Below are 119,840 nucleotides of genomic sequence, written 5' to 3' on the forward strand. Positions count from 1 at the left end.
AGTCTGGATTTTTGCCCGCAGAGATAGGGGAAGACATACCTATAAAATACAAGGGCCAGACATACAGTGGTGCAAGACTGGAGTGACTAATATCCAGATGGGTAACCTTGACCATCGTGAGTGGCTTTAGGAGTGGAGTCTCATAGGCAGTAGAGACAGGGATGAAATGGCTGACCTCCCCGATGAAGAGTACAGACTAAATTAGGGCAAGGAGACCTTCAGGCAAAAAAGAGGAGTCAAAGGAAATGGACAAAACCATCCTTTCCTATAGCTCGAAGTGGGCTCTGGGAGGACTGGCCCAGGCTCAGTGTGTGCGTTAGGGCAGCCAGAGGGAGGCCGTGAAGGTAATGCATGGCAAGAATGTGAGCAAAGGGGATGAATGAGGGCGGCTAGACGTAGCAAATTTATTTTAGTCGTGTTAATTGGAACTGTGATCGGCTTATCCAGATGGAGACACTCAAATCTCAATATGGAGTTGAAAACAAGCCCGGAAGGAGAGTAGACAGATAGAGGCTTGGGAGCCCTGGAGCAGCAGCCTCTAAGCATCTGAGAGAGCCTTCCTATCTTTTCACTCTACATTTTCCCCTCAGAAATCCTCCTTGTTCTTAGTAGAGCATGTTTATTGAAGGGGTGGGAGAAGAACACAGCAAGAGCACAGAGACAAAACAGTCAGATACATACAGTACCGGTGAAGGGAGAGAGAGGCTCACAAAGCAGGACTGGGGACGGGGTGGGGGGCACACCCCCTTAAACCCCGCAGAGAGGTCAAGTGAATGAACACTATCTAAGCGAAGACCTTCTGGTGCTCATATGATTCCACTGTCTCCTGTTGAGATGTCTGACACAGCAGTTATGTGATATTTTAATAGCACCGTATTCTGCATTATCAGGTAGGAGCCGATGTTAATGTTTTATTCCCAGCATTTCCCACCAATAAATGGGTGAATAAATAAACAAGTATATGAATGGAATTGTCAATGCTGACAAGGTAAAGAGTAGTTTCAGTAAACAGGTAGGCATAGAAACCAAATTTCCATGTCTAAAGTACAAGAATATGACACACAGATATATGTATATGTATATATATATATATATTCTTTTGTAAGAAAGAAAAAAACTAGCATTTAAGTTCTTACAGTTGAGGGCTTGAATTGTAATGATTTCTAAAATGAACTGCCATTGTGTTCTTTAGATAGGTAGTTTAGAGGAGAAAATTCTGCTAAGGAAACAGTTCTGTTTATTTTGGATTGTCCGTTGACCAGTGAGAATTCAGGGAGATTAAGATGACAGGAAAAGGTCCCGACAGCTATCTACGAAAGCAAGATTAAAACAATATTACCCACAGGCAACTGTGGTCCTTGGCTTTGTGAAACCTGTGCTGTCAGGATGCTCAGAGATTTGGGAACCTGGTGATCTCCAGGCATCCAGATGAGACTAATCTGGGGAAGCTTTGGAAAGGAGATAAATTTAAGCTGTTTTGAAAGGAGACTATTCTAGTCAATTGGCAAAGAGTCTTACAGCACAGGATTAGGTATTTTAATTTGATTACTTGAGATAATTTGGAGCTACCCCAGTGTTGTGAAAAGACCATGTAAATGTCCCCTGGAAGATGACTCATTTCCATAGTTCCTACCTTTGCTGTACACTGGGACTATCTGGAGAGCCCCAAAGCACCCTACGGCTGTATGTACCCTAGCCCAATGCATCTAGGGAGGGACCTGGGCATTAGTGGTGTTGGTTTGGGTCTTCTTGTTAAGTTCTTAGGGTGATCTGATAGTCAAAATGGAATGCAGGATACATTCCTCTTCGTGTAGGGTAAACTATAAGCAGGTATGAGACAGGCTAGAATTAGAAAGGTTAGCAAGAAGGCTGGCACTGGGGAGTCTGACCTAGCTTTGTGTACGGAGATAAAAGAGTGAGGCTAAAGAATTCTGGAGGGAGCCGCGCTTGGCCTGTGTGACGCTTGTCAGTTGCAATTTTTCACAACGCTATCCTCTAAGAACGCTGCAGTTCTTATGATGGATCACTTGGAAAAGGAGCAAATAGGATGTGGATTTTTTTTTTTTTTTTTGGCTAAACTTTGGGGGCTCTTGCTCTTAGCAAAATTCTCTACTTCTAGACATACTACCAGCATATCTGGCAAGAGGACTCAATACCATCATTTAAATTTTTACTTATATACCTTAAATTCTTTATTTTATTTTTTATGTATATGGGTGTTTTGCCTGCATATATGTATGAACATCACATGCATTCCTGGTACCCCCCAGAGGCCAGAAAAGGGTGTCAGATCACCCGGAATTGGGGTTGTGGATAATTGCGAGCTGCTATGTGGGTGCTGGGAATCTAACCCAGGTCCCAGCAGCAAGTGCTCTCAACCACCGAGTTATCTTTCCCACCTCAACTTTTATTTATATTTGAGGGAAGAAAATAAAAGCTAACCATGGATGTTTAGATTAAGAAAACCAAAATTCCGATTTTTCTGGTTGAGTTACAACTAGGCTGCAGTGAAATTGTGATCCATTTAGACTTTAAAGTTTAGATTAACCTTGGAGGAAAAGGGAAGCGAGACTGTTAAGAACACTGAAGAGAAAGACTCAGTGTCATTTTCAATCATAACTGTCTCTTTCCCTAGAATGGAGCTTTTGTAACAGGTGTGGAAATGGATGAGCGGTGTTTCAGGAATGGTAGTCTCTCAGGACAGTGAGCTGGCAAGTCAGGGCGGGGGCTTTCAGTGTTCACATCGGATCATTTTCAATTGACTCTGGCATGTCCCACTTTCAAAGTTTAGAGGAAGGGCAGAACGTCACAAGGTGGGCTATTATTTATAGGAAGTACTGCTTCATCGCCTAACTGGGATAGGAGTGTTGGATAAAACGGACACTGACAGAAAACTCCACCGACAAGAGCTCCCAGGAAAGAAGCTATTGAAGACAGTTATTGAAGTGAAATCATTTCTGTGATCCCGAGGATGAGCCTTACAACAGTGATCGGCCTTCGTCTCTACCCGCTGTCAGTGTTTAGAGAAAAGATTTGGAACTCTCAATGAAATGCACTTATTTCTGCTCTGAGATATGCCAGGTCAAGAATATTGGCTAGGGCTGGTCCTAGAGACTGACATGCTGTGAGTTGACAGGTGTAGAGAGACTGCTTCCTCCTCACAACTTAGCCTCAGGTAATTTCATGTTTGTAGGAACTGAGAGGACAGTGTGGCAGGTTAGTACACTGTTTCCACGAGACCTTCGTGAAAATAAAGGTACAATACAGGAAGTAGCAGCATACCCAGAAATGACATTCACTCCCTGCTCCTCCAGAGCAGCTCAGGGCAGGTACACTACTGAGTTGAAAAGGGTGTGGTGCGGTGGGAGCCGAAGGGAGACTAGATGAAAGTTTCCAGGTCTGGGGTAGGGTGCGGCAGGCAGGCGCCCCTGAGTATTCAGAAAAGTAAGGAAGACCCAGAGAGTGCATGCCATCTTGAGAGGACAACTGTGCTTCCCTTTTGCCTATGCCTTCTCATACCACTGGGCATCTGGCTCACTCCATCACATTTCACCAGGCAGGCTTAGCTACAGGGGGCCATAATACCTACTCAAAGTTATTCTGTGCTCCTTGGCACATTCCGCTCTTCTTAATTGCTTCCAATTTCCCTTTCTCAGGTTTGCTGTTCTGGGAAAGAAGGTTCTAAATTAACGCTCTACAAAGTCCCCCTACATGTTGGTTTGCAAAATTAATGATCCTCACGGCAGAGCAAATTAATCTTTGATGCTTGGTTGACGCTAAAGACAAAACTCACTGGGGCCCTCTTAATACACCGAACCAGTGTTTTCCCCTTCCTTTCCGTGCCTGCTACACCCACGGAGGAGACAGTGCATCTCATCTCGGAAGTCCATCTCCGAATCTCATGGCCAGTTTGTGGAGAAGCTATGCAAGGTGCTCAGGAGCCAGGAGAGGGAGGCTACGCAGAAGCCACCAGATGTATGGCCACAGTAGTTTTACTTGCACTTTCTACATCCCCTGAGGATACATGTTGTCCCATTGAAAGAACATGTAACACTTGCTTCAGTTTTAGGGAGAACATGACAGCTTCTTCGAGAGCCCATAGCACGGGTCTGAGGACTGGCAGAGAGATCTCCGGGGGGATTAGAAGCTCTCGCACTGCCTTGCTGTGTTTCTAGCCAGAAGCGTCTGCTGCTGCATTGCACTGCTCGGTTCCTTTCAGCCGAGCAATTCAAGCTACACTCTGGTCGAAAGGACACTTTTTGATAGGGCACCCATCCACCATCAGCCCACTGGGCGCAGGGTCGCGGCTGGAGGCGCGGCACATCGCCTCCTTCCAGGTCTGGGAGGGCCAGATGTTTGGGAGGGTCTGTCTGGCTAAGCTGGCTTCAGGAGCCTGCCCGAGCCCTCGCTCGGTGAAAGGAGCTAGTGCCCTTTGGTTTATCGGTTGTGAACCGTACTCTCCGGTTGGGCCTCTGGGAGAAAATTCAGACCCCCGCCAAGTCCACCTCCGAGCCAAGGGGGATGACAGGGAGGCGGGCGCAGGCTTCAGGACGCCCGCGTCTCCTTTGTGCCATAGCCGCTCTCGGCCTGTTCCCCGCTCCCCTCCCACTGGACGCCGAGGACGCGCGCCCGGCCCGGGCGACCCTAAGGGACCCGCCCGCGGGGCCCTCTGGCGGCGGCACCTGGCGGCGGGGCCACGGCCGAGGGGCGGGGCCCGGGCGGGCGGGCGGGCGGGCGGGAGTGTGTGTGTGTGTGGGGGGGGAACCTCCGCGCGCACTCGTGCGCGCGCTCCCCGGCGTCCGGCGCACGCGCGAGGCCAGGAGGAGCGCGCCCCGGCGGCGGCGGCGGCGGCGGCGGGAGCGGAGCGGCTGAGGGAGGCTGGCCGCGCGGGCCGGCGGGCAGCGGCGGAGCCCGGAGCCGGGCGGAGGGCGAGGCCGGCGGGGACGGCGGGAGCTGCCCGCCCGACCGCGAGCCCCGAGTCGGTAGATGGGGCTACGCGGCGCCCGCGGCTGAGACGAGGAGCGGCGGCGCGGAGGCGGCCGAGGTGCGAGCCGGTGAGTGGCGGCTCCACGCGGTGCGGTAACGGCCGGCTCCGGCGGCGCCCCAGCCCGGAGGCGCCACGCGGGCCCCGCCCCTGCCACCTGGGCGCGGGAGCCACGGCGTGTCCCGCCGGCGCCCCTCGCCCCACGCGCTCCCGCGGGCCGCCCCTTCCGGGCGGGGCCGGCCGCCTCCCTCTGCGGCGCGAGCGCTCCAGCGTGGACCGGAGCGGGCGAGCGGGCGGCTCTGACTGACACCTTTAGGGGGGCTCCGAGATCCCGGGGAGGCGGCTTGCTGCAACTCCCGTTGCCACTTCCGAGCCACGAGGTTCCAGTTGTTTGGCCAAAGTGGCCGTGGGCGAGCACACGCCTCTGCGGGGGCGGTCGCCGCTCAGCGCGTGCTCTCGGAGCCTGGGCACCTTTGCCAGGAAGCAGAAAGGTGCCTGCCTTCTCGTCCCTTCTGTTCTGGCCGGGCAGCGGACCTGGGGGGAGTAGATGGCAGAGCCGACAGCGTGGTGACAGCTTGTGGATTGGTTGGGGGGGTGTATTTTGTTATTAATTTTCTGGCGGGGGTACTTAAAAAAAACAAACCAACAACAACACTTTATTGGGACTTTATTTTCAAGCTCCCAGTTCCTGGGATCGCAGCTCGAGATACCACGTTCATTAAACTCCCCTTTTCTGGGGCGAGCATTTGTGTAGGTGGGAAGGAGGGCGGTGAGGAAGAGACTCTCGGAAGGCTGTCGGTGAGAAGCTCAGAAAATTCTCCGCATTACTCAAAAAGCAGCCGGTTAAGGTCAGGCTAGCCACGCTTTTACTCTTTCCTACGCCTCTGGGAATTCTTGGAATTTTACTTTAGCCTTCCTGAATGGGGTTCCTTGTCGTATAGCTGACAATATCCGGGATGCGTTAAATAGCTCTTCTCTTGGACTATGATTTAGCAGGCATTTCTTCCCTTGTAGTCGTTCAGATGATTTTTTTTTTTTTCTTGAAACTTACATATGTCTCGTGTTAGGCGAGGTATTACACCGTTACCGAGGCTGAGATAGTTTTGGTACACTGGTCAAACAAGGAACCAGACCTAGGCTGTGCAGTTATGATAAACCACTAGGCCTGGTTATAGTTTTGTGTTCAGAGGTCTTATTACTCTGTAAACAAGTAACTTCGGGGATTGTTTCATTTTGAGGTCATTTATATCTTAAAGCCTTCATATATTTAAATTATTGTTTAAATACATGTATTGCCTTTTAAGGTTCATGTTTCTTTTATTCTAAATTAGTGTTACATAATGCACAAATGGTAACACTTTGAATTGCTCTATTTTGTCCTATGGAGACTACAGGCTATGTAGGAGGGTGTGTGTCTTTTGTAAATTATGCCAGTGAGTTCCATTTCCACCTTGGAATATTGAAATCTATATATATTTTTTTAAGTTTTGAGGCAAAAATATAAAGCTGTTATAGTTAAATTAAGTCTGATAGCACTATATAAGACAATTCTTTTTTTTCTCTTAAGGAAAAATGTTGGATTTTATAATTTTCTTAAATATTTGAGGGAGCAATTTGCTTTTTTTTCTGAGGCTCATTTCATGCTGAAATTGTGTTAAACTACCCAGGCTGCTTCCTCTCCTTCACCTTTAAGCATGAGACTAAAAACAGAAAAGGAGAAAGAAACTCATGAGGCTCTGGGTAGCCGTTTTATAATGTTTTAAAATTGCCTTGCTTGTTTGAATATTTACTATACCTATAAGGCTTTACTACTGAATAATGGATGATTAGCAGAAGACAACAGATGTTTTAATTAAATGCTTTGCACATTTTGGACATCTGAGCTTTATCAAAAGTGGGTAGCATTAGCAAATCATTGCTGAGAGAGTTGCATACAGTATAGTGATCACGCTAGTCGGAGATCCTCGGGTGATTAAAACATCAAGAAAATAAATACTGAGAGAGATAGAAAGACCTGTTTGTATTGTTTATGTCATTTAGTCAATTCAGATTACTGGTGGCCTAAAGGGAACTTCTGTAAATTCTAAGTTAGGTATATAATAACACTGATTTTCTTTTCCAATGTATTTCAATGTATTTTCCAATGTATTTCGTATTGCATACGTAACTATATTCGTATCAGAACTTGGCTTCAAGTAAATGTAGTTACCCACAAAGGATGTGCTGATATTTAGGGACGGTTGAGCAGAGTTGAAAAGTACTCAACTATCTGAGATATCATCATGCCTAGAAAATGTTAGAGAGAAAAATTATTGTAGTTTTGTTTTACTGTTAGGTTGTTTTTCTTTCAAAACAACAGTAATCCTCTGTTCATAAACATCACATCTTAAAGCACAGAAGACCCTCTACTATTGTGGTACTAGTATTTGATTACGTTTTTCTCTAATTGTAGGCATCAGCTTTGCTTAAGAGTATTTTGGGTTAGCTTCAAAGCAGCAGCAGTGATTGCCCCACACTTTGCTAGTATTCCTGTGTGACCACTTGGGGGAGCCGTTGCAGTTCATCTCAACGGGATCCCTGCTCTGCTTGCACTGGCTGCTAATCATCCTGGGCACTTGGCCAAACTGCTAGAGAGTGTGCTGAGGAGGATGCATTCAGAACCAAGTCTTGATCTCAGTGTGTAACGACTTTTCCTTTAACAACTCACACTCCACTCACAAAGTACCTCTCCTTATAGACTGTTATTAACAGTGTACTTTTTGAACTGCTGTTAAATGGGCTAACTAAATAACCATGAAACATAAGATTCATGAATGCATTATAGCTTTCAGAGCTCGGATGTTACTGGCATTAATCTTAGAAGCAGTGTAGGTTTAATTACTTGTTTAATGTACACAGATATTAGTTGTCTTGAAGTATCTAGAGAGATCATCACTCTTGTTTGAAGTATACTAATTCCAAACCTTTTAAAGCAGATTGGCCTCCTTTTGAAAGCTTTTAGGAGGGGAGATATCAAAGCATCCCTTATAGTTAAGTTTGTGTTCATTTCCCTACAGAAGGAAAGGCGGTCTTCTGGCAGCACCATGGAGATTAGGTTAAAGATCTATACCTTTTGGTCATTAAATTATGATTATTCCTACCCAGTATAATAAAGTCAGATTTCTGCATTCTCTTTTCTGATAATATTTAACCTTGTTGTGGCCATTTCAGAAAGTGAGCTCAGTAAACAAAATAAAATGCATTTTTAATAGGTTAGAGAGAAGTTAACTTTATGACTTTCCTTAATTATGGTAGAAGAACTCAGAGACCTTTCTCAAATCTTTCTCATGGTACGTAATGACTAACAATTCACATAGTCACTAACAATTTGGAGTAGTTCCCACCTTTCTAAATTGCTTCGATTTTCCTTTAAGATTATTTTGCTTTTATCCTAAAATTCCTATCTTTTCAGTAGTGGCACATGCCTTTAATCCCAGCACTCCAGAGGCAGAGGCAGGCAGATCTCTGAGTTCAAGGCTAGCCCTGGTCTACAGAGTGAGTTCCAGGACAGCCAGGGCTATTACATAGAGAAACCCTATATCAAGAAACAACCCCCCCCCCTGCCAAATTATTTTGTATGTGTATGGGTGTGCTTGAGTGTATGTGTGTGCCACATATATGTGGTGCCCTTAGAGGCTAGGACAGGCCATTGGATCCCCTGAAAGTGGATTTACAGATGGTTGTGAGCCATCCCACATGGATGCTGGGAACTGAACTCCAGTCCTGGAAGAGAAGCAAGTGCTCTAAACAGTAAGCCATCTCTTCAGCCCATCTTTCTAAGTGTAACGTCCCAGAAGAGACATTTTCTGCTTATAGAAAAATGCTCACTTGTTGCTAGATTCCACTGACACTTGAGCGTTGTTTTAAATACTTGGGGGTGATGATTTCAGAAGGGCCACCCATTGAAGTTATCACAGATTTAAGGTAGAATGAGAGCTGAAGATGAGACAGTGAGTGAGTGGGTTTTTTTTTTTTAAAGCTTATTTTTAAATCCTTTCCACTACTTGCTAGCTCCTGCATGTGACCTGACCCTGACTCGCCTTGTCATCTTCAGCTTTTTCTTTTATGCTCCTTGTTTCTGGATAGGTTCCTTACCAATCTCCCCTTGTTGCTAGTCCTCCACTGATACTGCACATCCTGCTGTTGCTAGTGAATGTGTGGCTTACTCTTCTCTGGCTATAGAGGAGCACATTCTGTTCCTCCTAGTAGAAAAATATGTCCATCAGCAGCTTCTGTATTTTTACAGTACCCACCCAGGCAACTGGGCACAGCAGCCAGTACTGACTTCTTCCCTGTTTGACAGACTAGCTTATGTTATCAGAACTTGGTTGTATATTGTAACCATGTGCAATCCCAGTAGACACCCCATGGTAAGATCTGTGCCCAGTCATTCCTGAAGCAATTTTATCTTTACTTCTTAATTTGATCTTCAATTCTAAAGATCTGAAAGGCATTCTTCTAGGAATATACAAAAGAATTGTACCTAATGAGAAGAATTTATAGTTTGTTTAAGAAAGATATATGTGTGGAAGAATCAATATAGCATGAAATAATAAAAATAGCATGATGATAATGAAGAAACTGGGGAAATATCTACAATTTCTACTGAAGACAAAAGACTAACTTTCTTAGTCTGTAAAAGATACTTACTAACCAGTAAGCAAAAGATTAACCCCAAGTAGGCAGAGAGCATGGACAGAGTCTCAAAACAGAAATCTAAATTATATTATGCATATGTTAAGACTTTCAGCTTCATACAGAATACAAATATAAGCTAAGACTGAGTGTTGGTTTGCTGTGTAGGCTAGGCTGGCCTTAAACTCAGAGATCCCCTTGCCTCTGCCCCATTACTGCTTCGATTAAAGGTGTGCTCACTTGTTTTAATAAATATTTTACGTACATTTTCAAGTGATACTAAGTTTTTACAAGATTTCTTCCAATGGCACCAAATTACTTACAGTGTAAATTTAGCACTCAGGAAGCTGAGGCAGTTGAGACCCTACTTGAAAAAAATAAATCAAACCAAAACAAAAAAAAAAATCTGTTATGTACCATTTTTACCTATTAGATTCACAGAACAAAGGAGTTTTTTTGGTTTTTCAAGACAGGGTTTCTCTGTGTAGTTTTGGTGCCTGTCCTGGATCTCGCTCTGTAGCCCAGGCTGGCCTTGAACTCAGAGATTCGCCTGGCTCTGCCTCCTGAGTGCTGGGATTAAAGGTGTGCGCCACCACAGCCCAGCTATCTGCTAATGCTTTTAAAGAGAATGGAGCTTAGCAAGTTTTCTCACATTGTTATGCAAGTATAAAGTAATAAAATTAGATGCAGCTGAAATTCTGAAGAACATTAAGGTGAATGCTGGAAATTAAATTTTAAAAAGGCTGAAAGTATGCATAAATGGATGTAGATGCTTGTGGGAAGATAAAGAGCTAACATGCAACTTATTTATCTGAACACTAACTTGCATTGCTGCTTTCTGGCTTCACTCATGAAGCTCAGCAAACTGGCCTTCTCTTTCCTTCCACTCTTCGAAAAAGGGTTGTCTCCAGTAAGTACAGTCGCATTTGGTCAGGTGATCTTCTTTTAGCCTGATGCCTGGAAGACTGAGTGGAGCTAAGCTTATTACCTTTATATAGAAATAGTAAGTAATTTGGTGCCATTGGAAGAAATCTTGTAAAAACTTAATATCACTTGAAAATGTACGTAAAATATTTATTAAAATAAATGGGCACACCTTTAATCACAGCAGTAGGGGGGCAGAGGCAAGGGGATCTCTGAGTTTGAGGCCAACCTAGTCTACACAGCAAGTTCCAGGACAGCCAGGGAGGGCTACACAGAGAAAACCTGTCTCAGAAAAAGTGAGCAGCAAGGCAGTCTCAAAAGAAAAAACAAAAACAGTTTATGTTGATTATATTGTGTGTGCTTTGCATGGTTTGTGGTTCCTTTGTTCTGTAGAATATAGGTATTAGTTGAGTAGGAGAGGTGTTATTAAAAGGTGGGATGGACAGCTGGAGATAGGTAAAATATTTAGGAAGTTTGTGAGAGTGTGAGGAAAATGACTGACTCTATTGTGGGCCATAAGCTTAGGAAAAGAAAAGTGAAAATGAGAGTTTCAGAGACATGGTAGATTTCAGAGGGCCTTCATCGTGGGGGGCATATTGGCCTTGGGAGCTGCTAAGTAGATGCAATTTAATGTTTAAAGGATATTTGGTTTACGAGGTTTTGTTTAGTAGGTACTTTTGCTGTAGAGTGACTGGTACAGTGTGCTCTTTGTGTAAGCACCTGTCCTGTGCAATTACCCTATAGTAAAGGGTTTTAATTCCAGCATGCATATATTGACAACAGCCCTGAAGAGTCACAGGTTGAGTATAATAAATTAATATATCCTGTGGAACATTCTGTTCACTACCAAACCATTCCACAGAGATTTGGAGGGCGTTCTGTGTTGTTTAGTTTAGCGTTTGGTCTGTCCGTCGTCTCCAGCACATTAGCCAGGTCCACACGGCAGGCAGCACACATCTTTCTGGTTCCCCTTCCTTTGCTCATGCTCGGTCCTTCCCTCTTTTGCTTTCTAAATCAATAAGGGTTCAGGCTTTCTGTCCTCAAGAAACTCACAATTTTTCTTTTTATTCAAGACAAATTGTAACACATAACTTGTATAATCTTCTTTATATGAGTAAATGGTTTATGTGTTTTCCTTCTTAGGAGCTTTGAATACCGGCCCCCCCAACACTTGCTTAGTAGAGTTCAAGAACTGTGCTAAATGTTCTTCATACATGATCTCATTTACTAATTGGATTTAACACCAGATTTTTAAAATACTTTCAGATTCTCTTAGTTTCTCTTGGCTGCTGCAACAAATTGGCACACTTACTGACTTATAAACAAAACTCCAAAATTTATTTTCTTACAGTTCTGAAGACCAGATGCCCCAATCAATAGTATTGGGTCAAGATGTCATTAAGCTGTTCCTGTTGGCAAATCTAGAGACTTCCTTTGTTGCTTCTTCCACTGTTTCTCATGGGCACTCCTTAGCTTGTGACTTTGTTATTCTCACCTGTGAAGGCCAGTCTTTCAAATCTCTCTGCTCCGTTCTCCCCATTTCTCTCTTCCTTCCTTTTCTGCCCCCCAACTCATCTTCTCTCACAAGATCCTTATTTAATATAATCACAAATTTTAAATTTTTTTCTTAGCAAGGTAATGTTTAGTTTCCAGAGATTAAGACAGATTCCTTTAGGAAGCCCTTTGCTTAGCCTCTCAGAAAAGGGGGAAGGGCTAAGAAATGTTATTTTTGCCTCATTTCCTTCTGTAAAGTAGTATTTCTTAACTAAGGATGATTTTGCTGACACTTTATCCTCAGGGGCATTTCACTGTCACAGATGAGAGGAGCTGCTACTGGTGTCTAAGTGAAGGATGCTTCAGAGTGCCCAGGACAGCCCCAGAAAGAAAGAAAGAGTCACTGTCAGAATGTCAGTGACTAACACTAGTCTTAGAGCATCTATTGACTAGGTGTGGTGGCACACACCTGAATTCTAGTACTGAGGATGGAGAGACAGGAGAATGACAGGTTTGAGGCTTGCTAAGCTATGTAACAATTTCTAGGCCAGTCTGGGCTATGTAGTGATACTGTGTGTGTGTGTGTGTGTGTGTGTGTGTGTGTGTGTGTGTGTGTGTGTGTGTTCGTTTGTTCGTTCATTTGTTCATTTATTCATTGATTTGAGTTACAAAAAAAAATGATTCACCAGTACCTTAACTAATCTGTTACTACTTTAAAACATAAGTTCATGTCAATGTGTTGATCTTAGGAATGTATCTTTTGCCAGGAGCTCTGGCTCCTCACTCTTCTGGTACATTATCACTGGTAAGTTGGCTTAGTAGTGACAGTGATCCTAAGTGTGGTGACGTCTCAGTTTGCACATGTCTTGCCCACCCTTGATTATAGTAATTAATCATGTTTTGTTACTTAGGTTCTTCGGGTCTTTTCAAGTCATTGGGCTTGGTTTTCATATAAACATGATACCTGTAATACCATAGTCTATACAGATATACTATGATATACATAAAATAGTGTTTTGAGTTCTTATTTCCAGGTGCAGCTTGTTTTTATGGCTTTTAACCAAGTGATACGAAGATGGCTAACGCTATACTTCTTTAGAAATTCTGGGATGTTTCTGGAAATTTAGTTTAGTGCTTGTCTTAGTTGGCTTTCAATTGCTGTAATAAACAACATGACCAAAAGCAACCTGGGGAGAAAAGCGCTCATTTTAGCTTATAGTTTATAGTCCATCATCAAAGGAGCCATGCAGGAGCTTCAAGTAGAAACCAGGGAGTAGTGTTGTTCACAGAAACCTCTGGCTTGCTCAGCTAGACTTCTTAGCCTAGACTTACCTGCTAGGAATGGCACCTCCCATAGTGGGCTGGGACTGCCTACATCAGTTAGTAATTAAGAAAAGCCTCACAGGTGGGGCCACAGTCCAATCTAATCTAGGCAGGTATTCAGTTGTGGCGCCTTCTACACAGGTGACTTTGAGTGTGTGTCAAGTGGACAACTGAAGCTGTCTATAGCAACACTACAGTGATAGAGTTTATAAAGTATTGAATTTTACTGTACATTTACTAACATCAGCCTCTTGCTTCAGATACTTCTTTGCTAAAAGAAACATTTATTTGTTTTCATTAACCATAACAAATACTATTTAAAGTGTATTTACTAACAAGATACTGTTTTCATAGGTTCTTAAGTTAACTCACATGATTCCTTAAAATTAGGACCTGTATTCTTTTCTTTTTCAGCATGGTATGAGAATTAGCCCTGGGTCATAGCCTCAGCTCTTCCGTTCCTCTTTTATATTGTTCAGATTACGAAGCTCTCTATTCAATCAAAACAGTAAGTTTTCTGGTACAAGTGTTTCAAAGAGTTGTTTTGAGAAAGGGTCTTTTCTCTGTAACCTCAAGCTGGTGTGGATTTAGTGATCATCGTGCCCCAGTTCTTGGATTATAGGTGTGTACTACCACACTGGCTATGGTTTTAATTGGTTAATATAAATAAAATATAGCATATTTTAAGTATGTAGTAAATGTAATTCAGGAAATTCTTTCTCTTACTATATGGTATGGGGTGGTATGCACAGAACCTAATACCTAATAGCTTTTTAGTTAAGTTCCCATTCATAGTTTTCTTTCTATAACTCCAATATAGGTCTGTGTAAGTTTAGATGGATATTTATTTAAATTATGTACTGTTGACTAGTTAATGTCTAATTTTCATCTGACTTCTCAGTTTATTTACAAAGATCAATCAAATATTGAATGACAACGTGGAATAGGTGAATTCAAGTTCCTTCCAACCTGAAGATTTTATAACATTGACACAATCCCTATTTTCTGCTAAAACCTGTAAAGTAAAACAGTATTTAATAATGTGACATCTTATTTTAAATAAAGCAGTATATACTTTTAATAGCTCTATAGTAGTTTGTTACCATATAATGAAGTTATATGGGAATTCTTTAGCACTTCAAATGAGTGTGGTCATCTCCAAATGAATTTATTATGTATGTCCATATGCACATATGTTTTGTGGACATTTTAACTTTGGTTTTATACCTAAAATTGTCTTTTCATCTTTTAATAGTTCAGCTGGCACTTTGGCCTAAGAATCTTAGGACAGTTGAGTGAAGTTTAAAGCATTGGAGTTAAGTTACCAATTTTAGAAATAAATGATCATCTCTATTTTTATACAGATTTATTCAAATAGTTATTTTCTTTTTTAAACCAGTACTCTATTGGAATGAGAATGAATGAAAACATTAAGCCATTTAAGATGGTTGGACCTTCTTTGGCAACCTGCTTGTAGCATGCCTTCACAAATCATCAGCATTGAGTTCTGGAAAACCTCAAAGCAGATACATCTTTAATGATGAAATTTGACATCGTAGGGTAAATAAGGTAAAAGATAAATAAGGTTAACTGAAGTTGTGACTGAACACATAAAAGTCTTTAGAACATTTTAATGTTCTCCCAGGGAGAGTATTAATAGAACATATTATCAACAGTTTATGCTAATTAATTTGGAAATTCCAGATAATATACAATTAATTACAACTTAACCACTGCTTTCTTGAGAGAATCTTGAGTTTTTGGAACTTTTTAAATTTTCTCTTAAAAACTACCGACTCCCACTACTGTCCTACAGATAGTACAACTCAGATGTTTGGGGGGGGGGGGTTAGCAACCTTTTCTTTGGTTCAGCTTACTGTATCGTAGCAGGTATTTATGGTGTGTTTCCACTGATGATAACTTCATGCCAGTGTTAAGAACGCAGCAGTAAAACACTCACTTGGCTGTCTTTGTTCTTTGTTTCTCACCTGTCTCCTAAGAGTGCACTGCCAGTGTTTTCTAGTCCTACTCTGCTGTTTTTGTTTCTTATCTTTTATCATCTAAGTCTGTGTGCTTCCCTTTCCCATATGTTTCTGAAAGAAGCAACTTATACTCTGTTACTTTTCAGTAGAAATTTTCACTGGAAGTAAATCTGAATATGTATATTCTGGAAATTTCAAATACATACACACCTATAATAAAAGATTCCATTATATAGTTTAAGAAAATAAAATTTGCTTTACTTACCCAAGCATCATTCCTTGAACATAGACTGTGCTTATACTTTTAGAAAAAGGTATTAGGAAAATTTAGCAAATAAGTAGCATTGTTACCATGAATAACACTGTAAATTCTAAAATGATTCGTGGAACGGTATGGTTTTTTGTCAACTTGATGAAAGTTAGAATCATTTAGGAAGAGGGAACCTAAATTGAGGAAATGCCTCTGTTAGCTGGCCTGTGGGCAAGTCAGTGGGGCCTTTCCTTTATTTTGATTGATGGAGGAAGGCCCAGCCCACTGGTGATAGTGCTGCTCTTAGGCAGGTGATGGTGGCTTGTATAAGGGGGCAAACTGAGCAAGCTGTGGAAAGTGAGTCATTAAACAGCACTCCTCCATGGTTTCTACTTCATTTCCTGCCTCCAGGTTCCTGCCTCAACTTACTTAGTGATGGATTGTGACCAGAAAGTTGTAAAAGAATTCTTTTCTTCCTCAAATTGGTTTTGGTCAGGTTTTTTGTTTGTTTGTTTTATCATAGCAACAGAAACTCATGCTGTAGCAGCCAGCAAGATGGCCCAGCTAGTAAAAATACCTGTCCCCAGGCCTGTTGTCCTGAGTTGGATCCCTAGGACCATGAGGTGGAAGGAGAGAAGTGACACTGATAAGTTGTCCTCTGACATCCACATACCCAGCCTTAATACATGAATATGATTTTAATTATTTTAAAAGAAAGTTAAAAAGAAGAGAAAAAGAAATTTCACCTGTGGGTAGAAACTTGCTCTCTGGTTGAGTTAATTTTGAAAAGAGTTTGAAGACTAAAATTGATTTGACCCAAACAAAAGCTGGCCGTAATTGTTGAGAAATTGATGACTAAGAGGGGAAAGGCCTTCTGTGGAATGAGTCACGTGAGTGAAGTGGTCTAGGAATGAGGTGTGTATGTGCCAGTAGGATGGAAAAGATCAAGGTGCTTAGAGCAGATTTGTATGGCAAAGAAAAGAAGGGGTTAGGTTGCATATATGAAAAGGCTAGATTCTTCAGAAGAGAAATGCAGATATTTCCAGAGACAAAAAAGGAGGGTTTTCCCTAATGCAGCATGGCCATTAAACTATTTCCAAGTGCATTGTGTGGTAGCCTTGTGCTGGGCTGGTTACAGTCAGAAAGGAGCTGGTAGTCGTAAGTGAAAGGTGAACTAAAGAGCCTGAAAGACAGTGGTGAGTGGCAGAGTCGAGAGGAAGGAAGAAACTCAGGGACATTGTGACTCCAGCATAACAAACCAATGGCTTAGGGAACACATTTTGAACTTTTCAAGGGATGCCTGTGCAATCTTTCTCTGGGTTTTCGGGTTTGGGATCACCCCAAGAGCTTCTCTTTTCCCCAAGAAAAGTCCTGATCTTATTTTTAAAGTTATTTTAGGTTATATGCGTATGTTGGGGAGCAGATGCAGGGTCTCACGTGTGCTAGACACGGGTCCACCACTGATGTACACCCTCAGCCTTGTCCTCTTTAAAAATAAATTCTTATATTCCCTAAGTTTTCTTAACTGTATTTGACTGTTAATTAAAGAATGAAAACGTTTTTTTGAGACCACCTACTTAAGTATAAACTGTAAAGTAGGGTTTCATTTATCTCTGCATGACACACTGTTAATCTCAGTGGAAGGACATTAACAGTAATTATGATAGATGAGCTGTATGGGTTTTATAACATAAGGCATGAGAAAAAGGGTGTGGGAAAACTACAAAAATTAGAAAAACTGGAGAATTCTTAGGGCAGCCGGTGCTACAGAATGAGCCCTGTATATTTCTACCCCCTCTGTCCCTAAAAATCAAAATACCAATGGTAGGAAGGACTGTGATAGTATATTGATCACACTGTATCTGTGTCTCATTCACAGGCAAGTTCTTGTCTGGGCATTTTTGGAGATTTCAATTAATCCCTATCTTTCTCCAAACTTGGCCAGTTGTTGTCCTTTCCTATGGCTTACAGGACAATAGATTTTCTTTATTGTGTTCCTATCCTGCAGGTTCATCTTTGTGGCGAGGTGATATGCAATGTGTGTGTGTGTGCTCACGCATGTGTGTGGAGGCTGGAGGTCAACATCAGGAGTCTTCTAGTGGTTGCCACCTGTCTCTTGAGGTGGGGAGCCTCTTGCTGAACCTAGAGCTCATCGCCCCACTGGCCTGGCTGGCAGGCAGGCCTGAGAAGCCCTCTTGCCTATGCATCACTCATGCTGGGAGTTCAGGCCCACAGTGCCCTGCCTGCTCAGCTTTATTTGTTTATTTATTTTTCTTTAAGTGAGTGCTGGGTATCTGAACTCAGGTCACCATACTTGCCAACTGAGTCATCTCCCCAGCTTTATCTGGGTTTATCTTAGAAGGTTTATAAGGGTTTGTCTTAAGATATTTGGGATAGATAATTATTTCTGATTTTTTTAACCCCCTGTAACAGTGGATTCTTCTGCTGATTTCACTTATCTTGTATACACTTTTATAAGTTTAAGTCTGCAGAGATCATTTTTTTTTTGAAAGGTTTATTTATTTATTATGTATACAGTGTTCTGTCTGCATGTATGCCTGCGGGCCAGAAGAGGGCACCAGATCTCATTACAGATGGTTGTGAGCCACCATGTGGTTGCTGGGAATTGAACTCAGGACCTCTGGAAGAGCAGTCGGTACTCTTAACCTCTGAGCCATCTCTCCAGCCCAGACATCACTTTTATATTCAAATTCTGAGTGATTTTTTTACTCTTGTAGCAGTGCATTTTATGTTTTTGATTTATCATTTTATGTATATGAGTGTTTGCCTATATGATGCCTGTGTACCATATGTGTACCTGGTGTCTATAGAGACCAGAAGAGGGAGTTGGATCCAAAAGAACTGGAGTGACAGACATTGTGTGCCTTACTGTGGGTGTTGAGTGGAACCCAGGTTCTCCTGGCGGAAAGAGACTTGACCACTGAGCCGTCTCTCCAGCACGGGATCAGTGCTCTTACTGCACTTGTCCAAGTTTGCTCCTCTGCTCTAAAACACTGAGCAGAAGCGACTTGGGGAGGAAGGCTTTAATTTAGCTTAAAGGTTCATCATCAAGGGAAGCAAAGGCAGCAGAAACCATGGGAAATGCTGCTTACTGGCTTGCTCAGCTTGTTTGTTTGTTTGTTTAGTGTTTTAAATTTGCAGATAGGTTCTCAATATGTAGTCCTAGCTGTCCTCGAACTCAGATATCTGTCTACCTTCTGAGTGCTAGAATTAAAAGCATGTGCCATCAAGCCTGGCCAGCTTGCTTTCTATACAACCCAGGACCACCTGACATGGGATGGGCCCTTCCACATCATTAATCAAGAAAATGCTCCATAGGTATGCTCGCAAGCCAATCTGATGGAGACAGTTTTTCAATTGAGAGTTCCCTCTTCACAGTGACTCCAGTCTGTATCAAATTGACAAAATGAACAGCATAGCACTTGAAGATATTTGTATTCCTGGTCAAGGATGAACCATGTCTGGAGTCTAGGTATTTGGCTTTGTTGTTGTTTTATAGTGTTTGAACTTGTTCTGCTCTTTAAATGTAAGTAAAAATGTTTTAACAAGAAAGTTACCCAAGAGCTGTTAATCAGAATAATTTCATTCTTGTTTATATTTACAGATTGTCCTATAATATAATTAATTGTAATATAAAGATAAAAGTTGAAGGACTGTATCCATAGTGGAGACAAGGGGATATTTTAAAAGAGCTGTATATCATTTTCCTTATCCCACTTCTATTGGCAGTTTTAAACATACTAACTTTTAGGAACACGTAAGTACACCCTATGTGTACTTGCTACTGTGTACAATAAATAGAGAAAACAGGTATATCTCTACAGGGTAGTACTCAGTGTGGTGGATCTAGATTGTGTAGTAATTTTTCTGTTGCTGACTAAATGCCAACAAGAAGCAACTTAAGGAAGGAAAGATTTATTCTGGCTTGTAATTTAATGGGATTTAGGTCATCATGGTGGAAAAGATGTGGTGACTGAGGCTGACTCAGTCCAGGCGAGTGGGAGCTTGTGGTATAGCTTCCTCCTCTTTAATGATAAAGAAGCTGTTGCACCTACTACTCCTTTCTAATCGGCCCTCTTGCTCCAGTAAAGTTCTGCCTCCAAAAGGTTTTGCAACCTCCCAAAACAGTGCCACCACCTGGGGATGGAGTGTTCAGACACATGAGACTGTGGTGTGGAAGACATTTTGCATTCAAATACAATGGTGTGTGTGTGTGTGTGCGCCCTAAATGCTTGAGTGGAGATGAGTAATTTCTTTGACTTCCTTGTCTAGTCTGCTCTTACAAGGGTAGGAGTCAGTTCTACCTACTTGTGGAGGAGTCTGAATTGTGACTCTTCACATTGTTCAGGCCAAGGCTTGAACCAATGCTTGTGAGGTTAACCTGTGAGAACTGGCTTCACTAGCCCTCATGGCCACTGCCATGTTTGCCCTTGGAGATTTTCTAGGAGACTTGTTTTCATTTTAATTTCAGAGGATGTCTTTGGTATTTTAGTAGCATTTGTAGATGCATTGTGAGACACTTACTCTCAGATTATCAGTTCCGCCTTTCAGCTTGATACACACACCTTACATTTAACTTCTAAGCTTTTCCAACATCAGCTTGCTTGTCTTTCTCTTTGAATTCTCTACCATTGCACCTCCAGTATGATTATTTTTGACTTTTTTTTTTACAAATGTACTTTGATTTGGGACTTCTAGAGGGAAAGACTGTCGACACTATGTTCAGTCTCCCACTTTGACTGGCACTTATTTAATAGTTTTGGGCTCTAAACCCATAGCACTGACTGACCAGAGAAGAGTGAATGATTTTCCATTTAACTGTGGTTTGAACATAAAGAGCACCATCTTTAATCATAAAAGAGATGAAGAGGTGACAGTGGAGGCTTGATACTCAGACCATTAAACTTTGCAGCTGAGCAGGGCCTCACTTGGATGAGAGACATGGAGGTGGTGACCTACATGGGGATTTTACTATAAAGTCCAAATATGTAGGGTAAAGCATATTACAGGTTATTTGAAGCCAGAATTTTAAATTTTCTTTGAATAAATGCTAAGTGCATTGTGTCTAGCATAATACTAACATGTTAGAGAATATTATTTTAAGATGTGTTACTTTTGTTTATGTTGAGTTTGTTTAACTCTGTGAAGCAGTGTTACTTTGCCTGCCTAAAACATCTGATGGTCTAATAAAGAGCTGAACAGCCAATAGCAAGACAGGAGAAAGTATAGGTGGGGCTGGCAGACAGAAAGAATTAATAGAAGGAGATATCTGGGCCAAGAAGTAGCCAGAGAAGGAAGAGGACATCAGAGACCAGCCACTCAGCTACACAGCCAGCCACAGAGTAAGAGTGAAAATAAAATTACAGAAGTAAGAAGAGGAAAAATCTCAGAGGCAAAAGGTAGATGGGTTAATTTAAGAAAAGCTGGCAAGAAACAAGCCAAGCTAAGGCCAGCCATTTATAATTAAGAATAAGCCTCCATGTGTGATTTATTTGGGAGCTGGGTGGCAGGCCCCCAAAGGAGCCAAACGGTCAAAGAACAAAAACAACCAACTATACTAACAGAGTACAAAAAGTAAATGATACTTTGTCTGTCCTTAGTGAGCCCTTTAATTTTGCATCAGTTTTGTTATAGTTGTGATCTGTGAACTCCACAAATACTGGATGACCAAATGCTAAGCTGTTTCTTCTAAGGGAAATACAGGGCAAAATGATAAGTTCTGAATGCCTGGCTGCTGGGTTCCTCTGCCGCTGATGCAATAAACCAAATCAAACCGAATTAATAAATCCAGATTTAATAAACAGGGCAGTGCAAAGGAGAGCACTCCTGGGTGGCTCTCAGGAAGGCAGGAGACAGAACACGTAGAGCACATGTGGCAGATCCTAGGCATCTCTGGGGAAGGAGCTGCTGTCCAGTCTTGCTTCTGGGACTGTGAAATATTGGTCAACTCAAAAATTTCAAGCTTTATACATGACCACAGTTGATTGTATACCTACACATGAATTTTAGTAAGAAGGTTAGTTAAAAAGAAACAGAATCCATGAATAAATATTGACATACAATACTGTATTCTAAATTGGGAGAGTGGGTCATGGACGTCTTCACTTGGGTCAGTTAGATAAAGTCACAGCAGGATGAAGTATTGGATGTAGGGAGTAGTGATTGGCCAAATAAGGCTAGAATTTCCTGTAAGGAAGAATAAGAGAGTGAGTTTGGATTGGGCTGTTTAACAGGATGTTAGGGTAGAACCATAAAAAGAAATTGGAATTTATAGGTGATGGAGAGCTAGCAAATGATCTTTCCAGGGGAGAAATGTGTTTGTGTTTAGGAAAGCTCATTCTAAGGGTGATATTAGAGATTGTCTTACTTATTTTAATGTTACTGATAACACAGTATTACACACTGGGTAAATTAAGGAAAAGAGATTTATTTGACTCATAGTTTTGGAGGTACAGGTTTAAGGGCCACATCTGCCAGTGGCCTTGTTGTTGATAGGGTGTCCTATGCATATGTCAGAAAGCATGTGTTTCCTGTCTTTCTCCCTCTTCTAAGATTATATAGTCCAAAGGCCCAGCCTATTATTGCTATAGTCAGATTACATTTCCTTCTCATACTTTATCTCTCAGTAGAGATTAAACATCAATATGAGTTTCAGATGAAAGAAATTATAGTCAAATCACAGCAGGGTGTGATGATTACTGTTAATTATCCACTTGACAGAACATAGAGCCACCTGAGAGACAGACCTCTGGGAATGTCCATTTGGGGATATTTTGATTTCATTAATTGAAGTGGGAGGGCCTGCCCGCCGAGTGGCTCCATTCCCTGGCTGGAATCTTGGACTGTATAAGAGGGGCAGGGAGCTGAGTAACAGCATGCATTCATTGCTCTCTTCCTCCTTGACCTCCCATGTGATAGACTGTACCTTTGAACTGTGAGCCAGAAGAAGCCTCCTGCAAGTTGTTTTTGTTGGGGTATTTTATCACAGCAACACAAAAGAAACTAAGATGCAGGGCTAGGTGAAGTAAATTGGTTCTAGATTTTGAAGTGAGAGATTAATAATTGAGAAGTAATAAGGTATGAGCTAAAGTAGTGATAGTGGAATAGTGAATGGGGGTGTTATTTGAGAAATATGCAAAATTCTGAGTTTGAAAAGTCTTTGTGATGGGGGAATAAGAGAATGAATAGCTACACATGCTAGCATTAATTAAGAGGGAATATGGGGGCAGGCCAGATTTAGTTAGTACTGTAGCTAGAATTTTCCTGGTCCTGCCTGGCCCACGGTCAGGACAAATTTCTCTCACCTGCCAGTCCCGCAGCCACTTAGACCCAACCCGAGTAAACACACAGAAACTTATATTTGTTTATAAACTGTACGGCTGTGGCAGGCTTCTTGTTATCTAGTTCTTATATCTTAAATTAACCCATTCCTATTAGTCTGTAAGTTGCCACGTGGTTCGTGGCTTACCGGTACCTTACATCTCTCTTGTCATGGCGGCGGCTGTGTGTCTCTGCCTCCGCCTTCCACTTCCCAGAATTCTCCTCTCTCCTTGTCCCGCCTATACTTCCTGCCTGGCTACTGGCCAATCAGTGTTTTATTTATTAACCAATCAGAGCAACACATTTAACATACAGAACATCCCACAGCACTTTAGGTAATATTATTTCCTTCTTGGGTCTCTGAGGGAGTTGAAGATTAGTTAGTTATAGTTGAAGATTATATAGTTACAGTTTTCCTTGTTAAGAATTTCAGAAAAGAAACTCACTAAATAGGTGTAAGTGTATAAATTTGAAAGATGTTATAAGATAGTTCTGTTAGTAATATAAGTTAGGATAGAAAGTGAATCAGGTACATTTTGGACTTACCAAAATAGGATAAATAATGGAATTATTTTCTCTGAATTTGTCAAATGCAAATGGACTAGACATTGTTTAGGTATTTATTACTTGTATGTATGGTATATAGTTATTGAACTTTTGTATATAGTTTTTCTTACATTAGTTATAACTTTTTCTTTTTTTCCTTTTTATTAAAATAGAAAAGGGAAAATATGGTGATATTTTATTTGTACTGAAATGTGATTTTATTTGTATGTTAATAAATAAAGTTGCCTGGGGTCAGAGCTAATAGCAAGCCATAGCAGAAGCCGAGTGGTGGTGCTGTACACCTTTAATCCCGATCACATGACAGGCAGATCTCTGTGTGTTCAAGGATACAGTCAGCATGGAGACACACGCCTTTAATCTCAATACCAACCATAGAAGACCTGGAGGTCTGTATAGACAGGCAGTGACGAGGAGGTCATGTGGTTGGGTTTACAACCAATGAGAAGGCAGACAGAAAGTCAATAAAAAGACAGATACACAGGAAGTAGGTCTCTTTCTGAGGGGAAGGACGACAACATCAGCGAAGGGTAAGAAAGGGTTTTTAGTATCAGCTCTTAGCTACTGCTCTGACTGCTTGGGCTTTTAACTCGGCATTTGGCTCCGTGTTTCTTACTTAATAAGACTGTTACATTTACATAGTACCATGGTAAGCTTTGGAAATTTGGAGTTTCATGGTACCCTTGAAACATTTTATGGGAAATACTGAACCTAAAACTTAGAAAACACAGCTTTGAGAGACATTAGATTGTAGGAAGTGGTAAAGATGGTAGGCAAGTAAAAGACACGAAATGGAGTGGGCACACTTAAAGGAGAGGAAGTCAATAGAACTGGCGGTTAGTGGACAAGGGGCAGGGAGCTGTAGGAAATGAATGAACTTGGATAGGTTTTTTTTTTTGTTTTTTTTTTTTTGGTTTTTTCGAGACAGGGTTTCTCTGTGTAGGTTTGCGCCTTTCCTGGAACTCACTTGGTAGCCCAGGCTGGCCTCGAACTCACAGAGATCCTCCTGGCTCTGCCTCCCGAGTGCTGGGATTAAAGGCGTGCGCCACCACCGCCCGGCGAACTTGGATAGGTTTAAGCACATGCCATGACAGGCTGTAAGTGGACTGCTTTAGTACAGACAGCTTTAGTACAGAGTAGTAGGATCTGCTTTATAAGTGGCAGTTGTAGCTACTCTGTAGAACTAAATTGAAAGTGAAGAATTCATGAGGTGATAATGGCTTAAAGCAGTGTGATAGAGGTGGACGAGTTGGGAGGCAGGTGACATTTTCTTCAGTCACCTCTATCCCAATGGAGTTGAACTAGAGGATAGGTCAGTAGTAAAGCACTTGGGTAACATGTGGCAGGCAGTGAATTTGGTCTTCATCACTGCAGAAGAAAGTCATTGCCAGATCTTTATGATGTCTACCTGTTTTTCTAAGTATGTAAACTATGTACTACTTGGAAACAGTTTACCAGTAAAATTCATCAGTCTGAAGTTACATAGTTTTGAGATACTCATTTTTAATGACTCAAATGTTTAGATTTAATAAGATGTGGCATTGATCCTGTAGTCATGTTTCTTGTTTTTTAGTGCTTACTAGATGTATAAAAATACTTTTAGACAGTATTAATATAATAATTATACTTTATATTTTCTTATACTAGTTTTGACCTGTTTTGTTAGAGCTCAGATCAAGAGTTCGTTCAATGGAGAACAACGGCAAGGTGAAAAACATTAGGATTAGTAACGTGTAGTTGAGCTCTGTTCTGTTTGTTTACTTGTTTTAGTGTGGAGGTTTAACTTTCTTTCTGAGAGCTGTCTTCCACCTGGGTCAGTGAAACTTCTGACCCATAGAATGGACATGGGCAGCATGGGCCAGGCCAGTCAGGAGGCACTTTAAATAGGGGAAGGCATAGTGGGAATTACAAATCCATTGAACTTAGGCTTTGGCTGTTTTTTGTTGTTGTTGTTGTTTTGTTCTTTAAATGAAAGCAGAAAGTTAAGGATTTGGAGAACTAAATGGAAATTAGAGGAGAGGAATTGAGGTTTTGAGAAGTTTTGAAGAGAATGGACAGATAGTGACATCATATGATATACCTGAAAGGTTGAATCTACAGTAGGAGGACTCAACTTGATATGGTAGGTAAATAGTTTTAAAAATGGTAAATTAAAAGCAGTCTTTGACTCCTGTGTGAAATACGTTAAAAGGTGTATTTTTTAAAAGGTGAGGTGGTGCTGTAACCGGGATTTGGAAGTCATCAGATAGATGCTAGTTGAAGCCCCAGAAGTAAATGAGGTCTCTTGAGAAGAATGAAAATTGCCAAGGATACTGGCAGAAGTGTCTTAGCTAGGTTTCTGTTGTGATAAAATAGCATTACCAGTAGTAACTTGGGGAGGAAAAGGTTGTTTGGTGTCTAGGTTCCAGTTCATGATCCGGGGAGCCCAGGCCTCCAAGGCTGCTTACTGCTTGCTTTCTTGCCTTGTTCACCCTGCTTTCTTGCACACTCAGAATCACATATCAACCATCAATCAAGAAAATGCCCCCTCAGGCTTGTCTACAGGCCATCTTATGGAGGCATTTTCTCAGTTGAGGTTCCCTCTTCCCAGATACATCTAGGGTTATCAAGTTGACAAGAATAAAGCCAGCACAGGCAGTGATAGTCTGTCCTTGATTAGTTTGTAAGTTAGGCTGTTCCTAATTTCACTGAAGACATTTGAGAGAGCAGTAGCAGAGTGGAGAACTAAAGAGACAGTCCCCAGTGCAGGCTGATCTCTAGAGGCTGCTGCGAGCTAGAGGAAGGTGGTGAAGATCGCTTCAAAGGGAAGTGAGGGTCAAGACATTTATTTTTATAAAAAAGTAGTTGTTTATGACTGGGAAAGATGTTAGCATTTCTGCATGTATAAAATGAAGAGGAAAACTGGACTTATAATTGAGAAATAACCTCGGGGTCACAGTCCCATAGCAGACAGGTGGGTATAATCAGTGCACAGATATCAGCCTTGTGAACAAGAAGGGTGTATTTTCCCTGACTTGAAGAAAAGAGATAAGAAATGCTGAAGTATTTTATTCCACAGGTGGAGGTAAATGTAGGGGAAACAGGCAATTAGCCTCTTTCCTTTGCCTTTTTTTTTTTCTTCTTCACAAAATCTATTGACAGTGTAGTGGTAAATATTTTACAACAGCAATGTGAAATTGTGGCAGAACAGTTACAATCCTGCAACACTTTTTATAGGTCCAGAATAATTTGAGACTTTTGAAAAACTTGGGTATAGGAATAGGAAGGGAGAAAGAGGGAGGAAGAAGCTGCTAAAATAAGAGGAAAGCAAGATGATTTCCTCAGGACTGGTCAGGACTACCTATATTGGATGTGTGCATGTAAGCTCTGGCCATGTCACCAAGTCAATGTAAACTGCTCTCTATCTTTTATTTAAAATGTATTTTACTTAAGTAAAACAAATATAATTATGTTCTTATTGGAGTGACTTCCTGAGAAACTGAATAAACTATTACTTTCCTTTTTTTATTATGAAATTTTTTTTTCATTTTACACACCAGTCAGAGATCCCCCTTTTCCCTCCTCCCTCCCCCCTAACCTTCTCCCCCAACTGACCCCCCATTCCTCTCCAAAAGAAGGAAAGGCCTCCCAAGGGGAGGCACATTCAGTAGAAGCAAGTCCAAGACCTTCCCCCTGCCTCAAGGCTGCACAAGGTGTCCCATCATAGGTAGTAGGCTCCAAAAAGCCCCCTCATGCACCAAGGATGGATTCTGATTCTACCGCCAGGGGGCCCCCAAAGCAAATCAAGCTACACAGTTGTCTCACCATGCAGAGGGCCTACTCCAGTCCCATGCAGGCTCCACAGCTATTGATTCAACTTTCATGAGTTCCCACTAGTTTGGTTTGGACGTCTCTGTTTCTGCAGGTTTCCCCATCATGATCCTGATGCACTTGCTCATAGAATCCCTCTTCTCTCTCCACTGGATTCTTGGAGCTCTGCCTGGTGTTTGGCTGTGGATCTCTGCATCTGCCTCCATCAGTCATTGGAGAAAAGCTCTGTGATGACAGGGTATTCACTGATCTGATCATGGGGCAAGCCAGTTAGTTCAGTTCAGGTACCCTCTACTATTTCTAGTAGTCTAAGCTGGGTCATCCTTGGGGATTCCTGGTGACTTCCCTAGCACTGGGTTTCTCTCTATCCCCATGATATCTCCCTCCATCATGATATCTTTCTCATTGCTTTCCCACTCCATCCCTGTTCCAGCTCAACCATTCCATTCCCTTATGTTTTCATCCCCCATGCCTTACCCTCCATTGCCCACCCCTCACCTCCATTTCCCTCATGGAGATCTCATCTATTTCCCCTTCCCAGTGTGATCCATGCGTCCCTTTTTGGGTCTTCATTGTTAGCTAGCTTCTCTGGAGTTGTCTGGTTATCCTTTGCTTTACTTCTAGTATCCACTTAGGAGTGGGTACATATCATGTCTTATCAAACCCAGGTATGTAAAGGAAGCTTTATTAGAAACAGAAAAATGTCGCTTTAGAAGCAAACTTGTGAAACATCTGCAATGTTTGAAAAACTGTATGTAAGCGTTTACAATTTATAAAAGCCACAAATTATATTTTTAATTATATCCCACCTTTTTTTGAAAAGGTAACACCCAATACAATTTGTAACTGGTAGAAATGAGGGCTGGCAAGGACATGCAGTTGTTTGCCATAGGGAAATCTACAACAAGGAAAGATAAAATATTTCTAGAGTTGAGTTGTTAGAGTGCTTCTTCACTACTTTGAACAGATTGCACATTGCTTAAGTTCTTGCAACCAGAAACTCTTTCAGATCTTAAAACCTAAAAGAATCTGTTTATTTGGAATCTGATATAAGTTTTCACCAACATGAGAGCTCATTGACTCCTTAAATTTCCAAACCTTGTTAATGGTCATGTGAGGATTCTCTGGATGCTGGCCTGAGTTCTTATTGAGCTTTTGTGCCCAGAAGGGGTAATTAAGTAGCATGGGAACTTTGGGGAAAAGAATTTGTTTCCCAGTTTTTAATGGAGTACTACTTCATATTTACTCTTTTTCAATGCTGTTTTTAGGGAGTGGTATAAGCAAAAGTAAGCAACAGTCTGAACATTGAGGCCAGAGTAAAATGTCTTTAAGTTTATGGGCTTATTCTATCTTATAAAACCTATCATTTTAGTACAGCATGATATCACACTCTACTGAGAATTGTATTTTATTGTAGGTCAATGACTCCGAGCCCCAGTACCTTGTTAGGATGATATTGCTAGTGTGCCAGTGAAGGTGAACAATTTAGATTGACACTAGATAAGTGCGGCTATAAGCACAAATAGTTTTATGAGGACTTAAATAAAATAAGTGGACTGAAAACTTTCTACTTATGTTAAATTTTCATATTTACAAATGTTGGGAATTATATCTTTTAAAAGTTGGAAATAGTCTTTATGGCCTGAGTTTTAAAAATATTTTGTATTGTTACATTTTAGTTGAATGTTTTACTAAAACATACATCGTGCTATAGACCTAAAGAATGCTTTAATGAAATAGGTAATGTCTTTAGGTTTTTCTTTAAAAAAAAAAAAATCGGTGTACTTTTTGTTGTTATTGTTGTTTTGGACTGTAGCTAGAGTCTTCCTGCCTGGCCCACAGTCAGGACAAATCTCTCTCACCCGCCAGTCCCACAGCCACTGAGACCCAACCAAGTAAACACAGAGACTTATATTGCTTACGTACTGTATGGCCGTGCCAGGCTTCTTGCTAACTGTTCTTATATCTTAAATTAACCCATTTCTATAAATCTATACCTTGCCACGTGGCTCATGGCTTACCAGCAACTTCACATGCTGCTTGTCATGGCAGCTGCTGGCAGTGTCTCCCTGACTCAACCTTCCACTTCCCAGAATTCTCCTCTCTCTTTGTCCAGCCTATACTTCCTGCCTGGCCACTGGCCAGTCAGTGTTTTATTTATACAGAACGATATCCACAGCATTGGACAGTATTGGTAATGGAACCAAGGCCCTCATACCTACTAAGGAAGCCTTCTGCTACTGGGCTACATCATTTTTAATTCCAGAAATTGATTGTAACTTTATGATTTTTCCACATTTAAACTAGTTACTATTTACACATGATAGCTTCACTTATTTTTTTTTAAGCCTTTAATTTAAAGCTGTTAATGCACATGCAGACAAAAAAGATTATTGTGCTCCTCAACGCCTGTTTGAGTTTGAACTTTTTTTTATCTATTTGTTTGTATTTCCATATCAAGTAAATGGAGTGGTTTACATTACTGATGCCTGATTTTTAAAAAAATTCTAATCATTTTGCAAGGTGACAGTTTAGCCCTTTACCATTCTGCCTTTAACCATGTGTATATATAATATACATCCAGTTACAGCATTACTACATTAGGGATTTTGTTCAGATTTGTATTTATTAGTGTGTGTGTGTGTGTGTGTGTGTGTATTTGTATTAATAAACTATAATTACTAATTTCCTTTCTTGTATTTTAATTTTCTTGGCATTAATAAATATTTGCTTAGTTTTCCAAATACATTACTTATTACTGTTCAACGTTGAAATCCTTGCTGATTTTCTTTGTCAACTTTAAGAATCTTATTTAAATCTGTCAACTTTAACATGTCACATCTGAGCCTGTTCCTTGGCCAGTACACAGTACAAATTCTCTGTGTCTGGTTGTCTCTTCTTGGGCATTACCTTTACCTCCTGGGTTGAACCTTTAGGGACTGGATCACATATTTTTCTCTTTTGTTCTTTGTTTCATGTTCAGAGTGGTAATATGACTTTTTATAATCTCAAGAAACATGAGTGGTAGGTTAAATTTGTGAAACTTTATATTACCAAGTCATAAAATTATATTTAACTGCCTTACACTTGATAAGGCAAAGACTTTTCAGCTGTAAACATTGAAGGCCTTCTTCATCTCTGTCTTTGGATGTGGTCAGTGAGCAGTTCTGATTCCTGAACCTTGGCATGGATGTCTCTTCTCCCTTTCCCTTTGTCCCCAGTGCCCAGAAGTTTTGCAGTCAAGTATATTAGTTTGACTAATCTGTTTTCATTGATTTTGCTGATGCTCAGTGTTGTGTTTAGTTCAACAACTTCACAGTTCTTGGGTCTGGGAAGTATCCAGGCTCTCGTTTCCTTTTCCCCATTTTGTGTGTCCTCTCTTTTTCTCCAGAACTCCCATCTTCTTTAGATGCCCACTAGTCAGATCCCATGTTTCTATGTTTCTACCACTGTGTTGTTTTTCTACCCAATGTGTATTTTATTGCATTTTAGGCAAGGACAAAATTAGATAAATTCAATTTGTCAAATTCCAGCACAACAAAATTTAAGGAGGAGCTTCGACTAGAAAACCCTAAATGTTAAATTTAGTTATACTTTGGATAAAGGCATCTTTGGTGAAGAGATCATTCTGGCTTCTTGCAGATACTGATAGTGTTGTGAACTCAAACTAAAAGCAAAGAGACATTGTATTCCAATTTTGATGTGTCAGTTGGTTATCCAAAATTTTGTTTCCGTGTAGAGCTTATAGCTAGTAAGAAAAAGAAAAATAATTCATAGCACTAATAATATTTCATGGCATTCATCTATTTACTAATGATTTGTTGATTATCTGTGCTATGTAAGACACAATGTTGGGACCTCTAAGAAGAGTGTAAACTCTTGTTCTTTGAGACAAAGATGTAACTTAAAGGAGAGAAATGGAATCTTCTGGAAACTGATACAGTAGTGCTTTTATCCAGCTGATTTCACTCTAAGCCCCGGTAGATGCTCAAACCTCAAGTTCTAGAACCATGTATATTCTGTTTTTTGAAAACTATGCATGAATTTAATGCCTTTCCATCCTAAGCATTTATCATGCATTATGGTTGTTGGCTGTGGTTACTTTCACAAAACTATTACGGATTTCTTTTTCCGTCTTTTTTCTTCATGGCTCTTTTATTCTTACCATAGGTCTTAGCATCTTATCACAGAATGTTTTCCTTTCCTTAGGAAGCCAAAAATGTTCACTTTTTCACTTAAAATACCTCATAGCTTCTCTTTGGTACTTCCATCATTTCTCTTGCAATTTTCGACAATTATTACATTAAAAAAGATTACTTGGACACACAGACATTTGGCTCTCCTGCAGTCTGCAGAAGGGGGGAGGAGAAAAAGAGAGAAAGAGAAAGAGTCTATACAGCCATGAGGTGTATATTGTATGGGTACAGTAGACAAACAGTTCGTGCCTCTCATAGAACTGAGCAGGGTGATGCAAGAGTTAAACAGTGTCAGTTTTATTTTGAAAGCCATTTTCTTCAGGATTTTCCATTTGATATATTCAGACTACAGTTGATTATAAGGAACTAAAAGCATGGATAAAAAGGAATGCTATAGTAAGTGATGGAAAACTATTTGTTCTCTTTGGCTGAGTATTTTTATTTAAAACAGTTGAGGAAATAGGAAATATGGATTCTTTTTGGATCTTGGTTTCCTTTAGTAGCCACTATTGCGGACTAAATGTGATTCTGTACAATTCAGATGTTGAAGTCCTATGTGCAGTGTGATATTTCTAGGAAGGAAGGCCTAATGCCTTCATGAAGGTGGCCCAGGATAGCTCTCAGCTTCACTGTCTGCTGTGAGGATAGCAAGGAAAAGTCAGCAGTCTGCAACTTCAAAAAATGCTCCCATGAAACCACACTGGTACCCTTACCATAATTCCACCCTCCATTAATTGTAGGAAACAAATAGAAGGCTATGATATGGTAGTTCCCTTTGATCAGCAGTTGTTTATTCTGTGATTTCACTTGTGAGCAACTGCCATCTGAAAATAATAGCATAGTCTAATGACAGATCATGGTATTTTTATTAAGTTGTTATAATTGTGTTATTAATCACTGTCCATCTGTTATACTGTGCCTAATTCATAAGATTCATAATAGTTGTGTATTTGTAGAATTTACAGAACTCAGTACTATTTGGTTTTGAGCATATGCTAGGCATCTAGTAATGTACACCCCATGGAGAAGGAGGCTACTATACTTTGTTACAGCCGTTTAAGCTGGGCAAACAATCACTACAATTGATTTTTTTTAGTTATATAGTATACAGTAATATAATTAAAATGCAAATCTATTATCGTTCCTCAACATTTCTTGCGATTGTTTTATGTTTTCCTTGCTTTGCTAGTGGTCAAACCCAGGGCTTTGTGCATACCACGCAAGTACTCTACTATCTAGCTATATCCCCAACCATAACTGTGAAAGATTACTTTAAGTAAGAATGTGAGACAAGTAATTTGAAAGAAAGGAAACAATTTATATTTAATAGTTTATTTTCTTTCATATTCTACTTCACAGTTTATTGGAAAGAAAATACCCGCTAACAATAATTGTCTAGTTAACTTTTACAGTTCTGGGAGACAATAAAAGAGAACAGTAAGTCATTTTAACTGTTAATCTGTGCTACCCAGCATCTCTTCAACCCTACTGGCTGCAAGTAGTTTCTAAATGGTCTCTTTTCTCATTAACCCGCAAGTATTCTCTTCTATCATGTGCTATTCTGAGCAAGTTTCTATACCTTTGTAAACTTTGCAGCCACTTCCAAGTTACACAAGATTTCTGATCCCCTCAGTTCCTGAGTTGGCTTAACAATGGAAATGATAGTTGGTGTTGACCTACTAAGTTGGTGTCTTGGCTCCCCCAGGACTAATAACAAGCTACATGGCATAGTGGCAGGTCTTGGACTGAAACTATATTTTCTCATACTAGTTCTATCTTGACTAGTCAAGTACATGGTCTCAAGATTTTTTTTTTTTGCACATGTTAAAATGAGTCCTCAGTTGTGTTTCCCCTTGGCTTTTCACTTGCAAATTGTCTTTACTGTCCTTCTCTGTAGGTGGGAGAGAAACTTGCCTGATCACAAATACCCAGCAGCCATTTCTTAAATAATCGACTGTGAGGCTTAATATTACTTATAAATGCTCAGCCGGTAGCTCAGGCTTGTTACTAACTAGCTGTTACACTTAAAAATTAACACATAATTCTTATCTATGTTTAGCTACCTGGCTTGGTACCTTTTCTCAGTGCAGCATTCTCATCTTGTTTCCTCTGCATCTTGCTGGCGACTCCTGACTCTGCCCTTCCTCTTTCCAGAATTCTCCTAGTCTGGTCATCCTGCCTATACTTCCTGCCTGGCTACTGGCCAATCAGCATTTTATTAAACCAGTTCAAGTGACAAATGTAGGTAGAGTTTTCCTGCCTGGCCCACAGTCAGGGCAAATCTCTCTCACCTGCCAATCCCACAGCCACTCAGACCCGACCAAGTAAACACAGAGACTTATATTGGTTACAAACTGTATGGCCGTGGCAGGCTTCTTGCTAACTGTTCTTATAGTTTAAATTAATTCATTTCTATAAATCTATCCCTTGCCACATGGCTCGTGGCTTACCAGGATCTTCACATGCTGTTTCTCATCGTGGCGGCTGGCAGTGTCTCTCTGACTCAGCCTTCCACTTCCCAGCTTTATTCTCCTCCTTGCCCCGCCTATACTTCCTGCCTAGCCAACGGCCAATCAGTGTTTTATTGATTAATTAGTAACACATTTGCCATACATCCCACAGCACTTCCCCCCTTTTTTTTTTTTCAAAAAGGAAGGTTTTAACCTTAACAAAGTAAAATTACATATAATTTGGGAATTTGGGCGTAGCTTCTCTTACTACTTCCTGCTGGAGGGGGGCGCTGTATCTTATGGGGATACAAAGAAAATTTTAGAATTATGGAATAGTCCATGAGGCTGTATCGTCTGAGCCAGATGCCTTCAAACCATTCTGGATGTTGGATCATCTGGGCCATGGTGTCATCAGAGATCTTTTAGGGGGTCTTGGCTGGTCAAACCTGATGTATCTTAATCTTGAACAAATCCATAGCCTCTGGCTTTCTGTGGGAACAAAAGCAGAGACTCCTTTCCAAAGCAACATATCCTTATATCCAAATTTTGAAGTCAAGGTACCTTTAAAATATACATTTTGGCATAACTCAACAGCTTTTACAATCAAATGTTTTTCTGCAGTTAAAAATCCCAAAGACAACACAATCCAGATTCTCTGTGTAATAGTCATCTTCACATGGCTTATTTTTTATATTAATTTCACTGTCTCTTTAAAGACTTTATTTTTTAAAACTATGTATTTGTTTCTATAACTGTATATATCACCTTTCTTTTCTCTTTCAAGCCTACGTATATTTTACACGCATTGTAAACTATTACATCTGAATCTGTCTTATTGTGAATCTATTGCCTTAAACTGCAGCAGCTGTGGCTGCTGGCTCCGCCCACCTCAGCTTCCCAACATGATGGTGGTACTTTACCGCCAGCTCTGGGAGCTGTCGTGGGTCTATGCTTTTATCAAAGCAGCGTATAGCCCAGAAACCTCTTTTTTTGTTTTGTACTAGCAAAGGCTAAATCCACCATGTAGCTTAATGTGCCACTTGCAGAGGCCTCATTCCTGCCATACTGCAGGTCGAGCGCGCACACCAGAAACCCACAAGTAGCTCAAACCAGCAGCTGCCGCTCATTTGAGAGAGACAATTAGGAACTGTTTTTAGCTCCGTTTTAGAATCTTTTATCTCAGTTTTTAGGTGGAAACTCCTGCCACCACGTTGGACGCCGTTTGTAGCTTAAGTTTTCCTGCCTGCTGTGGGATGTATGGCAAATGTGTTGCTAATTAATCAATAAAACACTGATTGGCCGTTGGCTAGGCAGGAAGTATAGGCGGGGCAAGGAGGAGAATAAAGCTGGGAAGTGGAAGGCTGAGAGAGAGACACTGCCAGCCGCCATAATGAGAAACAGCTTGTGAAGATGCCGGTAAGCCACGAGTCACGTGGCAAGGCATAGATTAATGGAAATGGATTAATTTAAGCTGTAAGAACAGTTAGCAAGAAGCCTGCCACGGCCATACAGTTTGTAACCAATATAAGTCTCTGTGTTTACTTGGTCGGGTCTGAGAGGCTGTGGGATTGGCAGGTGAGAGAGATTTGTCCTGACTGTGGACAAATCTTTACAAGAGTATTATCCCACAGTACTTCTAGCCTTCTGGACATTTTCCTTCTTCTCATTAAGGGGAAAACGTTTTGTGGAGGAATCACACAGGGGGTTGCTGCTTATAAGTTATGGTTTAGTTGTAGACTATGGTGCAGTCTGGAAATACTCCATTAAATTTACCTCTATAGTTCTATAGACTTAGAATGATAGAAAGTGTAATATTATTTAGCTTATAGGGTTTTTGTTTTTGTTTTTTAAGACAAACGGGATAGAAAATATCAGAAAAGAAATAACTCCATGTGGAGCAGCTGTTTAAAAGTAGCTCAGCCTCAAAGCTGTATTTAGGGAAACACCACAATGGACAAGAGACCTAAACATGAAATTAAAACATGTTATCTGACCCCACAGGGTAAGGCAAGCATGACTCAATCATGGTGTGGTTGAAAGAAGAGGAGATTGTAAAGGCGTCCACTGCTGATGTCATTTGACAGCTTTGTAATAACTTACCACCTGTAGGTGTGTGCTGATATTAACAGTCTCTCATGGCAACAGTAGTAAGTCTTCCTCATTCAATTACTATAAACAGAAAATATTTATCTTATCATTCTACATTTGTGAGAGAGTTGTAGAGCATTTAAGAAGAGTTAGAATAAGTCCTCTGACCTGATAGTATTTAAAAGAATTAGTATAGAATTCAATTTAGTAGTCTCAAACCAGGTACCCTGGAGCTACATGGAGAAGCACTCTAGTGTACATTTCATGTGTGTGTATTGCTAAAAGAGGAAGGTAAGTAATTTTTACTTATTTCCACAGTGTCCTGAAGTTTGTTTTCTTTTGGATATCTGTGTGGTTAAGGTAAAGTATTTTTTGTCAGAAATTTTCTTATTTGCAAGATAAAAGGAGTAATTGTTAATGACTTAAAATTTAATAGTAAGCCTTAAAGAAGTTTTATAACTTAAGGATACCTGTTAGAGTTATTTAAAGACATTAGTTAATGTGACAGAATGGAATGACTTATTAAAAAAGTAACTCATGATTAAAAGTACAAATTTAATTCTTACGGCATGAGATATATTAAGGGATGAATGAGGAGATTAACTCCAAAGAGAAAAATCTGACTTTAGAAATGATGCCAAATAGAGTTCAGTTTTAAGTTATAGTTGGGGGGTGTTGTTTGTTTGTTTGATTAGTTTGGTTTGGTGTTTTGTCTTTGGGTTTGAGACAGAGTCTTACTCTGCAGGCCGGGCCAGCCTGGAATTCAAAGCAATCCTCCTGCTTCAGCCTCCTAGCACTGAGATAGTTCAGAGCTGCCAAGGTTTGTTGCTGTTGCTGTTACACTTTGTTCCCCTCCCCTTTATTGACTACTGAAGTGTTCTCTTTGTATCTTTTGGAATCTGTACAGCTCTTCCATTAGTGACTCTTACAGTAGTGGTGTGTAGGTTAGACAAGCCCTTTGTTAACTACTGTTTTGTTACATAGATACACAGAAATAGAGTAATTGTGTAAGAACTTTAAGGTATTCCCAGGTCAAGCCGAGAGCCTTTGAATTGTGCCTGCTTTAAATCTCTGCTCCTTCCTTAGAAGTAGTTCTTATTGTATTTTGTTTCATACCTTTATAGATGCATACCTGTGCATTTATGTGTTTGTACCTCCAGAAAACCTAAACTTTTGTTCCTTCGTTTCTCTTTCTTTTTTATGCATGCATGTATGCCTGTACACAGTGCTAGAGATGGAAGCATGGCACCTAGGGCTTCATACATAGCAAGCAAGTGCTCTACCTCTTAGCTATATCTCTAGCCCTCCTTTTACTTTTTATTTGGGACAGAATATCATTAAGTTGTGCACACTGTCCTTGAACTTACTCTGCAGTTCAGACTGGCACTGTAATTCCCCTGTTTCAGACTCCTGGATAGCTCAAACTGCAGGTCTTTATCATTAGGCCTGGCTCTATGCTTCATCTCTACAAGTGTAAATATACAATATTAATTATTATATTATATTAGTAATATCTGACTATACAGAAATTATATCTTGGAGAAATGTTCATGTTTCTACACATGAGCCCATTTAATTCTTCATAAACTTTAGTAACATTTATTTTACCCTTCCATTGTTGAGACCATTGGCATTGTTTTTAGTTTTTTCCATCTTTTTAAGTAATGCCAAAATGAACTCCTGAGATGTTGCCACTTGAGAAGAAATATCACCTATAACCTGGTGATCTCTTTTAGTTGATAGGAGGAAAATTGTTTCTCTGAAGGATCAGTAAATTTAAAACTTTGAAATTCTTATCATTAGAAACAGCACTCAGATTCTGGTAATCTTGGCGTGAAGAGGTTGGGTTTCCCTTTGCAAATATATATTTTTTAAAAATGTCAAAAATGGCCATTTAAAGATACTGGAAATTAACTAAAAGCAGTTAAAAAATTGAGGAACATTTATTCTTGTAAAACAGATGGATTTGTTATAAGAACAGTGTGAATTTGTGATCTTTTTACCTCAGGCTCTTTACCACCTAGGTGAGTTGCTGAGGACTGCTTTATCAATCCTGTGGTAGAATGTTTGTATCCTTCCAAAATCTTAGATTAAAATCCCAATCCTCTGTGGGATGGCATTGGTAGGTGGGTCCTTTGGAAGTTGATTGGGTTTAGGTTAGTCCACAAGAGTAGAACCTTCATTCACATGGCCTTATGAGGAGATGAATGAATGGACAGTGCACAAGAACTAAGATAATCAGCTCTGCTACCGGTAAGTTGGGGTGGCTTAATGCAAGCTGGGATGGAGTTATAAGGCCTGATGCAAGCTGGGATGGAGTTATAAGGAACACAAAAACCTATTGCTTCGCTGCTGAAAGTGGTAAATTTAATGGGAAACACAGAAAACATGCTGCTTTGTTAGTTTAAGGTTATAGATTTGGTTTTTGTGAACAGAAACTTAACTGATAAATCCCAGAAAGGAGCTGAGGTATGCTTTCTGCACTGGGAGACTCAAGAGAGTCTGGCAAAAAGTAAAAGCTAAGGGACTTGGATTTCCAAGTGCACATGCACACAGACAACCTTTGCCCGTGTCATTGGCTGATCATTAAGCTGCAAAGACCTCTGTACAGCCCCAAGGGAGCCAGGCTAAACTGGACTGAGATGTCCTGCCTGTGTGCCATTGAAGGGACAGATTTTGTCAGGTTAAGACAGATTACTGGAAAAACAAACTAACCCAGTTACTGCAGTATGTTAAGAGTTTGGTGCTCCAGCAAAACTGCCATGACGAGTGCAAAACAAAAAACTTAGAAAAACTAAGTTATAATCAGTAAAGCAGTTGATAGAAATTACCTGCGCATGAGGTTAGGTCTGACACAAGTATTAAATTGGCTGTTTTAATATACTGAAAGAATGTAAAGAAAGAGTCCACAGAGAGAGGCTAGAAGAACCAAATGCAAAGTTTAGATTGAGAAAGTACTGTATCTGAAACGGCAGGTGCATTGGATAGGTTCAGTAGCAGATGTGAGGAAACAGAATAAATCTGAAGGTCAATCAAATGTCTTTGTTCCCATAGAGAGGGAACAAAAAATTAAGGTAATGGAAGAACTTCAGAAGCCGGTGGGGCAGTGTGTAACATTCCAGTGTATCTTGGGATGAAAATTCCAGTGAGAGGGGAGAAAAAAGGCCAGAAGTAGTACTGGAAGAATTGTAGCACTAAACCATTGCAGATTTCCAGGTGTTTGGGTTAAGGAACTCACAGGGGTTCCTATAAGATAAAAGAAGCACAGCAGACCCTGTCTTTCCATAGTGAGTGCCTATAAACCAGGACAGAGTCTATGGCACAGCTATTTGCAGACTCTGAACAGAGTAAATTTGCAGATGGAGAAGATACTGGAAAGTGGCACTAAATCAGCTGGTTTGAACTGTTTACCTTTGTGGGGAGGTGGGGTTGACATTCCTTCTGCAGAACTCAGAACAGCTCAGAACCAGGTAGTCAGCGTCAGAAGGCCTGAAGAAAATGCTTAAGCTCGGACTTGAAGAGCAGGGAAGGAATGGTAGGGTTCTAATATGAACTGCCCTCCCAGGCTCCTGTGATGAAGCTGTGGTCCCTATCTAGTGGCACTATTTTGGGAGATGCTGGATTCTTTAGGAGGGTAGGGTATGGTTGGAAGAAATAGGTCACTGGAGGGCATGTCTTTGAAGGATGTGCCTCATCTTTAATCCTTTGAGTGTCTCTGAATTCTTTCTGCTATGAGATGAACAGGCTCTTCCATGCACACCCGCTGCCTTGGTGGTGAGCCTTACTTCAGGGCAAAGGAGTGAGGCCCACAGACTAACTGAACCCTCTGAAACTGTAGGACCAAATCAGTAATCCTTTTCAGGAACTGTTGCCTCTTTTATTTCAGTCACAGCTAAGTTTCGGAAGGTGAACACAGGAAATTAGTACTAGAGTTCAGTTGTTGGTGTCATATAGTTCTTAATCCTCTAGAATTGCTTTATGAGAGAAATCCAGAGTTTAGAGATAGTCTAGAATGCTGTAATCTGAATATGGTGGGTCATTCCTGGCAGAGCACAGAAGCCAGTGTATAGATAGAAACACATATTGGAAAGGCTGCCCCATAAGGTTATGGTAATGAGGACACCAGCAAGAATTGTGCTAGAACCCTTTCATGTTACTTGATAAAACAAATATTCTGTCTGTATTTATCCATGTTCTAAGATTCTGATTGAGGCTGGATTTAAAAATAATAGCCTTTGTGGAGAGGTGGGGTTGGAAGAAATTTCAGGACAGTGTAGAAGTCTGTGACACCATGGTTTCTGGTTTCTTTTGCCCAGCTTATGGTGAGAATTGAAGCAGGAAGCATGGCACAAAGCTCTGAAAATCTTTCAGGTTTGACAGAAAAGCCAGTGTAAAGTTAGGGCTAAGAAGTCATCATTTCTGAATCAGTTAGCATCATTAAAAAGTTAAGAAATTGAACAATGTGTAAAAAAAAGCCTTGAGGTTTCTCAGGAAGTGACCAGATCCTATTCCTTAAATGATGAAGGTGTAAAGGTTTCAAACTCATTTGAAAAGCTGAGAAGAAAGCTCTGGGTGCTCTGGCTTGGACAGGATCACCTGGGGAAGTAAGTGCTTTTGTGGGTGTAGCTGCTCAGCTACTGCACACACTGGCAGTAGACCTCGTCATTGTCTACCACATGATTCTGGCTTTGTGCTCAGTGCATGCAGCCCCGAGAGGGCAGGATGTGAAGTTGTGGATAAAGTCTAAACTGCAGTGGAGTTCTCATATTTGAGATGCTGAAACATGAACCTTCTGACAAGAGCCTCAGGTAACAAGTGGCACCAGCCCAGAAGAGAGGTGGTGTGAACTGCCTTACACCTCTTAGAGCTCATGTATGATGCTAGACATAGGGTTCCAGGAAGAGTTTTCCTGCTGGGCTTTAGTCTTGCTTTGGTCTGATCATTCCTAGCTCTTCTTCCATTCTCCCCTTTTTTGGGATGAGAATGTTTTTATAGGGGCTCACAATTGTTTGCTTTGAGTTTCAGAAGAGATTTTCAATGAACATTTTAGCATTGTTTAAACTGTCAAGACTTTGGGGAATGCTTGGTGATGAATTAAATGTATTTTGCATTATGAGATGGCTTGTGTGCCTTTGGAAAGCCAGGGAGAGAAGTCTGTGGCTTGAATGTGAAATGGCTCCTCTAGTGTTGCTGTAGAATTTCTCTCCAGCTCCCGCCACCAAGTCCCGCCAGTCCCAGAGCCCACTTATAAAATAAACACACGAACTCTTACATTATATAAACTGCTTGGCCATTAGCTCAGGCCTGTTATTGTCTAGCTCTTACTCTTATATTTAGCCCATTTCTATTAATCTTTACTTTGCCACATGGCTCATGGCTTACTGGTACCTTACATCTTCCTTGTCCTGATGGCGGCTGGCCGTGTCTCTCTCTCAGCCTTCCACTTCCCAGAATTCTTTTCCTTGTCCCGCCTATACTTCCTGCCTAGCCAATGGCCAATCAGTGATTTATTTACTGACCAATCAGCAACACACTTGACATACAGACCATCCCACAGCACTTCCCCTTTTCTTTTCTTAAAAAGGAAGGTTTTAACTTTAACATAGTAAAAGTACATATAACAAAACAATTATCAAGCAAGAATTACAGTTACAATATTAAAGAAGAGATCCTATCTTATTTTTGTAAGTTTAAGGTTTTATATCTAACTTATCTTTTATTATAACTAAGGAAAATTGTAAGTATCTAGTCTTTAACCACATCAAAGACCTCAGAAGGATATACTACTACCTGAGAAATGGAGAAGGATATAAGCAACTTTTAGGAGTCTTGTAGGGTAGACAGAGACAGCTGGTAGCCTGGACAGTCATTCAAAGTTCTCTTGTAAAGTTGGGGCATCTGTCTTCAGCCCACAGGCCTAGAGTCTCTTATTCACTTTTCTCTGTGTCCTGTAGAATGTCTGGCAGTTTTCTCTGCAAAGCAGGAACCTGAAGGACCATTTTGTCAAGCAAAGTTCATTGGTCACCTTTCTATGGGTCCTGCATGTCCAGTTGATCAAGCAGTCCAGGCAAGAACAGTTTCTTGCCCAAATGGCTATTTTTGTCAAGGTGAAGATAAACTCCATATGGAGTGTCTTCGATGCCCATCCTCCTCTCTGAAGTAAATCGGTGCTGTCAGGAGCAGACATGTCTCACTGTCCAAAAAGTCTAAACTTTTAAAACATTTTAAATGCCATATTCTGTAGGTCTTTGAAGTATTTGAAGACTACCTATCTATCTGAAATATATCTATGTATACCTAGAAGACTTAACTAACATGGCTACAAATATTATCATAGATGACTAACTATTAATCTATTTTTTAATTATCCATTACAATTTTAAATGAGTTACATAAACATAATACCTCAAACAAGAATAGAAATATATATATACAGTATAACAAAATTAAGTTTAAATTTGTATCAATAAACTAAAATCTATAGCAATGTAAAACATTTTAAACAAGTTGTTACTCTTTAAAAGTAGGTTCATTAATCTACCCTTTCATCCTATCATATCTAAACTATCCCCCTTTTTGTTTTAGAAAGAGATTGTATTTATAATCAACCTGATTTAAATAAAAATATTGTTTTTTCTCTGTCCCACACCAGAGGGCTCTTCTGATTTGGGACACAAGAATCTCTTAACCATTTTTTTTTTTTTTTGAGCAATATGTCTGGGTTTAGAGGGGGAGTGAGCCAATTCCATCTCTAAAGCCAGCTTGGTATATTTGGGAATTTGGGCGTAGCTTCTCTTACTACTTCCTGCTGGAGGGGGGCGCTGTATCTTCTGGAGACAGAAAGAAAATTTTAGGATCATGGAGTAGTCCATGAGGCTGTATATCTGAGCCAGTTGACTTGAAATCATTCTGGATGTTGAGTCATCTGGGCCATGGTGTCATTGGAGACCTTTCAGGGGGTCTTGGCTGGTCAAACCTGATGTATCTTAATCTGGAACAAATCCATAGTCTCTGGCTTTCTGTGGAAACAAGAGCAGAGACTCTTTTCCAAAGCAACATATCCTTATATCCAAATTTTGAAGTCAAGGTACCTTTAAAATATACATTTTGGCATAACTCAACAGCTTTTACAATCAAATGTTTTTCTGCAGTTACGAATATCAAAGAGAACATAATCCAGATTCTCTGTGTGGTAGTCATCTTTACGTGGCTTATTTTTTTTATATTAGCTTGAGCCTATTCCTTTTAAACTGCAGCCTTCTAAGCCTGAAACGGCGCAGTGGCTGCTGGCTCCGCCCACTTCAGCTTCCCAACATGGCGGCGGTCCGCTTTCCGCCAGCTCTGGGAGCCATAACTCTCAGAAATAGTGGGTCTACACTTTTACCAAAGTAGCGTGTAGCCCAGAAACTTCTTTTTTTTTGTTTTGTACTAGCAAAGGCTAAATCCACCACATAGCTTAATGTGTTACTTGCAGAGGCCTCATTCCCACCATACTGCAGGTCGAGAGTGCACACTAGGAACCCGCCAGTAGCTCAAACCGGCAGCTGCCGCTTATTTGAGAGAGACAATTAGGAAGCTGTTTTTAGGTCCGTTTTAGAATCTTTTTTCTAAGTTTTTAGGTGGAAACTCTTGCCCCACGTTGGGCGCCATTTGTTGCTGTAGAATTTCTCTCCAGCTCCCGCCACCAAGTCCCGCCAGTCCCAGAGCCCACTTATAAAATAAACACACGAACTCTTACATTATATAAACTGCTTGGCCATTAGCTCAGGCCTGTTATTGTCTAGCTCTTACTCTTATATTTAGCCCATTTCTATTAATCTTTACTTTGCCACATGGCTCATGGCTTACTGGTACCTTACATCTTCCTTGTCCTGATGGCGGCTGGCCGTGTCTCTCTCTCAGCCTTCCACTTCCCAGAATTCTTTTCCTTGTCCCGCCTATACTTCCTGCCTAGCCAATGGCCAATCAGTGATTTATTTACTGACCAATCAGCAACACACTTGACATACAGACCATCCCACAGCACTCTAGGCTCATGCTTTTGAAAGCTTGGTCCATTGTTGTTGGTGGTGTTTAAAAATGTAGCATAAGCTTTAGGAGGTTTGGTCTAGCTCGAGGAAGTTGGGGGTGAGAGGGGCTTCTTTTGAAGGTTGTTCTGGTCTCTGATCCCTCTGTTTTCTGTCTGCCATGAAGACACCTCTTCTGCCATACATAACTGTGGTCCTAACCCTCTTAGACCGTGAATAAAAATAATTCTTCCCCTTAAATTATTTTCCCCAGGGATTTTGGTCATAGCTTTGCAAAATTAACTAATGGGTTTTATTCTAATCCTCATCAGGAATGCAAGAATCTCTCTCCTTATCTCCCCCCCTTCTATCCCTCCCATTTTTCCTCTTCCCTCCCTCCCCCATTTTTCCCATTCCTGGTCTCCCCCCCCCTCCACTTTGTGCTGATCTCTTGTCCTTCAGTCCTCAGGAATCCTTTGGCAGCAGTGTTGATGTGGTTATAAAATTACTAAAGCTTAAAACTCAAAAGGAAAGAAGTGACTTACTTCATCTTCCTTTGTAGAAACTGTTCCCAAGAGGATGGGGCAAATCCCATTTAGTTTTGTTTTTCTGTGTTGTCTCACTCCTTGAACTTGGACATGTATCTGGTTGTAGAAATTATGTGGCACAGTGGAATGAACCTTTCTGCTTGATGTTTAGAAAGAGAGGAGATCTGGAAGAGACCCTTTAAAGTCAGTTGGGTTGTTGGTAGGGTGTGCCAAAATGTTGTTGGTAGTTTTTGCTGTTTTTATTCTTATGGCTTTTTTTTTGGGGGGGGGGGCACCACACAGCTCTCAAATAAATCACAGGCCACAGGCGGAGGTTTATTCTTACTTATAAATGCCCAGGCTTAGCATGGCTTATTTCTAGCCAGCTTTTCTTAAATTATCCCATCTACCTTTTGCCTCTGGGCTTTTTCCTTTCCTTACTTCTGTATTCTTACTTCCTTTTACTCTTACTCCATGGCTGGCTGGGTGGCTGGCCCCTACTGTTCTCCTCTCCTTGTTCTCTTGCTCGCTTTTCTTCTCCCAGATTTCTCCTTCTGTTTATCTCTCTGCCTGCCAGCCCCGCCTATCCTTCTTCTGCCTTGCTTTTGGCCGTTCAGTTCTTTATTGGACCATCAGGTGTTTTAGACAGGCACAGTAACACAGCTTCACAGAGTTAAAACAAATGCAACACATCTTTGCATCATTAAACAAACCATTAAACAACATAAACAAATGTAACACAACTTAAAATAATATTCTACAGCATACACATACTTTATAAGATGCTGTGTGCTGAAATACTGGTGGGCCACTACTCAAGTCCTGTATTGGCCAGTGGGTGGCATATCTGTGGTACAGACTTGAATGGCATTTGTGAACATTTTAAAGAACTTAGTAATTTCTTAATGATGCTAATCTTATACCAGTGCTACTCTTTGGTATTTACTTGGCAGAAATGCAATTTAAGTTCATAAGCAAGAGTATAAATAAACATGACAAGTTGGAAATAATGAAACAAAAGTGAGAAAAGAGTCGGGATTTTCTGAAAAATCCTAGTAACAAATACAGTAAACAGTCAAAAAAAAAAAAAAAAACAACAAAAAAAAAAACAGAAAAGTAAAGGCATTATGTGGGAAGGTCTATTATAAAAGCAAATACTAGAACACAGTTACAGACCCCTAAATACAAACAACTTTAATAAACAAGCAAGAATATGCTTCTCATAGAAGAAACTATATCAAATATCACAGAACACAGCAGTAATAATTGTAGATATGGATGGGATTAGTCATTTTTTAAAGACATATTTTCAATTTATCAAATAAGAAAAATCTTACTATATAAAATATGTTGTATCTCATAGATCTTATCTGAAACAAAATTATCTGGAATGGTTAAAAGTAAAGGACTAACAAAAGGTGTCAGGCAAATGGAGGCAAAGGGCACGAGTAGGAAGGACGCTGATGCCAGGCAAAGTCCAACACTGAGCTCCTGAGCATTAGGAGTGAGAAAGGAGAAGCTGGGCATGGGGGCACACACCTGTGATCTCAGCACTCAAACAGATGCTGAGGAATCAGCTGTTGAAGACCATCCTTGGAGAGGTTTTCAGGTTACAAGGAAACTGTTTAAAACAAACAAAAAGCAGCCCCCCTCCCCCCACACACACACAAAAGCAAAAAATGAAGGAAGAAAGGAAGAAGAAATGAAAAGGGACATCTTTTTATACAGGATAACATTTATAACTAACTGTGTACTAAGTGACATATCAACCACCTTTATGAAACAGAGAGGCAAGGAAATGTCATCAAATGTACAATAATAGCAAGGGGCTTTAATAAACCATGTGGAATACAGAGTAGATCAGCTGAGCAATTATAAGTGAGGGGCTAGACAATCTAAATCATTACATAGATCTTATTAGATGCAAAATAATCATTAGATAGATCTTATTAGATATATGGTGGGCTTTGAATCCTTATAATTGGTGGGGAATATTGATTGTTGAATGCTGGAATATATCAGTAAACAAAAGTAAACAAACTTGTCTATAGTATAGAGCAATGGATACTTATATACCGTGGGAAAAGAGATGTAAGGGGGCAGGAGCAGGAAGGATAATAAAGGGGTACTTCTGGTTCTTCCGAAAGAGATGAATATTTTCACTATCTTAATGCTTGTAGTATTGCAAATATATGTGTATTATCAAAATATATACTTTTTTATATGTAGTTACACTTAACTTCTAGAGAACTTTAAAAAATAAATTACTAAATAGCATATTATAAGTTGGTATTATTTTTTGAAATGCCAGTTTATAACCATATTGATAAAAATAGTCTCTGATAGAGAAATTCCACATCCAGAAATTTCACCTATAGACATACCCATAAAACTACACAATAGTTGTAATAGCAAAAGTAGTTCCAGACAACTTAAGTGTTTCATATAAATAGGTTAGATAGTGTGTTAGTCTACACATAAAAGTATTATTTCTTTACACATGCAAATTAAAATATTAATCAACTCTATAAAAGTGACATATAAGAGGCTGAAGAGGTAGCCCGGTGGTTAAGAGCATTCAATGCTCTTACAGAGGAATGAGTTCCCAGCACCTACATGGTGGCTCACAACCATTCATAGCTCTCAATTCCAAGGCTCTGAGGCTGTCTTCTGACTTCAGCCGGCACCAGGCACTCACAATGTGCATATACATAAGCTCAGGAAAACGTTCCTAAACATACAATAAATCTTTTTAAAATGAAGTATATATGTTGTTACTTAAGATCTGGAGGAGGCGTTGTGATTAGGAAAGTATACAGTGATGCTGTACCTCAAGCATATAAGATGGACACATAGAAGCATAGATATGGTGGTCGATAGAGAAGTACCTGAAAGGAAGTATCAGTCCACAGTTTCAAACAGCCCCGTAAGTCAGCTTTTCATAACTTGTGGCTAGCAAAATTGACTTGAACTGACATGAGGTTTTTTTATAATCTTTAGCTACTAAATTGTGAATATTCTTAATTTTTGCTATAATTAATTTAATGTCCTATCATGTTTTCTTATATAAAGAATAATGATAGACCACATCTATGAGGAAAAACGATTAAGCTAAGTAATATTGGTAAATCTGACTAAATTAGTTAAATGATGAAAATTACAGATGGTGATATCTAGATGTTTCCACACTCAGTTGATCTGCAAGATTTTATTTATAGATAATAAAAATAATTTTATGCCAATAAAATTTAACAAATTCCCTAAGTGAACACAAATTTGTTAAACTGTTACAAGGAAGAAAATTATTCTTGTGTCTTGAAGAGAAAATAAATCCTCAATTCAAATTTTTCCATAAAGTTACTTAGTTATCCTCACTTGTAGAAGATAACCATTACATCCTACTGTGTGTAGAAAATCCAACTGAATCTCAAGGCAAACTATTAATGTCAATAAAAGAATTAAGATTGCTGCACACAAGATTAATCAAAACTAAAATTTTAAGAAATCTTTTTCACAGAATAAGGCACTTAAACATTCAGGAAGAAGTCTGTGAAAAGATGTCAGGATCTTCACACACAAAACCACCAAGTTAGTGAGAGATTAAACATAACAGCTTGATGGTTCTGGAGAGCCAGGAAGCGTGTTGACAGCTATGAGATTTATACCGTGGAGACTCTGTGTGGCTGCCTCATCTTTGTCTGTCTTTAGGGAAAAGTGTGAATTTTTCTCTAAGAACAAAATATTTATAGAAGAGAGCAGAAGGCCTGAAGGCATTCAAAGTGAATTTAAGTTCTCTCTTTACATTTGGGGCTCCTAATTTCACATTTTAATGTTTTGATCATTCAGAATAGAACATTTCATTGTCGTCTCTGTGCTGTTACTGTAGGCGGGGTGGTGGGCGGTGGTGTTTCTGATGCCGTGTTGTACTGGGTGGCAGAGACTGACCTGGAATTCACTCTGGTAGGCCTTCCAAGTGCTAGAATTACTGACATGTGTTACTATGTCTGACTAGAATTTATTAATTTAAAAATTATTTTTTATGGGCAGTGGTGGCGCACGCCTTTAATCCCAGCACTTGGGAGGCAGAGGCAGGCGGATCTTTGTGAGTTCGAGGCCAGCCTGGGCTACCAAGTGAGTTCCAGGAAAGGCGCAAAGCTACACAGAGAAACCCTGTCTGAAAAAACCAAAAAATATATATATATATTTTTTATGAAATCTGTTTTTTTCTGTTTGAGAGGAAATCTTTTTGAAAGCATAGTATATCCTGGAAATGGTTTCTAAGAACTGAGATTGAAGCTGGGGATGGTAGCATTAGAATTTGAGGTGGAAGCAGGAAGATCAGAAATGCTAGGTCAATCTAGATTTCATGAAACTATATCTTTAAAAAGAAGTGCCAGAAAGTTACACTAGTCTCTGTTACAAGGTGATTGGTTTATGATGGGAGAATTGATAAGTCCATTAAAAACATGGCAGTGTGCTCTTTCTGAATTAATCATCAGCAAAGGGGATCCCCACTGCTTAAATTAAAAAAAAAAAGGTTTTCTTTATAAAGTTGCAGAAACCATGTAAGTAAATTGCTGTGCTTCGGATTGGTTTTTTCTTTTAATTTTTTTTCCGTGAGTGTGTACATATCTAAAGGTCAAAGTTCACTCAGGAGTCATTCCTAAGGAACCATCCATTCCTGTGATGGAACCTTTCAGTGGACTGTGAATTACAATTTGTAAAATAGGCTGGGCCAATTGACCAGCAAGTCCCAGAGATCTGCCTATCTCTCCCTCTCTGGCTCTGGTTTTACAAGTGCCATAAGGTACTGTTGGAGAGTTTTCATGTGTCATTTAGCTTGGCGACCTTCTGGCACTCCCTATTTTACAGATAAAAGAAACTGGCTTGGGAAGGCTGAGTCACATACCCAAGTTCTCAGGACCAGACAAGTGGCAGAGCGGAGGCTCTTAGACTTTCCAAAGTACTGTTCACTTAAATTCCTGCACACCACACACATACTTCTCTAAGTTGAATTTTCAGAGGAGAAATGGCGTCTCTTATTTTCTTCATCTAACTGTGTGAGAAGTTCTGAACAGAGGGTGAAATACAATGTGCACATTTAAATTTCTACTTTTCTTCTTTGGCTCAGTATAATTAAATGGGAATCTCGGAGTATGGATCTTAACAGTATATTGTCATTTTATAAAATGTTTTCTTTTTGTTTATTTAATCAGTATTTTGTGATCATAACTATCAAGATCTGAACCAGATCAGTGGTTCTTTCTGGGTTCATGCTGGACTCCAAGGAGAAGGGCAGGGAATGAGAAAAATAGTCAACAGCTGGGGTCAGGAGGGCTACAAGGGCTGATGACCCCAGCCAGTAAGTTTACTAGTATGATAGATCCTTATATACCCCTCAAGTGTGGAAGCAGAAAACAAATCAGTAAGGAGCATCAGACAGCAAATTACGAGAGTTCGAGTCCCTCTAGTAGGCAAAGCATTTCACATCTCAGTGTCTGAAACATTTGACAACATCTTTACAGGGAAAATGTCAAGTTCAAGGCCCTGGCCCAGGCTCCCTGGAGCTTTGGGGGCAGACCATTGCTAGCCTTGCCAAGCATGACCCTGAAGAGAACAAAAGCACAGCACAGGACCTTTGGCCCTGCCCAGCCCCCAACAGTGAGCAGTCTTCTTTCAAAGTCTGATCTTAAGGAAGCATCCCCATTTCAGTGGGTTCTTCTTGTTATGTCTTTTCTTGTTGTTTTATTTCATAAAAGAATTTTGTTGCTCTATTACAAGCACATGAAAATTATCTAAATGACTTTTGGTGCTTTTGTAAAGTTTTTCCAAATATGTAGTGAGATTTTTTTTTTAATATGTCATTTCACTGATTTGTAAATTAGGCAGCAGGTATCAGGTGATTATTTTATGTTTAAAATATAAATAATTCTAACATCTTGATTTAATACCTAAGTTGTTATATTTTTGCTTGGGAAATTCAGTTTCTTGAATTAAATGGGTGTGAACATAGCATCAAATGCGGTAACAAAAATTTTTAATATTAAATTATAATCTAGTCCTAACTGAATACTTAGAATAGTTCACTTGATTCCTTACAGTTCTAAAACTAAGTAGAAACACTTTTGTAAAGTTCTGTTATGGAACTTTTAGAAAAGAATATAGATAGTTACGTATCGTTCATTTTATTAAAATTACTTTACATGGTGTTCTATAATGCTTAGAAGTATAACAGTAGAAAATATTACTGTAAAACTATTCCACTTCAGTAATATAAACAGTTAAACACAGCACTTCTGTCTTACCTTGTGAAATAATTCATAGAAGTAAATACATAGTTTGAAAACTGTGGTTGTTGAGATACACTGAAATGCTACATTTTTGGGGACTGAAATATATTATTGAGAACCTATAATGTACCAAACTGCATCCTAGTTCTTTGGGATTCAGGTAGGAGCAAGACAGGTATGATTTCTGCACTTCTCAGGATTTGACAGGAAACTGCTTTGAACAAAATCACATATAATTATATGGGTTTGTCAGAATTACAGAGTACTATGAATATGTGTATATTAAGAGAAACGGTAATTGGAGCAGCCAGTGAAGTTGAAATTCTGCTTCTGAAAGATGAGTGTGACTAGGCTGTGCAAAGGCCGTTGTCTATAAACGGTGGTAAACAGGAGAGGATTTTGTGTCAAGGCTAAGGAAGGCTTGGGTGGTTAAAGCTATAGAGTTGGTGTAGATTGAATCCAACAGTATTGAAAGGCTTAAAATCCACCTTTTAATTACTTCCTTTTGGGTCATCGCCATGGTTTGGATCTGTAATGCCCCCCAAAGGTTCTAACCCATGGCACTATTGGGAGGTGGCAAAACCTTTAAGAAGGGCCTCATGGGAGATTTTTGAGGGCATGCCTCAAAAGGAGTTCTGGTACCTTGGTCTCTTTCATGTCCTGGCTATGAGGTAAACAGCTCTGCTATGCATTGGGCTTCTGCTGTGGTATGCTATTAAAGGCCCAAAGCCATGGGGCAATTGGTTCTATATGAAAACTTCAAAACTGTAAGCCAAATAACTGTTTTCTCTTCTAAGTTGCTTGTCTCAGGTATTTGAAACAGTAAGAGGAAGCTAATAGTTATAGATTGGCTGCAGTGATAGTCTGGGCAAGATACGATTATAGCTAAGGAAAGAGTGGATAGATTCAAAAGAAATAATGTGAGAGGAGGGTTGGCTCCTTCCTTTGTCTGAGTTTCTGCTTCTACCGCTTTAGAGCTTATGTTTATGTTGGCCTGATAGTTCCTCCCTAGCCATTCTTTTTCTTCATCTTTTTTTTAAAAAAAACAAAACTCTTACTGATACTTTGCTGGTATTCTAGAAGGAGTCTTGAAGGGAATAGACACAGTAATGAAGTTGAGTAATCAGTCTGCTGTGTTGTGTACTGAGTTTCTTTGAGGTACTTAGTTTAAATAGTTATCTGTTGCTCTGACAGTGCTGCACACAATTTGAAAAGAATTGGCATCTTTTTTATTTTAGTGATTCTTATTATAGAAATTATCCTCAATATATTTGAAAATGGCATATTTAGTATAACTTTATGATTTCCTTACATCTGAACATCATACTTTACCTTTAGGGAAAGTATTGATTTTCTCTTTTGATCTGATATATAGCCACTCAGAAAATTCATAATGAAATAGCTATTTATTAGCACATTTTAATTGTAATGTAACTGACTGATTTCTATTTCCCCTTTTAGTCATTCACCCTTTACGTTTCTGATTTTCCACTTTGTGAAGTTCAATCTTTCATTTTTTTTCTTTTAAGGATTTTTTTGTTTTGTTTTTTTAACAGCTCCTGACTATTTTTGCCCTCCCAGTTCTTCACCCTTCCCTCTCCTTTCAGTCCCCTCTGTCCCCTTAGAGGTTTCACTTGATCCACAGTGGGTTTGTTTCCTCCTATTTTCTGTCTCCCTCACTATACCTTCCCTTGCTGTTTGCCCCTCCCTCTCTTGGTAGGAATCAAACCCAGGCCCTAAATGCAGCTAGACAAGCACTCTACTCCCGAGCTACATCTGCAGATCTGCAGTCCTTTACTCTTTTCAAGACCTTCCCTCAGCTTTATCCTGTTGCACTTTTGTTTCCTGCCCCAGCTCCGTCTTTCCATTTCCTCCTCCCACTGCCATACCCCCTAACCCCCCCCCCCCCCCCATCTCAGTGGCTCTTTGGAGCTTAGTGCTTATGCTTGTTGAATTTGACACCTTGTTCATGGAGGTAGATTTCCTAAATGCTAGTTCTTGATTTGTTCGTATTTGAGATTGGAGGACTACATTAAATACTAGCTTTTCTCTCACTCAGATAAAAGTCTCATTTTCTGCACCTGATTAAAAGGTCTCTCCTTCAGGCATTATGGAGGAGTGGAATGTTCAAATAGCTTCTTCTGAACTCTGAGACTTTCCTTTCTTCCTGGAATCTGAATAAATTGAGGGCACCTCCTTCGCTTCACTGGCCTTTGACTTATTGCCTAGCCCAACTCCTCAGAGCTCCCCGTGACAGAGCTTATTTCATACAGGAAGCACTTGCATACACTACTGTTCTCCTGTTGTTAACTATGTCTTATTATTAAAGCATGATTTATTTCGTGCTTTAATATTTGGAGTATTCCTGTCTTCTGTTTAGGGCTTCTTTGTTTTGTTTTAAAAACATGAAAGTACTTTATTGGAAGTTTGGGCATGAAAGGACATTGATGAAAAAAACAAAAAACAAAAAACAAAAACTACCCTTGTTTCTGTTTAAAACCATAAAATAGCAGAAGACACATCTGTAAGAAACAGTTCAGACTCTGTTGCCTGTAATATTGGAGAGAAGGAGCAGAATCCCTCATTTAGTCAGTTGGGTCCTGTCCACTGTTACCCTTTGTTAAATGTCCTCAGGCTTCCTCTTTATTTGTGCATGTGTCTTTAGAACAATGTAGCTGAAAAGAGATATGTATTAGGTTTTTATTAGAAATTCATCAAGTAGCTGACCATGTTGGCACATGCCTTTAATTTCAGCACTCGGGAGGCAGAGTTGGAGGCCAGCCTGGTCTGCAGCGTGAGTTCCAAGACAGCCAGGGCTACACAGAGAAACTATGTCTCATAATTTTTTAAAAAGTTATATTTAAATCTTATTTTAAAAAGTCTCATCAAGTGAAAAGCTAAGCTGGTGGGACAGGCCTGTATTTCTGTACTCAGGGTACAGAAACAAAAGTCAAGACCGCCGGGCGGTGGTGGCGCACGCCTTTAATCCCAGCACTCGGGAGGCAGAGCCAGGCGGATCTCTGTGAGTTCGAGGCCAGCCTGGACTACCAAGTGAGTCCCAGGAAAGGCGCAAAGCTACATAGAGAAACCCTGTCTCGAAAAACCAAAAAAAAAAAAAAAAAAGTCAAGACCATCCTGGTCTACATAGTGAGTTTCAGGACAGTCAAGACTACATAGTGAGACCTTGACTCAAAAAGAAAAGAAATAAGGAAAAGGGAGAGGAAAAAGAAAACACAAGGGAAGTAAAAATTAGTTAAGAATGATGGGTAGTTTTTATACTGTCAAGATACAATTATAATATAAACTCAAAATAAAAAAATAACTATAAATAAATAAAATCTGAGCTTCCAAATTGGGGGGGGGGGATTGGTACTTTATTAATGTTCTTATACTAGTCCATATGATCAAAAGCAGTAGCAATGGATGAGGATCTTAAAAATAGTCTAGGGTGTGTAGTCTCCATCATTTTTCTACCTAGAGGTAGGTGGATCTCTGAGTTTGAGGCCAGCCTGGTCTATATTCCAGGACAGCCTGGTCCATGTAGAGATTCTGTCTCAATGAAAAGGAAAAGAAAAGAAGATAGAAATAGCAAGTGAAAGAAAGCTTGAGTAGCAAGTCTCCCCAAACAAAACAAAAACCTGTTTACAGATCTGATTAGGTGAAATGATTAAGAAATCTGGAATAGGTTCTACTAGGGAATGGGCAAGTGTTAGCAGATGGGCATGTAGGTGGAGGTTTGTGTGTGTGTGTGTGTGTGTGTGTGTGTGTGTGTGTGTGTGTGTGTGTTTGTGTTTTAATTTTTGCTCTTTGGGGGCCCACCATCCAGCTCCCAAATAAATACATGGAGATTTATTCTTACTTATGAATGCCTGGCCTTTAGCTTGGCTTGTTTCTAGCCAGCTTTTCTTAAATCCAATCTACCTTTTACCTCTGGGCTTTTACCTTTCTTTATTCTATATCTCTTGATTTCCTTCTTACTCTGAGTCTGGCTGTGTTGCTGTGTTGCTGGGTGGCTGGCCCCTGGCATCCTCCTTTCCATTTTTCATTCCTCCCTCTCGCTCTTCTCTTATTTATTCTCTCTGCCTTCCAGCTCCACCTGTTTCTCTCTCCTGCCTAGCTATTGGTCGTTCAGCTCTTTATTAAGATCAATCAGGTGTTTTAGACAGGCAAAGTAGCACAGCTTCACAGAGTTAAACAAATGCAACATAAAAGAATGCAACACATCTTTGCATCATTAAACAAACATTTCACAGCATAAACAAATGTAATACATCTTGAACTAATATTCCACAGCTTGGGTAGGCAGCATGAACAGAGAGAGCTGCATTTCATTATCAGCCCCTTATTTGTGCAGTCTGGCTTTTGATGTTTGTGTTTTGTTAAAATGAAAATAATTGTGATTAAATAGCTGAAGTATTAGTTTATTTTTAAAGAAACATCAAAATGAGCTAAAATGGTAAAATTTAGGAATGTGATATCTATTGAGAACAGGAGTTTGTGTTAACATTTTATATATGTTTAATTGACCCAGCACGATTTTATGTGACTAATTGTCCAGTTAGTTGTTAGGGGGAAGAGCTTTCTTTTATTGAAAGTCTTGTAACACTGGCTGATAATCTGTGGATTTACTTCTGGAGTTTAACTATTTCTGTATTTGTATTAGTGCCACACAGTTGTGATTGCTGTAGCTTTTGGACAGGTTTTGATTGTACTCAGGGCCTAAGCACAGGATGTCCTTCCATTTATTGAGGACTTTATTCATTCTTTAATGTTTTGTGAGGTTTTTATATAAATATTCATTTGTGTGTGTGTGTGTGTGTGTGTGTGTGTGTGTGTGTGTGTGTGTGTGTGATTGCATGTGCATGTGTGGCGGTCAGAAGACAACTGGAAAGAACTGATTCTCTCTTCCACCACATATGTAGCAGGGATTGAACACTGGTCATCAGGTCTGCTGGCATGCCTTTACTTGCCAAGCCATCTAAGAGTCCCTCCCTCAAGTTACTACTTCTGTAAATGTTATTGTTGTGTATTAGGATTTCCATATGTAAGAGCTTATCATTTTAAAAGAAGTAGTCACATTTAACCCTTTTCCTGGATGCTCTGTGTTTCTTTTTCTTATCTAATCACCTGGTTAGAAACACTACTGGTTTTACAGTAATGGGGAAGCCAGTTTGCCTTGTTCCCTTCTAACATGGAGTGCTTTGCCACTGAGTATGGTGTTAGCTTCATATTTTTATAGATGTGAGATATGCTGTACTGGGTAAGGAATTTATTTTGTAAGTTTTGTTAATGCTTTTAGGAGGAGGAGAGGGATTTGGGAGTGTTTTGTTTTTTCACATGAAATGTTTTGGATTTTGTTAAACACTTTCTTGTGTATCTGCTTCAAATGCCCATGGGTTCTGTTCTATTATATTGATTGACTTTCATATAGTGCATTCTTGGGATAATTTATTTATATTTGACATTTATGTACAATCCTTTCTATATATTTCTAGTTTACTTAGCTAGTATTTTATCTTTACATCTATATTTCTAAGGGATATTAAATGTAATTTTCTTAAGAGTGAACTTGTCTGGGCTTAGAACCAAAGTACCTAGTTTCGCAGAATGAACTAACAAGAATGCTCTTGCCGGGCATGGTGATGCCTGCTTTTAATCCCAGCACTCTGGAGGCAGAGGCAGGAGGATTTCTTGAATTCCAGGCCATCCAGAGCTATGTAGTGAAAACCTCTCTCATCTCCCTCACCCCACCCCACAAAGCAGAGTGTTCTTACATTATTTGGAAAGTTTGTCAAGTTTTAGTTTTAATTCTGTTATTAAATGTTTGGTAGAATTTTCCAGTGATCTGATTTTGGGCTTACGGGAATTGGTGTGTGTGTGTGTGTGTGTGTGTGTGTGTGTGTGTGTGTGTGTGTGTGTTTTATTAATTTAATCTCTATACTTTGTATAAGTCTTCAGATTTTTCATTTCTTTTTAGGTAGTATCTTCAAATTTGGGGGAGGGGAAGCTAATGAGTTTTAAGTATGTGTTTATTAAGTGTAGTCTTATAAAATCAAAACCATATAAACATTGTTCCAGTTCATGGGATCAATGTGAAACTCAGTGTTTAACAAACTATTTTTTTAAATAAGATTTTTCAAAAGAGTTTTGCTAATTTCTTTTTATTTGTATGGCTTTATACTCTTATTCTATAATGGTCTGGAATTTGAGTGTTCTTTTATTTAAGTATTCACTAATTCTTATCTGGCTTTTGTCTCATCAGAAATGCAGCAAGTTTTGGAAAACCTAACGGAGCTGCCCACATCTACAGGAGCAGAAGAAATAGACCTAATTTTTCTCAAGGGGATTATGGAGAATCCTATTGTGAAATCACTTGCTAAGGTATACTAGTTTATTCATAAGATTACTGAAGGACTTTGAAAATGGTTTTTATGGAAGTCTTTTCAGTGATCACCATTTTGGAATTTAGTTGATACACCTTTTTGCATAGTTAGCTAGTAACACGTCTCATGATGAAACGTTAATGTATGCAAAGGTAAGGTTTACTTGCCTTTCCTATTCTGCTCTTAGAAAGTGGGATGACTCTTAGCTTTTGACCCAGTACCTTATAGCTAGACAAGTCATAACAGCACAGAGCTGAGCTGGAGCCTGGGAAAGGGATTTTGATTCTGTCTTCACTTTCAACCAGCAAGGTGTTGTTGTTTTTTAAAACATTGTAACTTGATACCTGTTTATTTAATTAACTTATACCTGTTAATTTGAATTTTTAATCACTTTTTTTAGTTCTTTTATTTAATTTTATTTTTGAAATTTTAGATTTTTCTTTTGTAACCCTGATATTTTAGATGTGTTTTCTTAATCAACTCTGGAGCAAACTTTATTAACTCACTTAATACACACATACATTTTTACAGTCATATTTGTAGTTCTGTTTTATTTCACTTATTAAATTTCTGACTACTGCTTCTGTGAACATCCAAGGAAGCTCAGTATATTTAGTGCTTGTTTCACACCCTGCCTGCTCACACCTTAGAGTTGACTGTTCCAGGTGGCTTTTGCTTTTAGAAAACCATTCTGATGGTCCTCCAGCCCCTCTTTCATGGAGCCACCTTCTCCTTTTTGTTTTTCATGGTACTACTAGAGTGCTGATCTCACCTAGGTGGGTTTTTTGTTTGTTTGTTTTTTATCTCTTGTGTTTTAAGGCTACTGAAAACCTTTTTTCCTTTGCCATTGGTGAATACTGAGTTAATGTGGCTCATTCATCACAGTTACTCAAGATGAGCTCGTGTGGTAAAAAGACATTTTCACAATTGTATATATTTAATATTGCTGTATTTTCATAATATACAGGATAGTATTTACTTTCATATTCTGACTTCTTCTGCTATACCTTACTAGCTTGTGTTGAGGTACAGCTTCAGGGCCTGTGGAAGTAAATAGGAGCTATTTAAGCCCATACTAAAAATGGATTGCCTTGAGCTCCTGTTGGTACAGTAGTTTTACTCTTTCCTTATCTTATACTGTTGATTGTTACTTTTATTGTCTCTGAATCACTTTTGTCCCTGCTCTCATGTTTAATTTAAGGCTTTTATGTAGAGTTAGAAATTTTAATAACATGTAAGACATTTTACAGTATGCTTGTAGTTTCCTAAGGTCTTTAAAATACACTAGAGTAAATAATAAGGATAAGGGTTAAGGGTTAGGACAGGTATTCTGTGAGAGCCCACAAAGGTTTCCTAGTGAGATCTGAGCTTGCTTTACACAACAGGGCTGCATAAGGGGATGGCTTGACCACATGCATGGTTACCAGGTGTTTGGAAGGGTCTGCACTTGGTTGTGCTAGGGGGCAGTCTTTTGCTCCACCCCTTGGCATTCCTTTAAAAGCCCTTTAGAAGATACAGAAGGGGCTGCTGGGTTTTGATCCAGGCCCTCCTAAGGCTATCCTGTATTTCTATCTGTCTCTCCCCTCCATATTTCTATCTAAATATTTCTCACTTCTCCCTATTTAAGAGTACCCTGGGGGAAAAAATGGAAACAGGTCTCCCACAGTATTCTAACCTTGTCTCTTAAGTTCTGTGCTCTATTTATTTTAACATAGAGTGATTTGTGTGTATTTATTCCCAACAACTCCTATGAGTGAAAAATGGATTGGTTTGTGCAACCTGTGATGGACTTTCAGAGGATCACCAGATCACCATTCTTAGCAGTTGAAATAGTTGGTTTACTTTGGAACACATGAAGAGCAACTGTACTCCTTTTGATTAAAAGTCAAGGCTGGGCAGATAACTCAGGGTAAAGTGCTGTGCAAGTGTGAGTACCTGAATTCAAACCCTCCAAACCCACCTAAAGCCTGGCAGTAGCTGTGTGTGTGTGTGTGTGTGTGTGTGTGTGTGTGTGTGTGTGTGTGTGTTTAAGAAGCAGCAGCAGCGGCAGAGAAAGAGAGAGAGACTGTTTCAAATAAGGTGGAAGGCTGATACCCAAATTGGTCTCTTCACTTGCTCTGTGGCATAGTGGGTATATGTATTTGCTTCGTTGCTCTCTCATGTCCCTCCCCCTCTAGTGTCTCTCTCTTACACACACAACATAGGTTCACAAAAGATGAAAAAAAAAAACCAGAATCAATCAATGATATTCAACATTGATGCAGATTTTTTTTTTTTTTTTTTTTTTGGTTTTTCAAGACAGGGTTTCTCTGTGTAGCTTTGCGCCTTTCCTGGGACTCACTTGGTAGCCCAGGCTGGCCTCGAACTCACAATGATCCGCCTGGCTCTGCCTCCTGAGTGCTGGGATTAAAGGCGTGCGCCACCACCGCCCAGCTGATGCAGATTTTTAATAAAAGCAGTGGTAAATACTCATGTAGCATAAAGAATTTGCAGCGTGAAGGGGGAACTTCTGCTTCTAAGTAAGTCACAGCAATCCAGTTCTCTCATTGCAACAATAAAAAATGGAAGAGAGGAGCTAGACATGCTGAGAGGCAGGATTATGTGACTGATACTCAGCAGAAAACAGCAGAAGTGGTTCTGTGAATTTCCCTTTCAGTAGAGTTTGTAAGTAAGGACTTGAACATGAAATTAGCCCATCTTAACAGACAAGAGAAAAAGAGAAGACATGTAAAATACTGACACTAGAGAATCTGAATTAAATCCAATTGACATTTTAACACTCAAGTAGAGTATTTGAAATTTGATGGGTTTAAGTATTAGAAGACTAGATACAGAAGGAGAGAATTGGTAAATCTGGAAATAGATCAACAGAAAGACCCAGATGAAATTCATAGAGAGTCCAACCAAAATATAGAACAGTGAATGTTCTTGTGTGTGAGATGCACACACAAGCTCTAATACGTGTGTATTTTCCATCCCAGACAAGAACAGGGAGAGAAAGTAGAAACGGTTTAAAGTGTGCTAATCAGAAAATTGATGAGTGTCAGGTCTCAGAAACATTGGACAGATGGCTGACTGAGGTGCCTGTTTGACACATCAGAGTGTCAATGGCTCCCAGGCTCTCCAGCATCTCCAGCCGCATAAATACAGAGTCCTGCTGGCTGGCACACCCTGCCATCTACCCGACACCTCTCCAGCCCTTGACCTGCTCTTTCTCCAGCGTCTCTTCCCATGTAACTCAGCCATTTTGGCTCCCTGGCCTCTTGACTCCTGGTCCCCTCTCCTGTCCTCTCTCCTCTCTTCTCTTCCTCTCTTGCTCTTCCTGTGCCTCCCCACCCCCAACATGGCCTGGTTCAGTCTGATGACCTGGTTCATTCTGGACCCTTCTAGATGCCTCTGGCTGTTCTTTCCCTCATATCTACAAGAAACCTCCGCAACAATACCTTGGAGCAGTCATGTCCTCATTTTTCATTCAGTGAGTAATTTAAACTGACAGATTCAAGAAGCTAGGTGAGAAATAAAAAGAAAACATATCTAAATCTTGAAATTTAAATACAAAGTAAAATTTATAAAGATGAGAGAAGAAAGACAATTAGGAAAACATGGGTAATAATAAAACAGGAATTCTGAAATTCCTAATGAGGAATTGAGATTTTTTTTTTGTGATAACAAAAAGGAAACACCAACAACTTTGCATTCCTTTCCAGCAAAAACAACCTTCAAATACTAAATAAGATACTTTTTTTCCAGACAAAGAAAATGAATCTTTATTCTACAAAAAAATACAAGAGAAAGTTCTTCTGACAGAATGACAAAGGAAAGGGACCGTTTGTGGATAAACATGAAATATGCTTTTAAGATGAAGTACTGCCATATAACATACCATACTGCACATGTGTACGTATGAATATAATAGCTTCAAAAGAGGACGGACTTAGGTGTACTGGCCACACCTAGAAAAGCAGTACACCTGGAAAAGCAGAGTCAAAATCATCTTCAGAAAAATCCCCAAATTGTTAGAAATTAAATACTATCACTTAGTTAGGGTTTCTATTGCTGTGATAAAACACTGACCAAAAGTAACTGGGAGGAAAGGGTTTATCTCATCTTATACTTCAAACAACAGTCCATCACTGAAGGAAGTTAGGATGGGGACTTGGAGGCAGGAATTGAAGCAGAAGCCATAGAAGCCTGCTGCTTACTGGCTTGTTGCTCCTGGCTTGCTCAGCCTGCTTTCTTAGCGCAGTACCACTTGCCCAGTGGTAGCGCCTCCCCAAGTGGGCTGGCCCCACCACATCAATCCATCAAGGAAATACCTCACATGCTTGCCTCCAGGCCAGCCTTATGGAGGCATTTTCTCAGTGAGATGCCTTCCTCCCAGATGACTTTAGCTTGTGTCATGTTGACAATAGACTAATAAGGTTGGCTGTTAAAGAACCAGGAGTGAAGGGGGAAGTCACAAACAAAATGTTTTGAACAGAGTGAAGAAATGAAAATGATGACAAAACTTAAATGAAATACCTGTGTTAGAAAATAGCAATAGCAAGTGAGCAAATATAACACAAGATATACAGAAAGAAGTGGGCAGTAAAAATGTGGTGTAAAAAGATAGACAAAAATGTCACAACTTAGGATCATATAGTAGTAAAGTTGATAGACCTCCAACTAAAGAAAAATTACTCAAGGACTTAAAAAAAAAAAAAAAGAGGACACCACAGCAAATCCACAGACATTGTTGTAAGGATAAAAAGAAATGTATGACCTGGAGCTGGAGAGATGGCTCAACAGTTAGGAGCAGAGTCTGCTCTTCTAGAGGACCCAGGTTTGATTCCCAACACGTAGATCATGGCTTCCAACATTCTGTAACTCCAGTCCCAGGGGATCCAATGCCTTCTTCTGGCTTCCCGGGGCATGAGGCATGCATGTGGTACACAGACATATATGTAGACAAAATACCCACACATATAAAGTAAACATTTATCTTTTTTTTTTTTTTTTTTTTTTTTTTTTTGGTTTTTCAAGATGGTTTCTCTGTGTAGCCCTGGCTGTCCTGAACTCGCTCTGTAGACCATGCTGGGAGATCCACCCTGCCTCTGCCTCCTAAGTGCTGGGTTTAAAGGCAGGTACCACCACCGCTGAGCTTAACATTTCTTTTTAATTGTAAACAATTTTGTGACCATGACTGTGACAACTTAAGTGTAACTTAATTTCTTGAAAGAAGCCTCACGTAAGAGATAACTTCAGTAGCTCTGTATCTAGTTTTCAAACTTGCATGTTTGAAATTTAAAACCATTGTACAAAAGGAGCTTCAAATATTTACCACAAATTCTACCACACATTTAATAAAGAAGTAATACTAATTTTACATAAAGACTTTCCCCCATTCTGTGACTTTCTTGTTCAATCAGTTGTTTCCTTAGCTGTATAGATACTTTTTAGTTTTATGAGATCCCAGTTGATTGTTGGCCTTAACCCCTGGGCGGATGAAGTCCTGTTCAGAAAGTTCTTTACTACACCTGTATCTTGTAGGGTACTGCCTATGTTTTCCTCTTGGATTTTCAGTGTTTCAGGTTTCAAATTGAGGTCTTGGATCTAATTTTTTTGTGTGAGGTGAGAGATATGGTCCTTTTTCATTCTTTTGCATGTGGACATCCAGTTTCCCCAGCACCATTTGTTGAAGAAGCTGTCTTTTTTTTCCATATCACATTTTTTGCCTTATTGTCAAATATCAGATGGCTATAGTTATGAGAACTTAGGTTGGGTTTTTTATTTTATTCCATTGGTCTATATGTTTGTTTTTGTGCCAGTACCATATTGTTTTTAATCACTGTGGCTCTATACTATGTCTTAAAGTCTGAACTAGCAATCCCTCCAGCATTCTTTTTGCTCAGGATTACTTTGGCTATATGGGGTCTTTTCTGATTCCATGCAAATTTTGGTTTAGTTTTGTTTTTTCCCTGTGTCTGTGAAGACTGTTGTGGGTATTTTAATTGAGATTGCATTGAATCTGTAAATGACTCTTAGTAGAATGGTCATTTCACAACATAAATTCCATGAGCTTGGGATGTCTTTCCATCCTCTAGTATCTTTCTTCAGAGATTTGAAGTTTTCATTGTAGAGTCCTTTTAACCTCAATGGTTAGGTTTATTTCTTGATATTTTATTGGCTTTGATGCTATTGTAAATGGGAGTGTGTCTGTGGTCTCTTTTTTAGTGTGTTTGCTGTTGGTGTAGAAAAGCTACTGATTGTTATAAGTTGATTTTGTACCCTGCCATTTTGCTGAATTGTTAATTGTTTCCAGAAGTTTTCTGGTGGAATTTTGGGCATCTCTTAGGTATAATATCATCCATATGCAAATAGAACTAATTTCACTTCGTATTTTCATATTTGTACCCTTTAATTTCCTTCTCTTGCCTTACTGCTCTGGCTGTTACTTGCAGCACTATATTGAAAAGGAGTGCTTTTACTATGTTGAGGTATTTTTCCCTCCAGTCCTCCTCTGTCTAGGACTTTTTATCATTAAGGTATGTTGGATTTTGTCAAAGGCCTTCTCTGGTTCTATTGAGGTGATCAGTGATTTTTGTCTTTTAAGTTCATTTATATGAGTTCTTACATATATTGACGTTAAGTGTGTCGACCTGACTCTGCATTGATTTTTTTTTTGGTATGTGCTTGTAACTCAGTATGCTAATATTTATTGAGGGTTTTGTATCTTCATCAGAGATACTGCTATGTGGTTTTGTTTTTTTGTTGTGTCTTTATCTGGTTTGGGTATTAGAGTAATACTAGCCTCATAAAACAAGTTTGAGAGTGTTCCTTCTGTTTTCTTTCTTCTCTCTCCCTCCCCCCCCCCTTTTTAAGAGTTTAAGAAGGATTAGTTACAGTTCTTTCAATTCTGGTAAATTCTGAATATAACACCAGTAGCACAGACACTGAGAGAAACAATCAATCAGTGGGACCTCTTGAAATTGAGAAGCTTTTGTAGAGCAAAGGACACAGTCAACAAGGCAAAGCGACAGCCTACAGAATGGGAAAAGATCTTTACCAACCCCACATCTGACAGAGGACTGATCTCCAAATTATACAAAGAACTCAAGAAACTAGACATCAAAATACCAAATAATCCAATTAAAAAATAGGGTACGGATCTAAAAAGAGAATCTAAAACAGAAGAATCCCAAATGGCTGAAAGACATTTAAAGAATTGCTCAACATCCTTAGTTATCAGGGATATGCAAATCAAAACGACTCTGAGATACCATCTTACACCTGTCAGAATGGCTAAGATCAGAAACACTGATGACCGCTTATGTTGGAGAGGATGCAGAGCATGGGGAACACAACTCCACTGTTGGTGGGAGTGCAAACTTTTACAGCCACTTTGGGAATCAGTGTAGTGGTTTCTCAGAAAATTGGCAGTCAAATCTATCTCAAGACCCAGCAGTACCACTCTTAGGCATATACCCAAAGGATGCCTAATCATACCACAAGGACACATGCTCAACTGTGTTCAGAGCAGCATTATTCATAATAGCCAGAACCTGGAAACAACCTAGATACCCCTCAACCAAAGAATGGATAAAGAAAATGTGGTACCAGCCAGACGGTGGTGGTGCACACCTTTAATCCCAGTACTCAGAAGGCAGAGGCAGGTGGATCTCTGTGAGTTTGAGGCCAGCCTGGGCTACAGAGTGAGTTCCAGGAAAGGCTCCAAAGCTACACAGTAGAAACCCTGTCTAAAGCGCGCGCGCACACACACACACACACACACACACACACACACCAAAAAAGAAAAGAATGTGGTACATATACACAATGGAGTATCGCTCAGTGGTAAGAAACAATGACATCATGAAATTTGCAGGCAAATGGATGGAACTAGAAAATATCATCCTGAGTGAGGTAACCCAGCCCCAGAAAGACAAACATGATGTGTACTCACTCATAAGTGGATAGTAGATGTAAAGCAAAGGATAACCAGGCTACAAATCCACAGCCCCAGAGAAACTAGGTAACAAGGAGGGACACATGAGTCACCCTGGGAGGGGAAATAGATGAGATCCCCTGGGTAAATGGTGGACCGGGGGTGGGGTCGGGGGTGGTGGTGGTGTTGGGGATGGAAACTTGAGAGATCAGAATGGTTGAGGGACAGATAAGGAGAGCAACGAAAGAGATTCTTGATAGAGGGGGCCATTATGGAGTTAGAGAGAAACCTGGTGCCAGGGAAACTCCCAGGAATCCACAAGGATAAGCCCAGCTAAGATTCCTGGCAATAGTGGGGAGGGTACTTGAACTGGCCTTCTCCTGTAATCAGATTGGTAACTACCCTAATTGCCATCATAGAACCTTCATCCAGTAACTGATGGGAGCAGATGCAGAGATCCACAGCCAAGCACTGGGCTGAGCTCTGGGAGTCCAGCTGAAGAGAGGGAGGAGGAATTATATAAGCAAGGGGGCGGGTCAAGATCATGACAGGGAAACCCACAGAGACAGCTGATCTAAGCTCATGGGAGCTCAGATTCTAGACCAACAGCTAGGGAGCCTGTGTGGGACTGACCTAGGTCCTCTGTATGTGGGTGATAGTTATGTAGCTTGGTCTGTTTGTGGGGCTCCTAGCAGTGGGACCATGATCTGTTCCTGGCACATGAGCTGGCTTTTTTGGAACCTACTCTTTATGGTAGGATGCCTTGCTCAGCCTTGATGCAGTGGGGAGGAGGTTGGTCCTGCCTCAACTTGATATGACAAGCTTTGTTGACTCTCATGGGAGGCCTTACCCTTTCTGAGGAGTGGATGGTGGGGGTGGGGGTTAGACTGGAGATGGGAAGAGAGGAGGGAGAGGAAACTAGTTGGTATGTAAAATAAATAAATTAAAAGTTTAAGAAGGATTAGTTACATTTCTTTCAAATTCTGGTATATTCTGTGACTGCATCAGGGCCTAGATTTTTTTAGACAGAAGGCTTTTTATTACTGTTTCAATATCCTCCTTTATTATAGGTCTGTTTAGGTTGTTAGAGTTTCTGTTGCTATGAAGAGATGCCATGACCACAGCAACTCTTATAAAGGAAAACATTTAATTGAGTGGCTTATAGTTCCAAGGTTTAGTCCATTGTCATCATGGTGGGACCTGACTGTGTGCAGGCAGACATGGTGCTGGAGATGGAGCTGAGAATTATACATCTTTGATCCGTAAGCAACAGGAAGTGAACTGAGACACTGGGCATGGCTTGAGCATATATGAGACATCAAAGCCCACCTCTACAGTAACTTACTTTCTCCAACAAGGCTACACCTCCTAATAGTGTCAATCCCTTTGGACCGACCTCCTCCCCACTACATTTTCTTTCAATCCACCATAGTCTTTTCCTGGCTTAACTTTGATATTTGGTGAAAACAAAAATTCATCCAGTTTTTAAAAATAGATCTATCAACTTAATGAAGTACAGGTTTTTAGAGTATTCCCATGTGATATTATATATGTATCTTAGGTGTCTGTTAATTTCCAATTCTGTTCATTTGGATCATCTCTTCCTTTCTTTTGCTTAGTTGGGGCAGGTCTGTTGATCTTGTTTATCTTCTCTAAGAACCAGATCTTGGATTAATTGATTCTTTGGTTTCTTTGTTTTTATTTCATTAATTTCTGCTTTAATTTTTATTGTTTCTTGCAGTATGCTGAATTTGAACTTGTTTTGAATCTCTTGATTCCTTCTTTGACCCATTTATCATTCAATAATGAGTTGCTTAATCTCCATCATCATACACTGGAGTTTTGTTTGATGTCAATTTTTAGTCCACAATGGTTGGGTACAATATATGAAATTACTACAATATTTCTGTGTTTGTTAAGGTTTATTTTGTGTCCCAGCACATAGTCTATGTCAGAGCTTCCATGTGCTGCTGAGTAGAATGTATATTCGTTCTTTGGCATTTAGATAGAACATTCTGTAGCTATCTGTTGAGTCCATTTGATGTAAGATGTTTAATTCTGAGGTTCCTCTGCTTGTTTATTGTTCAAACGACCTATCTACTGGAGAAAGTGTGCTTTTGAAATCACTTAAATTACTGGCTTTGTGTTAATCTGTGTCTTTAATTTCATTAGTATGCTTTTCATGAAATTAGGTATGCCAGAGTTTGTTGCCTATATATTTGGCATTGTGATTTTTACTGAATAATTGATCCCTTGATTAGGATTCAATATCCTTTGTTGTTCCTACTTAGTTTTAGTTTAAAATCTTACTTTGTCAGTATTAGGATGACAATGCTTGATTGTTTCTTGATTCATTTTCTTGGAATACTTTATGTCCTTTCACTTTAAAGTGATGCCTATCTTTAAAGCAGTTTCCTGTGGACAATAAATTTTCTTGATCCATTCAATCAGCCTGTTGTTTTTTGAATGGAAAATTGAGGCCATTAATATTTAGTTATTTTTTAAATGTGTTTGTTAATTGTGGTCATTGGGTTGCTGCTGGGTTTTGTTTTGTTTTTTCTTGGCTTTTGTTTTGTTTTGTTTGGTGTTAATGGACTAACAAGTTTGATGAGAGGCACTCTGTCTTGGCCATTCATATTTTTGTTTTTGTGATTTGACCTGGGAGTGTGGACTTGTTTCTTTGGTTGTGTGTCTGATGTGATAATCTGGCCTTCCTTAAATTGGGCCAGTACTGGAGATACCTGGCCTGAGTTAGGCCAGGTTAAGCTGTTGAATTAACTATTTAATTGGTCCAGGGAAAGATGGCTCCCAAACCACAGGTTTGGAGCTGGGCCTATGAGTGCGGAGATGGCAACAGTCAAAGGGGAGGATGGGAGAAGAAAGGAGCCTCTCTCCAGTCACAGGTGGCTCTTGAGAAAAAAGATTTGAAGGCCACAGATCTGGAGCTAGGTCTCTGCATGTAGAGATGACTACAGGCACAGTGTTAAGGGAGTTAAGGAGATAAAAAAGGAAGTGACTTCCCTAGCGAAGGTGTCACAGGAACAGGGAATGTCCTGGGCAGTAATCTGGAACTTGGCTTGTGCTAGGTTGGGGAAGGGCAGGGAAAAGGAAGAAGGGACTTACCCATATGTCCTAGTTGCTTTTCTGTCACCTTGAAAAGATCATGACCAAGTCAGCTTACAGAAGAATTTATTAGGGTGAGTTCATGGCCATCATGGTGGAGAGCATGGCGGCAGGCAGGCAGACAGGCATGGCACTGGAACAGTAGCTGGGAGTTTATATCTGATCCACAAACAGGAAACAGAGAGAGCTAACTGGGAATATCATGGGCTTTTGAAACCTCAAAGTGAAACACCTCCTCCAATAAGGCCACACCTCCTAATCCTTCCTAAACAGTTCTACCACTGGGTACCAAACATTCAGATATATGAGTTTGTGGGGGCCATTCTCATGCAAACCACCATGCCAGGACAGGTAGCTCCTGAACAAAGAGGGTTCTTAGATTCCTGGGACTGTAACTAGACTCATGGCATACTTACCCTCTTTTTAAAAATTTAGTTTTCTTCTTTCTTCTCTGATTATGGAGTTATATGGAGTTTTATATATTTTAGATACAGTAAGTTTTTTGTGACAGACAAACACTACTTTGATAAGTATTGCTTTTAAAAATAAGTTTTTGTGAAGATAAGGAAACCTTGAGTAAATGTGTTTTGTTGATATGGGTGTGGCCGTGTCAAGGATTCTAATGCCTCAGCCCCATTGAAGTGGGAAAGCCTTCTTCTGGTAAGACTCTGAAAGACAGCAGAACCTTCCTTGGGGTTCTGAATGAGAACATTGATGGTATGTGCAGAAAATGCCCATCGTAGCTTTCTTCCCCAAGATGTTCGTCACCTGACAACTGCTCCCCTATGGAGTCTGCTCCTACTGAGATTAGCTAACCACTGAGCTGAGGTGCACTGCAGCTTCTCCAGTGGAGAGCCCAGACTACTTGATCCCAGCTGGCTGTGTTTTCCCATGCCTGTCTGATCTTTTCCTTTTATATTTTGTTTGTTGGCTTGTTCGTTTTTGTTGTTTTGTTTTGTTTTTCGAGACAAGGTTTCTCTGTATAACAGCCCTGGCTATCCTGGGACTCACTTTGTAGACCAGGCTGGCCTCAAACTCACCGAGACCTGCCTGCCTTTGTCTTTTCTTTATTCTCTCACCTGAGGCCATGCAAGGACAGGCAAGTTTTGAAGCCAGGAAGTGTGATTTTTCCTTTCTTTATTATTTTTCAGGGGTTTTTGGTTGGTTGGTTGGTTGGTTGGTTTGTTTTTTTTTATGGAATTTTTTTGGGGGGTGGAGCATGCTTGGGTCCCTTGCAGTTATGTATGAATTTTAGAATTAGTCCGTCAGTTGCTGTAAAGAAGTCACCTGTGTTTCCAATAGCTATTACAGTGAATAACATTTGGGAACTTAAAAGTTTCAAGCTGAGAGTTACTGTCATCTGTACTGGCTAGTTTGATGTCAACTTGATACAAGCTAGAGTCATCTGATAGGAGGGAACCTCAATTGAGAAAATGCCTCCGTAAGATCAGGCTGGAGGCTAGCTTGTATAGGGCATTTTCTTAATTAGTGATTAATGGGAGAGGACCTAGCCCATTGTGGATGGAGATTCCTCTAGGCTGGTGGTCTTGGGTGCTATAAGAAAGCAGGCTGAGCAAGGCATGGGAAGCAAGCCAGTAAGCAGCACTTCTCCATGGCCTCTATATCAGCTCCTGCCTCCAGGTTCCTGCCCTGTCAAATTTCTGCCTTGGCTTCTCTCAGAAGACTAGGACTCAGGTTATATAAGCAAAACAACCCCTTTTCTCTCCAAGTTGCTTTTGGTCATGGTGTTTAATCAAAGCAATCAATAGTAACCTTAACTAATACACCATCTAACCGTGTTAAAACTTGTAATCTGATTTACATTTGAATCTTTTAGTTTCTTTTAACAGTGTTTTATAGATTTGTAAGTTTTCCATTTGTCTTTTGAAAAGTACTCAAATGTTTTATTTTTGGTGCTATTATGAATGTTATCTTAAATTTCATTTTCAGATTTCCCCCCTGGCATACAGAAACAGTTGATTTGCATATTGATCTCTTATTCTGCAACCTTGTTAAACTTGTGGATTCAAATTGTTTTTTAAGGTACCCCCTTGGGGTTTTGTAAATATGAGACAATGTCATATGTGGGTAAAAGTAGCTTTGCCTCCCCACCCCACCCCCCATTCTGGATACCCTTTGTTCGGTGACTTATTGCCCTGACTAGAACACTCCAGTACAAGTGCTGAACAGAAGCGAGAGTGCTACCGTTTTTGTTTGTGGATCTTAATGGGAAGCATCGAGTCTCTCACTAACAGATATAATGGAGTTGTAGACCTATGTTGTGTATGATTCTGTATCACCACCTCAAGGCATCTATATTCTGTGTGAAGTTAATGCCATGTTCCTCTATATGATCATTTTGATATATTTTTATATGGCCTTTGTTATAAATTATGCTATTAATATTTAATCATGCTATGTCTCATTTTGTTCATAGTTACATCTTTAGGACAAATTCTTAGAAAAATCACTTAATTTTGTATGATTTAATTAAATTGCTCATGTGTGTTCTCATTAGAAAAATGTATGAGGATGTCTTTTTCCTACTTTCTCACTAACTTGGTCTATTACCAAGGGATATTGACAATTCAATGAGAAGAAAAGGAATATTTTTGTATAGTTTTTATTTCTATATCTTTTCATTTGTTTAGAAGTTTTAATTTCCCTACCTGTGAATTTCTTGTTCATATTCTTAATTAGTTGGTTCATTGGTTTGTAAAAGGCCTTTATATAAAGAGAAATTATCCTTTTGCCTGTAATAGGACTTGTGTCTTGACTCTAGTTTTTGTGTCTGACATTGCTGATTCTTGATGAGAAGTGCTTAAATGTTTACATAGTTACATAAAGTTACACACTTGGATGTGTGTTGCAGCTTGATTTTGTGTCATATGTGGAAAGTTGTTTCCAACCCTAATATGAAAAGATACCTACATGTTTTCCCTGAACATTATTAAAACCAGACTTTTTTTATATCTTGCTTCTCTCTTAAAAAGAAAAAATGGCAAATTCCATTCTGTAATTCTAGCATCTATCTGTGTGGCTCTGATTCTGTTGCTATCATAGCGTGTGTACCGATATGCTCTGTGATATAACTTAGCTAACAAAGTTTAAGCTCCATTTGGATAGTGAGATGATTTCTAAAAGGTCCTTTTCTTATTAGAGAGTTCCATTCTAGCTAGTATAGTCCTCCTCTTTTGTTCGAATCCAAATTCTTTGTGTTTGATGTCACGTATGCACAGCAGGAAAGGAACATAGCTCTATGTTCTTGTTTCCATGCTCATTCAAGTTCGTATTTGGGTGTCTTTGTAGACTTGTCTGATTTTGGGGATTTAAGATCTAATAAGAAATGACTACATACTTAGCCCTGCTGTAAGAAAATAGAAACGAAAAGTTTATGTATGAGCCTTGCTCTTTAAAGGTCAAAGCAAGGTCACAGACATTAAGTAACACTGCTACCTTACTAATGCTATTATTATTAGAAACAATATTGGTTACTTAAATTTTTTTTGTCTGCAATTATGTAAGGACAGTACTAGAGTAAATAGCCAGAGTTCTAGAGAAATTCTCAGCTTGATTTTCTAATTTGCACATGCTGACTAAGATCCTCAGAACTGGACTTACAAGAAGGCTAGTCAATATTTGTATCTGACCCTAGACTTCTACATCATCAGCATGGCAAGTTCTTTCCTACTTGTGACAGGTGAAATACTTTTTTATTGAGTTCTCCTGGCTTCCTAATAGGGCCGTTTCTTAAAGGAAAAGACTTGTTTAATCAAACATGTGACTCATTTGCCCTTTAAATTTTTTTTTTTTTAATACAGAGTCTCACTATATAGCCTTGTTGCCTACCTGGAATTTGCTTTGTAGACCAGGCTAGCCTTCCATGGGCGTGTGCTCTACTGCGACCTTCTCTTAACTGGTTTTTAGGGTTTCCTGTGACCCTGTTAGTTTGATTAATTAAGTTCAAGTTGGCACTTCCCTCCTGAAAATTACTAAATAAGTTTTGATTTTAAAGTTAATTAATGGTCTCAAGTTTTTTTCACAGTGCCTTAGAGCTTTAATAACTATATATTACAACTATAGTCCTGTATTTCTGTTCTAGGAGAAAATGAAATTGATCTTTAAAAAAAAATTGGATGGAATCTCATGTCCCCAGTTGGCCTCAGACTCACTATGTAGCTAAGAATGGCCTTGATCTGATCCTCTTGCCTCCACTCTCAAGTGTTTTGGTTACAGGCATGTGTCATATTCCTGGATGTGAACTTGATCTTGAATATATTTCAGAAATTGGTTCTCCATTTTAATCTTACTATAGCCATAATTTCACTAAAACACTTCCTTTAAAATTTTTGTATTTTATATTGAGAGCCTTTATTTCCATAAAACCAGTCTGTGATGCGAAGGAACTTTGGGTTACCTTCAAGTTCCAGCCTCACAGGAGACACTCCCTTGTCTGCCTGTAGTTTTTATCATGTTACCACTTTGCATCACCTAATTTGTAATAAAGGCATGCAGAGAGGAAGGGAGATGTATTATGAATATTCAAGTCAGCAATCATTTCTGTTCTGAAGGCCTGAATTTAAGCAGTCTACACGTAGCTTTATATATGTTAATTATGTGACTAACACAGGGGAACATTTAAAACCTGTTCACTTAGTTCTTGGTTTTTTTTTTTTTTTTATTTTGCAATACAATTCAGTTCTACATATCAGCCACGGATTCCCTTGTTCTCCCCCCTCTCACCCCCCTCACCTTTCCCCCAGCCCACCCCCCATTCCCACCTCCTCTAGGGCAAAGCCTGCCCCGAGGACTGAGATCAACCTGGTAGACTCAGTCCAGGCAGGTCCAGTCCCCTCCTCCCAGGCCGAGCCAAGCGACCCTGCATAGGTCCCAGGTTTCAAACAGCCAACTCATGCAATGAGCACAGGACGCAGTCCCACTGCCTGGATGCCTCCCAAACAGATCAAGCCAATCAACTGTCTCACCCATTCAGAGGGCCTGATCCAGTTGGGGACCCCTCAGCCATTGGTTCATATTTCATGTGTTTCCATTTGTTTGGCTATTTGTCCCTGTGCTTTATCCAACCTTGGTCTCAACAGTTCTCGCTCATATAAAACCTCTTCTTTCTCGCTAATTGGACTCCCAGAGCTCCATCGGGACCTAGCCATGGATCTCTGCATCCAGATCCCTCAGTCGTTGGATGGGGTTTCTAGCACGACAATTAGGGTGTTTGGCCATCCCATCACCAGAGTAGGTCAGTTCGGGCTGTCTCTCAACCATTGCCAGCAGTCTGTTGTGGGGGTATCTTTGTGGATTTCTGTGGGCCTCTCTAGCATTTTGCTTCTTCCTATTCTCATGTGGTCTTCATTTACCATGGTCTCCTATTCCTTGTTCTCCCTCTCTGTTCTTGATCCAGCTGGGATCTCTCGCTCCCCCAAGCTCTCTTTCCCCCACCCTCGCCCTTCATTACCCCCACTCATGTCCAGGCTGTTCATGTAGATCTCTTCCATTTCTCCGTCATTGGGCGATCCCTGTGTCAAAGTACACAATGGAAAAAAGAAAGCATCTTCAACAAATGGTGCTGGCATAACTGGATATCAACATGTAGAAGGCTGCAAATAGATCCATATCTATCACCGTGCACAAAACTTAAGTCCAAGTGGATCAAGGACCTCAACATAAATCCAGCTACTCTGAACCTGCTAGAAGAGAAAGTAGGAAGTAGTCTTGAACGCATTGGCATAGGAGATCACTTCCTAAATATAACACCAGTAGCACAGACACTGAGAGAAACAATCAATCAATGGGACCTCTTGAAATTGAGAAGCTTTTGTAGAGCAAAGGACACAGTCAACAAGGCAAAGCGACAGCCTACAGAATGGGAAAAGATCTTTACCAACCCCACATCTGACAGAGGACTGATCTCCAAATTATACAAAGAACTCAAGAAACTAGACATCAAAATACCAAATAATCCAATTAAAAAATAGGGTACGGATCTAAAAAGAGAATCTAAAACAGAAGAATCCCAAATGGCTGAAAGACATTTAAGGAATTGCTCAACATCCCTAATCATCAGGGAAATGCAAATCAAAACAACTCTGAGATACCACCTTACGCCTGTCAGAATGGCTAAGATCAAAAACACTGAAGACACCTTATGCTGGAGAGGATGTGGAGCTAGGGGAACTCTCCTCCACTGCTGGTGGGAATGCAAGCTTGTACAACCACTTTGGAAATCAATATGGCGCCTTCTTAGAAAATTGGGAATCAATCTCTCCCAAGATCCAGCTATACCACTCTTGGGCATATACTCAAGGAATGCTCAATCATACCACAAGAGCACTTAGTTCTTGAATGTAGTAAACCAATCATCATCCTGTCGTAGAGAACACAGAACCTTTCTAGCTCTTCCTAAGAACAAAATCCTGCAAGGCAGAGAGAAGGGCAAGGTAGCCTTTGAAGCAGTGGAGTACCAGACACCTATGGGAAGGGTTGTGGAAGAACCATGGCCCGCCTGTCCTGGAAGGGCTGGTTCTTAAAGCGGCAGGGAGGAAACCTTCAGGAAAGGAGAGCTTCCCCATTCTTACTCTTTGTTGCAGTTTCTGGTTTTGTCATTTTTTTCTTATCAAAATCAAATAGATTGTTTATTTAGATTATATTAGGTCATTTGGCATTTCCCCTATGTTTAACCAAAGCTGCTGCTTCTTTATCATCTGTTTCATAACTTCAAAAATGTTTTCTTCCGAGGTCTTTCTTAAAATCTCTTCCAATTAAGAGTTTACTTTGTTGGGTGTGATGACTCAGCCTGCAGTCCCAACTACTCAGGATAGATTCTGAGACAGAAAGATTTCTTGAGCCCACAGTTCAAGGTCACTCTAGCAACATAGAAACTGTCTCTTAGGGGAAAAGGGAATTTGTCTCATGAAGGGGAAAAAAAGCACTCTTGTAAATCACCTTGAAAAAAAGCATATGTTAAAAAAATTATCGTCATTTACAAGTTACAAATGTTGTATTTGGATTCTCAAGCATCTACTCTGATTAATGATCCATACAACATGGAAAACATCAAAGTAATAGGACACTGGAAATAGGGATTTCTATTCAGCATTTGTGAAAATGAATTACAAGACATCAGTATAAAATCTGTCATCCTACATTGTCTTCTGAATTAAATCTTAGTAGTTACCTTTTCCCTGTCTTTAGAATTAGTGAGCAACTATTTGTCAAAAGAAAACCTAAATGATGGAGCCTGTGTAGTCTTCCTTCTCAATTTGAATTCAGAATCCTGATTTACTCCTATTATTTAAAAAAGGTTTACGATTGAGATAGTACGGGAGCATAGAAAGAAGACTTTTTTTTTTTTTTTTTTGCTTGTGAGCTTAACCTTTAACGGCTGAGCCATCTATCCAGCCTGACTTCTGTTTTTGTTTTTTTAAAGGTACATATATGGAAGAGGTTGCCCTCTTAATCAAAGTATGAGACCTCTCAGACCTGCTCAAGAACTGCCTCCTCAAGTTGATATTTTAATGTTTCCATTACTAGCTATTGAACCCAATATGCATTAAGAAAGGACATTACCATTGAGCTGTATCCCTAGGCTAGATTTTCAAACATGAAAAATACTAGCTTCAGGATTCTGGAGTTTCCAAATGATTTTTGTTTTTGTTTGTTGTATGTGTCTGTCTGGATTTTGTTTTCAAGATGGCACCTTTGTGTAGCCCAGGCACTGCCCTCAAACCAGCCTGCCCTCCCAGATTCCCCAGTATTGGGACTACAAGCACGCCAGTATACCTGACTCGCTGCTTTTTAAATGATTTAAAAAGAGTAACGTATATGATGATTATGTTTTTATTTTTTTATCCTTTATTGTTTACTCTAATAAAATATAACAGTATCCAGAGTTCAAGCCTCTGTTAGACATCTAGTTGGTGAGTATAGTGTAGCATATGCTCTTTACATAGCATCTGGCCTATTCCGTTTTTTTAGCAGTAATTATAAAAATGAGTATTTCATGGTGTTTAGGGTAGGAATAAAGACCAAAGTCATTATATTTTATGGTGTATTTATAAAATCCATCTATTGCCTCTGATTAAAATACTAAATATAGTCAGGCGGCAGTGGCATACGCTTTTAATCCCAGCACTTGGGAGGCAGAGCCAGGCGATCTCTGTGAGTTTGAGGCCAGACTGGTCTACAGAGCGAGATCCAGGACAGGCACCAAAATGACACAGAGAAACCCTATCTCGAAAAAAACAAACTATATACGTGTGTGTGTGTGTGTGTGTGTGTGTGTGTGTGTGTGTGTGTGTGTGACTTGAGTAAATTAGACCTCTAATATCTTTTTCTTATATTTGTGCATGCATGCATGCCACAGTGCTTGTGGAGGTCAGAAGACACCTTTCAGGAGTCAGTTCTCTCCTGCCATGTGGGTCCCATGATAGAACTCAGGTCCTCAGGCTTGGCAGCCAGTGCTTTCACCCCACTGACCACCTTTCCCACTCTCTAAGTAATATCTTGTAAAACTAAGAAAAATATAAACCAGTGAAATATTGGTTGGAACAAAACACATCAGCAATATTATGTTAATCTATTGTTGTCTTTTCAGGCTCATGAGAGGCTTGAAGATTCAAAATTAGAAGCAGTCAGTGACAATAACTTGGAATTAGTAAATGAAATTCTGGAAGATATCAGTCCTCTCGTAAGTGTGGATGAAAATGTGGCAGAACTGGTTGGAATACTCAAGGAACCTCACTTCCAGGTAACCTGTTCCTGTCCTCTTCCCACAGTTTCCTCCTTCCACACTGAAGTAATGCAGTGTTGTGTAGGGCCTGTTTTAGAAGTCTGTAAGTCCTAAACTAGGTATTCTTTTGTTTGTTTGGTTTGTTTCTGGTTTTTCGAGACAGGGTTTCTCTGTGTACTTTTGGTGCCTGTCCTGGAACTCACTCTGTAGACCAGACTGGCCTCAAACTCACAGAGATCCACCTGGCTCTGCCTCCCAAGTGATGGCACACTACTCCCAAGTAGTGTGCCACTACTGCTGCCGCCTGGCTTAGACTAGGTGGTATTCTAATATCCTGATGTTAAAGGAACGTAAACACACATACATGGCTATGTACATTACAAAAACGTACAGTGTCTCTCACAGAAATAAATAACCTTGGCTTTTCTTTTGTGTTGTCAATTAACCCTGACCATCAGACGACATCCCAGGAATAATTCTCCTCACTTTGACAATGTTGACGCCACTTTTTTTTGTTTGTTGATTTAGCATTTTTTTTTTTGTCCCTTTATTATTGGGTGAGGAGCATGTGCATGGTAGATACACAGAGGTCCTAGGACATCCTGTGGGAGTCTGTTCTCTCCTTTTACCATGTGGATCCATCCCTAAGATTGAACTCAGTTGGTCAGGGTTGCTGCAAGAGCCTTTACCCTCTGAACCATCTTGATTCCCATTTTTTCTTCATTAATACCACTGTTTCTCATTCCTGCTTTGGCCTAGTTTGGACCATTTTTTTAGTATTGCTACAGTATCTAGGTGAGTTCAATGATACCCATGATAAAAAAAAGATGACAGGAAGTTTGCTAAGGATAGAAGCTGTTACATAGCATACTTTGTTCTATAGATTTAAAAAATAAAAAAAGGTGGGAAATTTTTATTTTAAACCTGTAACAGTTAAGAGTGTATGGTAGTGGAGAATATTAGGAAAGTAACAAGTGACTAGGAACCCCAAAATGCATCTAGCCATGTGTGGCCACTCATGCTAAGACAGACACTGCATTTTAGTAAGGAAAAAAAATGCTATTTCATTGACTAATTTCAAGTTACTCTCACTGAAGAAGAAAGTGTTAATGTTTTCCCTGCAATCTTTGCCCTCAGAATAAGATGGTAACACTCCTTTGCTTTCTTAAGACACTGTTTATGAGGGTCTAAGTGATTGAGTTCATGTAAGGCAGTATAAAGTATTTGAATTTTATCTTGAGGGCAGTGGAGAATCTTGGGGCTAGAATATTTTATATATATATGAATTTACAACCCTCATCTGTGGGATTCCCATTGCCTTATTTACTGTAGTATTTAGTTGAAGAGACTAAGCTATTATCTTCAGTGTCCCACTTCCTGAGTTTTATCTGGTTGATTTTCTGATAAGTTCTGATTAAAGGGTTGATGATTCACTTCTTAAGTGTGGGGGACCAGCCCCCACTATTATTTACCCCAGGCTTTAGGTCTAAGGATATGAAGAGTAGGTTTTCCCAACCTGGGAAAAACAATATCCATAGCAGACTTGGCAGTTCCAAAGGCCACCAATAACAACAAGCAGCAGCAGCTCCAGAGACTGCCAGCTTCAGAAAATAGCAGCTAGGTGTCCACGGCTGAGACCCATGAGGTGTCATCCAAGAGCCAGTGCAAGCTCCAGCAGCCAGAGGGTCTCAGAAGCTGAGACCCTCAAGGCATCAACGCTGTGCAGGTGGCAGATGCACGAGGGTCTACAAGCTTTTTATAAAGAAACCATGGTGAAAAATGAACAAGCCAAGCCACGAGAGAGGCTAAGGGCAAGCAGCAGTTTGGAAAGCCCCTCAGAGATGGCGCTGCAGGAAAGGTGAACAGCAAGGTTCTACAGCCTTTGAGACACTACACTGTCGCGTCTGCCTCGACCAGCAAGGAAGACGCAACGCCAGGCTCTTCTCCAAGCAGTTTATTCAGGAACCTTGAACAATCTTCTGACCCCGGGGAAAGCCATCTTCTTCTTCTCTCTCACTCTCACTCTCTCTCACCCACTCTCTCTCTCACTCTCACTCACTTTCACTCTCTCTCACACTCACTCACTTCTTGGGAAAGCCAGCCCACGCCCTTTATAGCCACTGGGCAATCAACCCTGTAGTGCCACGTGGACAATGCTGTTAGGGTCAGATATACGCAAGCAAGCCAGATTAGGTCCAGGTGCGCAGAAGCAAGCCAGATCCTAGCCTTAGCCAAATAAGGAGCACCTGCCATCGGGAAGGCAGAAGCCGGATGCCGGTGCCATCCTTGCGGCGCGGCCGTGCACGGCTCTCTACACTACACCTAGAGAAAGACTAACCGGAGAGAGCCCAGCCTATATATTCCAAACCTACATTTTTCTGACTAAGTATATGACCTATTTAAACCTACATTCTATAGGACTACTTTATAAACCTTACCCAAGTCTCATTCAAGCCTACATAATGAACTTACATTCTATAGGACTACTCTACAAACCCTAAGTCCTACTGAAGCCTTTACATTTCTTATTTAAACTTATATTCTATAGGTTTACTTTATAAACCTTACCTAAGTCTTACTTACATTCTATAGGACTACCTTAGTAAATATACTTCTTATGTTACTTTAGCAAATATACTTATCTTATTTAAACTTACATTTACAGTCAGCATGGCCATTTATTACTGCATGTCTTAAAGAAATTCTATAGATTTATTCAAACACCTAGAAATTTCTTAATACCTAGAAGAGATTTAGAAAAGATATCTAGGAGAGATTTCTTAATTATTATCACTTTACATATAACAGAACTAACTTAACACTAAAGCAAACATCTACAAGATACTTAACTAGAAAAGATTTTTTAGCTAAACTATTAACAAGACCAGAAGTAAGCAAATCATCTCTAAAGTTCAGAGTTTAGTCAGCTTTGATATTATTCTAAAAGTTCTTCCAAAAGTTGGAAACAAGATTTGTCAATGGCTCTTTCAACATTGGGATTTAGTGAGTTCTGTTGTTATGGAGTTGTAACACTTGTTGCTAGGGAGCTGTCACATTCTTGGGACAAAGCCACACCCCAAAGTTGCCTTTCCCACCAAGTTCTTTCAGCCATTCCAGAACCGGCAGAGATGCGCTCTCAGTGGTAAACGGTTTCTAAATAGAGGCTGTCCCTTTACCCAAATTCATAACACCTTCCCTGTGCCATAATTCAGACAAACGTTTCTGTTACAGCAGAAAAGCTACCGTAAAGCCTAGTCTTAGCCTGAGAGTGGAATTCCCATATTGAACTGCTGTAAAGCTCTCAGCAAAAATTTCTTGTGCAGCTATTAGACCATGTAAGGCACTGTTTCAAACCTTGATACTACATTTCTCAGAAAGCCTTTCAGGTACGCTAGCAAACTTTCCGGTTCCCTTTACTGGGTTTCGCTTTTGTAGTGGGAGATTTTTCTTTTCTAAGCTTGCTTTAGAATGCCTGTGCCACTGTTTAACGGGTATACCTCTCTAATTAGATCTTTTATCTGACCCAGTTCCTGAGTGGTTTCATGTCCATTTGTCCTCATGCTCAGGCTGGGGCTTATTCTCTGAGGCAAAACCCTTAGGGTTTCACTCTGGGTCAGTGAGGCAAACCAAAAGCATTTGTTTCAGAAAGGTTCTTTCTCTGGTAGAAAAGAAAGCTGCTCTCCTGGATAGCTCTCTGTCCTGTCCCAGCGGCCCAGCTCCTTCCTCAGACAGTGTCTCTGATGCAGCTTGGCTTCCCTACCTTCTTTATGGCACCACCTGCTTCCTCAGGCTGCTCTGCACTTTCTCATGAGGCCCTTGCCTCGGGGGAGTTTCCCACCCAGGTGAAACTAATTTTTCCTTACAGAAACGAAACTGAGAAAGTTCTGAAAGGCTTTTTAGTTTTTTTTTTTTTGTTTTGTTTTTTGTTTTTTTTTTTGTTGTTTTTGTTTTTTTTTTTTTTTTCCCCAAGAAAGAGAAAAACCAACTTTTTCCCAAGACTTCTGTTCTCTAAACTTTTTGGCTTGCACTGCTGGAGCAGAGCATTTGTGCTTCCGTCCACACCTGCTGCAGGGGAAATTTCTTTCCTCCACTGCTTGGACCTAGGAATCCCTTTTCTACCCGATAAGCTCAAAGAAGAGCTTTTCTCTGCCAATAAAGCTCAAAGAAGATAGATTTTTTTCCCCCAGTTTGCATTCATAGCCCCATAATTCATAGCCCCATAGTTAGGCTTATCTTATCCTCCTTTACCTTAAGCTTTTTCTTCTCTGTATTCCTAACCCAATATTTCTATTTTCTTCCTTTCTTAAATTTTATAGATAGAAGAGAGACACAGAGAGTGAGCGCGTGCTTATAGAGAGAAAGCTAATGCTGCAGCCTTGCGGTAATTTCACAGCTTACCCTCTACACCTGAGAATACAATACCATTGCCTTCATTTTTCAGTTACTTATCGGCATGCCTGCACTCGCAACGCCCCCTCAGTCCTTTCACCAAGTTCTAGGGTTTTTTTTTATTTTTTTATTTTTTTCTTTGTCTCTGTTCAAGTGCCATCTGTGGGGGACTAGACCCCACACTTATTTACCCCAGGAACTCTCGAGGAATGAGGGATAAGAGACTTAGAAATAGAGGGGAGAGAAAAGAGAGAGAAACACAGGATAGACTCGAGTGGGCCTGGATCCTTATCCACTGGCCCAGAACTTTATTCCAAAGGTCTATTTATAACAATGCCAAAGGGTGGAGCAAAAGACATTCCCCTCTTGCTAGTTAGAGTCAAGTGTAGACCCTTACAAACACCTGATACTCAGGCCCATGGTCCAATCAGCCTCCTATGCAGTCCTGCTGGGTACAGCCACTAGGAAATCTAGTGGGCTACTTAAGTGCACTACTTCAAGCTCAAATGCATCTTAAATGATGATGCAAAATGAGCTGACTGTATCAGAAGATGTAGAATACCTGGTTCCTTGTTTAAGAGCTGTGACAGTCTATCCTTTCTTTGAAACTGTCTTCACTGGGAAGTATCTAGTGTGTTGTTATTCTTACATTATACAGATACTTTCTTATTTGGGGGTGTATTAACTATTTCTTTTGGGGGTGAGGTCTGGTTATATAGCACGAGCTGGCCTCTAATTTGCTGTTCTCTCCTACCTTGGCCTCCAGAGTATAAGCACTATAAGAGTATGTCACCACACCAGGCTGACATTGTACTAGTGTTATTTCCTAACAACCACTTAACCTCTAGATAAAAACAAATTAATAATCCTTGACTAAATCAATATTTTCATTAGGGATTGGAAAATAACAGTTTCCAAATTGTCTCATTGTCTATATGTAAGGTGGCATTGTTCTATAAACCCAGAGTTTATCTTGAGCTACCCTACTGGCCTGTAACATTTCCTCTTGGAAAGGTAGCAAAATGATGGGTCCTATTCCTTACCAATTTTCAGAATAACAATTGTTGAAAACATCAGCTTCAAATGATAACAAATGATGCTTTTTAGTCCTTTTATTTGCTAAATAGCTTTGTGGACCTATGAGATTTTTCCCCCTAATTGTAGAGTTGCAATTCTCTGTAATAGTTACTCCTTTTGGCATTTAAATTTTCCTGCCTTTAACCAGGGGTGAGCAGCCTTTTAGTACATGAATCTGGAGCACATGAAAATTCTTGACCAGAGAGATAAAACTGTATTAATAGTGTTTCATGTAGTCACAGGAGCAAAAAGCCCAGCCTCAAAATAGAAGCCTTGGTTAGAGCTTTGAATAACTTCCAACATTATTAGAAAAACCTTTCACTTAGATTTCTAAGTTCTTTCCCATTTTGAAATTTTTTTAAATATTTTTATTTTATAATTAATTTAATTTTACATATCAGCCACGGATTTCCCTGTCCTCCCTCCTCCCACCCCCAAGCCTCCACCCCCCCATCCACCCCTCCATTCCCACCTCCTCCAAGACAAGGTCTCCCCTGGGAATCAGCCCAGCCTGGTAGATTCAGTTGAGGCAGGTCCAGTCCCCTCCTCCCTGCACCAAGGCTGAGCAGAGTGTCTCAGCATAGGCACTACTAGGTTCCAAAAAGCCAGCTCATGCACCAAGGACAGGTCCCGGTCCCACTACCTGGGGGCCTCCTAAACAGTTCAAGTTAATCAACTGTCTCACCTATCCAGAGGGCCTGGTCCAGTTCCATGGGGGCTCCTCAGCTATGTGTGTATATGTCTTTGCATGTGTGTTTTGTGTGTGTGTGTGCATGTATGCAAAGTCCAGTGGTCAAGTCTGATGTTTTCCTCAGCTACTTTGCGCCTTTTCCTTCCTTCCTTCCTTCCTTCCTTCCTTCCTTCCTTCCTTCCTTCCTTTCTTCTTCCTTCCTTCCTTCCTTCCTCTCTCCCTCCCCCCCCCCTTTTTTTTTCACACAGTTTGTCACTGGACTTGGAGCTTACCAATTGGCCCGTGAGACCTAGAGATACTCTTGTGTCTGTTTCATAGAGCTGGGATTGCAGACATTCACCACTATATCCAACTTTTTATATGAGTACTAAGAATCTATACACAGTACTTACGTTGGGGAGGCAAGCACCTTACTGACTGAGCCGTCTTCCTAACCCTGTTTTTAAATTGTTTTCCAGTATCTTGTAAATGATTTTATGAAATTATCAGGAATTACCAATTAAGCCAAAACCCAGATTGTTTCTGTCTTGAATGTGTTGATACTTGCTCTCCTCTTCTATTGTGATTTGTCGTGTTTGAACTTATATTCTGCATAGTCAGAAATTTTTTAGTTTAGTGTTATGGCAAGTATTGAATTAAAACTTAACTCCTTTAAGATAATATTTAGTATACAAAAAAGACATTCCTAGACAACTACCTGAGAATCATCCATAGTAGCATACATATAATAAGCATAGAAAGCAAAATGTGTATTTTATCTGGAACCATTTCTGATTCTTTTTTTTCTTCAAAACATCTTTTATAGACTAAAATCTTAATTGGTTTTTAATTAATTGGCAATTTCCTATTAATGATAGAAGTTGCTGATAATTATTTTCTCTTAGACATCTTTTTAGCATACCTTTTATACATGTAAAAAGTATATCACAAAAAAAAAAAAAAAAAAAAAAAGCCGGGCGGTGGTGGCGCACGCCTTTAATCCCAGCACTCGGGAGGCAGAGGCAGGCGGATCTTTGTGAGTTCGAGGCCAGCCTGGGCTACCAAGTGAGTTCTAGGAAAGGCGCAAAGCTACACAGAGAAACCCTGTCTTGAAAAACCAGAAAAAAAAAAAAAAGTATATCACATTACTAAAATATCAACATATTGAAACTTAAAGTCTTTATCACTTGACTGTTTTTGTACCTTATGAAGAGATGATAGAGATTAGTAGTAAAGACTGAAGAGGATGCTGACGCTGTTGATAGGAAATTTGTCACCTCCCTCTACCAGGCTTAGAAACCCAGGTTTGGTTTCTAGTGAACATGACACTCTAAAAATCTGAGACTAAATTCTACCAGTCTCTTCAAACCTGAAAACCTGAAGATGATATCGTTTGATGATAATAAAATGATCTAGTTTTACTTTTCTTAAAACGATTATATATGTATTTGACATAATTCAAACTGGGAATTTAATAATGTGTCCTTAGAAACTTTTAGTACTCCACAGTGATAATGAACTAATAAATTATTTTTAGCAACTTGTTCCATCAGTAGCTAATAAGCACAGGCTGTTTTGACTCCTTACAGTCGCTCCTGGAGGCCCATGATATTGTGGCATCAAAGTGTTATGATTCGCCTCCCTCAAGCCCAGAAATGAATAATTCTTCTCTCAATAATCAGTTATTGCCAGTAGATGCCATCCGAATTCTTGGTATTCACAAAAGAGCTGGCGAGCCATTGGTGAGTAGATGAGTCACTGCTTTCTTAGATATTAAATATAGTGCGGCCCAGTCTCTGCTCTTGATATACTGTTGAAACTGCTCATGCTTATTTTATCAGTCTTTTTGACCTTTGTATGAATACACAGCAGATGATCTGTCAATCATGTAGCCTATGAAACGTAATCAGAACGAAACCTTAAGCTGACTTAGAAGCTATAAATACGCCAGTGGGAACAGGAAAACTGTTTCATTTCTTCCCAGCCTTTCAGAAATTACTTCTGTTTGCTTACTAATGATAACACCAAAGCTAGAAAGAAAGTTGTTATTAAAATTTGAAGTATAATGGGACTCTGTAAGTAGTGAAGTTAACTGCTTCTTTTTACATTCTTTATTTGTGATTCCTAAAAACAATGATGTGGCAAACAGGACAAGGTGAGAATCTTTGTTGTTTCCTTGAGCTTCCTTTGTCTATGGAATAGAGCTAGATTTGAAGGGTTAACCCGACTGCATTGGTGTTCTTCTGGTGTCACAGTTGCACTTACTTTATTGAGACTGGACAAGAAGTAACGTGGGAAAAGAATTCACCTACCTGGTTTCAGAGTTATGTTATTTGTATTCATAATGTTTACATATTTATTCTTATTGAGATAAAATTATTCTTTTTTTTTTATAATTTCCTACAGGGTGTAACATTTAGGGTTGAAAATAATGATCTGGTAATCGCCCGAATCCTTCATGGAGGAATGATAGATCGACAAGGTCTGCTTCATGTGGGAGATATCATTAAGGAGGTCAATGGCCATGAAGTTGGAAACAATCCAAAGGAATTACAAGAGTTACTGAAAAATATTAGTGGAAGTGTCACTCTAAAAATTTTACCAAGTTATAGAGATACTATTACTCCTCAACAGGTTAGTAATAATTTCCTGAGTGATATTAAGAACACTTCATTTTTTTCGTTATTCTCTTAGGTAGATGCTTAATTGTTACTATTTTGCTAAAGAGAGTTTGTCTTGGTAAAGATTTTAGTTTTTAATATAATACTATCTTAGTATTATAAGGAAAATAATAGAACATTTATTTATGAACATTATGAACCCTGTTATTTGGGTAGTCTACAGGTAGGTGTCAGAAAAGTCATAAAGCCTTTTAATTACTGTTGTTGAAAGCATTTCTGACAAAAAGCATTTTTTCTTTGTTTTGTTTTTTGAGACAGAGTTTCTCTGTGAAGCAGTCCTAGCTGACCTGGAACTCACTCTGTAGACCAGGCTGGCCTCAAATTCGCAGAGATCCGCTGCCTCTAATCACTCCCCCACCCCCGGTGCTGGGATTAAAGGTGTGTACCACTGCCACCCGGTGATGAAAGCATTTTTGACACCTCTTATTTTTCAGACATTGTGTTAGGGCCTTCGAGATGGCGTAGTCTAGATTACCTCCAGGTTAGTGTTCTGGTGATATGTTAAATGACAGACAGTGTCAGATAGATTGGAATAAAGAAGATATTGGACACTTGGTTTTTCCCACAATTCATGTATATTTTAGGCGAAATGAATAAATGAACAGGAGAGTGTGCTAATGATAGAGATTATTTTGATCTCTTGTAATGGCTGCTCTTGTAATGGTCATGACATAATCCTAGTACTTGGGAGGCTGAAAACAGAAGGACCCCAAGTTTGAAACATAACCTGAGATACATACTGAGATCCTCAAAAGAGAAGATAGATAGCATTCTGGTTTTGAACTATTCTTTAGAAAAATAGGATATACTACTTAATCATGATTTTCTTTTACATATAAATTAGACTTCTGAAAATAGTGAGCTTTGTATGAAATAAAGGTAGATGTCTGTTTTAGTTCTATTTCTTTTACTTAGATAAAATACCCAATAAAAAGCAAATTAGTGGAAAAGAGGAGTTATTTCAATGTATAATTCAATCATTGTAGGGAAGTCGAAGCAGGAACTTTCAAACAGCTAGTCTCATCATATCCACAGTCAAGAGCAGAGATAAATGAATACACACATGCTGGCCTGCATCTTTGTTTGTGCTCAGCTCTATTTTTCCATTACTACACAGCCCAGGACCTCCTGCCTAGGGAATGTTGCCACCCACAGTAGACTGGGTCTTTTCACATCAATTAACTTAAGACAGTCTCCCACAAGCATGCCTACAGTCCAATCCAGTATAGATAGTTTCTAATTGAGACTTTTTCCTGTTGATTGTAGGTGTGTCAAGTTGTCAGTTAAAACTAACCATAATAGCTTACTTTACAAAACAATCATGGGGGGGGGAGGACACTAGAACTTAAACTATCCCTGTTCTTCTCAGGCTACTATTTTCCCCCATTTGCATATTTCTATTTGTGATAAAATGAGACCTATTTGAACTTGAATGTGTAGGAATAATAATAATAACAAAATAATAATGATAAATAAATATGATAAAATAATTTATGGAGACTTAATAAAATAATAAGTAAATAATAACATGATAATTTATTATTTTATTACATATTAATTATAATGGGAAGATAATAGTTTATTGGGTGGTCCCAACCAAAAGTCTTATAATGAAGTCACCCATGTGTATTAGTTACTTTCTCATTCTGTAACAGGATACCTAACAAAAGCACCTGAAGGAAGAAAGGGTTTGTTGTGGTTCACAGTTTGACAGAGCAGTTCATGTGCTGGGAAGATGACGGCAGCAGGAGCTTAAGGCAGTGGTCACCTTGTGTCCAGTCAGGAAGCAGATGGAGGGGAATGCTGGGGTTCAGTCACCTTTTCCTTTTTGATTCAGTCCAGGACCCAAGCCCCTGGAATAATGCCATTCACATGTACTGTAGATCTTTTCTACCCAGTTAAACCTTTCTAGAAATGTCTTCACAGATACTCCTAGAGTGTGTTTCCATGGTGTTTCTCAGTCCTGTCTAGTTGTTGATGATCATACTGTGTATATAATGGACTTTACAGGCAAACAGCTCTTTGTTTCCTGTGTAAATTTTGTATTTGATGAACTGAATAGCTGACTTCAGTGTATGGATATTTAGCTTTAAGCATAAATTTTCCCCATCTTTTGATTTCTAGGGTTTATCTAGTCTTTAGAACTAGGGAAGAGGATTCAAGTGTGAAGTGGGGAGAATCGGTCATATGAGCCCATGCAACAGCCTTGGCATATCCTACTATGAAAAAGAGCCTCCACCTATACTCAAATTGGATTTCCCTCTCTCTCTCTCTTTTTCTTTCTTTCTTAAGTGAACAGGAAATCATTATGTTGAAACAGTGAATATAAACCAAGACTGTCCTGGACAAACCTTGGGTATCTAAGAGATGCTGTGTATACGGAAGGGCATTTGCCCTTACAACTGACTCTCTCACTATTGTACTAGCTCCCACCTCCACCCATCCCCCAGCTACTGTGTTCCTTTCTGCAGTCCCAGTTACCCATGGTCAACAAAAGTCTAAAAATACTAAGTGGAAAATTCCTGAAATGACTCAAACTTTAAAATGAGCATCATTCTGAGCAGTGTGAGGAACTTGCTGTTCATGCATAGTTCCACCCAGAACCTGAATCATCCCTTTGTTCAGAGTATTGTATATAGTACCTCCCACTAGTAGCTTTCTTAGCAGAAGACATATGCTGATGTATCAGTGTTTGAATTCAAGTAACTCCTGCTATGTGTCTCAACCTTAAAGCATAAGGGCTGGCATAAGGGCTGACCCATTGATGAAGTTAGTACCTTACAGTGCACCCACCTCTCAGTGATTGGATCCGCGTCGAGGTCCAAGAATTCAACACGTGAGATATGCCAATTCAAAAAGCCTTGGAGTACTTCCTATAAGTGTAGTAATAGCAACTTTTAATCTAGCAAGAAAACAAAAAGATTTCTATGCTGAAGTTGCTAAGGTCTGTGATAACAACAGATCTTCTGTCCATGAAATTGTGAAGAAAAAGAAATATGCTAGTTGACTGTCTTGCCTAAAGCAGTAAGTTATGGCCACAGTGCATGTTCAGTGCATAGTTAACAGTAAGTTATCATGTCAGTACTTCCTTAGGTTTAGACATCCATTGCACGTGTTGGAATGTGTCTTCCATGGAGAAGTGGGGAATCCTGGGCTTTGGAGCTTATTGCGGTTCTTCTGTCGATTGTTGTGACAAGCAGAGGGAAAACAAGCTCTCAAGCCAGGGTGGTATTTTTTTCTTAAAGCATGGCAATAGATCCTCTTTGTCCAAAACACTTGAGGTGCTGGCTTGTAGTCCAAACTCTTCTATGAGACATGTGATGTATATTTTTACAGTGTAAGAACCAGGGTAAGCTAGAAGTTGTAGCTAGTTTGGAAGTTCTTCAACTTATATATGACTTAGGTTTCTGGAAGGTATAAATAATTCCGCTTATAAAGCCTGTGTTAACTTTTGCCTGTATGATAAATGGCATGGAGAGCTATATGTTTTGGCTCTTGATTTTAGAAAGTTCAGTCCAGAGATACTTGGCTACATTCCTAGGCTGTTGAGGCAGAACGTGATTGTGGCAAGGCATGGCAAAGCAACATTGCTTACTATGGTAGGGCTTAAAACAGAAATAGGAAGGGGCAAGGGCAAAGGATGTCCTTCAGAGACATTCTTCCCATTGACCTATTTCCTCCACACAGGCTTCACTTCCTAATTGCCCATTCAGTGTGAATTTCTCAGTGGATTTGAACCATTGATGAAGTTAGTACCTTATAGTCCACCCACCTCTCAGTGATTGGATCCGCCATTGGGATCCAAGAATTCAACATGTGAGATTTTTAGGAAATTTTCTAAATAAATCATAACAAGGACAAATTGATAACAATCCTCTTTTACATAACCTTTATGACCAGCATGACCTGGTCACCAAGAGTATTATAGGCAAATAAATTACAGCTTTATTTCATTCAACAAAGTAATAGCAAATTGAAGTTAATTTTCTGTAAAAAAAAAAAAAAAAAAAAAAAAAAAGATGAAGTTTGTCCAAGTTGAATTTATTGAAAGTATGCTAGTATAGGTTCTTATCAGAAAATCTACATATTAACTAATTAAGAAGAATAACCTCAATAGAGATGTGATTAAATTTAACTCAGATTCATGTCTCTTTTGTAAGTACTAATAAAGTAGGAAGAGGAAGGTCCTAACAGTTGGACATTTGACTTCTATATAAAATGAGGACATGACCACTCCAAGGTATGGTTAAAAGGAAGGTTTTTATTGTAGATATGAGGGAGAGTACAGCCAGAGGCATTTGGGAGCTTACAGAGCAGGAAGAGAAAGTAGTAGACAGAACATGGCCAGCAGAATGGACTGGGCCATGATAGGAGATGAGGAGGAGAGTGAGAAGGAAGAGAACAGCGGTAAACAAAAGAGAGGAGACCAAGAAGGTACATGGCTGATGTGGAGGGTTATATAGGAATGAGAAGCTTGGGGAAGAAAGACCAAGAGCCGGAGAAGTGTAAGATAGGGGCAAGGTGAGAAGAGCTGAGAGGAGCCAGGGGTGCTGAGTGAGCTTTGGTATGCTGAAAGGCACCGTGATAGCCATTTGTCCTGCGTTTCTTTTGGACCTGACGGCTTTTAACATCAGAAGCAGGACTCTTACTTAGCTAGTCTGCCTGACATCTCAAGATAACCAACTCTAGTCCCCCGTCAGGTCTCATTTCCACCAGAGTGAAAGAGCCCATCATAAATCAAAGGAACTCATCGTATCATACACAGTTGTGCATTAGTGAAAGAAGTGTCCTCCAGTGATTCTGCTAGTGCAAATACTAAAGCTCTGGTTTCCTACAGACGTTGGGAATAAGCAGTATCTGATGCTAAAGTGTCATTTGTTTGCAAACCAAGGAAGAGCAGTCCACCCACATTCAGACATCTCTGGCAACACACACCCTTCACCATTCTCAGCTGACAGAAGTGTCACCCAGGATTAACCCAGCTTGGCACTGACAAACTGCAGGCCCCTGGCGGATGATGATAGAAAAGCACAGCCTGCTGGAGGAGGAGGGTGATCTTGTTCAGAATTTTGATGAAGCTTGAGACAATGAAGCAGACTGAACTGACTCAGTATCAAGAATAAAATAGCAATGATTTGACTGCTTTAAAAAAAAACTTTTATTGGAATAGAATGAAACATAAATCCTTAATATTTTAATTTCAGGATGCTTGGACACTGAAACTTTCAGTTAATTGTTGCTTATATTCAATTATTTGTTTGCTGTTGATTAATTCAGAGAAGCCAGAAAGTAAAGTCTAAAGTAAAGATAAACAAAACTTTTGCCTCAGTGACGTTTAAAAAAAAAAGAGAGAAAGCTGTCACTAACTTTACTCCTTGTCACTGTTTCCTTGAGGATTTAATAAGCATGGTGTGACAAAAATACAGAGACAAAGGGACTGCAAAGGAAGAAATAAAACTATAACTTTACAATTAATATAATTTTATGCTTGGAACCCTCACCCCCATGAAACTTCAAATCTAGAAATAATAGAGTTTGGCAAAGTAGTTAAAAATCAGATTAAGCCAGGCGGTGGTGGCGCATGCCTTTAATCCCAGCACTCGGGAGGCAGGGGCAGGCAGATCTCTCTGAGTTTGAGGCCGGCCTGGTCTACAGAGCGAGATCAGGACAGGCACCAAAACTACACAGAGAAACCCTGTCTCAAAAAAAAAAAAAAAATCAGATTAGTGTACAATAGGTTTTTTTTAATTGGTTTGTTTGTTTTGTCATATCAAGCAACTAAAAACATAACTAAGATATGATTTACAGTAGAATCACCTTAATGCCTGGAAATAAATCTAACTAAATAGTTCAAGTATTTCACACAAAATAATATGAAGATGTTCTAAATAAATAGAATATTATGGAAATGTCCATTTTCTTCACATTGACTTACAGATTCAAAGGTCTGTGAATCAAAAGTCCAGCAAGGTTTTCATGGTCTTGATGAGATTAATAGCCAGAGCACTCTTGAGGCAGAAAAGCAGGAATAGGGACATTTTAGTTCTTCCCCTGCTGCTGTCATCAAATACCCTGACTAAGCAGCCTTAAGGGAGAGAGGATTTACTCTGGCTCCCAGTTCAAGGGTAAAGTCCATCATGGTGCAAAGGTGGGAAAGGAGACAAAGCGGGAAGCAGCTGGTCACACCGAATCCACAGTCAGGAACCAGGGAGCAGTAACAACTTACCCCAGCTTCTTTCTACTTATTTCTACAATCCAGGATTCCAGCCCAGAAAATGGTGCCACCCACTGTAGGTGGTTCTTTCTAGATTAAGCTAATCAAGATAATCCCCCACTGCCATAACTAGGGACATATCTCCCAGGTAATTCTAGATTTTATTTTCTTGAAGATTGGAATTAACCATCACAACTATTAATGTACAAGGTTTACATATTACGGTGTTGGCATAGGAATGGATAGCATGGTCAGAGAGAACTCAGAAAGAGGCTTGAGCATATATATTACGTTGGCATAACAAAATAGGAAAATTGATTATTCATAAAGATAAAATCTAAAATTATGTCATTGTTTCACATCACATACAAAGTCAAATTAAGTAAAAAACAGACCCTTGGTCACCGAAAATCACAGTGGGAGATGCTCTCTTATACAGTTCAGTTAGAAAAATTTGTACATGAATCTACAATATGTTGCCTTCATTACTGGTAGAATACAGTTGGCATAGCACATTGATGGGAAGGATGTTTAGTAATGTCTCTTAAAGTTGAATGTTCATGTGTTCTAAAACTCGGTCACTTCCTAGAATAATTCTTACATATGTATAGTCGGAAATTCGTTAATGAACATATAAATGCTAAAACATTATGTGCATATATTATGGTATTTTTATTTAAAATGATTACATATTTCTTTAATTTACATAGATGGAATTAAAGCTGTGTCCAGAAGGAAAAACAGGGAGTTGAATGCAAGATCTAAAGTAAAGATTGTCTTGGTTGGGGAAGCCAGGAGAATGGGTTGAACTAAAATGAGAGCAGGAGGACCAGGTTTCTAGCTTATGTTTGGGGTGGCAAGATTATGCTTCTTTATTATGTAATTTACTAACTAAGTAGATGAGCTTATGTAACTCAAGTGTAAGTTAAAGAGTATACAGTTTCATAACCTGGAGCATTCCTCTGCACCTGTGCCACCATTGACACAGTTGTGATAGTAAATTCACCTGTCACCTGAGTTCCCTGAGATGCTTTGTACCCTTTCCTCCTCCTTCCTCCCTCCCTCCCTCACTCCAGGTGACAGCTGGTCTGCATTCTGTCAGTGTGATTTACTTTGCAGTCCCATATTTTCATATGAGTAAATCATCTCATACTTCTTTGGATTTTAGCTTTTTAATGTATCTTTATTCATTGAGGATTCTATATGCGCATATAGTGTATTTTGATTATATTCACTCCGGTACTGCTCCCCGTAACCCCTCCCAGAGCCACCTCTCACTCTCACCTGACTTTGTGTCCTCCATTTATTCATGGTGTGGGGCCTGGACTCTGCCTCTCTTGCTTCAGCTGTCAAAGGCTCCCCAGACTCAGACAGAGGCTCATGAGGCTCTCCCCCTCAGTGCTGGGAATGGTGACTGGCTTGACCTTGTACAGGTCTTGTACAGGCAGGCACAGCTGCTGGGAGTTCCTGACTGCAGCAGTCTGCTCATGTCCATAAGAGCTGTTTCACTCTGGTCCTCTCTGACCTCTGGCCCTTAAAGTCTTTCTACCTCCTTCATACTTGGTCCCTGAGCCTTACAGGGAAGGGGTATAATAAAGATGTCCCATTGTTGCTGAGCACTCCATAGACACTTAATCTTTGCTCTTTGATTAGTTGTGAGCTTCTCTTTTCACCACGGTGCACCGCACTAAGAAACTTACCGGACTCAGTCTGAGAGCTGCACTAATCTGTGGTGGTAGAGATCTGACTTTCTTAGGCAGTTTGATACTATTACCTATGCTCCTTTAGCATATGAGCTCCCAGACTGTATACTAAGTGTGTTAACTCAGACCCAAGAATGACAGGAGGTTCGTGTTCTCACTCATAGGAATCCTAGAGTCAGAGTTTTGAATTGTGTGTCTAACTTGAAGGTCCTATAGAATCTAGGAATCTAGAAATGAATTTCAGTTTTTACCTGGGTTCTTTCAGCATAAATTTGCATGATTTATCCTTTTTGCTTACTTGTATTGATAGTTCATACCTGTTTATTGATCTGGTATTTCATTGCATGGACATACCAGTTTGTTTATGTATAAATTGATGAACATTTTTGTTATTACCAGTTTGGGGCTATTACAGAATAGCTAGGGACTGTAAATAGCTAGGGGTTGAGAGAGTTGGTCATATGGTAGGCATATGTTAAAATTCTATAAATACCTAGGGGTTGAGAGAGTTGGTCATATGGTAGGCATATGTTGAAATTCTATAAATACCTAGGGGTTGAGAGAGTTGGTCATACGGTAGGCATATGTTGAAATTCTATAAATAGCTAGGGGTTGAGAGAGTTGGTCATATGGTAGACATATGTTGAAATTCTATAAATAGCTAGGGGTTGAGAGAGTTGGTCATATGGTAGGCATATGTTGAAATTCTATAAATACCTAGGGTTGAGAGAGTTGGTCATATGATAGGCATATGTTGAAATTCTATAAATACCTAGGGGTTGAGAGAGTTGGTCATACGGTAGGCATATGTTGAAATTCTATAAATACCTAGGGGTTGAGAGAGTTGGTCATATGGTAGACATATGTTGAAATTCTATAAATAGCTAGGGGTTGAGAGAGTTGGTCATATGGTAGGCATATGTTGAAATTCTATAAATACCTAGGGTTGAGAGAGTTGGTCATATGATAGGCATATGTTGAAATTCTATAAATAGCTAGGGGTTGAGAGAGTTGGTCATATGGTAGACATATGTTGAAATTCTATAAATAGCTAGGGGTTGGGAGAGTTGGTCATATGGTAGACATATGTTGAAATTCTATAAATAGCTAGGGGTTGAGAGAGTTGGTCATATGGTAGGCATATGTTGAAATTCTATAAATAGCTAGGGGTTGAGAGAGTTGGTCATATGGTAGGCATATGTTGAAATTCTATAAATACCTAGGGTTGAGAGAGTTAATCATATGATAGGCATATGTTGAAATTCTATAAATGCCTAGGGGTTGAGAGAGTTGGTCATATGATAGGCATATGTTGAAATTCTATAAATACCTAGGGGTTGAGAGAGTTGGTCATATGATAGGCATATGTTGAAATTCTATAAATACCTAGGGGTTGAGAGAGTTGGTCATATGGTAGGCATATGTTGAAATTCTATAAATTCCTAGAGATTGAGAGAGTTGGTCATATGGTAGGCATATGTTGAAATTCTATAAATGCCTAGGGGTTGAGAGAGTTGGTCATATGATAGGCATATGTTGAAATTCTATAAATAGCTAGGGGTTGAGAGAGTTGGTCATATGGTAGGCATATGTTGAAATTCTATAAATAGCTAGGGGTTGAGAGAGTTGGTCATATGATAGGCATATGTTGAAATTCTATAAATACCTAGGGTTGAGAGAGTTGGTCATATGGTAGGCATATGTTGAAATTCTATAAATACCTAGGGTTGAGAGAGTTGATCATATGATAGGCATATGTTGAAATTCTATAAATACCTAGGGTTGAGAGAGTTGGTCATATGATAGGCATATGTTGAAATTCTATAAATAGCTAGGGGTTGAGAGAGTTGGTCATATGGTAGGCATATGTTGAAATTCTAGGGAAACAAAAACTTGAGGAATGATTGTAACAGTTTACAGTCCCAGCAGCATTGCATGAGTTTCTTCTACTCGGTTTCTTTGCTATATTTGGTGTGATCATTCTTTAGTCAGTATAATAAGCATATAGTAGTAGCTAATTGTAATTTTAGTTTGCGTATCACTGCTGATAAATAAGATTGAATTTTTTATGTGCTTCTTTTCCATGCTTTTGTCCACTTCAGTGAAGTCTTCATGTCTTTGTCTGTTTTATGTTGTTCTCTTGTTTGGTTTTGGCATTCTTTAGTATTCTGGTGTGCTGGCTAGTTTTATGTCACCTTGACACAGCTAAAGTCATCTAAGAAGAGGGAACCCCAATTGAGAAAAATGCCTCCAGAGATCAGGCTTTAGGCAGGCAAGCCTGTAGGGCATTTTCTTAATGATTGATTTGGGGTAGGAGGCAACCCATTGTAGGTGGGGTTACCCATGAGCCAGTACTCCTGAGTTCTATAAGAAATGGGTGGAACAAGCCAGTAAGCAGCACCTTTTTGTGGCTTCTGCATCAGCTTCTGCCTCCAGGTTCCCACCTGGTCTGAGTTCATGCCTTGACTTCCCTCAGTGGACTGTGATTCAGGGTATTTAAGCCATTTAATAAACCCTTTCTTCCCCAAGTTGCTTGATTATATTTCATCACAGTAATATTAACTCTAAGATACCTACAGACAAATGTTTCATCACAATTGTAGTTTGCAGAGACTTTCATCCAGTTTTCAAACTTGTGATTATTCTTTCTTAGCCCCATGAGTGCTGGGATTATAGTCATAGACCATCATGCCCAGCTCTGGGATCAAGTCCTGTTTATATGCACTGTGGTCTACTGAACAATTTGAATTCCTCCAATAATTTCTTGAAAATAAGAATATAATATGTAAAATTTAGGTGTTAATTTTACTGGTCTTGTTGAGACAGGTTCTAACTCTGTAGCCCAGGCTGGCCTTGGAATTGTGGGTAATCCTTTTACCGTAACATCCAAAGTATTAGGATTATAGGCACAAATTACCACAATTGGTTGTACAAAGTACTGTTTACTAATTGTTTCATATTTGCCATTTCTGTTTTTGTTTTGTTTTGGGTTTGTTTGTTTGTTAATTTGTTTTTGCAAGATCGAGGGAGGTTGACATGGTTAGTCGGTTGGTTTCATTTTTGAGACACATTGTCATGTAGTCCAAGCTGACCTCCCATCCTCTTGGTACTTAAGGATGACTTTGAACTGATCCTTTTGTTACTTCCCAAGTGCTGGGATTATAGTGCACACCACTACTTCTGGGTGTTCTGGACTATTCTTAATTGACTTTTCTCCCTGTTCCAGGTTATTTGTTCCTAGTTCTTTGCATACCTGCTCATGTTTGCTTTGTTGTTGTTAAATTTAAACTTATGGGGATTTTGAGAATTTAATATATGAAAACTGTATTTTACATTATGTTTACCCTTCTTTGTTCCACAACTATCTCCTGTATCCATCCTTCTCTACACCCTCTTAAATACATGATCTCCTCTTCTGTAATCATTATTGTTAAGCAACACATACAACTTACTGAGCCCATTTGGTGTAGCTTTTATGTACATGTATTTAGAACTGACCATTTGGGATTCCATAGCACATCAGAGGCTCTTGTCGTTGGAGATGACTGGATGTCTCCCTCTCAGCAGCCATTGATTGTCTGTAGCTTTTTGTATAGAGGTGGAACCTTGAAATTTCCCCTCATCATTGGCATGTGGACTGGTATATTATCATTCTGTAGGTCTTTTTTAGACAACTCATCATTGCCACAGAGTGCTTCTAATCTTTTGCTATAATGAATAGTTCAGTAGTTACTAGTATTGTATGTAAGTCACTTCACATGTTTCTGAGTAATATAATGGCTGAATCCATTCCCAGAAGTAGATTACTAGGTCAGAGGGTTTATGTGTTTGTAATCTTGATAATTATTGCCAAATTGTCCTTCCAAGAGGTTGACGCATTCTTCCATAAGCCCATTAGGAAAATCCCTATTGGTCCATAGTCTTATCTGCAGAATGTCAAATATTTGAATTTCTACTAGTTAATAAGAAGAAAGTGTTATCCTAATAGAGTTTTAATTTTTGTTTCTATTCTGAATAGTTTGAGCATCTGTGCTTCAAAGCTATTTGTACTTCACTTTCTCTACTGTCGATTTTAAATTGTTGGTTATTCAATTTTTCCTTTGATGGTGAGAGTACAGAACTGAAATATTTTCTTAAGTGTTGTTTAATAACTTAAGAATGATCAGTTAGCATTCATAAACTGTTAGTGCAGTTCATAGAATACAATAAGTCAGCTCTTTAATGGTTTTAAAGATTTTATAAAACTCCTAGATCAAAGGCTAGGATAATTGTTTTTTCAGAAGTAAAACCACATTAATCTGAGTTTTGGAGCTTGAGGGTAATGTTGCAAAAACAGTTTAATAAGCCAAAAAATTGTGCCTTTTGGTAATCCTTTTACATCTGAGTTGGATATTGGCATCTCTGAATAGGGGAAATAAATGTTTTAAATTTGGAAAATGCTTGTAACTTCACAGAGTATTATTCCACAACCAAGAATGATAAACACCCTCGCTTAGGTGACATGAGGTTTTCATTCAGTGGGCCTTTCTCCAGAAGTAAGAAATATACTGCTATTTTTATGGCTTCTCACACGGTCCCTTCTCTGCCTCTTGTCAGTGCCTGCTACTGTTTGCTGATGTCATTCCTACTTCTCTGTAGGTACTATATCCGTGGACAGTTAATTAGGGAGGAAGTGGCTTTACCAAATGAGTGAAGTAATAAAACGAGCCAGGAGCTTACTTATATTTTGTTAAGTTATAAGTTAAAAGTCTGGCTTTGTTTATGCAATTGAAAAAATATATTTTTAGAGTTACACCAGTATGGAGAGGCATCCAGCCCACGTCCGTCAGGTATGATATCATGTGAGAACATTCTCTGGTATTCCTGTTGTTCTGTCTTAGCAGTTAACTAAATTTACCCTGATTAAACTTTATCATCCTGAGTTGTTCATTGCCAGAGCCTTGAGCTGCATGCCAGACTCATTAGCCACCTGTCACGGCTTAGCAATCTTAATATTGTTTGCATGCTTGCTTCTTAGATACTTCTAAAATTATATATCAGGAAAAAGTGCCTTCCTGGTTTGTTTAAGCATTGATTTTCAGGCTTTGCAAAGTTGTTGCAGATGGTCTAGAGCTTTCTATCAAGATCACATGTACCCAAAAGTTTAAAAATATCTTCCTATGCATCTTTCACACTGGGTGGTTTTTTAAGCATACTAATAATACAGTGTATGTACTTGTACTATTTGAATATTTTGTTTCTAGTTGTAGAAGTATGATAAACATAGAAAAGTAACATTGTTAGTTTGACTAATTGTATGCATTTCTGCTTATTAGAGTTTTTCTGCTGATTAATGCTAAGGCTTTTCTGTAGAAGATAAAATTTGAATTTCTATAAATATGTATGAAGCATGTCTATTTTAAGAAAACCGTTGATCTAAACTTTCCATCAAATATTAAAAATGATTAATTAGAATTCAAATTAAATAAGCAGTATGTTGGAAGCAGTGGAGATCTTAAGTAAATGGTATACTTTTATTAGTAAAACAAATTTAAGAGAAATGTGTATGTTTGAATTTAAATTGGAAAATAGTTAAGACATTTCTAGTATTTGTCTCATAAGTAATTTAATCTTAATTTAAATTTAAACATATAAATCATTGTAAGATGATTTCAAGAAAGTATTTTCCTTGTTAGTTTTGGCCAGTGTAACTGATTAAAATACTACTAGAAGTAAAGTTGAGTTTTTCATTTTTTTAAGGTTACCGAATATATTTCAGGTCTCACTTCAAGATGACCTGTGTTATTTAATTTAGACTTCAAGGTGTTTGTACAATCTCAGTCCTGATAGGTCAGAAATACGTGCCTTAAACTAAGTGCACCCATTATTTCAGGGTTTTAACTGCAAAATGACATTTACTTAAGTTAAAACTTATACAGAGTTTCTTGGGAAATCAAGTGAAAAGATGGGAAAGAGGATGGAATGGAGTGGTTGTCCTACTTGTTGATGTAAGAATAGATTGTAAGGGTGGTAGAGCACTCACCTACTCACATGCGAAGCCCAGAGTTTAAACCCCAGCATCACAAAAAAGAAATAGGAGTTATTAAAACACATAAAATTTTGTTGTAGCATACATGTTAAATTTTCTATAATACCAAATCATATTAATATTCTAATCAATTGTTTTTTATTTAGGAGAATAAGTTTTTTATCTGAAATACTTAGTGTCTGTTACAATTAAATCACAGTGGTTTGGTTTCACTATCCAGTGCTTATGTTACACATACAAGCTTTTTCACTGTGCTGTGTTTTAGGTATTTGTCAAGTGTCATTTTGATTATAATCCATTCAATGATAACCTGATACCCTGCAAAGAAGCGGGACTGAAGTTTTCCAAAGGAGAAATTCTTCAGATTGTAAACAGAGAAGACCCAAATTGGTGGCAGGTTAGTTTGATTCTCAAAAAATCCCTCAACTGCTTTTTTTGTTTTTCATCTTTGATCCAGCCAGTATCTAAAGTTTGGGAAGCATTTGTTCTCATGATTTTTCCTGCATAAACAGCTCCTGCTCTATGTCTGTTAGCTTTTGGACAGAAGACCTAATTGAGAGCGAGTTTGTGAGTAGCTGTTAATGAAAGCAGACATCCCTTGCCTGCAGCACTGTCCCCTGGTCTAAGGTTAGACCAGGGCAGCCGCCTTCAAATATGTTGTAGGACAAGAAGAACCCACTTGGAGTCATTGTTTGTCAGTTTCTTAGTTTGTTTTTGCAGTGATTTGTATCAGCTGACACCCAGTATTCAAAATAAGAAAACAACAAATAGAAACCTAGAATCTTTTCCACTCTCAGAGCTGACTATGGCCTCTCTGGAGAGCAGGGGAAAGAAGAGAGACTCCAGGACCAGTACCAAGTATAACAGTAACAGTTACTGGTAACGGGGTTAACAGTGGTGACTAAATAATTCCTGCAGGTTAAGAACAGCCTCGGGGCAGTGTGCCGTCCGTGTAAATGAAGACGCTTTTAGCAATAAGTGCACCATGGTGAGATAACTAAGGAATGAGTTCAGTAAACAGAGTGCATGATTTCAAGAGGGCTTCACTGACATGCTTAGAAGCTTTAACTCTGTACTTCCTATGCTCGATTGTTTCGTGGACACACACCCTGCCCCCAGGTTTCCCTGTTGTATTTTCTGTGAATGCCATCTCTTAGTTTTCCAATCCTCTCACCGTCATTTGAGTCTCTTTCTTCATTTTGATAGACTTACTTTGATTCCAGTTTTCAGGATTACTAAAAACTGATAAATAGATTTTCTATCCCAATTATAAGAAGAAACACACTAACATCGTGATGTGAGTCATTGCCATTTAAAAAAAAAATCTCACTTGTTTGGGGACTAGAGAGATGGCTTAGCTTAGTAAGAGTCTTTGCTGTCCTTGTGGAGGATCTCAGTTCCCAGAACCCATGTTGGGCTGCTCACAACCTCCTGGAACGCCAACTCCTCTTCTGGCCTCTGTGTGCCTATGCTCATGTCAACATGCACATAGACACAAACACATACATAAAATGTTTTTATTTTATTTTAGATACTTTGATTTTAAGTTTTTAATTTTTGTACTAGATGAAGTTTTACCTATTTTGAATTTATTACTTTAGGATATGCATATTCTTATTAGGATGAATTAAAATTTATGCCCTGTATTCCCAGTATCCTTTCTATTGATTTAGCCGTGGGAAATAAGATTCTAGGATTGAGGTCAGTAGTAAATGGCTTATAAAGAATACTGGATGAGATGTTCCCTTAACACTTATTTGTATAAAATAGCATTCTTCTTTCCTTTCTTTGACTTTGTCTCTGTCTCTGTCTCTCTCTCCCTCCCTTTCTCCCTCTCATACACACACACACATACACACACACACACACACACACACACAAACACACACACACTCTAAATAAAACATTGTAGTATTTGAGGAGCCTGTACATTATTGTTAATGAGAATTTCAAAACATCACTACCGATTGACATACATATGAATCTTAGATACTAGTTGGTTCCTAGGTATGGCGGTGTTTAAATGCTTTAACATAGTTCCATGGATTGAAAGGTTGTTTTCCATAGCAAACTAACTTGAACTGACCAGCACTTGTCTTACTTACTAAAATATTGTCTAAAATTTTGGTCACTGAGATATTAATTTGATTCTAGGCTAGCCATGTGAAAGAGGGAGGAAGTGCTGGTCTGATCCCAAGCCAGTTCCTGGAAGAGAAGAGAAAGGCATTTGTTCGCAGAGACTGGGACAATTCAGGTGAAGAGCTGAGCACAAGTAACAGGCAGGGGATGGGCGCACCTTTCTTTGCCTCTTTTTTCTGAATACACAAATCAATTGATTTGAACTACATGGAGAATGAATCTTTCCTGTGCATCTGCTTTTTTCCTCTCTAAAGTAATTGTTGATCCTTTTCTGCCACCTACTGGTAGCGTATCAAAATTCAGTGACAGTTCACCCCTTCCCTCGGGAGGTAATTCTTTTACCTCCTCATAAAACATGACTGGGCAATTTAAGATCATATCTTAATGTATCTTCTAAACTATACTGGTCTTGTCATCATTCAGGACCCTTTTGTGGAACTATAAGCAACAAGAAAAAGAAGAAGATGATGTACCTCACAACCAGGAATGCAGGTGTGTTTAAAATCCCTTTGAAAGACCAAAATAAATAACTTTATCATTAGTTAACATGTTTTAAATCTCTGAATATGTAATTTGAAATGAATACAATTTATATTAGTGCCAATTACTGAATCTGGTGTGAACACATGATAAACTGTAATATAAAAATATTAATTAAGTCCCAACTTGAATATAATTTACAGCAGGATGAAGTTACTAGGATTTATCCTTGTACTAATGCAGGGGGGAATGTTACTGTCAATACTTACTGGGGGCATTTTGATATAGTAACATGTGTGGCATTTCTAAGGGGCAGAGTGACTTTATGAAGGTATTAGAGTGAGGATTAAGGAAAACTGTATGCTGCTGTAACGTTGTCAAGTGCATTTTTGCAAACACGGCACTAAGCCAAGTAACTCATCGAGTGGGAGTCTTCTAATAGTCTTTCTCAAATCTTTTAGGTTTTGAATTTTTTGAGAGGAGGTCTTTCTATATGTTTAGGCTGGCCTAGAATTCATTAGTTAGAGTAGGCTAGCCTCAAACAATTATCCTATACTTTCATTTGGTAGCTCAGGCTGGCCTCAATTTCTGAATCCTCTGCCCTTCCCTAAATCTTTCATCTGAAAGGATGGAATAATTTTTAAAGAAAACATGAGAAGTAGTACATATGTTTATTAGCTTCATGATAAGATCATTTTACAGTTCAACATACCAAATCATCAAGATGTATACCTTAAGAATATACAATTCCTATTTGTCATTTATGCCTTAAAAGCTGAAAAAAGTTTTTTTTAAATCCTCAAATCAAGGGGTTAGGGGTGTAGCCATTCCCTAACATGTACAAAGTGCTGGGTTCAATCCCAGAACTAGAAAGGAAAATGAAGTAAAAAGAAAAACCTCAGACCAATTGGGTGCATTACAGATTTAAACAAAAAAACTTCAGCCTCACTTGCCGAGAGAGAAATACAAGTTAGAGCTACATTGAAATTCTGTATCACCCCATACAGAATGGCGTTCATTGAGAAAACTCATATTCCGGCAGGGATGTGGACAAAAGGAGTGCTTCTGCACTACCAGTGAGACTCACACTAGTCCAGCCATTGTGGAAGTCAGCGTGGAATAGAGTAGAGTAGAATTACCCACATTGCACAGCTCTCTCCTCTCCTGGACTTTACCTGAGGGACTCGGGTTAACACCACAGAAATAGTCTATGTCCTTGTTACTGCACCACGGTTCAGAAGAACTAAGTTAGGAAACTAGGCTAAGTGACCATCAGCAGGAGAAGCAACAGTGGCACATCCACACCGCAGAATGAAGGAAGATAGATAACAGCTGAAGATAATCATGGTCAACAGATCAAGTCAGTCTTGGAAACACAAACGTCATTCTTTCTCCTGCTTGTGGACCCTCGATTTATTAGATCTCTACAAATCATACATACAGTTGACACTAAAGGAGAAGGGAAATGGTCTAGGGAAGTAAGAGTAAGGGGAAGGATGAGAAAAGGAAGGGTAGCAGAGGCAGGGGACTATGCTCAAAGTGCATTGTGTGTCTACATGAAAACAGCCTGATGGGATCCAGTGTATAAAGAAATTTGAAAGGAAGCTGAATATGGAAGCTGGTCTATTTATTTGTCTTGACTTCAAAGCTACCCCTACACTAGTAATAAAGAACACAGTATAAAGAAAATCATACAGGAGGGAGAAATGGTGTTTTTACTCTCCAGTATTGGTTTAATTTACTGTTAAATTGTACGAAGAAGGAATTATTAAGATAATAATGTAAAGATGAAGTGTTATTACTGCAGATAGAGTCAAGCTGTGATGATGGGTGGCCCAATATTTCAGAATCACTTTGGTTTGATTGTTCATTAACTATATATCACTAAATTTTTTTAGCAAAATTGGTAGCTTTTTCATTGACTTGGTTTATAATTTGAAGCAGTAGCCTACTGAAAATGTTCTTTTATCCAGCATTTTATGTATGAATTTTAGAATCTTGATATTTAGATGTGAGTGTGCTGTGACTAGAGAAAGCATCCTCAGCCTGTACAAGTGAAGCAGCCAAGCAGGTGTTCTCCTCTATTCTCTCTACCTCACACACACTTTTTAATGTAAATTGCATAAACTGATTTGATTGGCATTAAGGTAATCATTTCTATTGGAAAATTGCTGATGAGAAGCCTTTTATAAAGTACAAAATATTGATAAATACACATAAAACTCAAGGATTTTCTAGCACAGTAAATGAAAGTCTGAGGGCAAATGAGTGAGGACATACATTTAAGTCAAGATATAAAATAATTTTCTGTATCCTACTAAGTGTGTAAAACCAAGCCTGTGTCAGATGTGCACAATCAAGTGATAGTTAGCTGTCAAGACAAGAAGACCATTAGCATACAGAATACCAGGAAATGTTTCTATGTATATAGAGTATAACTGAATATAATGTTGTCCCATTACTTTCACATTTAGAGTTTGATCGTCATGAAATTCAGATCTATGAGGAAGTAGCAAAAATGCCACCCTTCCAGCGAAAAACATTAGTGTTGATAGGAGCTCAAGGTGTGGGCAGAAGAAGCTTGAAAAATAGGTTCATAGTGCTGAATCCTGCTAGATTTGGAACAACGGTACCATGTAAGTCTTGTGTTTCTATTTGTTGGCCAGAAAGTGAGTGGGTATATGGAGAAAGGAATTATTTTTAACTAACATTATTTTCAGCTAATAAGTGGTTATGCCAGTGAGCATGGAATAGTAGACAGTACTACTGAGAATCCAGATGACCCTATTGCTGTCTTAGGTCACGTGCCGGCTGCTGCTCAGCAGTAGTCAGTCTGTAAACTCTCCTTTCCAGAAGCTAAAGGCAAATGCATGCATTTAAGAGTTGTGGCAGGTTACATGTATTTGGATTGTCTTGTGTAACTGTTATCCATCTATTTGTATTTTTTTTCATCCAGTATAGTATATTTAAAAGGAGAAAGCCTACTAGGTAGTATGGTTTAGATTGTAGCCCTTAGCCCTCCAGAATCATAAGCCTGATCCTCTGAAAGCAAGTCCTCTACAGGAGACAATATTCATTAAACTTCCTGAGACTGTTTAATAATGCTGGGGAGAAGTAGAACCATTTAGGAGCAGACTGACTTTGTAATCTTCATTTCCTCCTATCTTTTGTATGTTTACATAGAAAATTTAGTGATGTCAGAAATGTAGTAGGTGGAGAGTTCAGATAATCACTGATGTTATAATGCTTGCTGGACATTTGACAAGAAACGTGAGCAAATGGCCTGACAGGAATGACTTCATGGAAGAAGGATTTTTTCTAGCTCCGTTTTCTGAGATTTTCCTTGGCTCCTTCGGTACTAGACTCATGGTAGGGTGGAACAGCATGGTAGCAGAAACATGTGGAAGAGGAGGCTGCTCACATCATCTTAGACAGGGAGTTACCCAGAAATAGAAACAGCCTTCCAAGGTATGCCCCAGTCATCAGCTTTCTCCTATGGCCCAGTGCCTACAACTTCCCTAGCTTTCAATACAGCCCCTCCAGTTGGGGACAATTCATATTCCAACCATAAAACGCTTGGGGCCTCTTCACTCCTACAAAATCACATTGCCTAAAGCTAATTTTAATGTGCTATGGCTTAGAATGTCTTAGGATTTGTTTTTGCTTATATTAGTTTCATTTTAGCTTTTTTTGAGATTTATTTTTTATTTTTAATTAGGTGTGACTATGTGTCTGCACTGGGTATATGCTTGTGAGTGTAGGTGCCACAGAGACAAGAGACACAGAACACGCCCTCTTCCCCCAAGTTGAAGTTAGACAGTTGTGAGCTGCCTGCTGGAGTGCTAGGAGCTGAACCCAGATCCTTGGAAGAGCAGCAAGTGCTTTGAACTACTGAGTCATTTCTGCAGTCCCTAGTTTTCATTTTAGTTTTAAAAAGATTTAATTTTGTACTCAGTAACAAGCTTCCTTTCTGTGTTTTCACATATGTGGTTTGGGTTAGGTTGCCTTCAACTCTCCCATCTCCGTGTCCGTCCTCTGCGTTCATATCCTTGCCCCAGTATTCTGTTTCCATTCTCTTATCATGTGTCCTGTTACCCTCCCCATGTCCTTCTTTACATCCCTTTCCCCTCATGTCCCTTTTCTAGTTTCATGACCTCTGCCCTCGCACATTCCCACAGAATATACGCACACGCACACACACAAAACCACACAGCTAGTGTTTATCTTTCTTAGCCTGAGCTACCTCATTTAATATCTTTTCCAGTTCTATCCATTTTCTTGCAAATGTCACTTTTCTTTATAACCAAATAAAGTTCTAGTGTGGGGGGGGTATATACACACATTTTCATTATCCATTCATTAGTTGATGGACATCTAGGTTGATTCCATTTCCTTGTAATTTTTTAATAGAACAATAACAATGATAACAGAGTCCTTTGAGTACGTGTCTAGAAATGATATGCCTGGGCCACATGCTAGTTCTGTTTACGGTGGTGGTGTATGTATGGATACATTGTGTCTTCATGTAGGTGTATACATTTGGAGGTCAAAAGTTGATGTTGCATATCTTCCTCCATTGCCCTCCTTTCCTTCCTTTTTGAAACACAATCTCTCACTGTACCTGGAGCTCACTGTTTTGAATAGGCTGAAGGCCAGTGAGCTCCAAGGATCCTTCTGGTTCTACATCCCACTGCACCCCTGCCACCTCCACACCTCCCAGACAAGCCCCAGAATTTTTTTTAATGTGTATGGCTCTTTTCCCTCATATATATCTGTGTACCACATGCTTGCCTGGTGCCCACAGAGGCCAGCAGAGAAGAGGTTATTGGATCCCCAGAACTGGATAGTTGTGATACAGATAGTTGTGAGCCATCATGTAGTTGCTGGGAATTGAACCCAGGTCCTCTGGAAGAGCAACCAGTGCCCTTAACCACTGAGCCATCTCTATCCCCTATGCTCAGTTTTTATGTGGGTGCTAAGGAACCAAACTTGTCAGACAAGCGCCTTACCAGCTGAACCATCTCCTTATCCCATTGAGAGTTTTCTGCAGAGCCCCCACACTGATTTTCATGATGATTGCACCAGGTTGCACACCCACCAGCAGTGAATGAGGATTCCTCCTTCTCCGGATCCTTACCAGCATTGGCTGTCATTGCTCTGGATGGTAACCATTCAGACTGGGGTGAAATGGGATCTCAAAATAGTTCCAATGTGCATTATTCTGATGACTGAGAATATTGAACACTTGTTAAAATATTTGTTGTCATTTGTATTTCTTTGGAGAATTGTCTTGTCTGCCTCATTAGTACATTTTTTGTTAGTTGTGGGTTTTCAGTGTGTAATTTTCACAGTTCTTCATATGTATAATCTGAAGTGTATCTGGGAAAGATTTTATCCCATTGTTCTGATAGTTTCCTTTGTTTTGCAAAATTTTTTAATATTTTATTTAAAACTATTTATAAATTCTTGGATCTATGTACTATACCGTAGGGTTTTTCTCTTCTGAACGTTCTAGACTGTTTCTATATCTCAAAGTGCATTCACTATGTTTTCCCCTAGCAGTTTCACCATTTTAAGTTTTAAGTTAAGGTCTTTGATCCACTTTGAATTTTTTTGTTTTTTCAGGATAAGAAATACAGACTGATTTAATTCCATTCTTGTGCAGGTACTCAGTTTTATAAGCATCATTTACTAATTGTGTTTTTTTCCAGTGTATGTTTTGACACCTTTATCAAAAATTGGGTGTTCATAGCTGTGTGGGCTTATTTCTGGTACTCTGGTATATTTCTTTGGCCTATTTTTATGCCGGTACCATGCTATCTTTGTAACAGTGGCCCTGTAGTATATTTTAAAGTCAGGTAATTTGATTCCTCCAGCTATGTTCTTTCTGTTTAGAATTGTTTTGGCTATCCAGAGTCTTTTCTGTCTCTGTTTGAGTGTGGTGTTTTCTAGTTCTGTGAAGAATGTCATTGGAATTTTTATGGGGTTGCACTGAATCTCTGGATTAATATTTTTACAGTATTGCTTCTGCCTGTCCAGAAGCAGATCTTCCCATTGTCTAGCACCTTCTTCAATTCTTTTTTCATTTTGGTTTTAATGGATTTTTTCCCTTTGAATTATTTCATCTTTTCAAAGTTAATATATGTCATATTAACAAAGCTGGTTTAATAATAGCAATAATAAATATGTTCTCAGAAACCAGAATTGTGTTTATATGCTTTCATTTGCACAACTATCCAAAGGTAGTAAACATTCTTTCATCTGTCTCCAGCCTTCTGCCCATTTCTTTACCTCCTTTTACTGTATTTAATTATTGCTTTCCAAAGTTCTCAGTTTATTTCCCCCTTGATACCTTCATTCAGGTAAAATCCACATACGGTTCTTTTTACCAAATTTGCTTATCTTGAATGGTTTTTAATATGTCCACATAGTTGTACAAGTATTTCTGTTGTTGTATGATTTCTACAGAGTTCTCAGTAACATCTTCCTTCTGTCATTCTTGAATTTAATAAATTCTTCCTAAATATTTGTCAATTTTATTCTTTTCAGAAATTTTTTTAAATTTTACTAATTTTCTGTATTTTTTTCTATAATGCATTTTATTAATTTCAGTTTAATCTTATTTCCTCTTTCCTACTTGCTCTTTGGGACTAGGGTGCTCTTTTCCTAGTTATCTTAGGTAGAAAGTCAGGTTACTCACTGGAGATTTCCTTTTAACAGACACATTTATGTTAGAAATTTCTCAGTAGATCCTGCTTTATTATACTATTCTATCTTGTAATTTTGTTGTACTCTAAGTTTTTGTTTGCATTCATCTTAGTCATTTTTAATTCTAGAAATAGATGAATGTAATGAAACAGTTTTTCTCTTCACACTGATGCTAGAGACTTAAAACATAATCTGATAATAAGACAGTTGTGCAATACACATCAATTAGTCAGGTCTAAAATTGGCTTCTTACCACAGCTGCCTGCTTGCAGCCTTCTTCCTTCCTAATCATACATGAAAGCAGTCACTGGGGTGAGCTAGAAACTTACTTTTTAGTCAGAAGTCAAAGTTAAAGGAAAACAGCAGTCCACTAGTTTTGGGTGACGTAGAGTGAGACACTAAACTCCTGTTCATTTTTGTTAAGAAGTCTGTCCATCGTAAGCCACCTGTAGGCTTCAGTCAGCCCCTATGGTTTCTTTACTTCCTGACGCTCCTCCCCAGGGCTGACGAGTCCTGCACAGCCATGATGGCTGCACTTGCACTTGTTCGAAGCAGACAGGACAGCGTGCTGACTGTAGCCAGCACCCAGGACTCTTGCCAGCTCCTCTAAAGCAGCGCCATTTTCCTCTCAAAGTGTTTGCTAACCTTGTGGTTCATATTTGACCGATTTTGAAGTATAGTATTTAATTTCACACATTTTTTATTTTTCCAGATTTTTCTGTTAGTGATGATAATTCCATTCACTATGTCCAGAGAACATATGTGATTTTACTCCCCTTAAACTCACTGGGAATTGTTTTATGGCCTCAGACACTTGTCTTGGAGAATGTTCCTTGTTCTTGTACACTTGGGAAAATGCATTTTCCTACTGTTGACTGGAGTGCTACATCGATATCGTCTGTCTAGCTGGTCTGTAACGTTGTTCAAGTCATCATTTCCTTTTGACCTTCTGTTTGTTCTCTCCATCACTGGAAGCCTCGAGGTTTCCTGCTCTTTTGTTGACTTGTCTGTTTCTCTCTTCAGTTCTATTTTGCTTCATGTATTTGGAGAGTCTACTGTAGACAGGTGCTTCTGTGTTTATGAACATCTTACTTCTGGATGAATCAATGCCTTTGTCTTTGTAAAATGTTTTTCATTGTCTCCAGCAATAACTTTCTGTCTCAGTGTTGGTTTTCTCTGATGTGTGTAGCTGTCTCTGGGTACTGCTTGCATGTATGTCTTTTTTATCCTTTACTTCCAACATACTTGTGTCTTTAAGTATAAAATGTCTTTTGTAAACAGCATATAGTTTGATCAGTTTTTCCAATCTATTTTGCCAATGTCTTTGAGTTTTATCTATTTAATATAATTACTAATACTGTAAATGTCCCTTAGTGTGAATTTGCCCAATTGTTGGAGAGTTGCATCTTGTCTTTGTGCCCCATTGTTGATGCTAATGTTGGTCATTGATTTAATTACTGTGACATCTGGTAGATTTTTCCACGGCAAATCTGTAGTTTACAGTTAAGCAAACTGTTCAGAGATACTTTGAAACAGTGCAGCTCTTTTCCACGAACTTTCATCCAGTGATTTAAGCTTCTGTCAGGAATAGAACATAGAAAAGAAAAGCTTTGCCTGAGTTTGGAGGAACATCTGTCTGCTCTCACCTTGTTTAAGTACACAGATAAGCTTTCTTTCCTAGTGTCCTTACTCATGTTGTGTCAGCTAGTAAAACTGCTTTGTTGAATGATTGAGCTCAGTAAGGAAAGAACTAGGGTTTTAAGTAGCCTCTGATGATCTGTGCTCCTTTTCCCTTCTTTACCTTCAGGCCTCTAGAAGAGTCAATAACTTTCTGGTTCTTTCATTTTCATAATTGTGGCATCTTGTTAAACAAATCTCATTTTTAGGCATTAAAAATGAGAAAGACTAATTCCGATCAAAACTGAAGCCAGGATTCCAGTGCATTGTTCCTGCCTTCCTCATGGATCTCCTTGATCTGTAGCACAGTAGCTGTATTGGGAAGGGCGGGCTATGACTTGTTTTATTACCTGGTTTATGTTCTCCTCTGCTACTTCAGTTTCTCGTGAGCTATGTTGTAAGAAGTGAGTGCTAAAAGAAAAGAGAAAGCGTAGTATTACAAAAGATCTTGTTTGCTGGAGTTACTTGTCTTGACTTTCCAAGTAGTGTGTCTTCAATGTCTTTTTTTTAGAGTCCATTGGAGATTTCCATACTACAAATTTTCTTGGCTAAGAGTATTAGAATTTCTAATTATTCTCTTGGAACCTTGCCGCCAAGCTCTTATACCATAGCTTCTGCAATCTTCTCTGTACCGGTTCCAGGATAACCACACTCACCCCCCACTTCATTCCCCAAAATACCAAAATCCAGAAATATTTCAAGTTCTATAGAATTTTGTATATGCCCCATGCAAAACTTTCTGCAGATGCTTAAGTCATTTGAATTATTTATGATACCTATATATATAATGTTAAGTGATTTATAAATAGCTGTTAAGCTGTATTGTTTAAGGAACAATGACAAGGGACAAAAATCTGTCCATAGTCAGTACAGATATTTTGTTTGTTTGTTTCTGAATTTTCCCATCCATGGTTAACTGACTGTACCAGTGCAGAGCTAACAGATAGAGAAGGTTAACTACCGTGTTTCTTCTCACTGTCTTCCTGAGGAGAGAGCCTTCAAGGAGTTCAGGAAAGTGGCCTGTCTTTTGGACATGTATATACATGCATGCATTAGCCTAGGAAAGTCAGTTTCATTTTACCATCAGTGGGAGTACAAACCACCCCACTGCTGTGACATGTCAACATAGGCCTTGAGCATTCTTCTGGGGAAAAAATTTTACTGTGTAGGGAAAGAAAAGAAAACAATGCATTTCTCCCTAAACCTATGACTCACAACTCATTGACTCTTTTTTGGATATACCTAAGATAGTAGTGTTTAGATAGATGACCCCAGGACCAGGATAATTATGTTTTGGTAAACTGCAAAAGATAGAGTACATCCTTAAAATGCTAGCATCTGTTTAGGACTTAAGTGAAGTCTGAGAGTGAAGTTAAAATTCCATTCCATGTTCTATTTGCACACTTAGGAAAGCATTCAAAAGTTTCTAATATGGATTTTGTGCTTATAGAATCAACAGTTGCCTTGTTCGGGTCAACTCTGCATAATGTTCCCCACTTAGTATACTTCTTTCAAGCTCCTCCAGCTCATTATTCATGCCTTTGGTCTTAACTTGTCTGGCTTCCTGGAGTACCCATTCTTTTGTATTTTCACATGCTTGAAGTGTACTTTTAATCAAGGAAAACCTAATTCAACTTAATGTAGCTTCTCCAGTTACCTAGTGGTTGTGGTATAGCACCTAAATTTTTATTATTTGATTAGTCACCTGTCTCTTTGTTAGAGAGAGAGAGAGAGAGAGAGAGAGAGAGAGAGAGAGAGAGAGAGAGAGAGAGAGAGTGTGTGTGTGTGTGTGTGTGTGTGTGTGTGTCACAAGAAAACAGTTCTCATGTGCCTTTTGTTCTTCTTTGACCTACTACCTAGAACAGGTTTCTATAGTAACAGGGTGCTCAATAAGTATTTGATGATGAGTGATTCACCATCATGTGCCCTTTCTGGCAAGTCATCAAAGTTTCTGCATAAACATAGTCTTATAATTAAACAAAAAAAAATCCCAATTCAAAAATGGACAGAGGGCTTCAATAGACATTCAGAATTACAAATCAGCACATGAACACATGCTGAATATCATTAATCATTGGGTAAACCTAAAGACCACGATGTACCACTTCATAACCATTTGGATGCTGTGGGAGGATGAATTACCATAATGGGGAAGGGAAGTTATTTAAGGGGCACAGAGTTTGGAATGGTAAGAAAACTCTGGAAGTAGATTGTATACTAATTTATTAGTTGCAAAACAGTCTGAATGTACTTCATGCTATTGAGTGGTATATTTCAAAATGTCTAAGTGATAACTTTTATGAATATTTTACCACCACTAAATTTTTATTCACTCAGTAGCTTCTATTTACATAAGAATATGAATATATTAAAGTATGTACAGTATTTTTAAAAATCTGTTGTTCATTAATGGGCACTTACCTTGGGTACTGCAGGTAAAGCTGAAGTGAACGTGGCTTGACCATAGTGTGTGATTGCCTGATTGTTTCCATATAATACTGTAGTACACATTGTCAGATGAGGTTGATGGCATTGTAGTGATTTATTATAATTTTTAAGTATATTATAGAAATAAGATAGAAAAACAGTGTTGTCTCAGAAGATAAGCTATAAATCCTGTTTTGTTTTGTTTTGCTTGTAGTGTCAATATCTTGGGCTTGGTTAAAACATAGAATGTTTCTTTGTTGACTCTTTACTGCTAAAACCTAGAATTTTGCCAGAGTCTTAAAATTTCACTTCTAAGAAGTCCCACTATTTAATTGTTCTGTGTATAAGCCTAAGGAATAAGTACAGTCATTCTGGTCTATCTGTTCTGAAAATGAAAAGGAATTTAAATTATGCCAGTAGCTTTGCGCCCCCCCCCCCCCCCGCCGGCATGTCCAGTAGAGAGTGGAGTTATAGTTAAAAACCACTTGTAAACATCCCAGATAACTGGGATTCTCTGAACGTACTGGGAAGTGATGTGTGCATGTTTGCATTTACATACTCATTTCAAGCAACACATCGATGGGTTCAAAGCAGGGCTTCACCAGAAGATGCAACTTTTAAATTAAAGTTCCAGATACCGAACCAAGTCCTTGTGTGTACTTATTTGGGAGATTTAAAATTATCTTGGCCATTTTATTCTATGATCTTTGGTGAAATTCCAGAAGCAGGTTTCATGGGTTTTGTTTTGTTTTGTTTTTTTTTTTGTTTTTGAGTGTGGAAAACCATCTTGAAGATTCTTGAAATTAGTTAAAACAGCAGAAGACAAAATACATATGGTCTCATTATAAATTAGACTTTACCTTGAGTTTAAAGTTCTTTTTGTTTTCTTGGTGTCTTATGCTTTTTACCCATAAGTTAAAAGTCTGTCTACTTTTTATTTATATCACTTATTTTAATTTCATATACTTAATGATTTTCTCAGATATTCTTCGTTTACTTAACAAAAGTAGAGTCCATTCAAGCTTAGATTCAGGCTAACGCTGAAATAATACAAAAATTATTTCTCTTCTTCAAAGCTACTGTTAAATTTGGCAGAGTACATCTTTGCAAAGATGTGAAAGGTGGTAATGATTCATTCCTGGCACAGACCAAATTGTTATAGCATTACTTGCCTGAAAGCATTCATAAATACCACATGAAAGGGTCCCCTGCACCTGGGATTTGGAATTGGGATAGTCACTCTGATTTGGAAACCATAGGTCAGAGTGGAGGCGAATAGACCATAATGACAATGTGTATAAAATCAAGTACTTAACATTTGGGGATATCAGAAAGCTGGAAACTAAAAGTAAAGAATCAATGTCCTAATTTGTGGATAGAATTGCACTTCAGAAAATTGTTGTTACCAACTAAGGTTGGGAGAACTTTGCTCACCTTTGGGCAGTCAATTAAGAATGTTTAACTGGAAAGGGAGGCTATAATAGAATCTTCAAGAAAAAGGAGAGCATCATTCATAAGAAAAAGGTATTTATTCACTGGCACCAGGCCTAGGACTTCTAAATAAGTATGTTTTAAATTTCAAGTTGAATTAAAAATTACACTTTGGATACAAAGTTTGTATTGAGAACCATCCCTTTAAACATTCTTCTAAATTAGAGATCAGCAAGCATTCCTGTCCAAAGGCCATACAGTCTGTATCATAGCTACTATTTTAATGGAAAAGAAAATATGGACAATGAATAAACAAATGTGCGTGGCTGTGGTCTGAAACTTTATTTCCAAAACCAGGAGATAGATGAATTTGCCTAAGTCCATGTACTAAATGAAACATGCAAAGTTGTCCGTGTGTTTTAGTCTGTATTTCACAATCTACAGTGGCCTTGTGCAAGTTCTCGACACTGTTTTATTCTAGTTACTTCACGGAAGCCAAGAGAAGATGAAAAGGATGGACAGGCATATAAATTTGTGTCCCGGTCAGAGATGGAAGCAGATATTAAAGCTGGAAAGTATTTGGAACATGGGGAATATGAAGGAAACCTCTATGGAACTAAGATTGATTCTATTCTCGAAGTTGTACAAACTGGACGGACTTGCATTTTGGATGTCAACCCACAAGTGAGTTGCATGAATTCCAAAGCTGTTTTTAATTTTTATTTTCCTGGGGAGTTTTTTACTATATATAGGGTATGGGGAGTGTGTTTTATCAAGCTGGGAATGTGGTTCTTTCTCAACTTCATAATGAGTCCATAGCTAGATACATAAATAAACATCAGACAGCCAACTAGAGCAAAGATTAATAACACTTGATTTTACAACAAAGTAAACCGCTTAACAATTTAGGGGAGTACTGTGTCGAGTTAGGACAGAGGGCACAGGCAGTAAGTTATATTCTTAACCTTAGGAGAGAGACAGATAGACTTCTGTTTGTATTAACGGCCAGCACACTTCAAGTTCTGACATTATATAAATTGGTTTGTAATTACTTTTGCACAGGCATTGAAAGTGTTGAGGACATCTGAGTTCATGCCTTATGTGGTATTTATTGCTGCTCCAGAGCTAGAGACCCTGCGTGCCATGCACAAGGCTGTGGTGGATGCAGGAATCACCACCAAGCTTTTGACGGTAGGGGGCTCTTTTCAAGTTAACACTTTTATTTTCTCTTTTCTTCTGAGTATGTTTAATTCCATCTAATCATACTTAGGATGTCACTGCACTATATAAAGTGCTACAGAATGAAAATTGATTTACCAGATATAATTAGGATTTGAAACAATATTGCCTGTATGTGACAGTCCTTCACTTTATAACAGAACTTGAGTTTTATACCATGAAAAAGATCAGTGTTGGAATGTATACATTGTAGTCTTTCCTTCTACAGCCCTGTGTAATCCTGGAACCTTCTTTCTTCCTTGGATCTTAGCTTAACTGTCATCACTCTGTCTAAATGTAGATCTTTTAAAAGTCTTTGTGCCAGCCGGGCGGTGGTGGCGCACGCCTTTAATCCCAGCACTCGGGAGGCAGAGCCAGGCGGATCTCTGTGAGTTCGAGGCCAGCCTGGGCTACCAAGTGAGTTCCAGGAAAAGGCGCAAAGCTACACAAAGAAACCCTGTCTCGAAAAACCAAAAAAAAAAAAAAAAAAAAAGTCTTTGTGCCTAAGTGTGTTTTCTTCTAGAGTACTTACAAGTTGCAAATTTTCTATTTGTCCTTCATCTACCTTTTCTACCAAAAAGCAGGAGCCCTTTCTGCTTCACTTTTATCTACTGATTCTGAGTCTTTGCAGACATTAATAGGATCCCAATTCCTGCTTGAGGATTACATGTGAAGGTGTAGTGGAAGTTTATGGAAACCCATCCTTAGGTACTCCACTCCCTGTGTTGTTCCAGATCACCCAGGAGTACTTGATGAAATGCAAACCGTAATCTCAGAAATAAAGTCATCTATGAGTGTGTGTTTGGGCACAGCCTGGAGTCTTCAAATCACACTTGTAAGAGTCTCTGCCTTTCTAAGTGACAGGAGGCAAATGGACTTTGAGTTGAACAGCCACTACAGGCTGGGGTCCTGGCTTTACCCAGGTCATAAGATAATAATACTCTTTTGAAAAGGAGTATCTAGAAGTCAGCCGGAAGTCAGGCATCTGTAGTAATTCTTGCATTATCTTGGACTCACCCTAATAAAGTGGAATTTCATTCTAATGCCAGCAGAACAGAAGGTGTAGAATACTCATAAATCATGGAAGTAGATGGAAAGATTGCAACATGAACAGATATATCTGGTAACACCTTCTTCAGCACTGTATAGGGTAGATATTGAGAATTGGCATCTGAATTCCAACAGATATCCAACCCCTTCATTTTTTACTCACGTTAGTCTGAATAAGTCAGTGTGTATTACAATGCAAACTTTTTTTTTAACATTCACAGGACTCTGATTTGAAGAAAACAGTGGATGAAAGTGCACGGATTCAGAGAGCTTACAACCACTACTTTGATTTGATCATCATAAACGACAATCTAGACAAAGCCTTTGAGAAACTGCAAACTGCCATTGAGAAACTAAGAATGGAGCCACAGTGGGTCCCTATTAGCTGGGTGTACTGATGATTCGATAAGGCTAACAGTTAAATAAAACTTTTAAAAAGTGACTCAACAAGTAAACCTTCTACTGGGAGAATACATGCAGAGGTAGAAGGCGTCTGCCACATGGAGGCATTTTTATTATGTAGATTGAAATGACAGTGCACTAGGTGGAATTTTTATATAATTGTGGTTGGGAAGGTGTACTAATATATAATTTCTCTTAATTTTTCTAACTTTTTATGGATAATCTTTCTATTCATATCACATAAAGAAATGCGTTCAAGCATTTTGTAGGTTTTGATTTAGTACCCTTACCTTTTTCATCAAAGGAATTTTCAGATCATTCTCTCTAACATTGGTCTCACATTTTCACTGTGATAATGAATACTTGAAATAGTTTTGTAAAGCTATCATTCTCTTCAGTGTTTAGTGAAGGGTCAATTATTCTCATTAGAAAAAATTAGTAGTTACTGACCTTCTTAATCAGACTTCTTACAGAAGCAGAATTTGAATATCAGTGCTATAGCTAATCCACTTCTATAGTAATCTGACATCCAGTCTTTTCAAGGCCACCTCTTACTCCAGAGTATGGCTATTCTTTCCTGTTTGTGCAGAGAGATCAGCTTCCCCCCTCCTTTCTTTCTCTAGTGAATACAATGAAGAGCAATAGCTTGCACTCTCTATGGGCTTATTCTTTTCATTTGTCGCAGTGATTGCTGATGCAGACTAATGTTGCACATTAGTTACTTTGTGAGCTCGGGTTGGAAGCAAGGTCATGCAGACAGAGAGTGCCTTATCTGCAGAACTTCACTCACCTTAACGTTTACTTATTTTCAAATATAAAAGTTTCAAACCTATTACTTCAGTCAGTTTTTTAAGGATATAGTCAGCAAAAATATGCCTCTGCAAATGTTTGTGATATTTAAAGATGTTTTTAAGCTGCAAGCTGTTTGTTAATCATCAGATGTGATTTATGAAATGGGAAGTGATTTGTTAGGGTATTTGTTCTCTGTTTTGTCGAAAACCAAATCCTTTGAACAGTTTACAAAATTTGGAAATAATTGCCAGCTATTCATATATACACTCATAACACAACATACATTATATATACTAAATAATGTTCAGTACTCTAGATTTCTGTTAGGAAATACCCTTTTTTGTTACTTAATGATTAGGAACCAAATCCTTTAGCTGCATTGCCAGTGTGCAGATTTCCACGTTCACCTTGGTGGATATTCTCCTCTAGGAGTCTTAAATGGTATATATTCTTCCTTAAATATATGCGTTTAGTGATGCAGCTCATCACTGACTAAGCTAACCTTATTTTATATTGCTGCTAGCTTTTCATTTCAGGATAGTCACATTTTAAAGGGTTTGGTGCTTAAATATTGATGAGTGTCTTTGGTGACAGGCTCCAGACACCTGAATTTTGATTTTGTTTTTCCCCTCATCAAAGTTATATATCCATCTATATAAAGATATTGATATAGATATACAAATACATGCATACATATGTGCATATATATGGTAGTAAGCAATATTCACACAGTATTTTTTATTCATAATAAAACACCTAAGTTACCATATTGTTAATAAAGGGAATCTTGAGGCTTTTAAACTTCAATTCTAGAATTTCATAGCCAAAATATTCTTTTTCTTTTTTCTGGGACAGGAAATTATTAACAAAGTGGATCATACACTCTTAATAACTTTTTAAACCACATGTATTTGCTAAAATTATTGGATTCTCAAAGCAACGTAAGTCAAAGCACAGTGTTTACATGGCACCTTGTGACTTAATGTTTCAATACACTGTAATGTAAGTTTGGAGAGAAATTTCAGTTCTGTGCTCTCAGGAAATGTACTGTATTCCCCAATGTACCTTCATGCTGTTTCTTGAAGCCTTTCTAAGCAGCTTTGGGAAAATTATATCCGCACATCAGTCTATCCACAAATATCTCTACCATCTCGATGCAACAGAAACAGTAGTTGCATATGTATTTATATCCTTTTCATGTGATACAAAAATGTATATTATCTGGCGTATCATCTCTGCTTAACATTGTTTCTATTATAAATGATACTCATGATTGATGACATAATTAATCACAGATTTCTCCTAATGAGGTGATACAGTTTAGTTCACTATCCTATAGATGCCAATATTAAGAAGGTACAACTGTTTCTCAGTGAAGACTCACTGAACTTGTAACTCAAGTTCCCACCTGAATCTGTAGGAACCATCAGGCTTCATACCAGGATTCTTCCTAGGTGTTGTGATCAAGGAAATTCATACTTCTCTCCTGGGAAGGGTCTAACATAACACATTTATTTATAATAACTGAAGATGAAAGGGCTTACAGTGGTGTTCAATAATTGGTGATAGGTAAAATGTACACATACATGCATGTTCTTTGGGAAAACATTTTGTATGTGTATTCATAAATGTACTGTGGGATGAGTGTCCACATTCAGCATTCAGGGCATGGTTTCTT

General features: G+C 39.2%; 1 protein-coding gene across 5 annotated transcripts; it reads left to right on the plus strand.

Annotated features, from left to right (window-relative positions):
* Positions 1 to 4,915: 4,915 nt before the first annotated feature.
* On the plus strand, positions 4,916 to 117,410 carry Pals2 (protein associated with LIN7 2, MAGUK p55 family member). 5 transcript variants are annotated; one of them, XM_059257827.1, is made up of 12 exons: positions 4,916 to 5,054; positions 57,166 to 57,284; positions 76,942 to 77,094; positions 84,802 to 84,954; positions 85,619 to 85,846; positions 100,104 to 100,235; positions 101,993 to 102,092; positions 102,401 to 102,469; positions 104,932 to 105,093; positions 115,182 to 115,384; positions 115,763 to 115,891; positions 117,190 to 117,410. In XM_059257827.1, the coding sequence occupies exons 2-12, from the start codon at positions 57,168 to 57,170 to the stop codon at positions 117,364 to 117,366; spliced, it is 1,623 nt and encodes a 540-aa protein (XP_059113810.1). In that variant the 5' UTR covers positions 4,916 to 5,054; positions 57,166 to 57,167; the 3' UTR covers positions 117,367 to 117,410. The 5 variants fall into 5 exon arrangements, with proteins under 5 accessions (XP_059113810.1, XP_059113811.1, XP_059113814.1 ...); XM_059257828.1 differs by having other exon boundaries at positions 4,923 to 5,044; XM_059257830.1 differs by lacking the exons at positions 4,916 to 5,054; positions 57,166 to 57,284; positions 76,942 to 77,094 and adding exons at positions 80,178 to 80,218; positions 81,393 to 81,457.
* Positions 117,411 to 119,840: the final 2,430 nt, after the last annotated feature.

The sequence above is a fragment of the Peromyscus eremicus genome, chromosome 3, assembly GCF_949786415.1.
Source record: "Peromyscus eremicus chromosome 3, PerEre_H2_v1, whole genome shotgun sequence".
NCBI lineage: Eukaryota > Metazoa > Chordata > Mammalia > Rodentia > Cricetidae > Peromyscus > Peromyscus eremicus.

Coding starts and splice junctions, on each gene's coding strand:
- Pals2 (XM_059257827.1), top strand. CDS start 57,168: ATGCAGCAAGTTTTGGAAAACCTAACGGAGCTGCCCACATCTACAGGA. Junction 84,955..85,618: donor AAAGAGCTGGCGAGCCATTG/GTGAGTAGATGA, acceptor AATTTCCTACAG/GGTGTAACATTTAGGGTTGA. Junction 102,093..102,400: donor CAGAGACTGGGACAATTCAG/GTGAAGAGCTGA, acceptor GTCATCATTCAG/GACCCTTTTGTGGAACTATA.